The following is a 128,908-nucleotide window of genomic DNA, read 5'->3' as shown; positions in this document are numbered from 1 at the left end:
CATTTATTTTTTAAATAATTGTTAATGTCTAGATGAATGAATGTATTATTTCACCAGATTTATCTGGTGAAATAATACAACAGACGTCACGCACGTAATTTTGATTTGTTCAAACGTTCAATTTCACTGTTGTAAATATGTCGTCGTATCGGCGACCAATTAAATACTGACTGATATATTGGATGGCGATTTGATAATTAGGGTTGCCACCCGCAAATAATACGAGCAGTTTCAAATTAATCAAATCAAATCTAAGAATTTTTATTTTGGCCACAAAAATCCATACAATCACATACACAGCTTTTAGAGCATAAACTGTGCACTGTACACCAATATTATTACATAAACTGAGCCCCGGTTTCTGTATAGTGATTTCCAGCTTGAACGACGAACGTGCTTATCTATTACTCAAGGATTTATTTTATTCTAGATTCTAAATTAGAGAAAATCGATAAAATTTAAATTAGGTCCATTTAGATTCATTCAACCTATCAATCAATCGTGTCATTTCAGAAAAAAGGCCTAAGTCTTGCATGCATAATTAATAATGCATTTATGTATATTTATCTATTTATCTTATCGTCATAGTATAACCTTAGACCACACCATTTGTACAGTCTTTAATGTAAGTAATTGTTAAATTAATTAATTTTATTTACTCCAACATTCTGCATCAGTGAATACAAATATAGTATATAGCATGTCCAGTAACAATTTGAGGTAACTACAATAATTTAAGAACGCGAATTTATCATTACTTAAAACACTAGGAAGCTTTAACTGTTATTTATTTCAAACAGACGTTATTGTTAATAAAGTATTTCAAATATTGAATCAATTTCCGTGTATTTTGTTAAAAAATACGATCAGAATTTAAAGATTATTCACAACTTTCTTGGTCGAATCAATAAAAACTGGACTCGATTATACGACTATATTTCAAAGACTTTCTCTTTCAAGTACTTAATGTACTAATTTAATAAATATTGATAATAAACTTGCTACAACCCTATTTATACCAATTGACACAAATTCTAACAATACTCTTGACGTCAAGACAACAAGATGATTAGAATTGTAATAAATAATTATAAAAATATATTCATTTACTTTTTCGCATGAATAATAAAACTGAAAGCGAATGTAATTTTGTCAAGACCGATCGTATGTCCAATATTATTTCGTCATCATCGTCATTTAGTTTCTACTACAGGAGCACCAAATGGAGAATTTTGCGTACACTCCCCACGCGCTGTTTCAAGGTTTTCATTAACATTTGGTCATAACTTAGCGCCAACAAATAGTTCAAAACCCAGTTCAAATTATCTTTAAACAAACATACCTCTAACTCAAATAATTCATTAACAACAGATAATTATGATCAAACTGCCAAATATTTACGGGACCTCTTTGACATGGAGAAGTTTGATTAACAACTTGTTATGTTTATTGCATTAGTATTTCAACATATAAGTACATAAATGGACCACATATACATACATATCGTAACGCAATGATAGATATATTTCTTTTAGATGATATAAATATAAACAAAACCGTTCCTAATAAAAACAAATAGAATACAGTTAGCTTTACAAACTAAACCCGTTTTAGGTCTTATAGTAAAATGGCAACGTTGACATAACTTATGGTCTCATAACGTCGCAATCTCGCGTTCTTCCACGTCACATAAACAAACAAAGTTTCCCATGTAAAGAGAACTAAACGCCTTTTCGTATTCCAGGCTTGCGTATTACACAATGCGAGCTGAATTTTAAGCAGACCACCTCCGCTAAGCTGAAACTCTGGCGGTTGAAATTTATCGCTAGTTAAAACTAACTTAATACCGAAGCAGGATCCAATTTATTGGACATTGTTCCAGGCTTCTTCTCTCTAGAATTTCTCGGGTTGCATAAGATTTCGATTTGCAACCGCGGGCTTGTGTTTCAAACTTTATTTCTATTTGTGCATATTTCAACGCGATACTTCCAATTCACTGTTACATAAAACTTTTAAGGTATCAACAGATCATTAATGTTCAATAGTTGTGGTCCAAGAATGGAGCCTTAAGGTGCACTCAACAAGACTGAGACTTGCAGGGAAGAGTTGGCAGTTGTGAAGTCGATGACCTTCACTCGCCATTGTCTCTCAGACCTATTGTTTTACAATACACTTATGCCGAGATGAAGTTAGATTACCAAGAAATTCAATTCGACTTCCACTTTCGAAGAATTTGAGTTAATAACTACTAATAAGACATTTGATGAATAGAAAATGATTTGGCTTTTTGTCTACTGGGTCAATTTATTTTCAACTTCAAGCGGTTTTGATCAGAGAAAAGAATTTAAGTTTTCCTACGCTTATAACATTGACGCCCTCTGAATCATGTTAAACTTGCAGTTGTAGCTCTTCTTAATAGATAATTAAATACCCAGCCACTTAACTAAGAAGAGTTTCAACCATGGCGACTAGATAACAAATATGTACAAACACATGTCATGTAAATATACATGAATCTGTTGCAAATGTTGGTCGTCAAGAATTATCCTTTGCGGGATTCGAATCCACGACAGCAGGCTTTGTAGTTCCGAGTGTAAGCCACAAGACATTTGTTGCTGAATATATTAGTAATTTTGTCAAAATCCTGACGCCCGTATTCACAGACATTACTATAAGGTCTCACTGTGCGCGTGGACGCACAGGGTCACACACGAACCAATCACAGAGCTCTATTCAACGCTGTGCGTTCGATTTGCTGCTTCATTTAAACAAGCATCGTTTGTGAATACGGGTGTAAATGCCTTTGGTGCTTCCACTGCAAACACTAATTCAATTGAATGTATTGAATATGGCACATTAAGCTAGATATTATGACGCCTTAAGCAGTTGATATAGGATAGGTGTCATTTTCCAACAAAAATGTATAGCCTACAGCCGTGACCCTACGCCTGAAGGCAGTACGGTCGAGCACGCGAATGACAATCGATACCTACACTCGATTACAAACTAAATCGGATTGACGTCAGTTCCGATGAAACCGATCAAATATTTATTTCAAGCTCCGAAGGATCGTCATGCATATGATATATGCCATAGATTGCCCATAATAGATATGGCATTATGTTGGCCTTTGGAAGAATTAAAGATAATATTGTGTGCTATAAAGGTTAGGTTTAAAGAATATTTTGTTTTTCTCATTAAAACCATACAGTCACTAAGTGCATACAAAACAATAACTAAGTGTATTTTGTTTTCAATGAATAAATAATACAAAATAACTTTAACCCGAATGACATTTACAAATATTTAAGTATTTAATATTGGATTTGAGGGACTTTTTTGGAATAATGCATATTAACTTGAATATTCCGTGTTAATTCTAATCTGTAAGAAACTAACAGTGTTAAATATGCCTAAATTATTACCAATTATAATTATTAACTTTATAATCGTAGACTAGATTTCCTAAAAAACTAAATAACAGTATCATGTACTCGTTAAATAGTGCTAGTTTGATTAATAAGTAAATTAATAAAATATGTAACAAGCTTTAGTAGCTATTTACTTATTACAGTCTAACATGTATTGTATTTACCTACACTTCATTAAATTTCTTATAGACGGAGTTCTTGTTTATTTTATACTAGCTTTAGAGCGCGGCTTCGATCACGTTAACTTTGGATTCCCGTTTTAACCCCTTAGGGTGGATTCGACCAAACAAGAGTAAATATTAATCTCAGAATAAATCGTCAGTTTTGACATATTTCCCATATGTACAAAAACTGTCAATGTGCCAGTTATACCAGGAGTTATTCTCGGATAAAAGTTTGGTCGAATCGGGCCTTAGAGGGTGAATTTTGGAAAATCCTTTCTAAAGGTCATACATGACAATGTTCAAGTCAAATTCTAGCACAACTCCGGTTGCATTTTACTAAAAATTAACTTTCTGATGATAATCAAGAGCATACTCAAACTTTGTGATTGTTGGAAGAATATTACTCTACGAGTATAAAATGAAATCAAGAATAATGTTTTTCGTGTTCATTCGTTCACAAAGCTAACTGAAAGTGAATTCCACTGTTAGCTGTAAAACTAAAAATTATAAATTAAATTGAATATAAAGCATAAATATAACGAGCGCTGCTCGAATCGTGCTGCACGCGATAGTCAGCCTTATCGACGGTGATACCAATAATAATGCGATTGCATTGTCCTTGCTTTGAACAAATTGTCATCAACCGCCCTGTTAAGGCATAAATTACAATATTTTTATTACCGTTGAAAACTTGTCTTTAATTTGATACGTCATTCTTTAGCTTAAAGAATAGAAGTATAAAAAATCTCTGGAGAAACGTCCGAACGTTCCTTTTTCATCCACAAGCTTTGTAAGGATTTAATTCAAGATTAAGGATCCCCGCAGACTGCAAAGACTTAAGGCGACCAAACTATCGGCCGACTATAAGTCTGCAGGGGGTCTTAAAGTTTCAAATCAATTGTAACGACTAAAAGTGTCTGGTAAGCAACAAATTTCATGTAACACGTTTCAACGACACCCCTACTTATATCAACACCCGTCATTCTGAACCGTTTATCAACTAAAAATCAGCCGAACAAATACAAACAGAAACTGAACCAAAAATACCGTCTTCCAATCTCAAACAGATTACAATTTTTTCACACTGGCAATCCCAAATCACTCGATAACAATGGAGCTATCGATACATCGGATCACGCGGTACTGGCCGGGGCGCGTCGTCTGAAGGGGCGCCGCTATAAAAAGATCGCCAGCGAGGCGTTATGTTGTTAGCAAGGGATGCGTTTCGCCGCCGGCCAGCCGTGAAGAACGCTACGTGAGCGTGTTAACCCAGATACCTAGGTGTAGGCGGTCCGCACACGCAGCAGTTTGTGGCTGTTTTGTGGGACACTGATAAAAATTAGAGTGGCTCGTGCTCCTGCAGTTAAGACTTAACGACTTGAGGGATGTGTTTTGCCGCCGGCGAGCCGTGAAAAAAGCTACGTGTTGTGTAAAACACGAAACAAATTAAAGTCCTCTTCTAGTAGGAGCACGACTACGTGAGCGCTTTACTCCAGATACCTAGGTGTACGTTCGTCTTAGCAGTTTCTGACTGTTAGGGGTACGCAACAAATAGCAGTAATCTCCTCATCATCAGATCAGAATTCAGAGGCAGAAGGAGGAATTGGCTTACCCACGGCACGCTGGCAAAATAGGTTTGGAAGGTCTTATGTTCCCATATTTGTCACTTATCTATCACTCAAACAAGAGAGGAATGCGATCAAGTAAAATCGGCACTCATCTTCTTAGCACATCTCAGGTGGAAACGCAGCCTAACGTTTCAAGTTGCTACGGATGCGTACGGCCTAGTGACACACGCGTCACGGGCATGTAAGGTTAGCTGATTGGTTACTGTTTATTAGTTTCCAATAGGTTATTTTAAAAAATAAACAACAGATAGCCACAATGGTGTCAGTGTCGGACTGGATGCATCGAGAAGGGAGGAACGCGGGTTCAAACCCTGGACCATTGTGGTGATCGCTCTCGTAACACAATCATCGATTCACAAATTTTATACTATGTAGTGACATAGTATAAAACAAAGTAGCTTTCCGCTGTCTATCCCTACGTATGCTTAGATCTTTAGAACGACGCAACGGGTTTTGATGCGGTTTTTTTTAAATAAGTAGATAGAGTTACTCAAGAGGAAGGACAAATCATGCATATTATAGAAAAGCCGGGAAATTCTATTGCAACCACGCGAAGCCGGGGCGGGCCGCTAGTATCTCACCTTACCACAAAGGGTTACTAAAAAATTGCCTAACGATGTCAGTGTCCTGTCGAATTTGAATTCGAGGAACGCTAATTCTATCTCTGTCGATTGCTAGACTATTGTGGTGTATTTAGCTTATTTCGAAAGGTCACGAGGATAAAAAAGCTAGTTTCAGAAGCCTAAACGGGACTATTCCCAACTCTCGTTCCCACCACTGCAACTCCTGTGTAGCCAGGATCTACAGCTTGACCGCCAACCAATGAAGGTCAAGTTTGTCCCGGGGAAAGTTAAACTGTCATTGGACCCGCAACGAAATTAATCAGAAGAACATAGGAGGAGTTCCAAATTAAGGTTTGACTTCCCTCCATTGCAAAGCGGATGACAGGTGACAAACAAAGGTTTAAAACCTTTAAGAAAAGATTATGCACCACGGACAATAAATATCAATTAAGGGGGCCTATCTTATGAGCAATTTTCAGAAGCCTAAGTACATAATTCAAACGGCAAGCAATAAAAAAATCCAATCCAATTCAGATGTAATACGTAGCGAATCAAAGCAAATCACTGTACATATATGCCAAATGATACGCTGACAGCCAATGATATTGCGATCGAAAGTGCTGATAAGCACCCGATGAAATTGATATCATCTGTGCTCAACTAAAGTAACTGTTTATTAATAACTTGTTTACAAGTAACAAACAATTTTATACAGAATGGCGAAGTCGTCGTTCATTGGTATTTAATAGTGGGGTTAAATATTTTACGAAATATGAATTAAGCCTAAGCGCAGACTACCGACTTAGGTGGCCGACAGTTGGGTACGGCTGTTGATCAGTATGGAAATGTATAACCGCCTCTGTGGTCTAGTAGTAAAACCACCTGCTTCAGACGCAGAGGTCCCGGGTTCGATTCCCAGTGGGTGCAGATTTTTCTGTTCGGTTTGATTGGTGGTAGGGCTCGTTCTAAGTCCGCCTTGCTAGCTACCACCATCTTACCTAAGTCTGTCGCCATAACAACTATGTCAACAGCATTGTTGTGTTTCGGCGGTTAGAGGTAAAATAGCCAGTTCCTCCGTGGTTGAGGATTTTGGGTGAAGCTCGCTTCCACCTTTGGCCTGGCCTGATCATCACTTACCATCAGGTGAGATACAGGCCAAGAGCTTCCTCGTTGTGGATAAAAAAAAATGAAAGTGCGCACACTACACCGATTTGGTATCGGCCGATTCTTCATATAAATTAGAATAGGGCCCAACTATCGGCCAACTAAAAGTCGTTGGTCTACGCCTAGACTTAAAATCATTTAAAGTATGTTAGTTCATAATTTATCCACCGACGCTCGACTATTGTTGTGACCCACTCGTAATACAAGCATAATATTTAGCTTACCACGAGGGGTTAACGGGAAAATTCAAAAAATGGGAATAAAAATCATAAAGATTCTCTTAACTAGTTACATTACTTACCGATACCATCATAAACCATACTAAAATGGTACACTTTACTGCAATTACTTCGTAGCGAGTGCAGATAGATCCTTACCTGTAACAAAATAAATACCAAATTAGTAAATCCATATTAGATACAAAATTAAACATACATTCTAAAAACAGCCCAGCACGCAATACACCTATCGTCAACAAAATAATAATTTAATGATTAAGTTTCACTGCACAGTGTATGCTTGTACATAGACTTATTTTATTAGTCGTTATTTGTGAAAATAAACATAATTCGTACCGATGAGATTCATTTTTGTCGCAAAATAGCAAATTTACTTCGCATAATACAATTAACCCTCAATAGTGCTCTGGCGAATACAATTTCCACCATAAATTGAACCTTACCTACTAATAATTAGATCGAAAATCAATGAAAGTTTTCAGCATGCCTTTAGGTGGGTTAAACGGATTACACTGATTTGCAAAAAAAAAGGTCAGTTAGAAAATGTTTTATAGAACATATAACAAAAGCCTGATCTCGCTTTATGAATTCAAACTGTTTATTTTTAATTCATATAAAATAGCGTAATTTTTCTACCATGTTTTTTTTCATAAAGTTAGGTCAAGTAGGTACTTTTGAAGATATAGAACATTTTCTGACCGATTCTTTTTCTTTGAGTATAGGTAAAAAAAATTCGTAAACCGAGTGACTGTGCCACTCATCAATCCTATAGGTACGTCACAAATATAAATTACATCTTTTTCCTCAACACCAAGTCTAATAATATCCAAACCGCCAATCACAGCAGATCGCACCCGCCGGGATATAACAAGGAAATGAACGGGAAACGGGAAAAAATTGCCGGGAAATACCGGGCCTCTTTAATAAGCCAACACTATGGTTTGATGAGAGATTTCAGCTGGGATTTGGTGAAATATCTTGTCATTGATATCTTGTGGTTTTAATCTTTTTATAAAATAGCAAACTACATTTTTTTAAAGTCGTATCCATATAGACTTAGTTTGTGGTATGTAAGTGTTGCAAAAGACTTGCAAGCTTGAAATATGACTAAAGAAATATTTATTTCTATAATGAATTGAAATTTTCAGATACATTTAATTTAAAACCCAACTCATTCTGTACTTTCATCTATTATTACTTAGAATTTACAGCCCGATCTAGACAATACAACCGAATATATTGAAAACTTGAAAAGGCAATCGATTCGGTTCGGATCCGACTCGGTGGCGATTAAACTAAAACAATGGGTTTGAGTTATTTGAAACTCAATTGAAACGCCCGTGGCACATTATAGAAGCGAGCGAGTTTTGGATTGTTTAGTTGGAATGCTATTGAAATATATTTCATCATTATTTTGTACATTATTGTTCTAAAATCTAAATGAAATAAAATCTATCGCCTGCTTCGCTCCCAGCTTAATTTCAACCAAAGTCGTCGAGGCTGTTTTACGGTTTGAATAATTACATTTTCAGCTCCACAATTTTATTATTATCATTGACCAATTTTTGACCATTGACTGTCTTTCAGGACAGCGACTTTTTTTCTAATACGCATCGATCCGAGGGAGTCTGTGCGACGTCACCAAAAATCGTAGACAAGAATAATGCCCGTACTCACTCCGTACACAGTCCGTAACATTACTATGAGGTCTCCCAGTGCGCGTGGACGCACAGGGTGACACACGAACCAATCACAGAGCTCTATTCAATGCTGTGCGTTCGATTTGCTGCTTCACATGAGCAAGTATCATTTGTGAATACGGGCGGAAGTGTAGGCACAATTTTAATCAGGTAGCTATTATTAATAAAATTATTAAAAAATATAAATTTTCTCGCGTTTTCGTGTACCCTGCTTACAGCGCTGAATGGGTACCAGCAGTCACGCGCGACCGGGCCTGGTGAAATTCGTCTGTCTCCGTGACACTTTCGATCCGATGGAGTTTGTGTGACGTCAGCACAAATCGTAGACAAGAATAACTTTATATACCACTATTATTTTCTCATGACGTAGGGTAATTCAGGGTTGAAACACAAACTGTTTAATGTGTAACACACAAACTGAATGCTTTTGCCTCTTTTCGAATGTTTTATTTTCATTGCGAATTCGTCTCTATTATTAATACTAATATTTACGTAAGATATTATTATTGACGGGACTGTTCTTACATCATAATGGTGATTATGGCGCTTACAACAGTGCCAAAATATCGGAAACTCGAAATTAAGGTACATTGGTAGCAATCTCGTAAATGGGTAGTTCTACTCACGGTGGAATTATTTAGGACCATAAAATGAATCTCCAGTTTTTGTTAGTAATCAGTATAAACAGTGACTAAAGACCGATAATATACTACAACATATCCAATTTTTAACGGGCCAGACAAAATTATGATAAATATTGATTTTATAGCGGTTTTTCTATTTTCGATGGACAGGGAAGTGAGAACATATACAGGATAGTGAAAATTTAACTGAAAGATGCATTTGAGTTTATAGTCTTTACTCTAAAAATAATAAAAAATACTTTTATGTGCATCATAAAGGTCCACTATCAATTGAACATGGAACTCATTTAGGTTGCTTCTTTTTCCGTCACCTGATCTCTTTGACTTTTCCCTACTATTCGTATCTCCTTTTATTATCTTCCTCTTCTTTCCTCGACGCTTTTCTTCGACTGGAAACGATTCGTTAGTATCTATTTTCGGCATCTCCAGCAATCCATCAGGATCATCAATGTTCATTCAGTCCCAGTACACTCATAAGGTCAACCAAGTCTGATGAATCAAAATACTGGTGTTGCAGGCATTACTGGTCTCAGTTTCAGACTCAGTTTAAGCGTCATCAACATTTGCTTTCATGGAAGAATATTTTACGATGCCTATTTGGAAGTGTTCGCACACGTTACTGCAAAAACAGCTAAAAGTTTGTATAGAGTCAAGCAAGTCAAAATGGAGTATCCAGTTTCAATGGAGTGTATGCATTTGCCTGCACTTAGTGTATTTGTAAAATGCCTTTATATGGCAGTAAGTTTTATGTATTTTGCCAAAATCATGAATTATATAAACTTCATATCAAATTTAATATTATCAGTCAATGGACGCAAGCGAGTTTGACAATATTGTTTCATAATTGCCCTAAAATAATATAAAATACTGTTATAAATACGTAACAGATGAGTGAGAAGTTGTCTGGCCCAGACACGACAGACGATGATAACAGCGTAGCTGTGTCTAACTGACTGACGATTTGGGCGAAATAAACGTTTCACTAGGCGAACTTAACTGCATACTTAAATACATAAGAACGACAACGTGGCTTACCCTTTGTTTTGTTACAGATTTTAACGTGTTTATAGGTGGCAGGGAAGTGATACTTAATTCGTGTCGCCTTTGTTCAGCAATCAAAAAATTATGTAAATAGGGAATTCAAACATAATCCATATAGGTTAAATGAAAGATACACTAATGGTTACTTTCAATACAATGTTATTTTTGACTAATTATATTTTTATATATTTTTTATTGTGATTTACATCATGAATTCTGGAATGTCACCCCACAGGGAAATGAGAATTTTTCCCATTTGAAGCCATTTTTGTCTGGGATGTTTTTATTAAAACGTGTTGAAATTCAGTGACCAAGTACTATGTGAGTTAAACTTTATTAATACCCTAAAACGAAAACTATTGATTGGTAATTTAAGGAGCTGCAAGTTGAGCCCCGTAAAATTCCCTGATTTGTAGAACTACCCAAATAATAATCATTAATGTTAGTGACCATGAAAGTTAAAAAGAATATATTTAAGATACCACATTATAACCCTTTTTCCCGTCTCCAAACAACAACCCATTTCACAAAGTAGGTACATCCCTTGACAAATGTCATAGACAATGTAAACCTACAATTCTAGCACCAACACAGTCTCTAAATGAATAAGCAAACCGATGCAATCAGCGGAGAGCCGGAGCTTTCTTCGCTTGAAAGCTGTACGTCGCGGGAAGCTCGTAACCTAAAATTGCATCCTACACACATGTAGTGTTGCCAGGGCTTCTGGGTAAAGACGGACACAGTCAGGCTTTTTGGTAGAATAATCGACCAAAATTAGTTGGTGTCCGGCCCGTCCGGATTAAATTACACGGCGTCTGGCCTGTCCGGTCAAAATTTTATGGTGTCTGGGCTGTCCAGCCAAAATTGGATGCCGTCTAACCTGTCCGGCAAAAAATAGATAGTGTCCGGGCAAATATACATGGTGTCCGGTCAAAAATTAGATTGTGTCCGGCCTACCCAGCTAAAATTAGATAGCGTCTGGCCTGCCCAAGCAAAATTAGATGATGTCCGGCTTATACACTTTTCCCTCCTAACTTTATATCGCCTTTAACTATTCGCCTTAACTTTATCTCTGTCTCTACCCACTTCGGCGTTTTTACCCAAAACTCCAGCCATTCGGTTTCAAGACCTGGCAACACTACCCACATGCCTAGTAACCTGGCAAATCTTCAAATTCGAATTTGAATCCGCTTTGCCCTCCTAACTTTTTATCTAACGCAAGTCAGCGTAAAGAATCTCTACATTCCCGCCCCACCCTACCCGCTTCGAATTTTTTACCCCAAAGTCCGGCTTTTCGGTTTCAAAACCTGGCAACCCTACATGCCTAGTAATAAACCTGGTGGCCGACTCCCCGGGGTGGTAAAGCGCGGGAAGTGCATTTACCCGGAGTGTCCTTCAGCTAACATTTACAGGCGTGGCGTTTTATGAGACACTTTAAAGTTTGCCCCAAATGTGGGGGGATTAGGACGATTTGTAAACGGAAAGACTTTTAAACTCAGGAAGAAAAGTAAGGAAATAAATTGAGAAATGGTAAGACATTGAACAAAGTCTTAAGGCGTATGACAAACAAGGTCCACTGTTCAGTAAATAAAACTAACTACCTTTAAGTTAGTGCAGTATAAATCAATTCATTAGAGTAAAGCAAAGAAAGGAAGAAGAAAGATCATGCCCAAGATTAAATAAAACAATTGGTCTATAATCTAAATGGAAATCATATCAGTAAATCTACGAACGAATTAGCTCCATTGTTCAGCTCCAAATAACTACCACTTACTATTTTGGCTTCCAATTTGGCACTTAGTTACTTTTATTACATTTTAAAGTCACCATGACGTAAACCGGCCATTGTGGAAATCATTGGGGGAGGCCTATGTTCAGAAGTGGACGTCCTATGGCTGAAATGATGATGATGATGATGATGACGATGATTATGATGACGTAAAAGCAAATAAATGATACCTACCTACGGTTTAATCTTTAAATAAAACAAATAGGGGAATTTCCAGACCTATGTCTAATGAGTAACAGACTTAACCTTTTATATGGGAATATACTTCCCACCATATTTTGAACCTTCTGCCCTTGTCTTAAAAATGAATTTGAACTAATGTTATGCCCGTTAAATGTTTAAAAGTCTTATTAATTTCAGCATCCTGATAGCTGAGAACATTGAACCAGTACCTAATCAAATTGAGGGTCGCACCCTCAAAGTAAAGGTAACGCAAGTATTTGAAATATGACGTCAAAAAAGTTCCTGTGTATCATAAAATAGTTGTCAGAAATGTGAGACGAAGGCTTGAGGCGCGGTAGGCTTTCATACTGTATTCTAAGCATTTGGGTTAGGATGCTAAGCGTGTCGGGATGCTGGGTTGTAACGTTGTTTAGTGATGTAGAACTATCGATAGTTGATTTAGAAACCTGTTTAGGGTGTCGATAATACGGCCATCGTATAATACTCGTCAGAAATGTGACACGGAGGCTTGAGGCGCGGTTGGCTTTCATTCCATATTCTAAGCATTTGGGTTAGGATGCTAAGCGTGTCGAGATGCTGGGTCGTAACGTTGTTTAGGGATGTAGAACTATCGATAGGTGATTTAGGAACCTGTTTAGGGTGTCGATAATTAATTGGCCATCGTAAAATACTCGTCAGAAATGTGAGACGAAGGCTTGAGGCGCGGTAGGCTTTCATTCCATATTCTAAGCATTTGGGTTAGGATGCTAAGCGTGTCGAGATGCTGGGTTGTAACGTTGTTTAGGGATGTAGAACTATCGATAAATGATGGTGAAAACTGTAGTAGGTATATGGTGTCGATATTATGGCCAAATATTTACTATTAAAAGCAATTCATGAGCTTTAAATACTTACTATTGGCCAATAGAGTCACTATGGAAAAAGCTATAATATTTGGCGTTTCTGTCTATGATAAAATTTCTAGAATTAGCGTATTCGCAAAAACCAAAGTCACTGACATAGGTAGCTATGCGGATTGCCAAGATTGCTGGTCAAATAACTCGCAGAATCTTTGGTGAAAAGGGTCTTCAAGTGGCGACCACAGACTGAAGGGCAGAAACTTTCTACCCTAAGTTATAAACGGCTGGCAGTCACCACACCACCCTCTGTAGCTTTCCATGTAAGGGGAGTTCTATGTCCCTTTCCCAGTAAGTATGTCCACGGCTGAGCAAAGTTGATAATGATGATGACAAAACCGCTATCGACAAATTCATCATTATTGAGTTTACCTTAAACATTCCCACACTATCGATAGTCTAAACATAATAAACGAACACCAACACTACGACTATTCGTATGCAGGCAAAGGTATCCGGTATATGTAGATGATATGGCGATGATGTGACTTTCAATTGGGTGTGGTTTCTTTTTCATGTTGGATTTTTATCGTTTACAAAGAAATAGAATTTAATGGACATGTTTTTTATAGAAATGGAAAAGAACTAATTTAGCGCTTAGTTCAAGTTTTATAAAATGACAAGTGCAGGGGAGACTGGGTAAAAGTTGTACCAAGGTATGGTTGTAACCACAGATCACAGAAACTAAAGTAAGTAAGTCATAATTCAAGATTCGAACGTTGAGTACTGATACTGCAATGGATAATGAGCACATATTTTGATTACTTTGTGTGTGTGAATTTCTAATGCGACACTAAGTTTCGAACCCAGCGCATTAGTTGGCATCTCTCTATATCTCTATGGTTGTAACAACCAGAATGTTATCGAACTATGCACGATAGGTGAGAGTTACTAGGGGAATCAAGACAAGAAAGGCTAAAAAGTAAATGAAACAAATTGACTATATGGTGAGCTCTACATAACTTTTCGAGAATCTGGATTAGAATGTCAAGCACGAATGGTCGGGGCACACGCGACACGAACTACACTTGCGACTATATTTCGTGTGTGGCGATAATTAGGATGTACCAAAATAATAAGGTCAAGCGACTAGAGTTTTCTAGTGGAGCCTGAATCACAACACTTATTTATTTCGTAAAATGGAATACGTGTTAAATACCCTCAAGACATAACCAATGGCTTCACCAATGGCAAGCAGGTCAAGCTAAATACTGTGGCATCTTATTTAATTGTGATAGGTGGTAGGTATTTTACAATAAACATGTTCCTATAGTCTGATGTATTGATATCTCTGAACTGTACCTAGTGCCTGTCAACTTACAACAAATCTTAACATGCCGCTAGCTATGTGAATGTCTATAAACTTTTTAGAACTTTTCAATAAGCCCTAGCAACCTTCCTTATTTTTAACGAATGACACATATCTAGGTACGTGCCTCCACCTATGTTCAACAAACTGCGAGCACATTATTAAAAGTGCCAAAGAAATACAAAGATACCTAGTACGTCCTCGCACACATCAATCCAGACCTACTCCAGAATCAAATTAGGCTTCCCCCGATGAGACGTGCGACAGGTTCCAACGAAAAATCACGGACTAAAGTCTAAAGTTTGGGGTCGCCCCGTTGGGAATGTAACCTCATTAGGGAAATGCGCACTCCAGGTCTTGATGCCGTTACAAAAAAGTATATTTTGATGTGCTGTCGATTCTACAATATCTCTAAACAGTTGTGCCTATTTGAAACAAACCACACGTTCGGGACACGTCCCGTACATCATCATCATCATCATCATCTCAGCCATAGGACGTCCACTGCTGAACATAGGCCTCCCCCAATGCTTTCCATGTTACCCGGTTGGTAGCGGCCTGCGTCCAGCGCTTTCCTGCTACCTTTATGATGTCGTCGTCCCGTTTGATAACGTGAATATCATTAATATACTTCTTAGAGCCTTACAACCAGTAACCTTTATTGCGTATCTTTTCCCTGTTTTTAACGAATGAAGATACCTAGTACGTGCCCTCACACATCAATCCAGACCTACTCCAGAATCAAATTAGGCTTCCCCCGATGAGACGTAGGACATGTTTCAACGAAAAATCACGGACTAAAACCTAAAGTTTGGGGTCGCCCCGTTTCCAATCCGGCCGGGACGACTACGTGTCCGGGCTGGGAATGTAACCTCATCAGGGAAATGCTCCGGGGTCTGATTCCCTAATATGATTAGGCTGTTTGCTGGTTTTCTTTACCTAGGCTTTTCTGTTTAAAAGGTTTCTAAGAGTTAAGATTAATTACGAGTCTAAATTATGTTACAAAGACAGTGTCTAGTAAATCAAGATAAATGTAAAAACTTTCAGGCATAATAAATAACTCTAATTACGTAACATAAAAAGGATGGTCTTTATATAAAGATTTTTTTTAACTGTGTGCAGACCATCTTAAAAATAACTTACTCGTCTTCACTCAGGATATAAATTAACAAAAAAAAAATCTCGTTTTCCTTCTTCCTTTTTACGTGTGTGAAAAACTGAATGAAAGCATATGAAACCAAATGTTAGCTCAATTTAATATGTACATTTTCTATTTAGTAAGAACCTTTTGTGAATAAGTCGGCGTAATTTAAACACAATCGTTTGTACATTCCAGTCTAAAAAGTAGAAATGTAAATGAATCTATTATAATGGCAGCTGTTTGATTACATTAATACATTATTCATTCATACATAATAATACATTTGGACGTTTATTAAAATAGAAATTCGTAAACTGATTAGTCTCTGACACTTACGCCCGTATTCACAAACGATGCTTGCTTAAGTGAAGCAGCAAATCAAACGCACAGCGTTAAATAGAGCTCTGTGATTGGTTCGTGTGTCACCCTGTGCGTCCACGCGCACTGTGAGACCTCATGGTAATGTTTGTGAATACGGAAGTTAATACTGTGGGCGGTGTCTTCAAACAATTTGACAGTTATCAAACTGCGATGTCGTCGAAACGTCAAGCGGCAGAAATCGGAACTAATAACTAGTAATAAGTTTTTTTTTTATCCACATCGAGGAAGCTCTTGGCCTGTATCTCCCCTGATGGTAAGTGACGATCAGGCCGAAGATGGAAGCGAGCTTCACCCGGAATTCTCAACCACGGAGGAACTGTCATAGCTGAGACGGTTCAGTGTCGGACAACTATATCTACGGTTGTTTATGTATGGAACTCTTTTATAAGGAAGTCGTAATCACACTAGCAGCCTACAAGCGGCTTTAAGATTTATCAACACTATAAATAAAAACTGCAATTTTGCAGATAATAAAGTTAAGTGCCCATAAATAGATCCAAGCATTAACACACTATGCAAAGAGGACAAATTGATTAATAAAAAGCCTTCAACAACAAAGGTGCGGACAATGTATTAAATCACGCGAGTGCTTTTAAATGTGTGCTCCACTTCATAACCCAGTTAAAGTTAACTATTGAAGTTCATTCCCAGGAAAATGTCAAAGCCGACGGCAGCGTTACTTTCATACAACTTTGGAATAACCATCAATTGAAACTTTTTCAGTGAAAGACTTCATATAATATAAGGAATGGCCGGCTATAATGGAATTTCATAAAGTAGGGTAAGAGCATACTTAGTGTAAAAAGAAGAGGAAGTAATTTTTGAGTCATTATTATGAGTTATTATTCGTATTAAGAGGAGACCCCATTATCTGCAGTGGACATTCTATGCTTGAAAATGAATGATTAAATTGAAGGATTTGTAGCGTGCGTAGGCATTATGAACTAACCATTGATTTATTTAAAAAGTACTCTTAACAGAAACACAGAAATTTCTGGAGATAAATAGATGGGTAGAGCTAACAAATACAAAAATGTTTAGTAGAGGCCTAAAAAGAAAAATCATTGATTTTCAACCGTATCTTCAGAGCATAAAGTTTAAATAAAATTGATGTGGGCTTTGTGGGCCTGGTTAAGGGTTAAGTCAATGATCTTTCAAAATAACTCAAAATATTTTACAATCAGAAGCATGTAAACATAGTTACGTATTTTAGTAGTGGTGGCTTTAATTCTAGATGCAACAAACTAAACTTCTAAGTTAAAAAGTTGTTTACAGTATAACTAGTAATTTGCTAAACCACAAGGGTTTTCGCGTGAGCATGACTGACCGAGTTTTCTATAATGTTTAACTACCCACACGATTCGCTGGGTCACCGCACGAGTGCAATGCTCGCTACTCCCAAAGGGTGTTCAGACATAATTATTTTCCTAGACAACATTATAAAGGGGGGGCATTGAACTATAGCTATAGTCTGAAAGTAGGCACAGCACACAAAAATATAAGAATGACGTTAGAGGCATTATATATTGTTCTCACTAGAATTAGTTCACAGACATACATAGGATAATAATAGTGACGTCACTGTTTTGTGGTAGTCATGCCCGATGGTTAACATGAATCCCTAATTTTTAAGTGACCCCTATGAAAACAAAATTCCTGTTATGTGTAGCGGTCACCTCAAAATTAGGGATTGATGGTGAATACGGGGATCAATTTCTTTTATCTACAACGGAAAAGCTCTTGGCTTGCATCTCAACTAATAAAAATTGCCCAAATCATGAATAAACTCATCCATGAATGAAATGACTTCTTCAAATGATACTTAAATAAGAATTAAATTTAAGTGGTGTCATTAAATAACTGCACAAACATAATATTTTATTACCACCGATCAGTCAACTTCAGAGAATGCCTTGAGCTCAGTAGCTCACTAATTGGTCGACTGAGCTTAGTCGAAACTTAGAAGGCGAAAGATAAAGAGATTATATCGTCAGTTATTACTAAGTTACTTGAAGCAAAGTTTATTAGCAAGTCTTTTGTAATACTTTCTAGGTCAATATTGAAAACCTTGGGCGTATTTTATAATAAAGATTATGAAAACTAATCTAAAAAGTCTGCTATAGCTAGAACCTAAAGTTTGGATCTAATCAAGCGAACAAGGATAAGAAGAAAAGCTCTACAAACCTACCTCTACAAAATTGATAATAAACAAGATCAATCAAAAATTTTATTAAATGATAATTAGCTACACAGAAGAGAAAAATGATGAGCGAGTTTACACAAATCTATACTAATATTATAAATGCGAAAGTAACTCTGTCTGTCTGTCTGTCTCGCTTTCACGCCTAAACCACTGAACCCATTTTGATGAAATTTGGCATAGACATAGTTTGGGTCCCGGGAAAGGACATAGGATAGTTTTTATCCCGGTTTTTGAAACAGGGACGTGCGCGATAAAGTTTTTCTGTGACAGACAAAATTCCACGCGGGCGAAGCCGCGGGCGGAAAGCTAGTATCTAAATAATTCCACATGTTCACCAATGTTTTTACAAATAAATGATTTGATTTGTTAGTTCACGCTTAGCATCACCAGAACAGAACCAGAATAACCTAGTTTTAGTTTCTCCTGACCTCTCGAACAATACCTGCAACGAATTTTGCCACTGGGCAGGTACCACAACCAAGATAAAAACAATGTATCAAAACAGTCTCCAGTGTCATTTGTTTGTATCGTGAAAGATATTGAGCCACCTCTGGCAACATTGTCGCAAAGGATCAAGTGAACTGTGACCTGAGTTCAGAAGGTCAATACAATTTGGAAACTGTCGAGGGTTTAGCTAGGATATGCCTGGTAGTTTCGTATAACTTGGAACTTGATACGAATAAGTTTGCAGTAAGCTTAGAAACCTAAGGGCTCGTTCCCCAGTTTTGCGGGATCCATAAACCAGGATAAAGTAAAGCAGGATCGAATTTGTAATTCGAACGGACCCGTTTTTCGTTTAGCAAACGGTATATTCGTGTGATCGTTAATATTAAAACACTTAGCCTGGATTGCACCATCTTACTTTAACTTTGACAAACTTCAAAAATCTGTCAAACTTGATACAAAAAACAGCCTTAGGCTACTATAACGATAACCGGTCTTTTTTGTATGGAGTTTGACAGAGTTTTGACGTTTGTCAAAGTTAAAGTTAGATGGTGCAACCCAGCCTTACACACTAAACGGGATCCTCCAAACTTCGTGGGAATAAGCCCCAATACCTATCTATTAGTAAAAACGCTATAAAGAAAACTTTACCTTGTCGTATACAAAACAAATCAGATAAATTACATTTTTATAACCAACTAGCTGACCCGGCGAACTTTGTTCCGCCTTAATGGCAATAAATAAGCAGACTTTTTTTTAATTTCGAACGGGATAAAAAGTATCCTATGTCCTTCTCCTGGCTCTAAACTACCTCCCTGACAATTTTCAGCTAAATCGGTTCAGCCGTTCTTGAGTTATAAGTGGAGTAACTAACACGACTTTCTTTTATACAGGGTGTCCCGTAATGTAACGTCAAGCCGGAACTGGGTGTTGAGGCAAGTTGTGCTGGTTATTAGAAAAATATAAAAAAAAATCTATGTGGCATATTTTCAAAATAATGGGCATTTAAAAAAAATCAAAAATTTCTACTCCAGGTGACGGTCTTTTTACTCGTGTTGCTAAAAATCTTCACTTTTTCCAAATTTTTTTTTAGCAAGAATTTACCAAGTGTTATACCATTTTGGAATCCTTACTAAATGCGCCAAATTATGACGTCACTTGCCACACTCGCGTAGTAAAATTTTTTTTCAGTACAGTCAGTTTAAACTAGGCAAAATTTTTATTTTGAAAATTTTTTTGGGAATAATGTATTTTTTTCATCCAAGTTGGAGCAGCTGGTTTTGTAATTTTGATAACAATTTAGAGAAGCATTATTCAGGGTTACATAACAAAAAAAAAATTTGGAAAAAGTGAAGATTTGTGGCAACACGAGTAAAAAGACCGTCACCTGGAGTAAAAATTTTTGATTTTTTTTAAATGCCCATTATTTCGAAAATATGCCACATAGATTTTTTTTTATATTTTTTTGATAACCAGCATAACTTGCCTCAACACCCAGTTCCGGCTTGACGTTACATTACGGGACACCCTGTATACAAAGTAAGGCTTCATCATCATTATTATTATTTATTTACTAAAAAAAAAAAAAAAAAAAGGTCAGTTTTAACTCCATGTACTGTTTTACAATTGGTTCGTATAATGTATATATAGATTAAAGATTATTCCGGCAGACTACTCAAAACAATCATCTACCTCGTAAAGAATGCTTCAAATTACCCTCCGAATGAAAATAAAATCCTTTACAACCCCTTAATAGGTGGGGGAGCTTCCCTGAGTTGCCAGACTTAAATTTAAGTGAAATTATAAGGAAACGAGTTCGTTGAACCTGAGAAACTGGTCTCAGTTGCATAACCTTAACTTTAACCGTAACTATAACCGGTGTTTATGTTTGGAGTTTGACTGCTTTGGCGTTTGTTATAGCAGGCCTGTTCATTTCCGCGAGTTTACATCGAAAACAAAACAGGCACGATGGCCCACCTACAGGATACTATTCGACAAGGCCTTACATACGAGCGAACATTGACTCACGCACGCGTATTCTTGTGTATGATGGAAGAAAATAAAGAAAATGGTGTACTAAATACTGAGCAGTATTTAACTGCCTAAATAATAATAAAAACAGAATGTACTTTTTTAAGTTGCCTCAAGACACTGAGAGGTAAATAATTAGTTAATATTATTCATGATAATTCATGCTAAATCATGTTCCTCCGCCATTTTCCGCAGTTTGGCACCTCACGTCACATCATTTTACCGAAGTCAGCCCTATAGCTTCGGCGCAGTGCCGATCACTGACGTTTGTCAACAAAATGGTGCTTGACTCTTGAGACAGGCTAAATTACACCATATTGTTAATGACATTGAACATACATTTTTTAAACACCTTCGCAAAGTAAAACTTCTGTACGTACCTACTTATTATTATTCGGTGGTTATAGTTAAATTAAAACGATGCAACACAGGCTCACGCCCATATTCACAAACGACGCTTGCTAAGTGAAGCAGCAAATCGAACGCACAGCGATGAATAGAGCTCTGTGATTGGTTCTTTTATCACCCTGTGCGTCTATGCGCACTGTGAGAGCTCATAGTAATGTTTGTGAATACGGGCGTAACTTTTTGCTTCTATTACGTCATTAACCTAGGATAATATTGCAGTAATTTCGCTTGTGGTTCAAACTTGACATGCGGAAGTATGAGTAAAACAATTTGAGTTGTACAAAGTTAATAAACAATTTACTTGAGCTGGGTTGCCCGCTAATCCAGCAAGTTTCCCGAAACAAACAGCTGGTGACGAAAGTTTCATGCATTGCACATATAATCGTAGAAACTATTAAACCAGCCCTTGAAGCTAAACTAAAATTTATTACAGTACTATTAGATCTAGCTCTTAAGAGCGCTTTCACATTAGGCGATTTAGCAGCGCGACAAACGCGCGACTGACGCGCTGCCGAAAATTTCATACTAATGACTTGTGACGCGCCCCGCGACGCATCGACAGCCCTAGCACCCAGCGCGGAGATTTTGACAACCCTACGGCTGCGCGGCCGCACGCCGCACGGACCGAGCTAATATATGAGACGGCGGCGACCGCGGGCGCCTAGCATTCGCTCGGGAGCCATTGCAACAGCCAGACGTTCGCGCGCGCGTCTATCGTTCCCTCGGCTGCATTGTACAGAGTCCCTAGCGAATAGCTATCCTCATTGTTCCCACTAACCCTAACTGTTCGACTCTGGCTTGATTCGGTATCTCGATAACTCGGTCGGTGATCTAATTGTCGATTCGAGACGTTTTACCGCTGATAGCCTACCGGTTCTAATCCCTACCGAGTAGTGCATGAGATACTCATCCCCGACCTGCGGTAGCAATCCTGCTGCCACCCTTCCTGAACTTCACACCCCCTCGCCACGTAGGTCCAACGCCTTTCCTCTGTGGTCGCGCTCACCTGAGGGCTTCGGCCTCTGGCTCGAGCTAATTGGGCCACATCCTACCCCCCTAGTTATAAGTATCCAGACTAACACTCGCTAAACCTCGCACAGGGCGCCGCCCCTCTCGCGGATACGTACACCGATCTTGTCGCGACAAGGAAAAATTTCCGTGCTTTTAAGCGATTTTGTGAAAAATATTATTGGCAGGTAGTTGCTAATTGCTCATAAGATAGGCCCCCTTAATTTAATTTATTGTCCGTGGTGCATAATCTTTTTCTTAAAGGTTTTAAACCTTTGTTTGTCACCTGTCATCCGCTTTGCAATGGAGGGAAGTCGAACCTTAATTTCGAACTCCTCCTATGTTCTTCTGATTAATTTCGTTGCGGGTCCAATGACAGTTTAACTTTCCCCCGGGACAAACTTGACCTTCATTGGTTGGGTTTTTGTGGCGGTCAAGCTGTAGATCCTGGCTACACAGGAGTTGCAGTGGTGGGAACGAGAGGTGGGAATATCATTTTACTGTCTCGCCGGTCCACTCGTTAGGTGTGATCAAGGCTTAACGCCCTAATGTGAAAGCGCTCTAACTCTAATCAGTGCCTGAGGTATGCGACCGGCACGGGAGTGTTTTTGTGACGTCAAACGTCAGCGAGACTTCAGATCTCCTTCGGATTTATATGCTCTGTCACGTCAAAATATGTCAATGTCACCCCTCCCGTACCTCTTCAATACTGTCTGAGTTAAGCGCTAGATCTATAATGAAACATGCAAATATAAAGCCTGTAAAACTACCTACAACATTTTTCTTAACATTAAAATCAAAACTGATGGCCCACTTAACAAAATTCAGGGCGAAAATTGTTCAGTGCAAGTTAAAAGATGAGGTGACAAGAAAAATATGAGTTGAAAATGCACTACGTACCCGAAACTTTTTAAGACTTCGTTTAAAAAGCAATTTACTAGCTGGCGTGTTCTAAGATATAATTTAAAATTGTAATTTTGCCACTAAAAGTTTATGTGGAAGCACAATATTGACTTTTGTGAACCTCACTACTGTTAAAATCAATTGTTTTTCAAAGTGAATTTTGTGCCTACCTTTTTCTTTAGTTTCCCTGGTTCGATTCCATCCAAACATAGTTCTGCTTTATGTACCACTCTTATGTATTGGTGATTGAGACAGATACCCATAGTTAGAGCTACAATGATCAAAATTAATAAATAATGTTGAAATTATTTACTGTTTCCAAAACGATTAATTACAACATTGTCAAAATAAAAACCATCAAAAATCATTTACTATCTATTCTACAGGCTAAAGCTAGTATACAGGGTGTTATTTCTAAACTATACAAGATATCAAAAACTAGTAACTGATCCTGAAAGTGCTTCATGAGCTCTATCAAACGGTACCAATAATAGGTTACAGAAAAAACTGGATCTATCCTAAAATTCAATGTTCTCGGCTTCCATGTGAAAGAGCTTGTGAAGCACTTTCAGTATCAGTAACCAGTTTTTCGATATCTTGTATAGTTTAGAAATAATCGAGAGAGATCACTTATCGTTTCCACCCTGTATAGTTTATGTACACGCGTTGAAGCTTACGATCTAAGTAACTATGTACTCGTATTGTATGCATTTGCGGGAGACCTCTCACGTCCGCCACATAACAACTCTCGCAAGGACGCAGAAAATTCTCCAGACAATCTTATGAATGACGTCATAAACTCAATAAACGGTGATAACACTGCCTTTGCTAATGAATTCATTGCTAATAGAATAGACAAAGTTATAGCAGGTATCAAATACCTGTTACTGAATGTAGACGAAATTGGAGATGAAATTAAAAATCGTGTGGCTAATAAAGTAGAGCAAAATCCAATCAACTCGAAACGTTAATTACAAAAGCAAAATCTATTTATTGAACTGATCAGATTAATAACTATCTACAAAGCTCCACAAAAGCATTACAATTAAACAACCCAAACAGCAAACCATGCTCAAATTTTAAAATTATTCACCGAGTATCTGCCGTTCACACCCATGGTCGATTCTCCAGCTGGATCCTTAATTATTTATACAGATTTTAATCTCATTTCAGTCGTTTGGTTTTCACTTATAGTCATTGCCACTTTCGTCGTTGTCAACCGCAGTTATTAATACTTTAAATTGCAACATTTATTATATTACACTTATGATATCCAATTTAATGAAAGCAAAAAGGAAATTAAATCATTAATTAATGTAATCTTAGAAAGTGTTAATGAAAGTCCCACTTTTAATTTGCTATAAACAAATTGCAATAGAAAGGAACTTGGCGAGTTCGCAGCTAAACTAATTTATTAATATTGCCTCTGAGCAATATTTCTGCTGACCGGCGGATCTACAATCTACATAAATTTGGTTTGTGGGTGTGTTTATCATCGATCAAACAGCTCAGGTGTTCGGATATTTTAATGAGATGAATAATTACAGTTAGTGCACCCAGTATGGCCCATTTTAGTTATAATTAAAGTATCTTTACGTATTATTTGCCTGCCACTATCACAGTCGTGTTACTTCGACGATACGGATCTTTACTTTCTTTTACTCCGATATACCTACTCTTTTCCGTTTTATGATACAATACAATATGATAAATAAACGGGGATTTGAACAGCAAAAAATATTTCAGTCGACTTAGCGCTATTGGGTACACACGAGTGCTTACACGCTCGCACGATCCTTTTATCAACGCATAAAAGGGAGTCGCTTATCAGTCACTCTCCACGCCACTTTATTTATTTCCACACGTTTTATGACATCTTTGTGTAATACACATTTATATTTCGTTGAAAATAATTTTCGAGAACACACTTCATGACAATGGACTCAAAATAATACCCTGCCCCAAATTTACATCCAAAACAGGCATAAATACCGAAAGGCTTACGGGATTATGAAATCTATGGTTTCGCGGTGATTAACGTTAAACGAGACTGACAAACATGTCGCAATTAAACTTGTTAAAACACAGATTAAGGCTTAAAAAGTTTTTGCGATGGCGTTGACAAAAACTTTGGGCGGCGCTGATAAGGGTATAACCGTCGTTCTGTGTATTCGCGAGATGAAATTCGCAAAATGTTTACACAGAGGCCTGTCTTTTTCGATGGGGATAAATTTTAACTGTTATTATGACAGACGTTTCGTCACGCTGTTGTGTTAAATGGAAATTAAAATTAACTTTTAATAATGGTAATTTTATTAATAAAGGATAAAAAGTCTGTGGAGTAGACAGCTTAAATAAATGGCTAAGCGATGCTGCCTAATCTGTTAAGCAATTAGTGATTCTGCATTTATTTTAATGATTGCCAGTTACAGTTTGGCAGTTTATCTTGCCAATCATAATTGAAGAACTGTCCATAACAATAGTTTGTTTAATTACCGCACTTAGATCACTGTGATATTGATATTACTGAAAAAGTTACCATATTTTTCGTTTGTGATACAAAAACGCAACTAAATCTATCGGGCTATCTCTATTTTATTAATACAGAGGCATTAGAGGATTACGCTAGTGCAATGATGGACATTTTTACCCAAAATTTTAAAATTAATAACATTTCTCTCAATGACAAACAAACAAAACATCAAATTAAGAATAGCGTGTCACATGTATCGCACGAGGGACACGGCCATGACATGAACGACTTAACGATGCGTTTAATTACGGGATGGCATTACGTCACCGAACACCATAGAACTTGTTATAAAAAATATCAGTTGTACAAAGAATTACTCCCATTTGTGTAAACTTTATTGTAATAAAAAAACAAGTACGAAAAAGAAGTCCTGTATTTTTTTTTTTACAAAATGAGCTCAAAAGATTTGCTGACACAACTTCTTTTGTTTTAATGAAATAACACAAGAAGAAAATAAGGTCCGGTTTCTCATCTTCTACTCAAGGAAGGAAATATGAAAAGTTTATACTGGATAAGATGAGCACGCTCAAGCCAAAAATATCAATTCAGTCCTTTCTATTCTAACTCTTGTTTGACCAAACTTTACATGAAGATGACTTTTAATTAGTAGCTGATCAACTGCCTTGAAACTCGGGAATTAAAAAACCGCGAGTATCTCAAGATTAGCAGCATTGGATAACATTTTGACCAAACTGCAATTTGTTAAAAGGTCTCCACTGTACGGCGGGCATAATCCGGCGTGCCAGCTAGCATGTACTATTGATCGGCGGTCCGGCGGCCTCCGAGCTCGCTACGTACTAGGTGTTAGGCTACGAAAAACCCAACTTTGCCTTTTAATTATGTTCAGTTAGCTCTAAATTACAAACTTTTGGGGGTTAATTTGAGTGGGGCTATGTAAGGGTCAAAATAAATATTATAATGAAGTTGACTGTGTGTAAAGAATATGAAGTTTTTAAAGCAAGCAAATTAAGATTTTTTTTCATTTACAATGTGTTTCATATGATTACATCATTACATATCATCATCATGTCATTTAGTCTCCACTACAGGAATAGAATCCTCTCTAATTCACCAGAGATGAATGAATTCAAATTCATGTAGAGTTCAAATTAATTTACCACCTGATGGTGACTAGCTTACCCGTTTTGGTAAAATAACACAACCAAATACAAGTGACAATTAACAATCCCTTGAATATAACAAAACTAATATTATTCTGTTTCGAAAGTAATTGCTGTAAAGATACTAGATTCTGACCGTGTGGCTTCCACCATGTAGATTTCGGCCCAGAAACAAACAGGTTTCTAATGTAACAACTATTAATAATGGTAAAATATAAACAAAGCTACCCATTAATTAGATACTTTTTAATTATTTAAGATGCAAACTTGACCTTCATTGGTTGGGTTTTTTGGTGGTCAAGCTGTAGATCCTGGCTACACAGGAGTTGCAGCGGTGGGAACGAGAAGTGGGAATAGTCCCGTTATGTGTGTTACAGTTAAGTATTCGGGCATCCAAACTAAAACAACTAGCTCGCGTGCCCCAAGTGTGCGAGAAAGATAATTGTTTTGACAGCGCGCGCTGTCGTTTGTAATTTCCCATATTGGAGCGTTCGCAGCGCCGATGGAAATTGACTTGCTATCGTAACGAGTTTCTATTTCTGTTTTTGGTATGGGATGCCCTGGTTATTTTTGGTAATCAATTTTACAATCAGTTACTGAATTATGTTCGATTCCCGTGTCTATTTTTAAATTTTCGATAGCGCCTTACTTGCCATATATCAAACTAGAATTAAAGTACTGCATCTTTTGATATGGGAAATGGATTGTCACAAATTTTACTGCTATCACACGGGTGAATGGGACTTGGAATGGAATTGGATGATAGAGGTTCCTATCATCTCCATCGTCTCTACAGGGAACTCAAACTCTAGACTTGTGTCATGAAATCTACACGCAATTTTGTTAACAGGCATCGCAAACTCCTTCACTTGCCTCTTACTAAATTAAGGTCACATCTCATTACAAAGATAAAAAATCTGTAATCAAACTAAAATTGTAAAGCATCCGACATTGAAATTGACCTACACACAGAGGCCACTCATCGTCACGTATACATGCACAATTAGAATCGCACATTTACCATCCATTAACTAAACGAATTGTATCCGAAATATGCGTCAAACAATTCTGTTCAACTAATATTATAAAATGTGAAAGTTTGTGGGGATGGATGTTTGTTACTATTTAAAGCAAAAATTACTGTACACGCAGGAACTTTACATTATTATAATAACCTTAAAAATAATTGTATTATTATATTAATGCACATTATTTAGTAGTGTCATAATTTGGCTAATTAACTCTTTATTTTTATCCACAACGAGGAAGTTCTTGGCCTATATCTCACCTGATGGTAAGTGACGATCAGGCCGAAGGTGGAAGCGAGCTTCACTAGCTTTTATAAGCTTGCTTATAAGCCTCTTCAAGACTTGAGTGAATAGGCATTTACTGAGAATGCATCTTACTTAACATCAGGTACGATTACGGTCAAAGACCTGCCTTGTTCTGCATAAACAATACAAATATCAAGTAAGTTGGTCTTTCTGTAACAAACTGAATTTCACGCGGCCGAAGTCGCCGCCAAAAGCTAGTTTTATCTATTTCCAAAAGCAAAACATTCGCAGAATTGTTGCGGCTGACGTTTGAGTGACAGCTGTATGACAGCTATATGATCACGTGACGGGAGTGTGCGCAAGCGTTCGGGGAAGTGTAATGTGGTATTCTGCTAATCGAATGATTGGTATGTTAAAGAATTAGAGGTACCTATTCCGCAGAACAGTTTGTTGTTGTTTTCTGTTACTAACAAGCGGACTGGGGTTTAAAAAGCAGGATTTATGGAGAATAAGGCTGAGTTGCACCACGTTATTTTAACCATAACAAACATGTGCTTTTTGTATGAAGTTTGATAAATTTTTGACGTTTGTCAAAGTTACAGTAAGATGGCGCAACTCGGCCTTAGAAATTTTTGATAATTTGGAGGAGTTCTAGTACCTAACTATATTATTTTTCAAGACAGAAACTTTATAATTTTCGAGACAGTATTATGTTTAATTAGCACACACAAGCCGCTTGTTATAAATAAAATTAATGTCCCTTTATTATGTAAATAATATTTCAACAATCCTTAAAGCTTTGCGTACAAATATTCGTATTTATAATGGAAAATCTTGAGCGAAGATTTAAAATTATTTCAGAATGCATGTCTCAAAGCTTTAAAGGTAAATTCTATGACAAGGTCGGGCGCATTCGCTTTCGAAGCGAATTAGGCCACTCTGGCGTGAATTCGAGTTCGAGCTTTTGCAGAATTTTTCAGCAAACATTCCTTATTGATTCGTGACAATTCCCACTCTGTTGAGTTTTTATTGAATGAATGAAACATTTATCTTCAGACCAGGGACCATATTCGTGTTAGTAACAACAATGTTCTGTTATTGCTTACTTGATAATAATATTATTCTTCTGCTTTGCATATTTCTGACAATTTTATACAACTATGTAAACCACTATAGTGGTATAATGTCAATACATTTAAAATGTACTCATGTAAGTGACATGTATTTTTTCTTAATGAGTAAAAATAAAGATCTATAAACCGAATTTGGGTCTAAATATGTAGGAAGGCAATAAATACCAACACACCCAAAACTGTACCACAAAAATGATACAACAACAAAATTGTCATTGCTTATACATTTTGTATACCAAGAATAGTCTTCAGTATAAGATAATCTCACAGAAAACAACCCCAAAAACGATCAGTATAATTTCATAATCTAACGAAATACAGTTCTCAAGACGGCCGTCTCACCAAATGCGAAATTATTCTCAGATTCACATAACACCAACAACTGCACCCTCCCCTCAGAAGCATTCACAATAAAAGAATCTTCGTTGAAGAGGGAAGGGATGACAATGAGCGATTAAGCAAACATAATAAGAATAATTTTTATTCTCTGCTAGATTTGTGAATGTTATTCCTTTTGTTCGTTTAACTTTGGGCTTTCTTTCTAGGCCTTTTTAGGACATTTAGGTAATAATCAGTTATCTTCAGGCGGGAGGTGCTTCATAAGAATACCAACTTGAGATAAGTTCAAAAGAAAAACCGATAGAAACCTTTAAAAAGAATTTTGTTAATTTATTATTTGATTTCTTGATGATGATTTCCATAACATACCTAGTGACGGCTACATTATAATCATTTTTATATTTTTTTGTTTATTTATTTTTTAACCAAATACACAATTAAGTAAGACTATGAGTATATTACTCTCTCTCTATTTTAATCATTTAATTTGTGCTTTACATGGGCTTATATTCACCAAAAGGTGACACAGTTAACCTTAATTAATAATCTTTACTAATCAATGATTAAGATTTGCGAATCTGCCACCACTCACCGTTAAGTGAGGCGTATATCTGTCCGAATCAACTGTACGAAACACGTCATAGTCCAAATGGGCCATACTGGGCGTTTCGATTACCATATTAACGGCACTGTTACGCTAGAAAAATGCATTAACTGTTTCCTAGCTTAAGTTTAAGTTAAGCGTCACTAGGGTAGCGACTCCAAATATGGTCCCTTACCCGTTTCCTAGCCATAACAATACTTGTCTCACACACAACACAATAACATAGTCCGGTAGAGCACAGTACGAATCGGCGACCGTCTGTTGGCGCCTTGGTCGTCACACTGCGCGGAAAACTAAGGGTGGCTCACCACCGCCCTACATTCGTGCAACCACCCCAAAATGTCTTATATCACGCTTCGGTGCACACGCAATTCGACTCTAACCCAAAGGAGTAACACTCAATGTCGCTTGGTGCGGAATGGACGCATTTTTATTGCATTTACCTTTCAGAGTTGCGCCACTTGCGAGTACGCTTCCTCGGTCAGTTCTCGATTTACAATTTAAAACGATTGTATAAATGTATTTAGTATCAACAAGTTTTGTGCAAGCAGCCCAATTATTAACCAGACTAGAAGTAAGTACCTACCTAAGTGTCCAAAGGCAATAAATACATAGGACTGCTACTTTTGAAGATTAGAAGATTCTCTAACCGACCCTCTTTCTTTGCGGTCCAGTGTAATTTGCCTAAAAAGTACAACATTTCAGTGTACTTTTCTATACAGTGTGAGTCACGTTAAAGTGTACATATGAAAATAGTTGAAACTAGACCTATTTTTATCGACAAAAAAGAGGTCAAAAAATTTTTGAGATTTTTTTTTAATTTTTTATAGAATTTTTTTTCTTCCAATTACTTATTGTAAAGAAAACGTAATAACTTTTAAACTAAGCGGTATATCCTGATAAAATAAAAACAGTAATAATGCTAAATAACAGGCAATACTAAAAAAATACATAAAATACACAAAAAATGCCAACAAATAATAAAAAATGATACTTTTTGAAAAAAATCTGCTTAAAAATTCGTGTTTTTTTGGTTATTTGATAAATTTCTCCAAAAAATGCCCCTATAACCGGTGGTTTTTATTACTTTGTATTATTCTCTATCGTATTACCTTCGTAAAACCAAAAATCGCATGTCTCTATCCCTATCACAACGTTTGCAATGATCGTTTGAACTAAGCCTCTCCGGGCGCGCCATTCAAAGCATCGTTATCAACAAAACTGAAAATGACTCTAGATTTGTAATTTTGATAAAGACAAGTTAGATTTCAAATAAAAACAAAAAATTTCGAAGTAAAATAAGCATTTTAGTTAAAATTAAAATTGTCTCTACCTGTAGCGGAGAATAATGTGGTGACAGGCCTTTGTTCAAACGTTCATAGCAAATGTTGTGATAGGGATAGAGACATGCGATTTTTGGTTTTACAAAGATAATACGATAGAGAATAATAAAAAGTTATAAAAACTACCTGTTATAGGGGCATTTTTTGGAGAAATTTATCAAATAACCAAAAAAACACGAATTTTTGAGCAGATTTTTTTCAAAAAGTATCACTTTTTATTATTTGTTGGCATTTTTTGTGTATTTTATGTATTTTTTTAGTATTGCCTGTTATTTAGCATTATTACTGTTTTTATTTTATCAGGATATACCGCTTAGTTTAAAAGTTATTACGTTTTCTTTACAATAATTAATTGGAAGAAAAAAAATTCTATAAAAAATAAAAAAAAAATCTCAAAAATTGTTTACCTCTTTTTTGGCGATAAAAATAGGTCTAGTTTCATCTATTTTCATATGTACACTTTAACGTGACTCACACTGTATAGTTATGCAAAAAAACATCAATATGAAAAAAGAGAAAAACTCAATAAACAAACGAATTTCTCTTTGCTCAATAAATCGAGATATCCAAACAATAAAAACATTCCAAACAATATCAATATCACATGGGATATCGGATATAAACTGAGCAAACTGAAATCTTATTCAAACATGATTTTGACGATTAAACTCTCCAATATAATATTATTTCCTGACAAAGAAAATAAATAAATTTCTATTGTCAAACAATACCCGTTTTGGAAGCAATGTTTGCTTTCTTCTTTTTTCTTTTCTGAAACTTCATCATACAAATCAGTTATTGTTAGAAAGATATTATTATGTTGTAGAGAGAAACTATTATTTTATTGATATACGGACGTACGCACCCACTGACAATCGGAAAGACACAGTTTTGGATATCATTCTGTACAAATGACAGAACAAGCACAACTTGGAATCTCATGAACCTAGAGGTACTTTATAGGTGTTATTTTGGACCAAAAAGGATCTTCTGTCATCTGGACATCATCATCATCATCATCTCAGCTATAGGACATCCACTGCTGAACATAGGCCTCCCCCAATGCTTCCCATGCTGCCCGGTTGGTAGCGGCCTGCGTCCAGCGCCTTCCTGCCACCTTTATGATGTCGTCGGTTCACATCATTTGCTATCAGATTACAGTAGTTTTTATTTAAATATAACCGTCAAACGAACTGGCTGGCTATTACAGTACACCGTTTAACCATCTAGTTCTAGTCATTATTCAAATCGTACAACACCAAAATCAGCCTATATTTTTTGTTGCAAAATAGGTCATATAACAGCAACATAAGATGCCAGAGTTTAGCTTTATTTCGGCTGTACACTTGGCCTTGGCCCATACGTGAGGATATTTCCTCCTTAGCAGCACGCTTTGATCCGCGCACATTGGGTTGAACAATTTAAATTCCCCGAGCAAACTAATAAGTACTAATAAATAACGAGGCGCGGAGGCCGGCCCGTTCTCCTTCGTAAATTAAAACAGCAGCGTAATCGGTTAAGTGGGGGTGCTATTCGCAAACTACTTCCGTATTTAATGCTTTATTTTGAACTAGCTGCTTCGTACACATCAAAATTGATGTTTTTTAAGACAGGTTTGAATATTTTCCAGTTTTCGCAACATTTTAGATGCTTGATGCTCTGCTCCTATTGGTCGTAGATGGTATAAAGCAAGGCTGCTCAACCCCAGGGCCAGGGAAAGTATGGTTTGGAAAATACGCAACAAATAAAAAAAACACAGTAACTGAAACAGAAAATATAAGTGGCCCGTCGTTAACGACTGAATCCGCCGTTTGGCCCGACTCTTCAAAAGGTTGAGCAACCTTGGTAATACAGCCTATAGCCCTTCCTCGGTAAATTTTTTTTTTTTTTTCGTCAGGAAATGCATGAAATTGCATACCCACTGGCCCGGGGGAACCAGTGGGTTATGTAAGGCTCTCCCTGCCAGATGGGCAGGGCCTACTCACTAAAACCTGACGGTGTCCTCCCGAAGTCTTTGGGACGGTGCTGCGAGTTATTGTCCGAGCTAGATGGCCTAGACATTCTTTCGCGGCTCCGCCCCAGACTGTGGCTCGCTCTGTTTGAGCAAGCGACGACTGGCTTCAGGGGAGTAGTACCTCCCCTGGTCTTCGCTAACGGTGCGCGTGAACACATGCGCGCGCCGCCGCCACGGGTCCTCCTTTAGCGGCCACCAAACAACCAGTAGTTCCTATACTCACAACAGAGTCCATCCTCCATTTCCCTGTGGTATTATAGAGGGTCGTGCTCCTGTAGTGGAGACTAAATGACCTGATGATAAAAGCTATTAATGATTAAAATACAATCGTGATTTTAGTGATTTTAAAAGTACATAAAAGCAGTGGCGGCGTAGCATGGGTTGGCACCCGGGGCGGTCACCCCCCTCCCCCCCGTCATAAGTTCTAAGGCACCCCCTGGTACCCCCCAGGATTTTGGGGTTACCTACCAATTCAAAGATTGAAAGACAATCGCACCCCCCCCCATATCCATGGACATAGANCGCACCCCCCCCCCATATCCATGGACATAGACCGCAGATTTGCCATACAGATGCGCCAGTGAGTACTAATCTGCGCGACTTGTGTCACCCCCTGATGCTTGGCACCCGGGGCGGACCGCCCCCACCGCCCCCCCCTTACGCCGCTACTGCATAAAAGTTATTTAAGAACTCGCTGAATCTGTGTTATTGTGTGAAGTTATTTAAAAACGTCCCTAAGACTGCCGGTGTCTATGGGCGACGGTAATCACTTACCATCAAGTGATCCGTTTGCTTGTTTGCCTCCTGTCACATAAAAAAAAGCTACACATTTAAAAATTATTTACTAAAATAACATTAAAACATTACAAATTATGACGAGCTCTGCTATATAATATCGTCAATCCAATACGGCCGTGACCCTTTTTGTTTACAGGTTACAATTATCAAGATCCAAGTTACGTCTCGATGTACAGACTCAAGCTAAAAACAGTGCGTCTTATGTCTCTAATAATAGAGGCGATTTTACAATAAAATGTATAGTCTGATATGCTGTTGTCTGTACGTCATGCCGCAATCCAAACGATAAGAGAGCCTTAACTTTGAATACCGTCTTAGTATAATGAATCCTTTAATTCCTCCGAAGCACTCTTCCAAATTACGCTACAGATCAGCTATTTTAACCAACAAAGTTCATATCCAAGCTTGTATAATCCAAAATGTTTAAATCTACCAGTAACATCTGATTTCGCGCATATTGCAATATTTGGCCAGGGCAAAATAATCTTTAAGTATAAATACAGACAGCAGATTTTACTTTGTTCTATGCTGATATTTGTTCGTATATGCTACGTGTGATTGCACCGTTAAAGAAAATCTTGTAAGGCCTCGAGCCTAAGCCTTTCGTCCTAAGCCTTACAACTGAATTGACCTTTATAACTGTACAAAAGGAACTGCTATTAATTGAGCATCAGGTTTTTATTACAAAAAAATTGGCCAAGTGCGTGTCGTGCCACGCGCAGTGTAAGGTTCCGTAGTTGTCCTTCGTTACCACATTTTACTTCAGAAACAACTACTTCATCGAAAGTCACTTCTAATATTTTCTTCTAAGGAATTAAAAAAAGGTATGATTTTATTTAAAAAAAGGTACCACTAACTTATTCATTAGTTCATTCAATTTTTTTTATTTTAAATAGCAAGCTCATATTATGTAGGTATGTAGCATGCATGCTACTAATATTTGAACTTAATTAACTAAAACATACTAAAACACTGTTAATGAGCAGGTTGCGTGAACTCTACTTTTTTAATGTGCATAATCTGTACTTAAATTGACGATCGTATCGTTCAAGGAGTACTAGTAGGTAATAAAAATATTATTATACTCTTTTCTAAACTTTACAGTTTGTTGGGCTTGTCAAGAAAAAAGATGCGCTACTTTAATTTTGACCATAGGTATCGTGAACCAAAGAAAAATTGGCTACCGCCTCTTAAACAAAAATATAGAAACAAACTAAAAGTACACATTCGTACCGTAATTAGAGTTTAATTAAATAGTTTTCGCCTCTCAAAAGAATTTGCTTAATTCGTAAACTGAACTCACAGTTGTGCACTATCTCGGATACTCGATGGCGAACTGGAAACTTAAACTCAAACAATAACCGTATTTCTGAGCCCGAAACTCCTCTTTAGATTCCCTCCAAGTTTTGAGTTGTACTCATCCCAAACATATCAGTATACTCCTTTTTTAAGTTTTGCCCAACAATATGTCTCTTCGACATTGAGATAGATCATCATCATCATCATCATCATTATCATCTCAGCCATAGGGCGTCCACTGCTGAACATAGGCCTCCCCCAATGCTTTCCATGTTACCCGATTGGTAGCGGCCTGCGTCCAGCGCTTTCTTGCTACCTTTATGATGTCGTCCTTTATGATTGAGATTGATATTAAAATTGAAATAGTGGCGTGTATGGTACAGTATCGAATTAGTGCTAGTTCCTCATGTAATCAGGTCCAGGTCAAGATGTGCTCTTTAATCATTGCAGCCTATTTTATAGGCTACATTAGGTAGAGTTCGGCTCTATGCCCATCAGCTCCCTAGCCAGAAGGTTGGTAATTCAGTATTTTTTAACATTTAGGCAGGGAGTTCTTTATTTCCTCCTTGACAAACTCAACGATAATTAAAGTCTTGGTGGAGGAGAAGCGTGTGTTAAAATACCTTTTTTGAGAGAAAGGGAATAAATTTCATTTTTAATGGAACTGACATTGATTCAAAATTACAGACAAGATTGACAATACGTCCACAAGGGACAAAGAGAGGTTGCAGTGCCATTAAATGGTTTCCAAAAGAAAAAGAATCTTAATCGGCACAAGCCATGACCCACATACGGCATGGCACCGGTTTTCGGACCCTTGCCCTTTTAGTGGCATAGCTTTTAAGCTGTACAGTCAGCGTCAAATAGTTCGTGACACCCTGTGACCAAAAAGTTGACAACACAACCTTATTCCAATTGTAACAAAGACGTATTGCGAACTTATTGGCTACTTCGGGTGTCACTAACTATTTGACGCTGACTGTACCAAAAAAGTGGAATTAATGTGCGTGTAAAAATTTAAACGCAATCAAAACAAACGTATTGGGGTTAGGAACTTCGATACAATGCAGGTCATAGCAACAACTAAACAGGTCAAGGCAGGGTCTCATAAAAATACAACAATCACATAATACAGATGGTGCAAATACTCGTGCAATCACGCCATAAACATTGTATGAATAAATGTAAACCAATAAACTGACAAGGCTATCATAGCTATTATTGTGATCGATTTATAGTTATGAAAAACTAGCAGCATAAAGGTAACTTAGTGTCAATGAGAATCTCCACTCCTGGATGCGGTAGGAGAACAGGGAATAAAGAAGATAACTAGTAGTAGTCACCACAACCTATCTATAGTATAATACAGTTGTGAAAGGGTAGATTCTAATGCTAAAAAATAACAACTTTTAGTGTGTGACCAACATCGAAATCTAAAAAAAGGTTTAACGAATAACCAAAAATTAGTGCACAATTGACGGAATAATCTGTTAACATACATAGGAAAATAACGAATGAACATAGAACCACCTCCTTTTTTTTAAAGTCGTTGAAAATACAACATACTAATAGACACTGTTAAGCGTATCATTAACATCATTATTATAGAAGAAGAGAACAATAAGACGATAGTGGACGATTCGCTAAAAGTAATGCTTGCATATGATTTAATATCCAGATGAGCTGTTGCTTCTCTCCTAGCTGTCGCCCTCCCGTAGCTTTCAGTGGACAAAGTAAACACGGGTTGTTTGTTAGAACCTACTTATTTTAGTTATAATACAATAGTAAATTAACCTATCCCATGGGCCCAAGCGAGTTTGTAAAACAAACGACCTATTTGCATATGTTATGACGGTAACTGAACTTGTGTTTGAACAGGCGATATTACTAGATATTAGACACAAGTCACCACACCAAATAAGCTCTCAAATTTTAACGATTTTATCCGCAACGAAGAAGCTCTTGTGCTTCAACCACACCAACACGTGCAGATCGCCATCGCCGGTGCGATCATAGGCCAATGACAGACAGCTCGCACGACCCATGACAGTCCGACATTGAGCTTGTTTGGTGTGGTTGAAGCTTTATCCTGTATCGCACCTGATAGAAAGTGTTGAGCAGGCCGAAGGTGGAAGCGAGCTGCACCCGGAAGGAATCCTCAACCACAGAGTGGCTATCTTACTTCGAACATAACATTGTTGTTTTAGCGAAAGACTTAGATAAGATTGTGGCATTTAGAAACGATTCCCATAAAAGCGGAGGTAATACCTACCAGTTTCAATCATAATTTATAAGTCCAATTTCATCTGGGCGCTAGCATCTGCGACACAGTCCCATATCACTACAGAGATATTAACGCTACTATGTTTGGCGAATTATGTTTCGGGTTCAAATAAAGATTTATACGAATTGTTTCAATTTCATAAGTGCGAATTTATAGATAAAAAGAAATTACTCAAAAACATCCTTCCTTACAGGACATTCATTCATCCGTTTTAACTTCTTCATGAACATGATCTCAATTTTAATTTCTGTCGCTTCTGCTTCAGCCATATACCGTCTATCAAAATAAAAGCCAATCTAGACTTCCTTACCAATGTTAGACTGAAACGTATCAATTAAGGCTTAGCTTAGCTAATTGGACACTTGATAGGTTCTGCAACCCTCGACAGCTTGACAAGTGGCAGGAGAACGCTCTCGGACGTTCAAAGGGAAAAGGATAATTTGCTGGATGTTTTTAAAAAGCCAGGAGATAAGTAAGAGGGTTATTAATGACTGGAGGCTGTGTAATGGGTGAACCGTTAGCTGTGAGGCAGTCGGAAGACGTCGGGTTAATTATCTGTTCGCTCTTGAGCAAGAATTGTATGTACTGTCGACAGCACGTCAGATTTTTTTATAGTAATATCGCTCTTTTTACAACGACATAAGATGCTACGGTGTTTAGCTTGATCGTTTGTACATTTCCTTTTTATTAATAAAAACAATTTTTTATTTGTATTGCACAAATTACTATTAGTCCCGTTATTATTAACCCCTTGAGGTTATCGAAGATGGTTTCAAATTAAAATCCCACAAAATTGCTGTTCAACAGTAAAAAGTAACAAAACTGACGCGTATACTAAAAAAAATACCTCATTTACTGAACTAAAATTCTCATCACGTAATACTCTCCAACTTCCAACAGAGTTAGCGTTCCACTTTCGGTGCAAACTTTTGCGTACACTATCAACATTTTTGCGTTACAAACCTAAACAAAAACATTCGTAAAATGTTCGGTGAATGTAGGGCGGTAGGGGACTAGGGGTTGAGCGTTTGGCTTTGGATATGGGCCATAAAACTTCGCTTTGGTCCCTTGAAAACCTGATCGACAGTTGGCATATACACAGTAAACTCGCTGCTGAGCACATATTGATTTCCGTATACAACAGAGTTTTCCAGCGAGCGAGGAAAAATGGCACTCGAAAGCAAACCAAAATCTATACCTATAAAACCGAAAGGTCACTGACTCATCACGAAATCTCTGAAACTACAAGTGCTAGGAGTTTACATGTCTACATGGGGGTTCCTTTTAGAACGTAGGTGCTCACTAAGACGAGATTTTGCAAAATTCAACCCCTAAGGGGGTAAAACGGGATCCACGTGTACGAAGTTGCGGGCGGCCGCAAGTTTTGACATAAAGATATGACGAAAATCAATAAGAACACCGAATAAACTGACTCAGTGATCTCTAAATTATTGAGTCTTGCAATCAAAACTTAGCTTTATAATTTACATCAATAGTCATAGACATTCTAAATAGTTAGTCGGTCAAAATTATAAGCAAGATTGGCGTTAACTTCATAAGACGTATCCAATGGAATCAGGGCACGCAGGGGTTAAGTATAATTGCTGCTGACTTCGATGCATACTGTACACTGTAACAGAGCTAAAGTTTGGCACAGTGCGATAAGCAGAAGTTAGACGTATGCTTGGCCCCGTTGCTTGGGCGGGCGTATGTTTACCATTTCGACCAAATGGAAGTTTCTACTCAGCAAGCTGAAAGTGTCGTCAAAATTTGATTTGACATCATGTTTTGAAGAATCAAAACCAGCCAGAAAAACTACTATCTGTAACTATCATCCAACTTATTCAAATTACAAATTCATTGCTGTATTTTATGCCCTATTTACTCTTGTGATAAAAATCCAAAAAGTCAGAAAGAAAGAACATTTTTGGAAATTGCAATACGCGTCATGATTTCCACGACTTCGGAATATGTCAACCGAGCGGGGATGATATAATTAACCCCAATCGACCTCGCCACGTAACCTCGTCTTCTGCATACAAATTCCCTAAGCCAGGGGTCGGCAGCCTTTTGTGGCGGAAGGGCCAAAGGATTCAAATAAAAAAAAGACACTTCTAATAGAGCGTGGAGATTCGAGTCTAGGTCAAATCTTCCATTGATAAATTGGCTGCTAGAGCTACTCAAAATTTCTGTTTTATTTGGTGTACTCCCGTGATCGAGTGGCTTATACACCGGTTTTCATGATTACACCAGCTCTGAAGCTTCTTAAGAGTTTTGCTCAAGAGTTGCTCCACTGCAGGATTTGACAGAGGCAAGTAGAACACGCTGGCCAGATGGGTCGAAGAGCCGCAGGTTGCAAGGGTGTCCGCTGTAGTACCAACACGTCGGGACACAGCGACGTCGTCGTGAGTAAGCAATAAATGTGTGCATAGCAGTTTTAAGTGTTGCCAGCTCTGCGAATTCTTACGGGTCTTCCACATTCACAACTTTACATCATGTTACAGGTTGCCAACTCCTGTTTACAGCGAACAAGGCGCTGCGGTGTAATCAGTAAGCAATAATGTGTGCACCGTCGGGTCTTCGCAGGGCTTCGTCTGCGTCACTCGACACGTTGTCGCTGGCTATTCAATTAGCTTAAACGACCGGTGAAACGCTCGTGAATGGGGTTTGACGAAATGGATTCGAGTCAATAACCTAACTTATTTACTAACTACGAAAATTCCAATACGATTATACGAAGTATATTTTGGCCAAATCGAATCGCAGAAAGTGGCAGGCATTACGATACGAATCTTTAATATCCTAATCAGAGCTGAGGAAAAAATCTATGCTAGAGCTGAGAGTTTGTGCGTCATTTTGTATTCAGCTCAAAATTGTACATTTTATACAAGTGGGGTTAAACTGGCCTATGGGTAAAAATAATGGTAACCAATCACCACCTTCTTTCTACACATGTTAGCTTCAATACGTTGTCAACCTTTTTGAAGAAATTTCCACATAGTTAAATGTAGAGTCTGCTTATGATGACCACGACTGCAGCAACATAGCTATAGTAAGTACTCATGTACCACATAATAATAGTCGCGTTTGAGACCCGTTGTTCTCAGTTACAAATATCTCAAGGCCATGAACTTAGTTTAAAATTAAAGTTTTAATTTCCCAGATAATTAATCGCCAGCAAGAAATTTTCTCACTACAGCAGCCTCGTTCAAAACTCACTCCAAGTTTACCTTCGCAGCTCCAACGCTGGCCGAACTAAAAAACTTCTTAAAAGAAAATTTGTTCTTAAAAGAGTTCGGAACTCCGTCGTTTGCCGTTCAAGAATCATAAAAGCATGTTTCGGACGGAAATAAAATTGTAAGGACAAGCCAGCCAGTGAATTTGACACTTGTATGACTTCTACTTGAAATTTTGACCCTTTGTTAATCTGTTCTTTAGCTAGCACAAGCCGGCCAGGGAATTTGGGCCTTGTGTAGCTTCTACTTGAAATTTTTGGACTCTCTATAAATTCTTTAGCTAGTACAAGCTAGCTAGTGAACTTGGAACTTGCATAACTTTTACTTAAAATTATGGACCCTCCATAAATTTGTTCTTTAGCTAGACGATTCAGCCAGTGAATGTGGGACTTGCATAACTTAGTCTACTTGAAATGTGAACCCTCTAAAAGTCTGTTCTTAAGCTAGTTTAGTTCTATGTTTTAATAAAAAACAAATACGTACAAGAAACAAACGCACGCAAGAAGACTTGGAAAATACCTTAATTACTATAATGACGTATGATGAAAGAAAATCATCGGCCATGAATGTCTTATTTTCCGCTGCGCTATTAATAGAATCTTGTACTCATTTATTTACCTACCTATACAGATGTCAAAGATACACGGGCGAAGGCTAGGGCAGAATATACTTAAATTATATACTTAATAATATTACGAAGCTGAAGTTTGTTTGCTGAATTGTTCATCCCAGGAACAACTGGTCTGATTTTAACACCATCCATCCAACACAAAATTATTTTTGTGTTGGATGGCCTATTTATGGAGGAAGGTATTAGACTTGTATGTATAACATCACCAGCTACAGCCAACAGCTGTAAAGAAAGAGTGGGGCTGAGCAGTAAAGAAAAATGTTGCAAAAACGGCAAATATTTATACTGTTTTCATGCGTAAGAAGTCGCGGGCACAGCTAGTTTAAACATAACTTCTGCTGTAACGTGGGTGTAACAATTTCAACTTAAAACCTTAGTAACTTAAGACTTCTTGAGCTGCCATATGTGTCTGACATGGCTCAATCGCAAGATGGGTCAACAAGCCCTAAAGCGCTAAATCTTAGGCAGGCCTTAACTATTTTGACATTTTGGTTGAATTTCAATGTTTTACGTGTCTATTACAGAACGAAGTTCAAAATCCTATTCAATTGTAAGCATTTGCATCTGAATTTCAATATGTTAGAAATAATCGAATGCTCGGATCTTAGAGCGCTTGAAAGTGTTTTTGAGTTGTGAAAGCAGCCTTAAAGATTAACCCAGTTGTTACGGATATCCCTTTTTTCTTACGATTCCTGTGATTTTGCATATATCGGCTATTTAATGCATCAAGGCAACAGGAAAAATACAAAAAAAAATATTGGCCTTACGGAAACGCTGGAAAATGGTGTTTGATATACGGAACGCTAGTAATATGTACGGCCGCTTGTATGAACTTAGAGATAATACCTACTCTTTGCAACTTGCGTAAGTTATTAAAGTATTTGCATAAAATATGGAATATTCATTAATAAATAATATTCAGAGTTAAATTTATTATTTTTCAAATTTAATTCCAGTAGTGCGAACTGTATAATTATGCCCAAAACATTTTCTGGGATAAAGGGTAATATATATTCCTTGCAAAAACATTGCATTTGTATCAAAGCGTGAGTTTCATAAAAATTGTGTGTTGTGACAGAATTTGAAATGTGAAAATATTTCTCCTCTGTGAATGTGGCGGAGAAAATCTCTTGGTTTTGACAGTTGGCTCAATTTTCAATGCATTTGAAGCAACTGTAACCACACACTAAATCATCTCATTTACAAACAGTAATTTCTTCATATCTTCAAACTTGACTGACCCTGTCTAGGGTATAATTGGCAATCTAAGCTAACGGGATGCAGTCTTCTTCATCATCACTGGATGAAGAATTCTCTAGTGATTTCAATGTGGGCTCTCCAGGCAAATCTATTGGCACTTTATTTTCATCACCAGAGTTCTCTTTGGTTAAGTCACCATTAAAATTTTCGGATTTTTCGGCGGGAAAATTGTGATTGAGTTAGGGATACACTCATCTTCATTTTTCTCCAATTCTTCAATGATTTCATTTAAAGGAAAGGGCCTCGAAGGCAGGCGCTAAAAGAACAAAATACCGCAGTTCATATTACTAGCGTTCCGTATACGGATCACTAAGTTTAACGTTGAATTAGTAACAGTTACTATAAAAATGTTTATAATTATGTTATCGATTTACAAAAAGTGGGCTACAAACTTTCATATTTCGGCAAGAAATACTTTAGAATAAATACTTATCATCTTTGTATTCACCTTGAAAAAGTCATCGTAAAATTTACGAAAACAACAAAACGCTTACGATTGAAATGTGACACCCAATGTAGAACAGAACACTTCTGATGGACAAAGGGACCCCACAGGAATCGTTTAACACAATCAATGTTATCAGAAACCACACTCATTGTTTATAATAATTTAATTTTTATGTTGATCCGTAAATCAAACGCTAGTAACAAGTGGGTTAAGTATGAACAGTTCATATTAAATCCATCTTTGAGTAGGTAGAAGATGAGCACATTCAAGCTGTAATATTCTCGACCATCATTTCAAAACACGGGCGATTTGTTCTTTTGAAAGTGTTAGTTCTCTACCTAACATAACTCATGCACTAGTTAAACGATCTCGCCCCGTCTTACTTCTACATCAGAGCACAATGAAGCCATAAAGTATTGGCATGAATACCTTGTAGCAGGGCCGGATCTACCTATGGGCTGATTGGGCTGCAGCCCAGGGCCCCGGGGTTACAAGGGGCCCCCAGATCCCGCTAAAAAGTAGGCCATAATTTAAAAAAAAAAATGTTGTCTGTAAAGTCGGTTTACGGACGATATTTTTACGTGACAACGTCATATAAAGTTTCAGCCCAGGGCCCCACAAATTCACGATCCGGCCCTGCCTTGTAGGTTGTATGTAAAAGCGAAAAGTACTAAATAATCTATGGTCTGTATACATGTTACATCAAGAAATCTAGCTTGGTTGTCTAATTCTGAAAATCTATCCAATTTGGACAGATTTTGTGTAAAATAGTAACGATATTATTTGTGTATTAACAAACGACCTTTACTTTAGTCGGTCAAAAGTACAAATGAATGAGTACTTTAAAATAATTTTAGATTTAGATAGCAGCTAAATACTCTAACTTTACGATCATTATGTGGAATTATAGGTGCTTAAGTATAATTATTGTGTGTGGAACTCACATTCAGTATGACATTTTAACTTCACTAACTGATTTTCTGAACCATACCTACTTGTGTTCGTTTATTACTGACTATTTATTAGTGACTGAGTTTCTTGCGCTGCTACTTCTCAGCACTGGCCCATTTATTGTCCCGAAGCAGTGTTAGGGTCAGTATTGGGTCATGTAAAAGTGCTTTTTAAAAGCCTATTTGCAAAAATAAATGAGTTTTATGAGTTTTTTATTACTTGAGTCACTTGTAAGTACCGCCCGTACTACATTATGGTCAGTATGGTCGCTGCTAGTTGTGAATATTTTGACATATTATATCGAAAATAATCGAAATACAAATTGCTATGTAACCTGTATATATTTATCATCAAATCATTCAGTTTCTACTTGGGCACGTCTCTCTAATTTACCATAGACAAATGGAGGATTTGGCTTACACTCCTCATGCTGACAGGTTGAGGAGGTAGGTCATGTTAGTTGAGACTTGAGAGGTATTGCCACTTCAGTGTGGGAATAAAAAGAAAAGGAGCAGTTAGTATCCGTTGTAGTGAAAATACCTGAATATAACTAAGATTGCTATTAAGCTATAATACAGTGTGAGTCACGTTAAAGGGTACATATGAAAATAAATGAAACTAGACCTGTTTTTATCGACAAAAAAGAGGTCAACAATTTTTTGAGATTTCTTTTAAATTTTTTATACAATTTTTTTTCTTCCAATTACTTATTGTAAAAAAAACGTAATAACTTTTAAACTAAGCGGTATATCCTGATAAAATAAAAACAGTAATAATGCTAAATAACAGACGATACTGAAAAAATACATAAAATACCCAGAAAATGTCAACAAATAATAAAAAATGATACTTTTTGAAAAAAATCTGCTTAAAAATTCGTATTTTTTTGGTTATTTGATAAATTTCTCCAAAAAATGCCCCTATAACAGGTGGTTTTTATTACTTTGTATTATTCTCTATCGTATTATCTTTGTAAAACCAAAAATCGCATGTTTCTATACCTATCACAACATTTGCTATGATCGTTTGAACTAAGCCTCTCCGGGCGCGTCCTTTTTTCAAAGAGTATATTTTTTTATTATTTGTTGGCCTTTTTTTGTGTATTTTATGTATTTTTTAGTATTGCCTGTTATTTAGCATTATTACTGTTTTTATTTTATCAGGATATACCGCTTAGTTTAAAGTTATTACGTTTTCTTTACAATAAGTAATTGGAAGAAAAAAAATTCTATAAAAAAATTAAAAAAAAATCTCTAAAATTTTTTGACCTCTTTTTTGTCGATAAAAATAGCTCTAGTTTCATCTATTTTCATATGTACACTTTAACGTGACTCACACTGTATAAGAAGCAGAACTAACTGGTGTAATGTTAGCAAGATTCTGTTACAAATTTTCTGGCCCAAGAAAAACAATAGCTTAGTAAAGTTGCAGAATAACAACAGTTAGTAAAGTTGAATAACATAGAACAAGGAACCAAACCATTGCATAATCGATGGGATGTCAGTATGTCAAGGGGATATCGATCGTTCAGGCGATGCAATGCACACCATAATATTCATGGGGTGCCTAAAGTTCAGAGGGCATCTTATTAATTTCATGGTTCGTGCTTTGTTTCTATGCTTTGAAAAATTATTTTTATTTATTTTTCCACAAATAAGGTTACCAACAACGCAATGTCAAACTTTAAGCTCCCAAATAAGTTATTTTTATTTGCAAAACTTTTTTAAGTAATTTTTGGATATAAATACTAGAAATTATACGGTTATCTGGCAATATTTGTTTGCGGAGGTAATTGAAATCTAATGTGATTTTCTGATTAGCGAATTATGATAATTATTAATCTGATTCTTTCAATCTTATCAAGATCTAATAACCAGACATTTTTTTTGCAAATGGCAAAATTTTCAATAAAATCGATAAACTGATAATAAACTAGCCAAAAATAATGATCGTCTAAACTAAGATTTTTTTAATAACTTAGCCTCAGCGGCAACCACAAATGGATGTTTGGCGTGGATCGATGCGTCTGCGTTCATTTATGTATAACGATCGAAGGGGGACACGCGTGACCTTCAATTTGGGTCCACGTGTCGGATCTTGAATGGGTAATTATCAGAAAGGTGACCCTGAACTCTTAAGAAACTGTTTTTTAGTCATTAAAAACACTAGAGAGGAGGGAGTATCAACAACGTGATCGTCACAGCTGGTCACACAGAGGAGGGGATCAAAAACTCTTTAAATTTCTGTGACGTAATTTAAGGATAGTCCCTTATAGGGTTATTAAAGATACATAATTTATGTAAAGGTTTTTGTAATGCAACTCAGTAAATTAAAGATCTTCTCCTAGCTATAAAGTCACATTTTGAAATATTTACTTTATGGTAGTTGCCAATTAAGAAAAAACATTATATCAAAGTTATACTTATTATAATCCCCCAGCCACACAAATGGTTAAATGCATTTCCCTGAAGAATATGATCAGCATAAACCCCAATAGCCCAAGGTATATCATAAACATACTGACCAAACATAATATGTCCGCTGTCCCTTTCGGGACCACTCAATCATCGTCTTTCATTTCTCGATATCAATTTGGATGAACCCGATGGGTTTTATTTACTTTTCCATAAATTACATTTGCATATGTAAACTGAGTGGCTTCCGCTACTTTGTCTGTGTAATTAATTTGAAAAGCTGTTTGTTTATTTCTTTTATTTTAATTTTATATATCTTTATTTAAAGAAACATACAGCCTTGTTTGACACATGCAGCTTAAAATTAAGTGGGTTATGTTTTGTCATTATAATCAATTATCCCAAATCCCAAACTTGTAAATTTTAAACTTTCATGCTCTATTTCAGCCTCTTGAAGTATTTTTGGGTCAAAAGCTAGCCTATGTCTAGTCCTTCTTCAAAGGTACCTATTTGTATCTTAGAATAGCCTGAATGAAAAGGTTTCTCCGTCATCTATCTATATAAATAAAAATTAATTGATGTTCGTTAGTCTGATTAAAACTCGAGAACGGCTGGGCCGATTGAGCTGATTTTGGTTTCAAAATGTTGGTCGTAGTCCAGGGTAGGTCTAAACGGTGAGCAAATACGCGCGCGATATTGTTTTTCTGTGACAGACAAAATTCAACGCGGGCGAAGCCGCGGGCGGAAAGCTAGTCTATGATATATTCAAACTGTTTAACTTACCTTTCAGCATAAAAAACTCCATCTCTTAAATTACGTGGGTGCTGCTTACCTGAAAAACAAAATAATGTTCATAAATACAAGATACAATACATTTCAATACAAAAAACATAGGCATTAATTATTTGTAATCTCTGTGTTATACAAAATGAACTTTAATTTATATTTTGTGTGCTTTATTAAAATTATTTTATTCATTCATAAGCTTCCGCAGGTTTTCAGTGGAAATAATAAAGTATATTAGCATCGGAAATAATTAATCAAACATGTATTTTGAACCGAATCGATTGTATTTTAACTATTGTACCAACATGAAGCAGTAAAAAACATTTTATTTCATTCGTATTGTTTTCGAAATGCATTACCAAACCACGCAAAAGACTATACAGGGTGGAAACGATAAGTGATCTCACTCGATTATTTCTAAACTATACAAGATATTGAAAAACTGGACTGGTACTGATCCTGAAAGTGCTTCACGAGCTCTTTCAAACGGTACCAGTAACAGGTTACAGAATAAACTGGAACTATCCGAAAATGCAATGTTTCCAGCTTCCATACTAAATGTATGGCCAACCACACAATATTAGAAGTGTAATTTATTTTTTGTTAAATAATAAACTTAAAAAGTCGGTTAAATAAACTCGTAACTTGCATCTTATTTAAAATTATTGGTGGAAAACATTAGTTTTAGGCTTTACTTGCTATAATATTATCAAGAGATGAGTGCCATGACTGTAATAGTACTAAATGTATGGAAGATGGAAACATTAAATTTTTGGATAGATCCAATTTATTCTGCAAGCTAATGTTGATACCGTTGGATAGAGCTCGTGAAGCACTTTTAGGATCAGTAACTAGTTTTGCGATATCTCGTGTAGTTTTTAATATTAAGTAACTTTACCAAATGTATGGAAGCTGTAAACATTGAATTTTCGGATAGTTCCAGTTTATTCTGTAACCTATTATTGGTACCGTTTGAAAGAGCTCGTGAAGCACTTTCAGGATCAGTAACCAGTTTTTCGATATCTTGTATAGTTTAGAAATAATCGAGTGAGATCGCTTATCGTTTCCACCCTGTATTAGTTATTATTTAAATTATTACTAAACTATTTGCTGTTGAAAATGGTCAATTTTCTCGATCAACACCTCAAGAGAAGTGAGATTGGCTGAAAATCAGCACTGTCTTGAACAGGCAGTCCTTGGCAACACGTGCTGAGCCACCTCCATTTGCTTATTTACCTTATTCCTTCTTTTTGTAAACGTTTTTATTATTAACTAGCGGCTGCCAGCGACTTCGTACGCGTGGATCCCGTTTTACCCCCTTAGGGTTGGAGTTTTATAAAATCTGTTCTTAGTGAGCACCTACGTTTTAAATCTAAAAGGAACCCCCATGCATGAGACTCCTAGCACTTGTAGTTTCTGAGATTTCGTGATGAGTGAGTCAGTCAATCAGTGACGTTTCGCTTTTATAAATATAGATTTGAAAATAACTATTAAATTAAATAAGTGAAAACACAGAAGCCGTCTATTAATTAATCAGTATGAAAAAACCCTACAATATTTTAACTCTTTGCGTATAATATCAAATGCAAAAACAGTATTTAACCGTAGGCACTTATAAATTCAAAAAGCCTCCCTTTGTTCCGGCGAAGGCACAAGAGGTGATAACGTAAAAAATTATGTGCCAATGTCGAAGCATTAATACCCTATTTACACGCTACGACGTTTTTGCGAAAGGGATGCCAGAAACCCTTAACTTAAAGTGGCCTTGAAACCCCATCTTGCCGTTATCACGCACACGCTTAGGTATCATACTGGATATATTCCAAAATAAGTAATATTGTGCTGAGCTCACTCGTGACACAAGCATATTTAGCTTAGTATGAGGGGCTAACGGGAGTATTAGTAGTTTGTGAAATAAAAAGTTATAAATAAACTAAAAAAAAATCATTCATCATTATTATTGTTAAAAAATCTGCGTTTGAGTTGAAAAGTAATCTTACCGCATTTTATACCATTGAAAGATTTTTGTGAAAGTCTGACGCACATTTTCTATAATCCTCTAAGCTCTAAGCCGTTTTCAGGGTTTTATTTATATAGAAATTCAATATCTGCCAATCCTAACCCTTTTCCACTCGTTTCCCGCTCAGAATGGAGGTCCTAAGTCGGCAACCCTGCCATCCCGTTGTTCTGCCAGTCATCCCTTCGAGGGCACTGGCGCGTCTCGACAAACGCGCACGCGACGAAATTGAAATTTCCCGAGCAGAAAGAACGCACGTAATTCCGAGGAATCCAAGCCTACGTCAAAGGGACGTATTATGTGTCATATTTTGTCGGGGGAGACGTTAAATACGCACGTCGTTACCATAGCGAAATTAATCCTTTCGACGCTCTATTAAAAGGGTGGAGGAAAACGCAAATTCATCTCGTGCCGCCTTTGGTGCCTTTGACATTTGTGCGGTTTAAGATCCTTCAAAATATTTTTAACAAAGATACCGCAATTCAAAGGCATCAAAAACGCTATCAGAGATTTGCTTTCGCCTCACCACACACAAGACGTTCACAGGACATTCACGACCTTTACCTGAGTGGAAGACCTCGGTGAGACCGGAGACGTGGGAGTCCGAGGCGATGGCGGCTCAGCCCTGTGCTCAGCCAGCACCCTGTGTTCGTTCTTAGAACCCACAACAGAGTTCTTCACCCTCTCCATTTGAGCGTGAATCGCTTTACGCGATATGACCTTGATCTTCTCATCTTTAGTGCCACCGTCAGCTAGCTTCCTCATGAGCCTAGCAGTGGTGGCTACTGTGTGCTGCTGCGTATCGGAGTTAGTACGAGCGAGTCTAGTCGCCGGACGCGTCACGGGCGTAGCGGCTCCCGTACTGCTCCGAGTGGTCTCATTCCTATTGAACGGTGTGGAGTCATGTTCTGTGTCGGAATCGGCTGCGAGGTAGCCTCCTCCACCTACAGACGAAACGCCTGTGCGAAGCAGATTTTCGTGCTCTGCATATCTGACTCTCTCATCGACCGCAACCGTTCCATTCTGTGCCCTTTCCAGTCCACGTTCCATTTCACCAATTTGCCGTTCCAGCTTTCGTAGCACTTCGTCAGAGGGCGGGGTGGGAGCATTTTCGTCTGGCGGATCTGGAGCTTGGAATGATTTAAGGTGGATGGGATGAGCTCTGCTGATTTCCAGTTTTTTCGGCGCTATGCCCGAAGGTGTCACTTCGTACTGGGTGCGCGTTTGTGGAGGAGTTCTTTCCAGCATAGCCAGGGACACCGGCGATGGCGGCGGGGCGCCATTGACTGCTGGTTCTTGGGTCTCCGGGGTCCGAGACGCCCTCGGCGAGCGGAAGCTCTTCCGCATGAAGTCCTCGCGAGTCAGTTTCCTTTCCATTTTAGCTGGAGAACATTTCACTATTTTATAACTAAATTAAATACAGTATCTATTCATTCTATTCCTATCACAGTTGTGCTTTAACTAATTTAAAAACGAATGACCCTTATCTGTGAAAACAATCAACTGTTCTATAATCTCTCACGCTTTAGTTTATCAGATGATAACGTGTTTGATTATTTGAGGATTCAAACGATCTACTCTATTGTGCCGTATCAGTTTCCACAAATAGCTCGCTCGATACAAGTGACCTTGCCCTCCACGAACCTATTGAGAACCTCGAATAAGCACCCGCTCGTATGGCGTCAGAGCACCTCAACTACTCTCTACAGTGACGTCCTAGCAACTATTAGTTTCTATATGACTGTTTTCTATGGCGATAACGTAATCAATGAGAGATTGCCTATCGATGCGGACACCTATTAATTTTGGTACACCCAAGCTACGAAAGTGATAATGAAAAATTATCTACTGATAGTGATTGGCTACTCCATATTTAAAATAAGAAACCATAATGATATCCAATAACAAAAACATGGGAACGATTCCAAAACGGAACAAACAAACGAACAGCTTCTAAAAAATTCCAATTTCCATCTAACGACTGTGACATCATAACAAAAGTAATTGAGAAAGATACTATAATGGTTCTTCATGAAAAAAATGAGAATTAATAGTAATAATAAAGAAACAATAAAAATAAACAATGCCTAATCAAACTCCAAAATATCTAACCACAAAATGACAGTCCATTATCGATTTCCCTTTGTCCAATATAAATGACATTTTATGTCATTCAAACCTATTAAAAATAAAGATCCAAATCGAATGTTTCCAACTATAGACAACTGACAGATGTTGATTTGGTTTCAACACATCCATTGGGCGACGAGCGAGACAGGAATGGGCATGTCCATCTGGAAAGAAAGAGACAAACAACTGGGTTAGTCAAAGCGAACTCCTCTGACCATATACCAATTCCCAAAATCGTAGCACATAAAGCCTTCTCAGCGGACACGTAGGCATCTGAAAGAGACATGTATACCGTCACCGAGACACTTGGGTAAACACAGAACATACACAAAGCGAACAATACACAATTTCTGAAGACATGAATAAACATAATATGTATGTACTTAAGACGTATGAATTCATGAATGAAGATTACGATAATATTGAATTGACGACATCTTTTTGAAATATTGTTATGACCTAAAAATCCTTGACTTCTATCACGTCTGATAAGAATAGTAGTATTATTGTCATTGGCAAAGTAATTATAGGCCAGCCAGTTACAAAAAAACTCAAAACTCATTATTGTCTTGAACAATGAACCGTTAATAATAAACAAAAACATCATGAATAAACAATAAGAGTGTATTACGTTTAATTTAACGATATAACGGTAATAAATATCAACGGTACGTATCGTACGCATCTCACCGGAGCCTTGGATCGCGGTCTTGACAATACAACAGATGGTGAAACACGCGTGACTCACTATGTTTTCGCTGTAACACTTCTGAGCACACAAACACAGGCAAAATTGCGTTAGGTGAATGCCATTTTGTTTGTAATAAAACAATATTTAAGCAAATGGCTCTATAAGAGCATTAGAGGGGTTTCACCACTGGTATTTTTACACTACTTTAGTAGTAGTAAGTGTTTCATAATCAGTCATCTAGCCCATTTTGGTGTGATTACTCAATTTGATCCAAATCATAGATACAGGTGTTGCATTTTTTGATATGACCATCGTGGGATACATAGGACATAATCAATATAGATCTCGCGTAGGTACTTGTAGTAATATCAGCGTTGCCAGACGTCCCGATTTTGGCGGGACGTCCCGATTTTGGCGGGACGTCCCGATTTTTAAATCAAATTTAAATGTCCCGCGCGGGACAGGCTCTGTCCCGCTTTTCGGAGAGAGACACTCACTTCACCAGACTATTGTTTGAAACGCCATATTATTCTAAAAAATTAAACTTTTTTTATTTTTTTCTTTTTTTATTCTAAAGGCGAATTTAACGATAGAGTAAATCTGATTTAAATTATAATTTTTTTGTTGAAATACATTTTCTATGGCTACTTTTGCTATCTATTGTCACGTAAACGTAATTTTAAGTCAAATAAAAAGATAAATATTTGAAAACCTTTGATTATATACGTTTTTTTTTACTTTGTCCCGCTTTTGACGGAAGAATCCCGCTATTTTCACTCAAAAAGTACCAAAGTCCCGACTTGGCGACGAAAAACTGGCAACGCTGAGTAATATTGACTTTAATAATACTGTACAATAATCACCTTATAGCCTAGTTAAGGTTTTTCAGCCAATAACACCAATTATTTCGTTCTTAATAGTCTTTGATTACGAAACCAACCTTGAATAACCGCCGAAGCACTATACGGGACACATACGGGTATTATAGCAAAATAAGGACGGGTAAAAATAAGGATATTATAGGTTTTCTCTTACTTAACTGTGGTGGTATTCTATGAATTTAATGGGGTATAACATTAACAAGGTCTTAATGGAATACTTAATTCAATGTCATCGTAAAAATTTACGCATTGATGTAGAATCTCGTTAAACTTTTCATGAGGTTTTTATTTAGGTCTTTACTAGTTGATTTATATTTATCATAACTATACTATACAAATAAATAGCAATAAAGATTGTTTTATTGCACTCGAGTCAATGCAGACAGCAGCATATACACAAATCGCTATGTTGCTTGCTGTGAGCCGTTAACTTCAAAAAACCTATAGCTGATTTGATACTAGAATACCTGATAGTAGAATACCTCAACACTTAAAACGCTCAAAATACCCACAGCTCAGCCAAATATAATATTGTTAAAGGCAACAAAGTTGCATGCATGCTATTGAATTTGCTCCACACGGCTGGTTACCGTGCCTCAGTGGATTAGCAGTCCACTGAGGCTACTAATAAGGTCAGAGTTCGAGCAGGGACGGGAAGTGACAAAGTGATGGGTGACCTTTAGTTAGAAGCGACACGAGTAACGGTACTCTATTCGTTACAAAAATTCCGAACCCTTCCCTATAAATAATAGATCAGGAAACGGATTATTGAGTTTCGTCGAAGCGGCTCATTTCGATCAATTAACCCTTCATTAACGCGCTTGGTTGATTTAATCGTGTGTTTGTTAATTAACAGGATTTTGCTAATATTACATTATTAGATACTATTTATGAGCATGAAATGATTGCTCTCATAATGGCATGGTATCATTTCTGGCATAACCAATGTAACAGACACTTAAAAGTTGTTGGTTTTAAGTATGTAGATAGTTGGGCAATGTAGGTCATTGTAGGTTCATCTTTCTTTAGGGCAGTTTATGACATAATTGTATTCAAAATAACTTCGTTAAGCCCCTAACGCAGATGCAAGCCGTTAGTGATAACCACCAAGATCGGCTACATCTGGTATTTTCGAGCCAAACCGACTAAGAGTTGAAGTGGTCCGGTCGCCATGACCGAAATCGGTCGGAGGCATCATCATCAGTGATAACGTTTGTATCAGTGATATAAACAAAAACAAGCAATTTGGCAGCCACTCCATTCGTTAGGTGGATCTCACGTGTTGGTCTGCAAATAGTGCGTCTATTTATAAACTGGTCACGATTAATTTCCATCTATTTATACCCCGCAGGCAAGTTCGCAACAACAAGATAGGTCATACGTATTTGACTCATACGTTAAAAATAAACTTTTCTCTGTGACGTTCAAAGGAAAATCTGAATTTCATTCATAATATGAATATTTTAATCTATTCTGAGAAGGTCGATCTTATTCCGGCTCTTTAACAAATAAATGTAATTTAATAAGAAATGGTTTCTCTAAAAATAAACGATACACATGTAGGCTTTAGCACGTGTCAAGTTTAGGGAGGTCTTTGTCACTTAATACGCTTTACGGATTATCTTTAATTATGTGATTAGGGTTAACAGGCATTTTCAACGGGATATTGTAATACAGTGTGAGTCACGTTAAAGTGTACATATGAAAACAGATGAAACTAGACCTATTTTTATCGACAAAAAAGAGGTCAAAAATTTTTTGAGATTTTTTTAAAAAATTTTATAGAATTTTTTTTCTTCCAATTACTTATTGTAAAGAAAACGTAATAACTTTTAAACTAAGCGGTATATCCTGATAAAATAAAAACAGTAATAATGCTAAATAACAGGAAATAGTAAAAAAATACACAAAAAATGCCAAAAAATTATAAAAAATGATACTTTTTGAAAAAAATCTGCTTAAAAATTCGTGTTTTTTTGGTTATTCGATAAATTTCTCCAAAAAATGCCCCTATAACAGGTGGTTTTTATTATTTTGTATTATTCTCTATCGTATAACCTTTGTAAAACCAAAAATTGCATGTCTCTATCCCTATCACAACATTTGCTATGATAGTTTGAACAAAGGCCTATCACAACATTATTCTCCTCTACAGGTAGGGACAATTTTAATTTTAACTAAAATGCTTATTTTACTTACGAAATCTTTTGTTTTTACTTCAAATCTAACTTGTCTTTATCAAAATTACAAATCTAGAGCCATTTTCAGTTTCGTTGTTAACGAAGCGGCTTAGTTTAAACGATCATAGCAAATGTTGTGATAGGGATAGAGACATGCGATTATTGGTTTTACAAAGGTAATATGATAGAGAATAATACAAAACAATAAAAACCATCTGTTATAGGGGCATTTTTTGGAGAAATTTATCGAATAACCAAAAAAACACGAATTTTTAAGCAGATTTTTTTCCAAAAAGTATCTTTTTTTATAATTTTTTGGCATTTTTTGTGTATTTTATGTATTTTTTTACTATTGCCTGTTATTTAGCATTTTTACTGTTTTTATTTTATCAGGATATACCGCTTAGTTTAAAAGTTATTACGTTTTCTTTACAATAAGTAATTGGAAGAAAAAAAATTCTATAAAAAATTAAAAAAAATCTCAAAAAATTATTGACCTCTTTTTTGTCGATAAAAATAGGTCTAGTTTCATCTATTTTCATATGTACACTTTAACGTGACTCACACTGTATATCTGGATGATATCTTTGTGTCCACCATATTTTTTTTTAACAAAACTATACTTGTAAACATCAGTAGACTGCACGTAATTGTTAGACTGCACATAAAACAATTTGATTTATCGAGTGCTTCTTCGAAATATCGAGCAGCAGCTTTCCATTTCATTACCCGAACGAAATTACTGAATAGCATAAATACACTATCGATATCTGAAATTGCGAAGATAACGGCGCACAATTTCTTACATCGCCTCGCTGACCCAATTCGCGCCAATACCAGTGATTAGAAAGTATTGTCTGTCTCATTTGGCTATTACTGACAAATCCCTGTAATCTGGCGAGACTTATTTACGATGATTCTTAGAAAACTCAAATTCGATTTATTTGTAACGGTAAAGCGATTATCTAGTAGTTGTTTAATGCGTTATGCGTTGCTTCAAAATCTGGATAATCATTTGTTTCAATTCTATGAAGAATAAATGCTAGAATAATAATGAATTGATGAGCCAGCCACAGAGATAAAATTATACATACGCAAGTGTTGAAGAAATATTTAGATAGCAGATGAACTTGCTCATTATAATCAACGTTAAAAATACAAAATATCAGTAATGGACTGCTCAAAAAAAATTTACAAGACGATCTTTATTTGCTATTGATAGATTTCTTTAATACTCAATCCAATAAACTGTTTAGCTCAACTTAGACCATAATTGTAAAGTAATGGAGTGATTATGTATTTAAAATGGTTCTAGTCGTGGGCTAGTAAATGATTACAGAGTAATTAAACTGACCAGTTCCACCCAAGATCCAATCCGACCACACGATACACTGTCTCATGTTGCACCTCTTGAAACCGTCAGTAATCCAACTCTTGTCTTTATTTGCACTTCGCAAAAACCTTATGTTATCAACAACAAAGACTAGTTTCCATTGTTTAGTAAGCTTTTGCAGTGGTACAACAGAACCGCAAGCTTCCGCTATGTTACTGGTGTGCATTTGTATACGTGAATATATTTTATTGTGCATGTAGGTATACTGCCAATAATAAACTACAAATGTTATTGGTTTTGTATAAGAATCGCTATTACAATACAAGTTATACCAGCTTCCTTAACTTTTATTATTTATTGACGATAATAAATTTGAATTATTGGTGACAGAAAGGCCTTAATGATGTTGTCCAAATAAAATATAGATTACAACTAATATTCTCAAAATAGCATCATAACATTTCATAATCACTCCAAATATAAGAATAACCGTGAACAACCATTTATGTATTACAAGAAAAAATTTTACACAACTTAATAGACACTAATAAATAATGTTGAAAAGTGCGTACCATTTAAGTTATAGGAGCAAAAAGCTGTCGTTTGGCCCACGCAGATTCGGAGTCGTTTAAAAAGCGTTTAAAAGCTCCAAAAAGGGAACAGCTTCAGTTAGTTTTTGCGGAGCACTAACCGGTTTAAATGGACGACAGGCTGTGTCGCCACAGCGTTCCGATTTGTCGTAATGATAGTTTTATAAATGCCATGTTATGGTAGCATGCCTGAGGCGCGTCTTGTTTAATGACTCAAATGCATGTAAGCGTTTTGAGGAAACGAGATCTGCAGGTTTTGCGTAACATCCTTTTTTAATATCGTCATGAAAGTACTAATACCCATTAAGGAAGATAGCATCGTTATATCTTAACATGAGAACGTACTTCCTAATAACTGCTGATGGCCTTAATTCTGTTAGATATCAAGCTTTACGACAGGAGGTAAGATGAAAGCGTGTTAAAATCCATATAAGTTATTGGTACTATAGAAAGTGACCTATCAGTAGTACTTATAGGTTTATTCATATTTTGTCTTCAATCGCATCTCAATAGCGCTACTCCACACTGCAATGCTTCTTTAAAAAGAAATACCCTGGACTCAATGGCAGGCCGGTTTTATCGATAAAGCTGAATCGATGCTGCAGCCGGACTCGAGAGGTGCTCGATTTTATCGATTCTCGAAATTTTTCCTCCTTTTACTCCCTAACGATGGATGCTTGAGAAACTGCTTTCCCTAAGGCAGTGCATACTAATAAGTTATAGATCACAACGGAACTGATGGAATATTATATTACTGCACGATCTGCATTACGAAAAAAAAATTAAGTTACTGGTTATGGTTGAGCCCAATTCGGACACTGATAAAACTTCAGAACGAGTTGATTCGGATATAACCGACACTAAAAAAGGTTCAGTAAATTGTATTCTTTGGGAAGGCAGTTTTTATGATTATTGCCAAAATTGGCCACTTTACATAACATTCCCTTATCCAAATACTCCGGTGCAAAAATCTCACTTCCCAAAACCGGCGAAGACCGGTTTGCAGTAAACGTAATACGAACGCGAACACGATCAACGTAATGACTCATGCCAAATCCGATTTTTCATCACGAAGATTCATCAAATGTTTGCGACAAAATATCGGTGGCAGAACCAATTTAACAATAAAACTATTTGGTTTATGAAAAGAGCTCGCAGGCTATTTCGGCCTGTTTATTTTATGTGGAATTTGATTATACCTATTCTATTTTATGAAATACTATTTGGATGATATAATAGTTTTATGGATAAGCTAGAATGAACACAATGCTCATGTCATGGCACTTGCAACAAAAGGGGTAATCGTTGATGCGTGGCCAACCTTTTGCAAAACATATTGGTCAAATATGGCAAATGTCAACCACATATTGGCGCACCTGGCCAATGTTGGCCGACGATAGCTGACGCTTGGGAAGGCAACGAATCCATCACAGCTCGGCAGGCGACCCCGTCAACAGCGTGGATGCTTTCGTCATCGTGGTTCAAATTAAGAGATATCGCTAAAGGAAATGTCCGGTGATAAAGTATAATATCATCAATCTTTGTAGATAGGACGAGGTCAAGAAACTTCAAAAGCCTAATGCGAAGCTGTCATTAAAAGTTTTGCTCAAATGCCTATTGGAAGTTAGAAACCATTAGAATTTAGAAGTTCGGCTGTAACAATTGTAGCTGGGAGCTGTTCTTCAACAGTTTGAATTATCAACTTAGGTTGACTATTGACTAGGTCATATGCCGACGGAATTTTATTTACATATGTTATTATTTTGTAATAGTGCGTGTTATCTTCGTAGTGTGTCACTAAAATCAGTGCACCATTGCCCTACAGTTCAGTTGTTCCCGTCCCGTTTCAATGCCACTCAATTGTATCGGTTCGCACTTGAGCAGAGGCCAAACAATTCACCCAATTAACGACCCGCTGATCACTCGTGACACGGAACGCGACAGACGCTGCGCGGGCGCCGACGGACCGTGACTCACGAGCATCGAACCGAGAGTACCCCTGTATCGCTCTAAACCTGTATTTGATGTTGCCGTCTCGTTCGCCAACTTACGGCTAAAGGCCTCACAATCGTTCGGCTGATACGCGAATTTAGTTGATTAGATTAAATGTAACCATTGTATTTCATTGATATGAAAATAATTATTCATTTAGAATATAAAGGGAAAATAAATTATAATATCATGTGCCATGTAAAGCATACAACAATTATATCTTCTACTACTGGTACAGGTAGGTCTTGTAGAATATCTGCCTAGTTATCTATTTTAAATAACCAGATCACGTTGAGGCAAATAATTATTTTCAGATCATTAATACTTAGCCTAATTAGCGTACTTAACATACATACATGAGTGCGACAGGAAATTTCAGACAGCTAACATCCCCTCATTATGCGTATTTAACCTACATAGCCTGGGCGTTTGACCTGGTGGGTAATGGTATTGTATTCTGTACAAAGTGACTCATAATTATTTGAGTCGTTACATTCAGTTTAAATCGGGCATTTCACTTTTCTAGCCTGTGTGAACTCTGGTATAAAGCTGAGTGAATTACGGGCTGCTTTCTTTGATTGATGACAAACTAGAAAAATAATTCCGTGTAAGCCAATGCATCAGCAACTTTGATATAAATTGACACTTATAATAATTGATTACGACTGATATACGATCATTAATGCTACATTGCTGTAGCTTGATTAAGATTTGTGGAATAACGTTGCAATTTCCACATCCAACATATTAAAAGATTTCAACAAAATGGATTTAAACAGAGCATGAAGAGAACCGTAACGATCTAATCAAATCGCTTCTCGCAGACCAAAACAACAGTGATTTTGCCACTTTCCAAACGATTTTGGTCGTGACTAGGCGGGAATGCGGGATTCACCCCCTCCTGTGTACGATGCGATAACGATACGCACAAGGGTAAAATTGAAAACCCTTTTGAGCACCTATCATTTTTCTGTTTGAGCGAGTTCACACAAAAGAAAACTACGAAAAGGAAAAAATGTACAATAGCAGGACATTCAGATAAGTATAAAACATTTCTTTTTATGCTCGTAGACATTGATAATAGGATTATAAATACAGATAGAGAAATATGCTCCAAATAAACCGCAGTTGTATTGAAAACACTTAAGAAAGTAGAGAGAACGCCACAAAACATTGGTTCAATGGAACCCATGATTATGACGTAACCTAATGTGGGACGAGCAAGCCAAGATGACGGTGAAAGTCCGACGACATTGGAACTTGGACATAATTTAGATATAGCCCCTGTTGGGCAACACTAATAGATTGTTGAGTACGTAGTTTAGAAATGCTTGGACGAACTTGACACTTAAGATAATGAAATGTGAAGAAAAACAAGTCTCTTTAGTTCTAATCTTAATTAAGCAGATTGTAGCTAAAAACTAAGAGAAAAATACACAGAGTGCGCCAAATAGTGTTTTAATAGACTTTAATGACGTGGTGGGACAATAATTACGTCTTTTTCGCTTTATAACTGATATTATTTTCACAATGCTACAAAGCTGAAACGATGCCAGATTTTTTTAAACCTAGCTCAACGCCAAGTGACTATTGCACTTTATTTATACAAAATAGAAAAGGAATGAAATGAAATCGCACCTAATGTATTTATTTAGCTCACTTTAATAGCTAAAGCTACAATGGTTAAGGTTCGATCCCCACACCGTGGGTTTACCACAATAGTCCAGCAGCAATGGACTATGGTGGTAAACCCACTTGTAAAAAAATTGTGGATAACAAGAACTCGCGTAGACAATGCCCGGTGTAAAACGAACAGTTCCTCCGGTGATTGCTGTAATTCTCCCCTCGTTTCCAAGAGTGTTTGCCATTAGTCTAATTGCTGACGATTATTGCGATCCAGTGAGTTATTTTCTGGAGAAAAAGTGACTGGAAAAACGTAAGCCTTGAGACGACTAGTATTTACAACAATCTCATAATGAAATTAATTAGCGGGCAGATAAGCTTATTAGATTGCTAATTCTGTTTCCAAATACACCTAAAGAAGAAATAATTATTTTGATTGCAGATCCAATTTGGCAAACAATTTGTTGTGAACAATGTATCCTATCTGAAATTTTAGCCTGTAATTGTAGGATCAATGAATAAAACATGGAAATACAAAGCTAAGCCTATCCGTATCCAGATGCGTAGGAGTTGGCATGTAGGCGTAATAGTGTGTGACAATAAACTCTTAAGACAATCGCATTAAAGTTGCAAATTGACTGCCACGGACGGTAGTAAAGTGGTCAAGTTGAAATTTTGTGTTGGCAACCGTAGAATAGGTAAATTGTGATTGGAAAGTTCGGCCAGTGTTGTCATTGAATATTATAAATCAATAGATAATGCAACCACTTGACTATCCTTATCTTATCTAGAGTATAGTCATCGTTATTTATTGCGATATTCATGTACCTTCTTGCTTATTGGCTAATATCTAATTAACTCCCACATCCAGGTAATTTCGGATCATTTTTACCAAGTTGTCTTTCCTTATTTGATATTACTATCTATCATTATCTACTTCAACTTTATTGACTTCATCTGGAGAATTGTCGGCATTGCTTAACATGTGAAACCACTTTTACAATCCTAGGATTTTTTTTATAAAAGGTGATAATAAAAAACCTTGACTTGCAGTCCATTTTATAATAGAAAGTGGCACTGGACAGTCTAGTAACTGGTTCAGTTACTGAACTCAGTGTTTCACTTCCACTGACAGCTATAGCCATGAAAAAATAAAATTTAACTACAGTGAAAGATTTAACTTTAACATAAATTGTTTTAAAAATATCACCGAAGACTTTGTGAAATCGTTTTAAGTTTAAAATACAGTTCCACCTTGAAAAGGCCAAGGTTCTCCTACGTAGTTGTTATTATTGTTTTAACTGTGACACGATTCCACCGAGTTATTTTAGTAGTGGTTGTAATTACAAACAAGCCGCGTATTTTTGTAGGGACAACAAGACTAGATTTTTGTGACAGAATGGCACTTGTTTTAAGGCGAATATTGCTTTTAGCATTAAGTCCACCCTTTGTACAGCTTATTTGTGCAATCAAGTTTTTAAATAAAATAGCTTGACGTGACATAATTACCTGTTGTCTATGTGCTACCTATATCATTATTAGGTCTGATCTGAAATGAAGTGTTCCTGTCGACAGGAATTTGACATACCTATTCACTTCAGAATTCGATCCCGCGAACTTAGAATACGTGGCATCGGAATCTGCACATGAGATCAGAAATCAATTTCATCAGCATTTCAAGCTAAACACTAAAGCATCTTTTGTAACAGGTTCGATTTTGCAACTACAATTTCTAATGTGCTGTCTGTTCTAGTCTAGTATTCCCTGCCACACGGGGGCAAAATGTAATGCGATCAAAAACCAAGTCAACACAGAGGCATCTTATACAGTTGTAACAGGTTTGATTTTGCAAATAGCCCAATATTATGCTGTCGTACCTACATTAGCACACTGCATATCAGTACCAGTATGCCTACCACACGGGGGCGTGTAGCGGTAGGCAGAGCGTGGGCTGCGCACGACCTTATTCCAGGCTGGAACTTGCAATTAGCACGAGTGCTTTACTGGGAAGGTTTGCGTTAAAACTATTTATTTGATGGTCCCATGGGATCATCGTGCATGATGCTATTGAATGGTGGAAGATAGTACGTACTAGGCATTAGCATTATGCATTGAAAACTGGCGTAAGATCTAAGTAAGAAAAGAAAGAACGAATCCCAAAACTTTTTTCATCGTTGCAGTAAACCTGTGCATGAAGGAGTAACATTCATCAATCCACACAAACTTTAGCGTTAATAATATTAGAGTTTAGAACAAACAAATCAACTACATATTAGTTATTATTATTATGTAACAATATACACTTCTCGAGAGAATGTAAGTTAACATAATCAGGAAGGAAACTGCAGGAAGCATCACTTGGACCACCAATTTGGAGCCCAATTTCCTCAGTTTCCTACATTCGGTCACTCGATTTTGACATCTGCTGCTTGGCGTTAGCTTTCTCTTTTGCTTGCAGTCGGCACTTCAATCGCGTTTTGGGCAACAATTAATCTGTGCTTGTGCTACATGGCCAGTCACCGTTACCTGACCGTTAGCGTCTGCGGTAGACGCGTCTGGGAGGTTACTCCGAAAAACGTGATCCGAAGTTTCGAATGTTGCGATCCCTCTCACGCAAAGCGAGATGCCAGCATGAGCGACGGTGACAGATAGACTCGAAACTACAGAAAGAGCGTTTCAGAGTAGCCGTCCTGACTTGACACCTCTTTCGTTGGTGTTCTGCCACGTGCGGTATTATAAAGTTTATCTCTTCTATGACTATGCGATCTACATAATATTTAGCGCTTAGGAATTCCTATAGTTGCAGAACTTGCAGTGTTTTTCAAATTTTTTCATGACTCGACCCCCACTAGTATGAAAAAAATATTTTGCGACCATTCGCTTTTTTTTTCGTGCGTTTTAAAATGTTACAACGATGTTTTCCGAATAAATCTATGATTTCTTTATTGATTTTTTTTTACTGAGGTAGTTTTTACGACCCTTGGCGAAGTCTCTATGGGGGGTCGCGTACCCACACTTTGAAAAAAACTGCTGTATAGTAACGTACGAACACTACTTTAACATAGATTTAAGTTCAGTTTCGACTATGGTGAGAAAATGCAATTACTCGAAGATTTGATTAAGATATGCGAGTGTGATAAATGTTAGTCAAATTAGGGTTTGCAAAACTTTGTGTAACCGGTCATTTAGATTCGATCGGCTAATTACACGTTGTCACTATAATTTATTCATGTAATATCGTAAGTATAGGACTGTGTACAATCCAACTATCCTACTATTCCTACTAATATTATAAATGCGAAAGTTTGGATGTCTGGATGGATGTTTGTTACTCTTTCACGCAAAAAATACTGAACGAATTTTGATGAAACTTTACAGTATTATTGTTTATAACCCAGAATAACATATAGGCTATAATTAATGACGATCTGTAACAAACTAAATTTCACGCGGGTGAAGCTGCGGGCAAAAGCTAGTGTCATAACAAGTCAATGTCAGTTACCCCTCCCGTGCCGCTACCTATAGACTCAACAGTCCTATCAAAATTTTAATATTAATGAGTANGCTTGAAATACCTGCTGTCTATGTGCTGTACCATTAGGTCTGATTTGAAATGAAGTGTTCCTGTCAACATATTCACTTTAGAATTAGATCCCGCGACCTTAGAATACGTGGCATCGGAATCTGCACATGACATCAGAAATCAAGTCAACACAGAGGCATCTTAAACAGTTGTAACAGGTTCGATTTTGCAACTACAATTCCTAATGTAAAGCCCAATGTGCTGTCTGTTCTAGTATTCCCTGCCACACGGGGGCAAAATGTCACGCGATCAGAAATGAAGTCAACACAGAGGCATCTTATACAGTTGTAACAGGTTTGATTTTGCAAATAGCCCAATATGCTGTCGCACATTAGCACATACCAGTATGCCTACCACACGGGGGCGTGTAGCGGTAGGCAGAGCGTGGGCTGCGCACGACCTTATTCCAGGGCTGGGACTTGCAATTAGCACGAGTGCTTTACTGGGAAGGTTTGCAGTGAAACTATTTATTTGATAGTCCCATGGGATCATCGTGCACGATGCTATTGAATGGTGGAAGATACGAGGGGCGGCTGAAAAGTTTTGAGCCTAAGTATCTTCAAGTGTTATTATTGACTCACGCTAAATTTAATTAATTTGCCAATAACCTCCTTAGTATATGTACAAAGTTTCATTTCATTAGCGTCATCAGTCTTTTAGTAATTCATCCGTAAACATCATCATGTCTCAGTCATCCGCGCAATGTACGAAATTGATGTACACAGTTGTCATAAAATACCTCAAAAAGTGGAACAAAACGCTGACCGTAACATTTGAAGAGATGTCTACAGTTTATGGGGAGTCTGGGCCTTCATTTGCCACCATGAAAGATTGGATCCGATAATTCAAGCATGGCAGGGAGTCGCTAAAAGATGACCGCAAGTCAGGGCGGCCAGATTTCGCCATTAACGAATAAAATAATGAAAATTTAAATAATCTTGATTTAGAGATCAGCGAATTAAGCTGTGACATATAGCTGAAACCATAGGCATTAGCAAGGAACGTATTTGCGATATTTTTCATACTCATTTGCACATGAAATAGGGGTGCGTGCGATGGGTGCCAAAAATGCTCACGCCGTTCGACAACCAGCGTCGAGCCACAACTTCGCAAGAGTTTTTGGACATCTTTGGCCATAATCCTAACAATTTTTTTCTCACATTGTCACTATTGATAAATAATAGATCCGGCAGTACGATCTAGAGTCAAAATAAGAGTCAATGCAATGGATTCAAAAGGGAAAACGCCGCCGCGGAAATTCAAAGTGGAACGATCGACACCCAAGCTCATAGCCACTATTTTTGGGATTGTGGAGGAATTTTATTCATTGACTACCTACTTAAAAAAAAAACTACAATAAACGGGGATTATTATGCTGTACTACTGATAAAAATGCGTCAAGTGGTTGTTGAAATATTAAGATGCAAACTGGCGAAAGGAAATCTGTTAACGCAAGACAATTCGCCCGCGTACACCGCGCATTTTGCATGGCTTGCCCCGGGTAAAACTGGATTTCAAGAAATTAATCACCCACCACACAGTTTAGTCCGAATCCCTAGCTATTTCGTCTAATTCTCAAATTGGAAAAAAGACCTCCAGGAACGAAGATTTTTGAGTGACAAAGAAATGAAGGTGGCGTTAAAGGCTCATTTCGAAGGCAAAGATTGCGAATTTTTTTTTCAGTGGTCAAAAGCTCTTTTACACAAATGTAAGAAGTTCATTGTAGTAGAGGGAGATTAAATAGAAAAATATATTTTTTATACTTTTCTATCAGCATTTTTAATACCCTAGGCTCAAAACTTTTCAGCCGCCCCTCGTAGTACGTACTAGGCACTAGCATTATGCATTGAAAACTGGTGTAAGATCTAAGTAAGAAAAGAAAGAACAAATCCCAAAACTTTTTTCATCGTTGCAGTAAACCTGTGCATGAAGGAGTAACATATTAGTTATTATTATTATGTAACAATATACACTTCTCGAGAGAATGTAGTTAACATAATCAGGAAGGAACTGCAGGAAGCATCACTTGGACCACCAATTTGGAGCCCAATTTCCTCAGCTTCCTACATTCGGTCACTCGATTTTGACATCTGTTGCTTGGTGTTAGCTTTCTCTTTTGCTTGCAGTCCGCACTTCAATCGCGTTTTGGGCAACAATTAATCTGTGCTTGTGCTACATGGGCAGTCACCGTTACCTGACCGTTAGCGTCTGCGGTAGACGCGTCTGGGAGGTTACTCCGAAAAACGTGATCCGAAGTTTCGAATGTTGCCATCCCTCTCAGGTAAAGCGAGATGCCAGCATGAGCGACGGTGGCAGATAGACCCGAAACTACAGAAACACCGTTTCGGAGTAGCCGTCCTGTCTTGTCAGTTGTCACCTATCTGGGTGGTGTTCTGCCACGTGCGGTATTATAAATGTTTATGTCTACTATAACTATGCGATCTACATTATGTAGCGATTTGGAAATCCGATAGTTGCAGAACTTCTATAAGCCTAGGCGCAGACCACCAACTTTGACATGTAATGAACATTATGAATAAATTTCTTATTCTTATTCTTATTCTTTTAGTTGGCCGATAGTTGAATATTAGTATGAAGATGCATGAAAGTGCGCACATTACACCGATACCTAAAATCGGACCCAACTATCGGCCAACTAAAAATCGGTGGTTTGCGCCTAAGCTAAGTATAGGTATGCAGATGCTGTATAGTAACGTACTAACATTATTTTAACATAGATTTAAGTTCAGTTTCGACTATGATGAGAAACTGCAATTACTTAAAGATTAGATTAAGATATGCGAGTGTGATAAATGTTAGTCAAATTAGGGATTGCAAAACTTACGTGTAACCGGTCATTTAGATTCGATCGGTTAATTACACGTTGTCACTATATTTTATTCATGTAATATCGTAAGTATAGGACTGTACAATTCTACTATCCTACTAATATTATAAATGCGAAAGTTTCAATGTCTGGATAGATGTTTGTTACTCTTTCACGCAAAAACTACTGAACGGATTTTGTTGAAACTTTACAGTATTATTGTTTATAACCCAGAATAACATATAAGCTATAAATTTATGACGATCTGAGACAAACTAATTTTCACGCGGGTGAAGCCGCGGGCAAAAGCTAGTTGTTTATAACCCAGAATAACATTATAGGCTGTAATTTATGACGATCTGTGACAAACTAAAAATTGCGCGGGTGAAGCCGCGGGCAATAGCTAGTGTCATAATAAGTCAATGTTAGTTAGCGTTAACCTATAGACTCAACAGTCCTATCAAAATTTTAATATTAATGATACCCTTTCATATTCCAGTCTCTAGATACGATATCAACCCAACTATAACTATAATTAGTGCAAGACAAACGCGCTGGGTGTTTACTGGCGCTTATCTCACGCGATAAGATAGTGATAAGTGATAAGAACTAATAGCGGGTCGCGTCGCTGGTTAAATGCTGTTGTAATCGTCTTGGATTTGCAGGTTTCATTCACCAACAATTAGTAATAGAAGTGTTTTAAATACAAGAAGAGGGTATAGTTTTAGGGTGCCTTTAACTACTGTGGCACTCCGAACTCCTACGTCCAATGACAGTTTAACGGGGAACGTTACGTTACGTTACGGGGGACAAACTTGACCGTCACTGGTTGTGTTTTTATTGGCGGTCAAGCTGTGTAGGTCCTGGCTACACAGGAGTTGTAGAGGTGAGAACGAAAGGTAGGTATAGATAGTCCCGTTCGTCAATCATTTTGACTTGATTTGACTGCAAAATGATCTGACATCTGATATAAAATGCAGAAGAAGCCATGCTTGTTAATAAGAAGAAGCCCAGTTCTTCACGAGTATAAAAAAAAAAATTTACAACTAAAAAAGAAAAAGATCATCTGGAAAATCTAATTAGAAAGTCAGATAAACATTAAGAACAAGACTAAATCGACAGAATTAAAATCCAGGAGGTCCTGGACAAGTTCTATGAGAATCAGAATTGACAAGTACCTATAAGTTTTTCAACAATCGTGATCTGTCAGAACGCCTTGAGTGCGACATTAATCAGCATATTGTTACACAAATCAAGGCCGAGCAAACCGACAGACTGTCTGCATCAGAAAACTGATATACTTATAAGTTATTAAGTTAACTACCATTCAAGGCATATTCATCTTTATAATGCTTTTAATAAGAGTTAAAATCTATAAGAATTGTATAGAGACAAGTGTTTATTTGCATATGAATTGCTATCACAGTAAGGGACATTATTGACATGTAAGATACACCTCGGTCGTGTTTGAAATAAATTATGGGACACATAACAACCGTAAACTGAACGAACACGAACGTGGTATTAAAAAACGTTTAATAAAGTGCCTCCGACAAGTTTTTTTAGTTTTTTACATTTTCATGAGTGTATAGTCATTCACACGAGAATAAAGTAAAAACCAACATTTACTAACTCTACCATATCAAGAAATTACTAAAAAATAAGAAAACATTTGAAAGATCTAGAGAGCTAGCCATGAAACCAGCCTTTCTTGGTTTTATATTTAATTGTCAAGTAATGAACCTTACGGATTTTACTTTTAAAAGATATCTGCTGTGGTTTCATGTTTTAAGAGATTAATTATTATAGTTGGGTGCAGATTGTACTTATTTAAACTAAGTAAAAACACAAACCTTGCAGCCGACCTTCGTGGTTTTTGAGCAGAATGCAGTACAATCAACAGCTCGTCAGACATATCATTTTAGTCGCAAAATAGCTTCTATTCCCACCACATAAAATGCTTAAGTGTTAAGCGTGATGCGATGTCTGTACAAAGCATCAGGCGAGCCTTATAGAGCGGATTTAAACGCATTCAATGGCATAATGATATTCTATAATTGTACACAATGCAATGTTAGCCGGGCTAATGCAGCCATATGTGAGGCTACGTTATAACCTCTTTAAGTTTTATAAAGATAGCCAAAACCTCCAAATTAACCCTATTAGGTGCCAAGTGGCTGGATGGTTTTTTTACGACAAGCTTTTTGCTACGTTTCTATCAGAGACAGAACATACACAGATAAAAAAATTTCGCAGCACCTNCAGCACCTAACAAAAACCATGGCATTTCTCTACCATCGTATAAAGCACATTATGATGAATCACCATGTACCGTCGTATTAGTCGTTCAACAAATACTTGTATACTTTTAGACATAAAAGTGGTTGGTGACTTACTACTTTTCTATATAGGTACCATTACTTCACGCGCCCTGCTATACAGGGTGTTAGGTAAATGGGTATATGAGCCGACACTAGCCCATGTTAACATGGGCATATAAATGGTATGGTGAAGTCAGAAAATTGATATCTTCATTTTAATTATTTTAATTTTCATACAAATCGGATTTTATAAAAAATATTTTGTGCTAGTGTCGGCTCATATACCCATTTACCTAACACCCTGTATATTTTACACACCTAGTTTCCCATCACCCGCATATTCGCTGGGTGCGAAGTACTAGGTGGGGGGGACATAATCTATCGCAGCGCTCATGGTGGTCAAAAGTAGAAATAATGTTAGCTCTGTCATCAGATGTATCTGTCAATGGCAAAGCGATTCTACATAATACATTTTAATATCATTAATTATTCGCATAAAAAGGGTCCTACTGGGAACTTAAATAAAAGAGTGAACTGTATTTCGATAGGGCTGGTTTAATAGCCGTTTACAATTTGGAAATAACTAGACTATACAACGTGGTAGTACAAAAATGAGTCACAGTAGTTGTTGTGCACAGATGTTTGCCTTAAGTTGAGAGCGTGAATTATTGAACTCTGCCCTTGTTTTGTTCTTAATTCTTCTACATCTCGGACTTGTCCAGCCAATACCAACAACTTTCCTTTAAATACGGTTTGTGGTTGGAATTTGATATTGTAACTCTCACAAACCCGGTCTTCAAAACGATACTCATTTCGATCTGAAAACGATATTTAATTTATTACTAGCGACACAGAAACATTTAAATATATTTAATGTTATATAATGAAACCGTTAAAGTAGCTTTTTCTTTTTGTTTTACTGTTAAACTACAACTATAAATGAAGTAAACAAACCCTGACACAATCAAAATTAAACACACTTTTTGGACTTACCTCATTTGATTTGAATGACCAAAATGATTTCAAAACCTTTTTTCCACCCAAATCGTGGTATCACAACAATTTATTACTTGAAAATATTTGTTATTTTATCATTTCGATATTTTTTCACAAATATACGACCTAAATGTCAATGTGACAGAGCCCACAAAGTTGTGGACGCTAGTTGGCGCTGTAATCGTGCACGGAGCCAATATCGCTACATACAATAAAGGTGTGTGCATCAGTTCGTTTGCCTGCAAACTGGCACAAGTACGACCAGTACGAAACCAGACGCCTTTGTTTGACTTGTTCAAACGAGGAATGCAAATAGATCGAAAATTTCATGGGTAATATTTGTTTGTCAAACATGTCTCGCATTTCTAATTTTTCATGTTTTTAGGCAGTATATCATTATTTTTATTGAATATTAAGTAGGTTGTACAAGTCAGCATCAAATAATTCGTGACACCCAAATGTAGCCAAAAAGTTCGCAGCACGTCTTTGTTATATTTAAAACTAGCTTTCCGCCCGCGGCTTCGCGCGCGTGGACACCTGAACCCTATGTTTTTCCAAAATAAAATTTAGCCTATGTTACTCGTGGATAATGTAGCTATCGAATGGTGAAATAATTTTTTAAATCGGCCCAGTACTTTTTGAGCCTATTCATTACAAACATACAGAAATAGGTACAAATCTTTTCTCTTTATAATATTAGTGTAGATAAGGTTGTGTTGTCAACTTTTTGGCCTCTTTGGGTGTCACAAACTATTTGATGCCGACTGTAAGCCTAGGCGCAGACCACCGAGTTTTAGTTGGCCGATAGTTGGGTCGGCCTGTTGATCAGTATGGAGATGTATGAAAGTGCGCACATTACACCGATTTGATTTGGCCGACAAAACAGTTGGATGGGCTTCCCAACTGCCTTCATAAGACGCTACAACGGTTCTTGATATATCCGTACATTTTAATAGATTTAACAATATCCTTTGACTTTTTTCTTTATGCTTAATAATGTTTCAGCAAACAAAAAATACATCTGAACGCGATTCTATCAGATGTGTCCGTTCGTTGATTTGTGAATTTTCTTAACAAGGTGTGATGTTTCATCTCTTTAAGTGAACGCAACGGTATTGTTTCGTAAAAGATCTAGCTAGAGTTTGATTGATTTTTTTGTTATTGTTTCTGGTAATCCATAATGGCTTAGAAAGGCAATATGTTATAACTTATAAAAAGAGAAGTTAATAAAAAATTGCTATTATCATTTCTCAAATGTAGAAGCATACTTGAGAGTTATATCCTCAGACGTGCCTAAAACATTAGGAAAGTGAAAAATTAATTTATTTATAACACTAACTGCCATGTATAATTTGGTCTTGTATTTTTTAAACCCGACCTGATAACCGGTTATCAGCGGTTATCTGTGTTAAGGTTGCCGCGACCTTTCTCAGGACGTCCTGCAGATTTGTTGATTGACATATTATGTAACTTTAAGAATATGCTTCAGATACATAATTTTCCTATGTCCAATAAAAATACTACAGATTAAGTTGACAAGAAGTCAAACTAGCAATAGATCAAACTAGTGCGTCCATTTAGACTTGAGGTTTGAGAATGGTTTAAGAACAGGTACATTTTTAGATATTGAAGCTAACTTTGTGTCACTACACATATTTTTAGTAAATTTCGAAGTAGGTAAGTATTGTTATTTAGAATTCTTTGTCATTATCTTTTGTAATTAAAACAAAATTAATTAATTAACGTCGAAGCAGATGATTATTTAGAAACCGCTACTTACAGAACAAATAGTAATATCTTCATTAACAAGATTGTGTTTTGAATGCTTATTGATGAATGATATAAGCAAGAACTCCATCAATATTGCATGGATTATTCACTTTCTTAAACATTGTATGCGTGGACGTGTTGCATGCTTTTCTTCTCATTATATGATATGCATCTACAGTACATTATTGCCGGATAGTGAAATTTAAATTATCAGTTGATAATGCAACTTTTCTTGATATAATTGTCGATTATTTGATCGTCATATTGATAGCGCAGCTTCGAAAAAGTTCAAATAACGTAGGTATTTTAGCCAGAAGTTGCACAAAAAATATAGCCAGAAACTACCTATCTCCATTACTCATTCAAAATAATCAGTATGTAAACAAAGGTGATTCCGTGTACCAGTCATTTTAATCTCATCAAATGTTACATAAAAAATCATATTATACAACCGGAATCCATTGTTTTGGCTCTATTATGGAGCATTGTTTTTGCAAAACGTTAACGTTGCATGGTGTTTAATTGTCTTATTAAATAGTGAATCAGGCAGGTTAGTTTTTTTCTTATGTCTATTAGTTGAATAAACAAACGTGTTAATAAAGAAGTCTTCAAGATTGCATATAATAGTTTCAACTTCTTGTCACTTCAGTAAATGTTGTGCTTTTTCTTACTTCTTTAACTTCACTTACTGAATGAATTTTACCTTAAGTGACAACTAAAATAACCAGTTTTTCAATGGAAAACACAACAATAGCCCATGACATCACCAGGTGATATGAACTCGATATCATTATCACCTATCATCCTCCGATAGCGATAAATTCTCAGATACGAGAAATGGAACAAGTAGGTATACTTTATCGGTACATCGGTTTCTGAAACGTGGAAAAATATACAACAAATTCCAGTATTACACGAACATCGTACATCCTCTATGTTAGCATTCTTTCGCTAGTAACTTTCTAAAGTATTTCATAAAAGGAACCAATTAAAAAAGATACACAAACGCTCCAGAACCTTCTAAGACATTTTCAACGCAATATTTTCTAACAAGAAAAAACTTATGCATTTTAAACAAAACTATACTAAAACCATGCTTCCAAACTTGATGGAAACCACAAACCATGCGAATGTAAATCCTAACCATTAAGAGATAAAGCCTACAGCAATTAAGCTGAATAACAAACAGTATTGTGGTTTAAACGTCCCATTGCCAAATTCATGAGCGTAGATTTGACTCCCACACTTTCCTATTACGACAGATCGTATAGAAAGCGTAAGGTCAGATTCAAAACGCATGTTAATAATGAACTCTATTAACTATTTATACCTCTTAAAGTTGATAAACAATTTGATTGTCAAGTATTACTAATCATACCTAAACCTAATGCTCAAATTAAGAAGCTTGAAATTTATTTTTTCTTATGGATTCTGCAAAAAGGTTGGAAATATGACTCAATAAAAGAGTCATGTTTTATTTGACTCTTAGCGACAATCCAAATTGTATAAAACTGTTTCTTTTTTACAATGCAGATAAGGTTTTGACGTCAATCTGCTAGTGTTGCAGCGTTGACTCATGTCTACAACTCTACATGTGATCTAAGTTTTGCATTTCAATTTGACCGCGTTAGATTGGGCGATACAAATGCAAATGGTGGCTTTGACATGGCTTACGACGATATTATGTTTTAACTGGTGCGTTAAACTGAACCATCAACTAGTATTTATGAAGTAGTTGATGGGAATGTTCTAATAAACGGACTGGCTTATTCAATCAATAATGTAAATGGTATTAAGATCTTGGTAAATGCCGACGATGCAATTGATTTAACAGAAGCGGTCAAAAAGAACTCATTGTGTAAATAATTGGAAAGGAACAATACAATGCTGATTAAGTCTAAGAATGGAAAAAGCAAGAACACTGCCGAAACGGTATAGCATTAACCCAAACCTGATTCAGGCAGACCTTGACAGTATAAAAAGGCTCGCAGCCACGCAAATTTAAAACGCCGGGCGGATTTTATCTTTCACTTAAAATTTATTCTCTCTCGGCATCGTTCAGATACTTTCTGTGCAATTTGTACAAGAAATAATTGTGCAGCATCGTGACTGAGTAAAGTCGACCACACGGTTTGCAGGACACGACATTTTATCTCGACATTATTACTTCTTAAATACAGCCTTAATACTTTTACTTGTTATTCGAATTCCGTGTCATCATTTACTTGTTGCATTAAAGTAGATACTAGTGCTACTTTTCCGTTATATACTTCAGCTTTAAGTCTATCACTTGGGTCATTTTTATAAACGCCCGTTGAATAGTCTGTTGCAACTGCGGAAACCAAGGCCCAATTGCGCCGTTTCACTACAAAACCTTCCAAACCAAATCTATCAAGCATAACAATAATTGCTGCTAACCTATTAAGTAGATAATTCAATTTATCAACAATATCTAGCCGAGTTTTATCATAATATATGCCACATGCCACCTCAAGGTTATGTCAACACAGCTAATTACAATCTTATGCCACAAAAGGCAAGAGTTAATGGATAACCAAGCAATAACCTCGGCGAACGACCGATTTGAAAATGTAATTCCGAGTGAAATGACTCGATATTGTGGTCCGACCGAGCGAGTTGTCCTCTCCAACGCTAGATATGACACAAAAAGGAAATAAAACGTCAACCTGTTTGGCAGCGAAATTGAAAGCGACCTAGAACCGTGCACAATAAAACGTGAGAGATCATAGGAAACATTTGTGTCCGTATAAATTTTACCCGTGCAAGGTAATTGAACTTTCCGCGGTGCTAAATCTTAGCAACTATTACACAGGCACTACAATCTGTAGATCCACGAGTTATTAACCGAGTCATCGGAGCGCGACACAACGGTATCGATGCGATCCGATCCAAGATACGTCGTTCCGATCACTTTTAAACTGCAAACCTGTGCACTTGATCACATACACGAATCACTTGGGGGTTCACAATCACATACTTTGGGAATAGTTTTGTTGTTGGCCAGCGATACGGCCGTCCGGTGCGGCGCGCGGGAGGAGACTAGCGCGGCTGCTTGCGCGGGCGCCGCCGCCTGTTCACGGTTATCAGCCTTAGGGGGGAGGGAGGGGGTGAAAGAAAAAAAAGTCCGCACGTGACGTCGAGATAAGCGCACCTCAAAAACTGGGCATTTGACATTGTGTGCTCTACTAACAGACCGTTTGATTTGGTGACAATAGTAAATTAAAACATGGTGTGTGGTTTGACGCATTAAGGTGTTAGTATAGTAACACGTTATGTTTTTAAAAATTGACCAACACTTAGATTTACAAAAATGTTTCATATCTATGAATTAGGACCTGTAGAATTTTGGACATAGCTCTGTCCTTTCTAACTTGAACAAAACCAGGTTGTAAAACAAAAACAAATGTCAGGTGGGTTTGCACTGCACCTGTCGAGCATCAGGCCGCATCGCTTCCTGTGGCTCGAAGCTTTTCGGCCCCATTTGGCAAAGTTAACTTTTGGACAACAATTCAGTTAACGTAGAAACGTGGTACAAGCTCCGTAGTTTGATAGTCCACTATATCTGGATGAGTACCTATGGAAGTCTTGAAATGGGACGTTTATGATATCCGTTATTAAGATGCTTGATTGGTGCAAATTGCGATGCGCGTTTCAAGATTTTTGGATTTACATTGCTAAGTAGTAATGCATATGCATTAGACAGATCTGATCTGATGCTGATAATATGATAGGTTTATTTATATCCTTCGGTTCCGATATAATAAATAAACTAGATAATTTTATACTTAGCGAGAATTTGTACTTAATAGAAGATTGTCGAAGAGAGAGATTAAGATCTTTCTATTAAGTAATCATATACCTACATTTTAACTAATTTATAAAAATAAAGAATACGCAGTTCTATGTAAATACGTAGGGGAAATGAAACAAGTGGTTTATTACAGCAAGCTTGAATTAAACATCCAAAAGCTCCATTTAGAGGCATCCCCTCGAGTCCATAATGAAATTGTCCGTGAACTCGACCACTTAGGCTACTAGCACTACCTAACTTTAACCGTAACTACACTCGACATCAAATAAATCGCACCTCCCGCGACAAGCATTTTGAAACGTATGCTTCCCCACTTCCCACCAATATTGGCACCATTTGAAAGCCTAGTTCTAACCTTCATTTCATTAAAGGAAAGGTTTTTACCCCAAAAATGTATCTTTAGAAGGATCCAGAGTCAATTCTTCAAAAAATAGGTAGTTACGCTAGAGCCAACTTTTATGGCTATAAAACTGTTAAGTTGGGATTAATCGCTATCCATCTGTTAAAGAGGACACGTGAGATCATTATTTGGTTTTATAACCATAAAAATTGGTCTAATTGATCCCATAGGTGGGCCCAAAGTGAGGTATTTNTTGGGATTAGTTGGGATAACCCAGACACATTATAACATTAATAAAAACCCGTGTTGTTATTAAATTTCATCCGATTTCAACAGTTTTAATTAAAAGACTCGAGACCCGAGAAAACTCGAGACTTTGGCCTCGAGAATTCCCGAAACTCGAGAAAAAAAATAAGTCGAGAAATCAGAAACCCTAGTAGTAATAAGATGCTTGATTGGTGCAAATTACGATGCTTGTTTCCAAGATTTTTGGATTTACATTGCTAAGTAGTGATGCATATGCATTAGACAGATCTGATGCTGATATGGTAGGTTTATTTATATCCTTCGGTTCCGATATAATAAATAAACTAGATAATTTTATACTTAGCGAGAATATGTACTTAATAGACGATTGTCGAAGAGACGATGAGATATTTTTATTAAGTTATAATAATAATATACCAAAATTTTAACTAATTTATAAAAAAAACTAATTTATCCTTCATATTTTAGCATTAGGGAATAACAAATACGCAGTTCTATGTAAATTACGTAGGGGAAATTAAATAAGTGGTTTATTATAGCAAGCTTGAATTAAACATCCAAAAGCTCCATTTAGAGGCATCCCCTCGAGTCCATAATGAAATTGTCCGTGAACTCGACCACTTAGGCTGAGTTGCACCACCTAACTTTAACCGTAACTATAGCGATAACCGGTGTTTTTTGTATGGAGTTTGACAGATTTTTGACGTTTGTCAAAGTTAAAGTAAGATGGTGCAACCCAGCCTTGGTGTACGATTACGATTAACAAATGACTGTATCATGTACCGGACGGTTCATCAATACCAGTCGATCATGGGACCACCGCGGTTTCCATCGGTCATGGTGCGGCATCGGTAGAGAGTCGGGGAAACAAACTATGCTATTTGGTACGTTGTTTGACCATGAAATTGTGCGTTTCCATTGACAAGAAAAAAAGTCTTGACTCTACAAAAAATCGATCGTCAAAAGTATTGTTTATTCGTGGTTTCACGTCCAAGGACTATTCGGAATTTAAGTAAATTAGAGATAGAGTTGTGTGTGAGATAGAGTAAAGGAGGGCCGTCTTCACTTTTCCCGTGGATGTAGTAAAAGGAGACTAAGGAACCAACTAGTCTAGCAAGGGAGGGATTGTAACCCAAGTCTTCCATTTACCTCTGTTAAATAAACTAGAGTCTAAAGAACTGCAGTGGAGACTAAATGATCCTCCCCCCCTTAGACAGTGACACAAACGCCCGTATTCTTTTCAAAATCAAAATCTTTTGATTTGATTTTGAAAAAAATACTTGAACTGAATAAATACTTTTGTATTTATTCAGTTTAGACCACAAGTGGCACTTATGATATTACTAACATTACTATGAGGTCTCACAGTGCACGTGGACGGACAGGGTGACACACGAACCTGCCACAGAGCTCTATTCAGTGCTATGCGTTCGATTTGCTGCTTCAACATGCAAGCATCGTTTGTGAATACAGGCGTAAGAACGCTCCGAAACAGAGCCAAGTACACCATAAAAAAACCCGGAGGCTATTTGAAAATACAATTTACCACTCTGGTCTAGGGAGGCCGATGATGGTGAAAGATCCACATGCATTTGAGGAAAAAAAAAATTTATGGAAGCATTACTATGTAAACCTCCGCTAAAGTCGCATCGACGTAGATTGGAAACCAGCACTAGAACAGTTGCGCGTGAGTCACCGGCCGCGGAGCGTGTAATGACTTGCACTTTGCGCGGGTTGAGTGCTCGCAGTGAAACCGCGGTCTGGTACCATCGCGTCTATGGGAAGCGAGTCGATGCATGGAAGCACATCAAGGTTAACACTGTTGCGACTTATTTACTTGTAATGAGTGCGATTTTGCTGCTAAAGAGAAGTTGTGGGTGTAGACAATTGACACTTTTTTTTGACGAATCGAAAATCGAATCCGTTGTAACGTTGAACTCCATACAACATAAGGCTTTCCGACATAAAAACTGACAAATTTTGCAACTCGTCTATGGGAGCTGAACAGTCTGATATGGTGACGCCAATCACTAGGAAACAAAGAACTATAGAAACTTCAATCAGGTGAAACCTAATTTTGCTACAAAACTGGAGGCTGATGTGTTGTCGACAATTCAGTAAAAAAATGATCGTGGAAAAACAAGAGCTTCCGCTATAAAGTAATTTAGAAGATCGTCAATATAAAGAACAAAGAACAAGAATGAGACCGATCTAGAAAATAAAAAATCTATAGGTGCCTAAGGTATGGGAGCGGCACTTGAGACGTCAAACGTCAGCGAGACTTCAGGGGTTAGTAGTAGTTTCGCACGATTTTCCTTCGCACGAATATGCGAAACGTCCCCTTTTCAATAATATTATTTTTTTTAGTAGGCTCGACTCTTTTTTGAACTAGTAGTATGCGATTACTAGTTCTGAAAGGGGTCAATTCGCACCCGTTTTTAATACTTTTGATATATCCGGGCGAAACGCCTACTAAAAGAAAAATATTATTGAAAGGGGTCGTTTCGCACATTCTTGCGAAGGAAAATCGTGCGAAACTACTACTAACCCGACTTCAGATGTTTCAGATTTGTATGCTCTATCACGTCATAACATGTCAATATTGTCAATGTCACTCCTCCCTCGCCCCTCCCATACGTCAGACACTGACTGACTTAGGTTAACGCTACACCTACAGATGTTAAACAGATTTTTAGCTGTGTTATCTAGGCACTTTCAGACTTTCCAATATATTCAAAAGTGGGTGAACATTAAATATAAAATTTTCGAATGATTTCCTTTCCGTCGTCGATCAGATAGACTGACGGCTTTCGCAAAGTTAATCTGCATTGAGATAGCTGGCTTTGGAATGTTTAACTGCAATTTGTCTAGCTCTAGCATGGAAATGATAATTAATTAATAAAAATCTAATAACAGACAACACAAGTAAATTACTGTTCTACGACCAGTGGAATCAAGGGTACATAAACCATCCGGATAGAAATTTCATTTATTCATTTTATGAGTTACTTTAAATCCGCCTTCGTTTATTTCTATTATATCTAACAGCTGTGATTCAGTGCCCTTTTTTTGATATTCTAACTCGGACACCTCCCAGACTACTGCTTTTTGATGGCCAATAAGAATCGGCTGTTCCAAATCGTTATAATGTGCGCACTTTAATTATGTTCATACTGATTACAGGTTACCATATCGGCAACCTAAAAATACCTTAAACCGTCAGACCACCTTAAAAACATGCAGCCCGACCAAACTATCTGCCGACAAAAAGTCTGTAGTGTCTTATTTAGTCCCCTTTTTGACCCAAAACACCTCTTAAGAAGCTCTACCTTATATGTCACTCCAGAAGTAACCAATAGTAGCCCTGAAAATTATCTTCGGTGCTTTTTCTTAATCAATCAATAGGCTAAAGCCTGTATTGACAAACGATGTTTGCTTAAGTGAAGCAGCAAATCGAACGTGCAGCGTTGAATAGAGGGTTCGTCTGTGACCCTATGCGTCCACGCGCACTGTGAGACCTCATAGTAATGTTTGTGAATGCGGGCGTAAGTGCATTTCGTATTGTAGCATATATCGCCTAAAACTCCCATTTTAAAATCTAACAAGCCAATTACAGAGCCACGGTCATCTGACATTACGCACGCCAAACAACCGGCGACCCGGTTAACCGGGTAATGTCCAATTACCGGGCCGGCATTAGCATTAGCACAATTATCTATAATAACCGCCGTGGGTGATACAGTTAGCTTAGCTATGCATCTGGGATAGGACATTATAACGGCGGTTTAGTTTGAACCTCATTTATTATCTCCTTTTTGATGTACCTTGACTATAAGACATTGGTCAATCGAATGCTCGAGCTTATTAAAATATTACAAAAATCGTAGCTTAAGTTTCTCTCAACATGAGCAGGCCAGTTTCCTAAAAAAAGTTTTAGTCCGTCAATTATATTATCATAAAATATTGGACACATATATTTATTTGTCAAGCAAGTAATTACGAGGCTTTGGTCATCTCATATCGCTCGATCTTATTACGAAGTTATGATGCGTTAAAGTTCCGCGTGACGTCACAAACTGCTATACTTTTAAGCACTCCTTGAAGCCACGGGCCTCTTCTTTTTAACTTTGACGCCTTTATATCTTTCAATTTTCTTTGTGCTGAAGAGACCGTATTTATCGTATTTTAACTCGGTTAAGGAATCACTGAATTTTTCCAACTTGTCTAACTGTCAAATTACACCACCTTTCGCTTGGTTTATTTCTCAATCGGCCTATAGCAATAGCAACCGTTTCCTGACGTAATTCATCCTACAAAAAGCATTTATAAATACACTATCAACCGAGATATTAATAAGGACATCCAGTTTAATAATGAAAACATAAAGATACAATAGAATCCGTGTTGAACAATCGTGATTATCGTGAATAGGTACTACATTACAAGCGTTTTTTACTGGTCCTTATAAGGAAGATCATAAATCCAACGGAATAAACCTAAGTATAACTGAGATGACTCTTGGTAAAAAAAAACTAATAGTCATTAGAATTTGAGACTTAACACGTTGTAATAGAGACCATGGATGGATATGAAAAGATCATTACTCTATGAAGCATGTGGGAGGAATATGGTACACGCAAAAACTTAACGCAACTTTAATAAAAGTTGGTTTTGATTCTTATTGCAACAAGATAAGATGCCATTTACAATAATATACACTTAAACACTGCGGTTTGAAACTTAATATGAAAATTATTAAGTTCTTGTTCAAGTTTAAAAAAATACGTATTGCATATTACACCAAGTTAATTAATTAAGAATACAAGATAGGAAGGAAAATAGGTAGGTAAGTTTCCTGAAACATATTGAAAACTACAGCATCTGTTAGCATAGTTAGTACCTACTCTTATGAGATCAAGAATAATATCTGCCCAAATGTAATTATTTTGTTTATAATATAGTTAAAATCAAAATTTACTCCAATAATACCTTATCTTAGAACCATCGCGGAACACAAGATATTTTGATTTCGTGCACACAACGTCATCTAGCGGAGGCGGGCAGAACTTACTTTCTGCGAGTAACGCGCTGTGTTGTTAACTTAAATTTTTTTTCAATTATAAGAAACCCAATCAGCTGCATTTTAAAAATCCATATTTATTTAATAAGTCACTTTGAAACAGGCATATAAAAGCTCATTCTGCTCTACAAAAGGTAAACACAAGCGTGTAGTACCGCTACCCGCCGATAGGTGGCGTTAGCAGGTTACAACTTTACAAGGTGTGCTTACTTGTAACATGGGTATTTTTTACTTTTGTTATCTGAATAAATCTTAGTCATCTGAATTTAATAACATTGAAATTGTAACAGGCGTATACCTACCTAGTTAAAAGTAAGATACAATAATCCNAATAATCATTTATTTTTCTTTTCTAATTACAACTTTTGTGATCTACTAACAAAAACATAGCTGGACCGCTCAGTCAAAATGATATTGTAAACAAAATTGCTTTTTCTCGTACCGCTGAGAAGATTTTTGGAATTTGGGCAGTTCCTAGAATTTTATCAATCAAACTTAAACTCGACATGAGAAGGCTTCGTATTTCGTATACGAATGCAAACAAATATTTCAATTTGGCGAGCCTCTAAAGCCTGTTATTCCACAAAGCCGGCTTCTTTCTGCCCCGCTCGACTTTCTAATCGTTTGTTCGATCATAAAAATAGATGAAATCGAGTAGAGCGGATATCGAGTGAAAATAATCGAATAAAAACTATTCGCGCTCTGCATCTGTGCTGTGACGCGGATGAGAGAATGCATTATTTGATGTAAATACGTAAAAAAGATTTTCAAAGAAACATCCAATTACGGATACTAGAATACATAGAAAAAGATTTGGAATGTCGAAAAAATTTACTATCGCACTGAGGCATAGTTGCACCATCTTACTTTAACCATACCTTGAACAATAAACCGGCGTTTCCTGTATGGAGTTTGACAGATATTTGACGTTTGTTAAAGTTAAAGTAAGATAGTGCAACCCAGCTTAACACGCATATTTACTCCTTGCTCCTTTAAAAAAAATCTATAATTTCTAAAATTGGTTGCATTAGATTTTCCCCAGTTTTATTACGTAGTTGCTATTTATGAAGATACATATTAAAAAGGAGGCACACACCTTTATTTACACCAGACTTAGAACAAAACAAAGCGCACTTACTCTTTTAGTCACTCAAACACGTAATATTTTTCACTTTCATCTCTTATCACAGAGATATCACACACGTCACGTAACCACTCTCTTTGGGGTGCCAAATTTCAAGTTTATCACTGATAACGTTATCAGATAAGGATATAAGCCTGCCGGGATCAGTACCACGAGTAGTCGCGCGAAAAATAAATACCTACACTTTTCCCCGCTACTGTATGTAATTTTATAGACGACAGCACTTAAAAGGATTTACCACATTAGATGCGGTCTGCGGTCAGGTCTAAATGAACGCAGTCCGCAACATGTATGAACAATATTGTCGGTTAGGGCAACGGTCCGGGCAAAACAATCTGTCAGCGGTGCGGTTTGCCGAGTCTTCCAGTGACTTGACCCACTTTTAGCTTGGTCCACGGTCCAAGTCGCTGGTTAGGATTTTTAAATAGTTTTTTTTCCAGTGACTAGGCCCAGGAAGACTCCTCCGATTTCTTTGCTCGTGCCCGCACGGTCAGATCGCATCAATACAAAATGTATAGAGACCGACAATGTTGTTCATACATAATGCGGGCTGCGTTCACTTTGACCTATTTAACCGCAATACGCATCCAGTGTGGCATTCCTTTAGTTAAACATCTTTTGTCATCGTAACAGGTGCTACTTTGCAACAACGTATACGCCCGTCTTCACAAACACTACTGAGGTCTCACAGTGCCCGTGGACACACAGGGTGACACACGAACCAATCACAGAGCTGTATTCAACGCTGTGTGTTCGATTTGCTGCTTCACTTAAGCAAGCATCCTTTGTGAATACGGGCGATAGTCTGTTGTGCTGACTGTACATTTAACCTTCAAGTTGTCAGAGTCAGTGTCAATGTAATTAAAGAATAATGTGCAATAAAAGTCGTTACATTTGCGTTTAACAAAGCGTTATTTTTTATTTCATACCATTGTAAAACACGCAATACTGGTTCCAAAATATAGGTGATTACATGCTGTAGTTATCTATGAATGAAACGTAAATATTATCAGTGTGAATGTTAATTTTGAGCTGGAAAGTAAAAGCTTTAATTATATTATTAAGCTTAGTTGTCGATTTATGGCCCCATATTGTAAAACTTTTTACACATTTATCGATCGATAGGTTTCACTCTCGTTTTATGTAACGATACAATGATATTATGATACAGACCGTTTATACATAGTTGCATGATTTCTTTCTTTATAAGGAATGGATCTGAATTTAACCTCAATGATTGAAATATCAATTAGTAAAGTAGGATTGATGCGTTTTCTTGTTTGAATTAAAATAATACCTACTAATTTCTTCAGTTTAATATACTTACATTTAATTTTTATTAAGCTGTGCCCGCGACTTCGTTTTTCATTGTTGCTCTGCGTCTATTACTCGTAGCGTGATGGTATACAGCCTATAACCTTCCTCGATAAATGGGCTTTCTAACGCCGAATGAATTTTTCAAATCGGACCAGTAGTTCCTGAGATTAGCGCGTTCAAGTAAACAAACAAACTCTTTAGCTTTATAATATTAGTATATAGATTTTCTACATAAGATCTTATTTCCTTTTCATTTTCATCCGTTACTTACATAATCAAGATTTAACTGCGTTATTTCGACACAAGACATAAGATAAAGGAGCGTGCACACCAGTCAACAGGTACGATTGGGCGCGAACGAACGTTATTTATATTTTCATCCGAACTCGTGCTTGATGTTGAACAAAACGTGTTCGCTTGTAAACAGACAGCTATAGTGATGATCACTCGATAAAATACAAGGAATCTGGATAATTTATNGTATACGATTTTTAAAACCCTGGAGTTTGCAATTATATAGATTTTAATATGACTGGAACAGTGGAAATATTCCATTCCCGATACTTTTAGTGCAGCCCTCGTACTATTGATCTAAGTATAATAAGTACCTACCAATAAACCTCACGTTCACTTCACTATACTCCAACGCTGTACCTGTACCTAATTACTCGTAAAGCAAACACATTGCAAGTCGCATTATCAGAGATTCAATTTACATACAATTCTGAATGGCAACTTTTTGCTTAATCGACATACAAATCATACAATTTACATACAACACTACTGCTCTGCTCTGGATACACATCAGGCACGTGTTCCGCAGTTATTTTTAACTGAACATCCGAAGTGTTGGAGTGTGAACTATCGCTACACATGCAGGTGTTTGGATCAATAAACTTTTAATACGAAGATTTACCCAAAAAGGCAAATTATGCAATTAAGGAAGGACTCTCGGACTCGCAATAAGACCTCCGAAATTGTGCTGTTTTGAACATGTAAGAAGATAATATTTATTACCTAGGTACCTATAAAGGTGAAGCTGTAAGTCCTGGCTACAGGAGTTGTAGCGGTGGGAACGAGAGGTGGGAATAGTTCTGTACCTATAAAGGTGTTCTACCGTAGCTGAAATATTTCAAATTAACTGATCAAACAATTTTATCCACCTCACGTAAGGTAAGGTCATCTCAATTAGCGGCATAACAAAGAGCTCCACTCACGATGGGACGCCATAAAACACGGTTTTGTCACCATCATAATTCCCATTACAACCTGAAGCCGTTAAGTCCACGGGGCGTCGTAAGCGCCACTTTAGTGTTCGCTGAAAAATGGCCGTTTCAGGTGCCCGCGTTTTATGGAACGTAAACCGTACGGGACACGATATTAATCTATGGTGTCACTGTGTGGAAGATAAGTACTGAAAATTAAAAGAAAACTCTTCGTCTCCTTGTTTCCATGTATTAAGATTTATAAAAATTAAAAACTAACAAACGCCGTAAGAGTTTTCTCTCTCATTTAGCTATCAATAAAAGATTGTCCAATTTTCAAATGTGTATTTCATTATTCCGTATGAGTTCCAGTTAAAACAATATATTTATTTATTTATTCTGTGCAACACAGCACATAATAAAATGAAAGTATATTTGGATTTCACACCAAATAACTCTCTGACTATTTATATAATTTATATTTATTGAGGAAAATATCTTTTCACATTAATATTAAAATAGAAAGAAAAAGCCGACGAACCAACTAGTTAAGTACGATTTGCACTATTTATTTCTCCTTTAATTTTCTTCATATCATCGAATTAAAGGCTTCACTTAGCGGTTTAATTGGCAACTGATAGGTGTTTAATCAAAAATGCTTTTAACAGTTTACTCAAGACAAAAATGCACGTACCAATTAAGAAATGCAATTAATCAATTCACTAATCTAGGTCAACGGGGTATTGATCTTTTAATCCTATTTAATTGTATTGACACGTATTTTTACACGACTTCAAAAAAGGAGGAGGTTCTATGTTCGACTTTTTTTTTCTATTTTCACATAGCACGGATTACGCCCTCAATCGTGAACCGATTTTAAAATTCTTTTTTTTGTTCGAGGTGCCCCATTGTCACCAAGTCAGGATCTGATGATAAGACTAGGGAAATCGAGGAAAACCCTCAAATGTTTATAGAATCGTGTTAGGTTTTTCATATTTTTTATTAAGTTATTCAAGTATTTGTGTCTTGTAGTCATCATCTCATGTTTATGATGTGATGATGGAAGGTATAAAACTCTTAAACGCTTAGGAGTTGAAGAAATTTTAGTTTCAATTTCTACTTTTTAGTGAACTTTTCTTGGAGTCTGTTTTAATTTTTTCGAAGGTATATTCATTAATAAGTTATCTTTAATGTTTTGCGTATATTTTAGTTGCCACTAGCTGATTATTTAGGTATTTGTTGCTGAAAGAATTTTTCTTTGTGAAGAGAATATGAGATTCACCTGTCGTGCGGAATTTTGCATACAAACCACCACCGCGATAACCACAAAGCATATTTTTTCTATTCACAAAAGGCCACCCTTTTGTGGGACGCGTATAAAAATTCCATTTTTACATCAGAATTCCGTTGTTTGTGTTTATATTTATCGTTGGGACTCTGTGGTAGAGGGAATTTGAAGAGGGATACTTCGCCTTCTTTTGAATTGAAACTTGATCATACTATCCATAGTACTCCTCTCATCTTATTTTATTATTATGCATAAATATCACTTCCTCAAAATGATCTCATCTTCATGAATTGTAATTTCAGTTTAACTCAATCATCTATTTTATGTATGTATTTATTTATTATATATTTTATATATTATTTATGTATGTAGCATATTTGTTTTTGTTTTTCTTTCCTGCACTAGAAGTACCGCCAAACAAATTTCTTTTCTGCTCAACCCAAAGGTAAACTGGTCGAGAATGCTTTAGTGCATTAAGTTCGCCTTATGTTCAAATTTATTTTGGCATAAAAGTTTAAATAAATAAATAAATATTATTCAACAAGAAATCATGATAACGTCGTCTTATGAAGCTGAAATTGTAAATTACAGGGGCGAATTAGGAGTGAAAAGGTTTTATTATAATAATGAAACTTCTTCTGACTTCAGTACCTCTAGTAGGAAAAACTTTCGAGTTCGTTTCGTTGCGTATTCAAAGTGTCATCGAAAAATTTTGTATGAAAAATTAAACAACGCCCCCTAGGGCGGCTATAATATAGGGGGCGCTGTTTAATTTTTCATACAAAATTTTTCGATGACACTTTGAATACGCAACGAAACGAACTCGAAAGTTTTTCCTACTAGAGGTACAGAAGTAAATACATAAAACTATCAAAAACTAGTAAAATTGACCCTAGGGGCCGATTTGTGATCAGTCGGCGAAACTGTTTTTTATCATAATGACTAAAATAATGATTGTGTTAGGAATGGGTTTACCACAAATGTCTATTAAATTGTTGACACCGTTCAACTAGTGTCACCTTTTTTTACTAGTTATGACTCCCCCGTAACATACAATCAACCTTAACATTTTGAGACACACAACCAAATTTGGAGCAAATGAGGCACTCAATTCTAAGCTTTACTGCCAAAACAGCAAGTGCAGTTAACCCACTTTAGCGTTAACGAGTGGACAGCGCACGCGCGGTTTAGTCTAGCTAGGTGATAGGGTGACGAATCGCCCGAGAACCATTTTGATTTTTACTACCAGCTTCTGCTCGCTAGTCGAAATGTGTGTGAAATTTTATTGCAACTACCTACGTCATTCAATGCAGATTCTTCCTCAGTTTATTTTTAAACTTGTAGTAATTAATCGACAGGGATAATTTCAAATTTTGTAACAGAATGATATTATTTTTTCCCAAATGCAACGGGCGTAGTACTAAGCTTCCCTAATTTCCCTTTCTTGGAAATTGTTCCTTGAGTTTCTTCAGTTTTCCTTTCTATGAGATATAATTTTACATAGAACTATTGTTAAATCAATAATAGACGTCTTGTAAATTCCTAGATTCCTTTTAAAAAACGTTACTTCATTCATACACAATTTTGCTCCGCGGTCTTCCAATATTGCACCCATAGACAATATTCGTAAAAATACTAATGTCAGATTCTAAGTAATGATTCTTACTACAATCTATTGTTTTAATTGAATGACTGCTAATGTTTAACAACAAAAGAGTCTTTATTACTAACAGTACAGATAATTTCGTATCTCGGCCGAGTCATCGCGGCGGCCATGATGAAGGTCATTAGAGTTTCCAGTTCTGACGCAAGTCAACAATAACCTTAATCGGTCAGTCAGTTTTGATAAGGCACTGTGTGTCAAGTTTAAACTTGTCATTATCACATACTAGCGAGTAGCTACTAGGTACCCACCCTGGCTTTACATGGGGGGTTATTCTCCAACTCGACACAAGAAACTGGACACAACACGTTCAGTTAGTGAATAAGGGGTTAATGTTGAATTTTGGGTGAATGTTGGAGCTACATGGGCACATAAATAAACCTTCCTCTTGAATCACTATCCATTGAAGAAAACTGCATTAAAATCTGTTGAGAAGTCTATAAGATCTTAACAGACAGTGGGCGCGAATTTGTTTTATATTATGTAAAGAATATTAGGTACATTTAATTTACCAAGAAATTGTGGCTTACATAAGAATAAAATTGCAATGATTGCCAAACGATATAAGATTTTTGGCACGGCGATTAAATTTTGTATAAATTAATTACACAAACGATTTGAAACAAAATAACAACTGTTTCTAACCTCAAAATGAAATCATCAACATTTAGAATAACGTTACTATCTCAATTTAACTAACTTGTTAGTTGACTCATTAAACCAAACGGTTTAGTCATTTGCCTTTGTACGCTATTGTTTGGTTAATGTTAACTAGTTTTACCGAATACTTTGTCAGATAACTTTCTATGGATGAATATACCATTGATGTATTATATTTCCGGCATATACGCTATCAATATGCCAAAATTGATCAGCAGATAAAAGTTATCTAGCGAAAGAAAATTGGTCTTAAAACCTTAAAAATGTGATACACAAATAAAATCCTAAACAGCTTACCATTTGTTACTAAAACGTGCAGTAACAATGTTTTTGCGCAGCATTCTGATTCTACTGACTATACTTAACATACAACCGTATACATAGTTTATTAGTAAACATTGCGACTATAACATTTGAATTCCAGCGCGTTTTTCCTGTCCATTAAGAAGGACGTTAACGTTACGAGCCGCAAGAATGAAACGCTTCGGTGTGGCATTTTTAAATAAAATAATAACCTGTTTTTAACACTATTCGCTCGAACCTGTTTTTAATTGACCAGGCAGAAACGTAAACGTTTATCAAATATAAAATTCGCTTTCAAAATTTCGTAACACTTTTACTAATTTGTAGCAATAATAAGCTTACCTTATCTCTGTGGGAGTGCCGATGATGGGTGACCGGTGGCGGGTGCTGAGGCGGTTCCGGCGCCTGGTTCTGGCCTGTCACGACTACAGGCAGTCCGTCCACGATGGTCACCATCACTCTCTTGTCGGCACTACGCCTTCTCTCAATCGTGTTCCTGCGACGCCTTTGCTCGTCAGTGACTGGGCGCGCGAAAACCGTGCGACGATCGAAGTTGCGAGGGTCTGGTTGGTTTTCCTCAGCCCTTGTAGCGGGAGTGTGGCTCTTGGAACGCTTGAGGAGCCTCATAACGTGCGACTTGATGGCGTCAGGCTTGCTGACCGGCGGCGGCAGCTCCTGCTTGTGTTTATACGACTGCGAATGGGCGTGATGCCTCTGCACCGAGACCGCGTGCCCCATGCCTGGTGGTATCACGTTCGACAGGCTCTTGACTGCGTAAGCGGCGTCCACTTTGTTGCCGGCCACGCACGACACTTCGTACATTCCGACGGGTCTCGCACGCACTTCCACTATCCGATCACAGCGAAAACAATGTTAAATCACCGCCATTGTAGCACTGCAATCCTTCGGGTTGTACTCACGTTGGGCGCATTGTTGTGTACGCGGAATCGGTATCGGTTCACTGTTGGGTGTTCACGTAATGTAGTGGTCGGGCCGGTTGTTAATTGGTTAGTTCATATCATTGACATCGATAGGTAGTGAATTATAGCGGAGTAAATGGAGCGTAAGGACGTGCAGCGCGCGCGGCGTCTCGCGTGATACTAACCGCTGTAGGAGGAATGTAGTCGGCTGTTCGGCGAGCGCCTCGGCCCGAGGTAGGTGATAAGAGGATGCGTGGAGGGCGAGTCTTGTATTCGAAAGGTCAATGTTTCGATGAAGTCACCCGCAATTGATGTAATTGGTACAATTGTGATTACCGTGTTAGTTGAATGGCTGTTTAATCCGTTATGATACTCGAAACTCTTATAAAACGAAAAAATATTGTTTTCACGTCCAAAGCTAACTTTCCGCAAAAATAAAACGAGAACGCGTTAAGACTGTATAATTTAATAATTTTCCTTCTCCTTTTCCAAACAAATCTCGAGATTTTGTAGTCAACTGTTGCGAGTTATAACAGCGTTCATTAAAATTAATTTTGTGAAACGACTTTGGAATATTAACTTTTTGTTTTTATTTTGAGACAGTTGATAAATGATATGGTTCAACAGTAAGCCTGGTTATTATCTATTAATTAATGTAAAACGTGATTAAGTTATTTGCATATAGATTCAACGTACACGATGCGTGAGAAACACGTGAATGCATAATCTGGAAGCAATCAAATGAATCCCAATCCCAACAATGATATCAAATATTATATATTCTAGGCTAGTTGTAAAATAGTTTTCCACTTAACCGGTATTACTTTACATTTTGAATATTATAATTTTGGATTACTAAAATATGTGATCTTATTAATTTATGCAAAAATTATGTGGTTGACCTAAAAAGTTGATAATTTATGCAATAAAGGATAAAAAACAAATAGGCGATTATTTTGGTCCAAAAAAGAAAACGACTTCCTTATTTGAGAGTTGACTTCAGTAATTTTAGGAGTATATGTATTTTTAACTGTTGAAGAAACTAGCCAGCATTCAAGCATTCAATAAACAACCTTGATTTTTTTCTTTTAAAAAAGAGCCTTACTAAAGTTTGAAGTAAGATTTCGGTCACATACAAATAGATGTTTTAAAGTCTTAGCAAAATGTAATATGTAATTTTCACCTTCAGACATAAATAGAATATCATGATTTAATATGACGTAAAGCACAAAGGGTAATTCTGGAAATTTGCGGTATTCATACAAAAGGATAAGGCCGTGTGTTGAATTGTTGACAAAGTTTGCAATCTCGGCATATTCACGTTGTATAATTTATCTTAGTGTACGAGATATAGGGTTAGCCCTTTCTCAGTCAATGCCTGAGATATGGGAGCGGCACAGGAGTCTTTAATACCAGTTGCAGACCAAGAGCTAAGCTAAGTTAGTTTCGTTTAGCTCGCATAGCTGACGCAGTTTTCCATAGTCGTGTGTAGACTGAAAACTATGCCAATTCTATGGGAAACTGCGTCAGCTATGCGAGCTAAACGAAACTAACTTAGCTTAGCTCTTGGTCTGCAACCGGCATAAAGGTAGCCTTAGCTTTGGTCTTGTGCCACCAACGCCTCGTCACTAACTCGCTTCGAAAGGCTACCTTTAAGACCAAAGCTAAAGACGCTGCGTCTGTGACGCTTAATTCGAAAGGCTACCTTTAGGGACATTAAACTATAGCGAGACTTGTGCTTCAGATTTGTATGTTCTGTCACGTCATAAATGTCAATGTCACCCCTCCCGTGCCGCTCCCATATCTCAGATACTGACTGAGTTAAACGCTACACATATAATGTAGAAGCATGTGAACGGTAATTGTAATTGCGAACGTATTAATATAACACGAGTATGTAAATTAATTTGGCAGTTAGCGTGTGCGTAAACCGCGTTTTGTGACAATTTAGCTTTTAGTTATATTATGGTAGATTTCAACTTTAAGCCAAGTCATTTAGGGTCTGGTATTGTGAGTGATATCTTGAAGATGTGGCTTCAAATTCTAAGGTATACGGTCTTATATTAAAGTAATGTGATTCAGCCAGCTGTATGGCGGTTTCATTGTTTTATTGACTTAAACCGAATAACTCAAGCCAGAACATTCCACTAAAAGGCTATTTCCACCATTATCCTCTATTCTATCTACTATTTTTCTCTATCTCTTTAGATATTGATATTAATATTGATATTGATAAGTAATAGTACCAAGGTACAGAATAATTACTCCGCAAGACGATTAAATACATCAAAGTACGTACACGTACGTACAAAGTACACCAAATTCACCAAAAAAACGAAAAAGCTTAAGCACCATCGTGCTCATAAAATAAGAAATTAAATCCCATCACAAACCACCATCGTCAACAGGTGTTTTGACTGGCACATACTTATTGCATTGGAACTCCGTAACTTAACAGTTAACTATTAAGCTATTAAGTAACCGCACGAATATAATGTATTAACTAATAAACAACCCGCATTCCAATTGTAGTATTGACCAATCATACAAAAATAATGCCGTTACTGTAACTGACCCAGATTAGGTTGTACATTCGGGCACAAACGCCATATTAATATTTCTTGGAAACCCATAACAGGCAACTACAATAGGCGTTTCATTGTCATTCTTAGATTAGGAAAAATATTTATTGACTTTACTGTTTATTTGTTTAGTTGATTTTTTCTCGATATTATATCTGCCTAATATGTGTGCATAATGTTTTATTGCTATCTTTTATCACAACCACAAACTCCTTGATAACCAGAATCTACAGATTGGAAGGTGTGATGTTCCAAAAAGTTTTGTAAATTTGGAATAAAATATCTTAAGTTGTGTTTAGAAAATGGGCTGAATAGACTAATGATTTGATGTCGTTTTCAACCGACTTCAAAAAAGGAGGAGGTTCTCAATTCGACCCGTATGTTAATTATAAAACAATCAGTTACTTCAGTCACTAAGGCTGAGTTGCACCACCTAACCTTGACCGCAACTTATATTTCGCCGATAACCGGCGTATTTTGTATGGAGTTTGACAGATTTTTACGTTTGTTAAAGTACGATGGTGCAACCCAGCCTAAAAATTATGTTTAAGTCAGTTTCTTTAGTCACACTTTTATTTCTGTGACTATTTTTCAAAGACTAAAGTAACATAAAAAAAATGGCTGTGACATACGGACGGACAGACAGACATGACAAATCTATAAGGGTTCCGTTTTTTGCCATTTGGCTACGGAACCCTAATACCTTATGCATTACAGTCATAAGTCAAAAGTTTCATTATTACTTTAGACTTAGCGTTTCTAAAATAGTACTTACAAATTGTGTACCTGGCTGTATCGTAAGTGGAGTATTTAACAAAGCGCTAACAACTTTGATCTTTAAGCGTTAGCTAACCAATGTGCTCGCTGAAATTGTGAATTGCGTGTGAAGCGAACATAAACAAAAAGTGTGAACGATGTTCCAGTTTCAGTTGTCTAGCATTTGAAACTTCGTGAAAGAGAAAGTGGAAATAGATGTAAACAATTTTGCAGCGTATAACTATAGTAAATCAGTGATCCACTAAAATTATTTTCACTATCTTTTGCCTGAGATTTTTTCAGTTTTGTAGAATTTAATCAATAAATAAGCCTAACTATTTATAAACTACAAAAAAAATACTTTCTAATGTATTAAATTTGTAAAGTTACATTAAAATTCACACAGTAGTTATTGCGCGAATGGATAATAAACATTCATAAATACGCACATACTTTATCAGTTAAAATATTATTATACAATTTTTCCTCATCGATATACTTGTTACGTCATAGCCCACTCGATTACTTTTTAATTATAAATACAATTAACTGCAACATTTAACTATTCAAAACAACATTGAACCCAGAGTCAAACGCTTCAAACGACAGTAAAATTACGTCACCCAACCGATTGAAATATTGATGAACCAGTCGCAAAATCACGTAAAAGGTGAAAGGAGCATATAGGTCAGCAATGGGCACGCTGACTGGTCGGGCTACTTGAGCAAACCTTACGCAGTGGATGGTGCGTATTCATACACCGGTGGCCAATTAAGACCGCACTTGTTTAACTGGCTAATACACCTCCCAGCAGATTAAACTGCACTGACATTAATATGTAGGAACAGCCTGTCTTAGCCATGTTTCTTTAAAGTTATGTTACTTACAATTTATCCAAAACAAAAAGGTTAATTTTTTGTTAATTAAATTAGTTTTTCTTGTACTCATTTCAATTATACTATTTTTAGAAATGGCACTAAAGAAGTTATTTTTTATCCTAACATTAAACACATAAGCAATCAAATGTCATAGAAAAGGACAATTTAACTGAAATATCAATACCTTGAGATCGATCCTAACACTAGCAAAATCGTAGTCTTCTAATACCCACGTCTTTTCCACAAAAAATAATTCTAATTTTACGATCATGAATGATGGATGGATGCAATCATGCAATAAATGATTCGAGTATAAATTGGGACACCTGTTATGAATAAAGGGCATGAGTCACAAACTCACAAGGNAACGACTTCGTAATTTTAACTTTTTGTTTTTATTTCGAGCAGTTGATAAATGATTATGGTTCAACAGTGAGCCTGGTTATTATCTATTAATTAATGTAAAACGTGATTAAATTATTTGCATATATGTAGATTCAACGTACACGATGCGTGAGAAACACGTGAATGCATAATCTAGGAGCAATCAAATTAATCCCAATCCCAACAATGATATCAAATATTCTATGTTCTAGGCTAGTTGTAAAATAGTTTTCCACTGAAATGGTAACTGTACATATAAATATGATAATTTTCGATTCCTAAAATATGTAATCTTATTAATTATGCAAAAAATATGTGATTGTCCTAAAAAGTTGATAATGTATGCAATAAAAAGGACAAGAAACAAATAGGCGATTATTTTGGCCAAAAAAGAAAACGACTTCCTTATTTGAGAGTTGACTTTAGTAATTTTAGGAGTATATGTATTTTTAACTGTTGAAGAAACTAGCCAGCATTCAAGCATTCAATAAACAACCTTGATTTTTTTCTTTTAAAAAAGAGCCTTACTAAAGTTTGAAGTAAGATTTCGGTCACATACAAATAGATGTTTTAAAGTCTTAGCAAAATGTAATATGTAATTTTCACCTTCAGACATAAATAGAATATCATGATTTAATATGATGTAAAGCACAAAGGGTAATTCTGGAAATTTGCGGTATTCATACAAAAGGATAAGGCCGTGTGTTGAATTGTTGACAAAATTCGCAATCTCGGAATATTCACGCTGTATAGCATTTATCTTTGTGTACGAGATATAGGTCGATAACTCAGTCAGTGCCTGAGGTACGGGAGTCTTTTTTAGGGACATTAAACTTCAAAGTGGCAGTGGGCGGGGCACATAGCTCGAAGAGCTGATGGCCGCTGGGGCAGGAAAGTTCTTGAGTGGCGACCACGAGCTGGAAGACGTAGCGTGGGCAGGCCTCCCACTAGGTGGACCGACGATCTGGTGAAGGTCGCGGGAGGTACCTGGATGCAAGCGGCGCAGGACCGGTCTTTGTGGAAATCCTTGGGGGAGGCCTTTGTCCAGCAGTGAACGTCTTTTGGCTGAAACGAACGAAACTTCAGCGAGACTTGTGCTTCAGATTTGTATGTTCTGTCACGTCATAAATGTCAATGTCACCCCTCCCGTGCCGCTCCCATATCTCAGATACTGACTGAGTTAAACGCTACACATATAATGTAGAAGCATGTGAACGGTAATTGTAATTGCGAACGTATTAATATAACACGAGTATGTAAATTAATTTGGCAGTTAGCGTGTGCGTAAACCGCGTTTTGTGACAATTTAGCTTTTAGTTACAATAAGGTAGATTTTCAACTTTAAGCCAAGTCCTTTAGGGTCTGGTATTGTGTGTATACAGTGTATATCTTGAAGATGTGGCTTCAAATGCTAAGGTATAAAAGGTCTTATATTAAACTAATGTGTTTCAGCCAGCTATATGGCGGATTCACTGTTTCATTTACTAAAACGATACCTCAATCCAAAACATTCAAATTTAAGAGGCTACTTCCACCACTATCCTCTATTATATTATTATTTATCTACTATCTATCTCTTTAGATATTGGTACGAGCGAGATCGACAGATACACCTATTCACCAAAAATACAAAAAGGATTAAGCGCCATCGTGCTCATAAAATAAGGGATTAACGCCGGTATTCACAATCATTACTATGAGGTCTCACAGTGCGCGTGGACGCGCATAGGGTGACACACGAATCAATCACAGAGCTCTATTTAACGCTGTGCGTTCGATTTTCTGCTTTACTTAAGCAAGCATCGTTTGTGAATACGGGCGTTAGACACCAAAAATACGAAAAGGATTAAGCGCCATCGTGCTCATAAAATAAGGAATTAAATCCCATCACAAACAAGTCACCATCGTCAACAGGTGTTTTGACGTGCACACACTTATTACATTGGAACTCCGTAACTTAACAGTTAACTATTAGCTATTAAGTAACCGCACGAATATAATGTATTAACTAATAAATAACCCGCATTCCAATTGTAGTATTGACCAATCATACAAAAACAATGCCGTTACTGTAACTGACCCAGATTAGGTTGTACATTCGGGCACAAACGCCATATTATTATTTCTTGGAAACCCATAACAGGCAACTACAATAGGCGTTTCATTGTCATTCTTAGATTAGGAAAAATATTTATTGACTTTACTGTTTATTTGTTTAGTTGATTTTTTCTCGATATTATATCTGCCTAATATGTGTGCATAATATTTTATTGCTATCTTTTATCACAACCACAAACTCCTTGATAACCAGGATCTACAGATTGGAAGGACGATTCCAAAAAGTTTTGTAAATTTGGAATAAAATATCTTAAGTTGTGTTTAGAAAATGGGCTAAATAGACTAATGATTTGATGTCGTTTTAAAAAAATCAGTTACTTCAGTCACTAAGGCTGAGTTGCACCACCTAACCTTGACCGCAACTTATATTTCGCCGATAACCGGCGTATTTTGTATGGAGTTTGACAGATTTTTGACGTTTGTTAAAGTACGATGGTGCAACCCAGCCTAAAAATTATGTTTAAGTCGGTTTCTTTAGTAACACTTTTTATTTCTGTGACTATTTTTCAAAGAATAAAGTAACATAAAAAAAATGGCTGTGACATATGGACGGACAGACAGACAATACGAATCTATAAGCGTTCGCAGAGGGTAAAGCTAAGAAGCTTTCCTCATATAATAGTAGATTACTGCAATTTAACATTATGTCACTTGAAAAGCGTAGGGATCTAATGGATGCACTGTTTCTACATAAAATATTCCACAACAAGATCGACAGTCCACAATTGTTGGGTCTATTCGCGCTTCGCGTCCCTCTTAGAACACCGAGGAAGCCAATCACTCCACTATATCCCCCTCTTAGAAGAACCGTATTAGGGACTAGTTCTCCAATACCCCGGCTGAGTAAGCTTGTCAACAGCATAAGTGATCTGGTTGATTTACACGCGGACTCTCTGACATCATACCGTAAAGCCATTTTTAGTCACTTGTCCGGTCCCAGCTCTGCGGAAAACACGTCTTCATGAAAATAAAATTCTCTAGATACTTACTTGCTTAATTAATGTAAAAAATCTGTACAACTTTGTTTCTGTTAAAACTTAGCACATGTCTGTTGGATTGATTTATACCTATCATTATAATATAATGTATAATATTAGTCTTCACGTTAAATGCATGCTGTGTTTGCCTGTAATAAGTTAATACATTGAACATGTACCTATTCTTCTTAAGATTTATACAATTGTATTGGTGTAATTAACTGTTGGTGAACCAAATAAATAAAATAAAATAAAAATAAAATAAGGGTTCCGTTTTTTGCCATTTGGCTACGGCACCCTAATACCTTATGCATTACAGTCATAAGTCAAAAGTTTCGTTATTACTTTAGACTTAGCGTTTCTAAAATAGTACTTACAAATTGTGTACCTGACTGTATCGTAAGTGGAGTATTTAACAAAGCGCTAACAACTTTGATCTTTAAGCGTTAGCTAACCAATCAAAATGTGCTCGCTGAAATTGTGAATTGCGTGTGAAGCGAACATAAACAAAAAGTGTGAACGATGTTCCAGTTTCAGTTGTCTAGCATTTGAAACTTCGTGAAAGAGAAAGTGGAAATAGATGTAAACAATTTTGCAGCGTATAACTATAGTAAATCAGTGATCCATTAAAATTATTTTCACTATCTTTTGCCTGAGATTTCTTCAGTCTTGTAGAATTTAATCAATAATAAGCCCAACTATTTATAAACTTCAATAATTTCACTTTCTTATGTTTCAAGTTTGTAAAGTTACATTAAAATCCACACAGTAGTTATTGCGCGAATGGTTAATAAACATTCATAAATCCGCACAAACTTTCTCAGTTAAAATATTATTATTCAATTTTTCCTCATCGATAGACTTGTTACGTCATACCCCACTCGATTACTTTTTAATTATAAATACAATTAACTGCAACGTCTAACTATTCAATACAACATTGACCGCAGAGTCAAACGCTTCAAACGACAGTTAACAAATAAAATTACGTCACACGACCGATTGAAATATGTATTGATGAACCAGTCGCAAAATCACGTAAAAGGTGAAAGGGGCATATAGGTCAGCAATGGGCATGCTGACCGGTCGGGCACGGTCGGGCTACTTGAACATACCTTACGCAGTGGATGGTGCGTATTCATACACCGGTGGCCAATTTAAGACCGCACTTGTTTAACTAGCTTAATACACCTCCCAGCAAATTAAACTGCAATGACGTTATTATTTGTTGGAACTTGGAATGCCCTGTCTTAGAAATGTTTCTTTAAAGTTATGTTACTTACAATTTTCCAAAACATAATTGTTTTTCCTGTACTCATTTCAATTATACAATTTTTTGGAAATTCCACTAATGAAGTTATTCTTTATCCTATACATTAAACATATAAGCAATCAAATGTCATCGAAAAGGACAACTTAACTGAAATATCAATAAGTTGAGATCGATCCTAACACTGGCAAAATCGTAGTCTACTAATACCCACGTCTTTTCCACAAAAAATAATTCTAATTTTAAGTTCATGAAATATGGATGGATGCAATAAATGATTTAGTATACATTGGGACACCTGTTATGAATAAAGGGCATGAGTCACAAACTCACAAGGCACGTGCGCATACGCAAACTATGACCGACGCGGTGAGAGCGCGCGAAAGTACGGGTCGCCCAATGACACCTCATAGATCAATCAGCGATACAGACGTGTGAAAACTGGGAAAGTCTTATGTCAATTCATTTCCTATAAGTTGGCTTTTAAAGACCACTTCATAAGTCAAATTTTTTGCATTCTAACACCCCGAGTGTTAGAATGCAAAAAATTTGACATAATGTAGGCCAGTAAGCCTAGGATGCGCGCCGCAATAAGTATTTATCACGCCATTTTATCGATTTTGCGCGATAAACCCAAGCATTTGTCGTCAAAAATCATCTGCGAAGAAGCTGAGCAACATGCATCGCTAGAAACGCGGTCAATATTACATTTTCTATTTTACTGTTTTTGATGACTAAAATGAATACCTACATTGCTATCTGACTCTAAAATATTAAATTAACAGTGATTTTATAGTAATTCCAGGAAAACACAAATAACAGTGGAAGCGTCAGTCAGACAAAAATTTGCATTAGCAAAGGTTAGCTCTGAACAACAATGGGTCCTTTATACTAAACCTTTGTACCTACCACCGCCTATGTTTATCAGAAGGATTCTATTGGCGAAAGATTTTTTAAACCGGTCCAGTAGTTTCAGAGCCTATTCAATGCCAACAATCAGACCTTTCTTCTTCATATATTAGTCATAATATTAGTGACTTACGTGACCTATGGACCCGAATTAAAATACTACTAACTAAGCAGAGGCGATTGTTTTTTTACGTCCAGTAAGACGAGATTTGCACGGTTACGTCACTTTTAATATTAGCAGTAAACAGGCGTTAACCTCACAAAGTGGGCAGAGAAAGATTATGCCAAAAAACACGACGTCAAAGGTTATAAATAACAAAGGCTTGTAATAACCCCTAACTAAACAATTTCGGCTTCTCGTTAAGGATTCGAGCAACGTTACTCGAAACTTTAATTATAGCCACGGGCCAGACGAAAACCCTCTTGAAAATAGCTAAAGAGACATTGTAATTCTTAAAACAAAATTCTAATAAATAACAGTTAAGAATTAGGTGAAAAGCTGAGGGTTATTCAGTCTTAAGATTTTCATTTTAAACAATTAGTCGACAAAGTCACCCTAAATCGTCTAAAAATATTATGAGACTTAAATAAAAAATACAAAAATGCTTTCTAAAGACCGCCTCAATTGTGCCTTTGCGATTTTTTATAATATTTCATTTGTCAGTTTTGTATGGCATTAATGAACTTATCTATTTACATGTAGAGTACCTATCTTTTCTGAAAATACAATCCATTAATAAACGTTCATGAATCCGGCTACAAAATAAAACAGCTATGGCGCAACAAAGGCAAAGGAGTCAATTACCATTGGTATGAATGAAAACAATCCCCTCGTAGGAAGCAACACGAGTGTGAGTAAACATAGACGAGTGCAGGGGCGTAGCTACCGCTGTATCAATGATACAGGGCCTCCGGGCTACATGGCCCTAAGTGGTCTATAGAGGCCTATGAGCTACAGGGGCCCTAAGGCCTCTTCCATTAGGCAGAGGAGGCAACTACCTAGTGGCCCCACTTCGGTTAGGGACCCCGTTCTAGGGTTAAGATCAAGTTTTTAACGGTTAATCTCTAACCAGGACCCCACCAAGGGGGGACACTCGTCTTCTCTAAAAAAATACCAGCATTCAACTGCTGATCAACACAACATCATTTGTGTAATAAATTTTTTAAATGAAAAGAACTCTCTTGTTCCATAATGACCTTTTCTAGATGAAAGGGCCTAAAGGCAAAATGGCCCGTCTATGATACGCTACTTACGTCACTGGACAACTGGGAATACTTTGTTGATTGCTTCTTAATGACCTTTTCTAGATGAAAGGGCCTCCAAATTTTGCAAAAGGACCCGTCTATGACACGCGAAGTCACTGGACAAGTGGGAATACTTTGTTGATTGCTCCATTTTTTTAGATGCTTTTGCGCCAAATTTTGATACAGGGCCCTACTAAGGCCCGTTACGTCACTGGACAATTGGGAATACTTTGTTGATTGTAACGCTCCAGAATTCGGCCTTGATTGGCGCGATAACATAACAATAACAGTGTGTGATACGCAATAGTGTGTGTGAGATACTATTTATCTTAGGAAAACGTCTGAAAGAGCGCGTTCTCTAAATGGTGTATTTGGAAATTGGAACGTAGACTTCAATAGACTATATTTTTAGTACATGATACAATTTTACCGCTATGGGTCATTTTTATTCACAGCTTATACGGACTCTAGTTGCAGGCTCACAAACTGTAAGAGAAGTTAAATGATTAAGTTACTGATAACGTTACTAAAACTACTTTTTATCATCGTCATATAAAACGATCTAAATCCAATGGAGAAACGATGTCTATCTCTTTCCATTTTGTATGTACATATTTAAAAAAGAATGGGATATTTTCGCTTATTGCGCGAAATACTGCTCAGTATGAAGGACAGTCGTCAGCACAACACACTATCCATTTTAGTTGTAAAATAGCACCTATAACTGCTGCCGGAAAAGCCATTTTAACTTAACGTGATTGTCTAGACCAAGTAACTATCTCAAATAAACTACCCACTACGAACCAAGAGTTACAGCACATTTCAAGTTATCACTTACCCCAACATTCGTACGGTTTAATGTGACGTGTGAAACGTGTAACTTTCTAATTTTCGTTCTGGAACACGTGCAAGCCGAAATTACAAGTATAGACTATAGAGCATAGAGCACATCAGACTAGACATTTTTGTTGCAAAATCACCCCTATTACTACTGTATAAGATGCTTTAAAGTTTAGCTTGAGATGCTTTCGTCTCTACCAGTAGGTTAAAGCGTTGAGAATAATTTGGAGTCAGTCAGGTCGAATAATGTCACTCACGAATGAGTTTGCACTTACATACATTAAAACGACAAATATAATGGAAACTTAGCCATAAATTAATACTATAATAGCATCAATTATGTACTTAAAATTAGAACATTATCGGCTTAACTTAGTCAGTGCTTGAAGTCCATACTTCAGGCATTCGAAAGGAAAATTATCTAAAGTAGGTGGTTCTCTTTTTAAATGTTGCATAAAAAAGTGACATAATGTATTTACATTATCACTATGTTAAATCATAAGTTACTACTGTTAGCTGATAAAAATAAATCTCTGTATAAAGATAAATTATCTATTTCCTAAAAGTCATAAGGAAAAATGTTATTGCGTAATATTTAAAACATTTATAATAACAGACCTTTCATTATAACACTTGACTTCTTATATAAAGATATCTACTGAATGAACAATGCGCAATTCTTTATAATTATAAGAGCTGTGCATAAAATGCACCTTTTATATCGTTTATCTGCTCCTAATGAGATAAGTCATTCATTATCATCAACACATAAAAAATAAGACCTATGTCGTTTACGACAAAACGTTTTGTTGGAATAAGAAGTATTTTTCTTTCCTGACCAACCATAACGTCCGGGACAACCATTGATATTCAAATAGCGTTCTCTTCTTGCCCCTGGACTGAGATTATATTATATTATGTAGCTTTAACTCTAATGCGAGCTTCATTTATCATCCCAACAGGCATGGTGCTGAATAAAAGCAGAGTAAATACAAATGAGTAGGTTATCTTCATAGAAACGCACCGAGCGCGGTTTGTATGTGGGCGCACGAACACACTGACAAAATTTAGCGTGGATTAGCGGGGTGTTGCGCCGAATTTTGTGTGTGCGTTTCTATGAAGAAGATCTACTCATTTGTATTTACTCTGATAAAAGGCAATGGGGCAATGCTTAGGTAGCAAACGGCGCTACATAGTGAAATCAGTACAGTAACTATCTCTCGATAGGGTACATATGAACAAGTTAGACGCCATGCGGCCCACCGGTGAGCTACGAATAATAGAATTTCTATTGTATTATAATTATCTCGGCTGTCAACGACTTAATATTGTTGGAAAATAATATTTCAAGTGTTTAATGACGGACTTTATAAGGTAAAAAACAATAAGGTCATTAATTAGACAATATACTACATAATNATAAAAGGCAATAAGGGAAATGCTTAGGTAGCAAACGGCGCTACATAGTGAAACCAGTACATTTCAAGTGTAAGTAACTATCTCTCGATAGGGTTTATAAAAACACGTTAGACGCCACGCGGCCCACCGGTGTGCCTCGAATAATAGAATCTATTGTTCCTATATGTCTCGGCTGTCAACGACTTAATATTTTTTGAAAATAATAATTCAAGTGTTTAGTTACGGACTTTATATGGTAAAAAACAATAAGGTCATTAATTAGATGAAGGATATACTACACAATNTACATAATAATGATGACGCGAGGTGTCTAACAATACAACAATTTACTAGACACTTACCTAGCAATCATAATAATTATACAACGTGTAGCCATGTACATTTGTACAAGGAAAACTAGCGTCAATGCTATTTTACTTATGATAAATGCACACAAGTTTAGTTATTAAAATTTTATGAACTTTATATCCCTATACTACTACTAATAGAACAAAGTTTTCAGCTGCGTCTGTCTATCTAGTAGCAATAAACTCAAGAACAGATTTTCAATGAGAAAGACATGGGATAGTCTGAAATAGTTTATATCCCGGTTTATAAAAGGAGGACGGACATAATGCCATACTGCGACAACGATATTCACGCAGACGAAGCCGCGGGCAAAATCTAGTCCTAACTAAATTCGCTTTCAAAGCTCATACAATCCATTAGATTGAGTCAACATCTCTCGATTTAGCGATATTTGAGTTGATTTAAGCTCAAAATTCACTCCTAGATGGCGCTGCTTTGGAACTCCACCGTCTAAGTTAGGCGGTAAACCAACATCGATCAGCAATTCCGTATCTTCATTGATGACTTTGCTAACAACTTCATTAATATCGGTTTCAGCTACCTTATTTACATCCAATTAGCTTTCGCCTACGTGAATTTCAGCCTCTATTAAAAAGACATGTGTCTCTTAAAAACCGGGATGAAACTACCCTATGTTTTTCCCTGAATCTTTAACTGTCTCTGTTCTATTCATATCTAAATGAGTACCGTCGCTTTCGCGTTTAAAATATAAGTAGGATTATCGCTTTTGTTATTATTTCGGCAATGATTGCCGTGATAAGTCCGCAGATTAAATCTTAAACTATCTCTATACTAAATGTCATTGAAATGAGTTCAGTAACTTCGCATTTTTCATATTATTAAGTACAGGACTTCGAAAGTCCAGGACTTTGAAGATGTCTCACAAGTATCACCCTTGCGTTTTCCCACTGTGTATCTATTCCATTCACATCAGCCACCCGAGGGTAGTTTCCTCTCAGCCGTCCGCTAAACATCGACGGCTATTCACTGCCCGCACAATGGTCGGTTTGTATTTATGGTGTTGTGTTATGTGCTGTGATGGAGGAGCGTTTAATACTTGACTTGTTATTCCAGTATCTTATTGGTAATAATGGCAAAAAACCTTGCATTGTTATTCCAGTAACTTGTTGGTAACAGTAGCTAAGCTAGTAACTATACTATTTAAAATGTAGTTACATACATGAAACAAAACACTGTAGACATCAAGGAAAGATTCAAACCCTACCGAATAAAAATTTTAAAGAAAATCATCTTTTTAAAAACATGTCAGTCAATTTCTACACCATGACAATAATGGCTGATTTTATAGCTGCATAAAAAGATCAGTAACTTCAAAACTCCAGAGAAAATTCAGTAGCAATTTGATGGTTCATAAAACTTCGAGAAGACATTGCTAGTTTGAGGAAACCTAAAACGCATATAAAAGATCGCTTCAAAAGATTTACGAGTATTACATTAAAATGAACCGTCAACTCCATGAAAACTTCTCAACTTGCACTCGCAAACTAAACGAGGCACGGAGGGTAACTTTCCTCTATTGTGTCTCATTTCAAGGTCCTCCTACCTCACGGCAAACTAGATAACGGACGGGAGACAGCACGTCCCAGCCACATTTCAGGATAGATCGGTGGCGAGATTGTCCAACTTGAAACTGATACAATGCCTGTACCATGGAGCAGCCAAAATATTTCAAAAAGCGACGTGTAGAAAATTAGTGAGCCCTATTACAATACAATAAGGTTGCTGATATAATTGGAAATATCACTTTTCCAGCGGAAGCTGGTTCAATAGTAGGGAGGGAAGGTAAGTAAGAGTGTAGAAGGACATATCCATAAACAGATATCGACCAATTTAACAAAGTAGGCCAAGACAACACTAATTGGAATCGAGATAATCGTCAATATTGGTATTTACATAATATCTCTACATAGTGAAGAAATCAACATTGACAGTATTAAACATCGTTGGACTCGCAAAACAGATTGAGCGCTATTCATCGTAAATAAACAGGAAGTTTTCTATTTGCCTCTGAATCATCACGACGATGTTTACAAGTTTCAAATTCCAATTATCGCCTTCTAGAAATTTCTCGTGAATTATATGCTATATAAAAGCACACAGGAGCCTCGTGGCAAACGATTTTTGATGAATGGGAAGTTTAAAAGGATATCCTGGACAAAGATCACGTATTTGCAGAGTTGAAAGGAACGCTGGAGGGATGCTGGAGAGAATAACAATTCCGTAACAGGGTAGGGAGGGGCGCGAGCTGTTACTATTAATGATACCACCGGCTAGACTAGGAATAGGTACGATGTCTGGAATATTTTCAGAGGAACATACGGTTGTATTGTCGCAGACATTTTTAATAACGTAACTTGGTGAAACTTTTAAAAGGAAAAAGAAAAACTCAATTTTATGTAGCTTATTAAGAAAAGCTTCCTGTCCACTAGCTGGAGGAGTTCAAGAATATTTTCAAATAAATGTGAAAAAGCTTTAACATTTTTATTCATATTCTTTTAACTTATGTACATCAAGCGAATAAACTGTGAAATATAAGAATAAAATCTTACGCAGTTCTAAGTCTAATTAATTTTACAACAAAAATAATTCATTACAGTGATGACTACAGATTATTCTTATGAAACAACACATACCATTTCAACTATCAAAATAAACCACACATTTCCTAATACATCAGAGATGTTACCTTTTCATTTCCACAAACGAAATCCCGGGGATTGAAGTACAAAGTCCCGAGTTTTCGTGGTGGAACTACAAATGGAAACAGAAGTAGAATGAAAATGTTAAATACATTCCAGACTACGGGATGGTTTTTCGAACGAATAATGTTTTCCGTCTGTATTTTGCTTCTGACCGCACTTTGAAAATGAAATGCATTTAGAATAATGACATCATTATTAGAATAAATGGCTTCTTTTGCGTTTATGTGTGATCATACAAACAAGTATGTCTTTGTAGCATCAAAATAATCTTTTTCGATCAGTTCAAAGACACATTTGGATAAGTAAATAATATCAAAAATTGTAATATCAAAGGTAAACATTATTTGGATCTAATAAACATAAGAGATCGTGCAGAAACCACTCAATAAACAGATACGAACGCCAAGAAAAACAGAATCTTTATAAGTTTACGATTTGTTTTGATTGATTTGAGCAGAAGCTCAAAACGTAAACGAAAAGAGTAAATGTAAATATAAATACAAAGATATTAAGTTATGCATGTCATTTTTTCCTACTATGATACAAAATGGTACAAAACCAGTGAAAATTGAATAGTCCCGGGGGATAGCCCACTGTCTTGGATCCCGCTACAATTTCAATCAGAAGAATAAAGGTGTTCGAAACAAGATCGACTTCTTTAGAGTTTTCGGCCGTAACTTAGTGAGAAATTTTTCAGTGCCTATCTAGCAGCATTCATATAACAGAAGTCTTCTAATATGAATAACATTGTAAGTTAAGTTACACTTTTATACAACTTTCTTCAGCCAAGTCTAGTTCATACGTCATAAAGTTGTACAAACGTGGAACTTAAGGGTGTCTATATGTGACAAATACGTTGGTACATAAACAAATAAGCGTCACATCTGGTACAAACGCACACCTGCAAGCCGCAGCGGATGCGCTTAGAGTATTTGCATCTGATTACGTCGCATGATCGCAGCGTGGAAAAGTCTAGGGGTGTCTCGAGACAATACATTTTATAAAAGAAAAATCTCATCAACATCTGTACAGAAAAATTGGTCCCGGACTACATATTAAAGAAAATAACTTCATTTAAGCTAGTTCTTTATTCTAGTTTAAAGTAAGCAACAGATATTCCAACAGCAGCAACAGATATTTCTACTATTAAAGCTTTATAACTCTGGTACATCAATTTCATATCCTCTAGTCTAGAATATTTCGATAAAACGACTCCAACCATCTCCTTCAACTGCAAGCTAGTAAAAGAGACAGCAAACTGAAACATTACGAGAGGTGATAACGTAAACTAAGTTACCATGACAAGCAGTAAAATAATCATGGAAGCTGGCAATTTGGCAAGCGCAGCCCTAGCTTGACAAGAGAGTGTGCATTTCGTATGCACTATGCAGACGGGTGTATGACCTTTGCGATTCTTTCGTGACGACACACCTATGTCGTTGCGGTCAAACTGATAATAAGATCTTTTGACACGCACGTGACAAATGACGTTTGACATTAAGAAATTATATCAATATGTATAATTAAAATATGAAAGATCACAGGCGTGCTTTCCTGACCAAGGGTTAAGCATTAAGCTCTAAATTCATCGATACAGATTTAAAACACGCACTTCAGTTAAGTTTCGCCGTACGTCAATCTATCAATATCCTGCATAGTGTACCTGCGCCATTAAGACTAGGCGAATAAGTAAAACAATACCCTAGCCCTAGAGTTAACGCCACGTACGAAGCATGTATGTACTTTTAGTATTACTCACTAGACACCTCTCTAGAACCAAGGAAGTTATAGTTTTAGAAATGATGCAATGTACAAGTTAGTTGTTACTCATGCATATTGTTATGTTAATTATCTGAACTATTTGTGGCCATTCAAGTAAACTGAAAACTATGTTAGTAAAGCGATCATACAAGTACAGTCAATTCCACATAAGACTTTACTGTTTTGTTGGAAAATAGCATCTACTACACTATACATAAGTTGCCACAATGTTTATAGCTTCATGTGCTTGGTTAGGCAGTCAACGTCAAATAGTTCCTGACACCCAAACTCCAAAGTGACCAAAAAGTTGATAACACAACCTTAATACTGTTGCTAGTTGCTACCAGAGTAAATACAGCGTTGATTAGCAGTGAGTTGCCCCGAATTTTGTCAGTGTGTGCGTGCGCGCCGCATACGTATTGGCGCGCGCTCACATACAAACCGCGCTCGGGCGTTTCTATGAAGATGACCTACTCATTTGTATTTACTCTGTTGCTACCAATTGGGCAACATGGAAAGCATTGGGGGAGGCCTATGTTCAGCAGTGGACGTCTTATGGCTGAGATGATGTCGATGATGATTCCAATTGTAACAAAGTCGTGTTGCGATCTTATTGGCTACTTTGGGTGTCACGAACGTTGACGTATGACGCTGACTGTACATACTTAATCATTTCGACAAAATGTTAAGTATTTTTGCTTGCAGTCTAGCTAGATTAGGTTCCTTCATTGGTTGGGTTTTTGTGGCGGTCAAGCTGTAGATCCTGGCTACACAGGAGTTGCAGTGGTGGGAACGAGAGGTGGGAATAGCTAGCTAGATACACCAAGGTTTTATAAGTTATTTGAGCAAATATTCAAAGTAAGGAAACGTATGGCTGTGTGCCAAGCCTTACATAGTTATAATTGCGGTCGTATGAGACTTCCTCTTGCCTCAAGGAAACTAATTGCGATTCTAATTCCGAGCGGTTAAGGTTTGCATTTCATTGGGGTATAATGCATACATAGTCATGCCATTGAAGGATCTAAATTGAGAGAGGATTGCGTGGACAATGAGCTACGGCATTGAACCCAGCGATTAGCGAATCTATTAACTTGGAATTATTAAAGCTATTTGTCTTAATCACGGCATCATACGTATCATATTACTATGCCAATAAAACAAAGACGATAATTGTCATCATTATATCAGGTCATTTAGTCTCCTCTACTAAATGATGAATTGATGAATCTCTCTAATTCACCAGATACTTTTTTTTTTGGAAGGACTATGCTGATAGCCGTGAGCGGCTTTTTCAGCTTCACAGGATAATAGGTGAGCGCAGAACAGATGGCTCTCAACCTTAAATTTACCAGATACAAATGTAGGAATTGGCCTACACTCCCCTGACCAGTCTGGTTAGGAGGAAGGAATCTTATCCAGACTTATTTTATGCTACAATAAGTATACCTACTTCCAAGTATTATATTTTAGGCACAGAAAAAAAGTAATTTGATTCCAGAATTTTAATATTCCTAAAGTTTACCCGAGCCAGTAATCCTATTGATAAAGCTTCTTGAAGTTAACTTATTGTAAAATATAACGAACGTCGGGGAAGTAATTTTTCAAGTTATTCACTTTAATCCGAAGCCCGAGAAACGTAAAAACAGAATAAAGAATGACAGTTCCGACATCCAGCTGCGAACACTGAAATATTAACTGCTGAAATATGTATGCTGTAAAAATTCAAATGAGAAGAATATAAGAGTTTTACTATCTGAAGTTAATATTAGGTTACCTAATTCAGTAGCCTATGTATTCTGGGGCAATAGTAACCGATCAGCATATTAGGTCAGTAAGGATCAGACCCTACGAGGTGGACAGACGACATCATAAAGGCAAGAAGGCGCTGGATGCAGGCTGCTACCAGCCGGTCAATATAGAAATTATTGGGGGAGGCCTACGTTCAGCAGTGTACGTCCAGTGGCTGAAATGAAGATAATGATGATGAAGGATAATAAATAAAAGATTAAATCGTCTACATTTGAAACCACTTTATTACCAATGTGGTAAATTGCCTCACTACGCAATTTGCGTTCGTTAACAGTATCTCCATTAGATTAAATTACATTGAAAAGAACGGATAACCTTATCACTGTTTAGATAGTTTACGTAACCTCTCCTAATTTAGATAATAACGTAGGCGTATTTCAATATTTAGACTACATGCAGACTAGTATGAACTAGTAACAAGTGTAGTGAGGACATTGGAATCGTATTTAATCCTTCAAGCTCCGCGAATCTAGACACAATAGATAGTCAATTGTTATGACATTAATTAATGCCGTCTGGGACTAATATTAGTATAAGAAATAACAGTCAGGGACTAAAATTCGGTGCCTTCTGCCATCTTCACACTACAAATATATCCGAACCTTTTCAAGGCGAGAGTGAATAGGCAGGCAGTACTATCCTAGATTGCATCTCACTTAATCAGTTGCGATTGCGGTCAAATGCATGCTTTGTTCTGCATAAAAAAGCCAGCACATCAGATCAGATCATACTATTTTAATTGCAGAATAGCCTCAATTACAAGAGCACATAAGATGCCTGTTAAGCTTGATTTGCTGTCATCTGTACACAACTAATTGAATTTACAACTTCGTCCGAAACATCACGAGAACGTAATGAGGCAATCTTTCAGCCTATTAACTGTTCGAGTGAAATTTTAATCAGGTTAAACTGTAAAGCGAATCCGTCAGGAAAATCTCCGCTAAAAGGCTGGATAATTTATTAAATCTCGTCAAACTGTGCCCAACAAAGTTCTGACAATAAACCCGTTCTGACTGTAATAAACAGTTCTCGAGGGATTTGAAAAATTCAATTTACTATAGATAGGGATTGCTGGAACTGGTCTAGTTGTGAGACTTACGTCCGTATTCACAAACGATGCTTGCTTAAGGGAAGCAGCAAACCGAATTGAATAGAGCTCTGTGATTGGTTCATATGTCACCCTGGGCGTCCAGGCGCACTGTGAGACCTCATAGTAATGTTTGTGAATACGGGCTGTAGTCGCTTAAGGACGACGACTTGAGGAGGTATCAAGCAACACTGTGTTTTCGAGTGGCGACCACGGGTTGGAGGACGTAGCGTGGGCAGGCCTCCTGCTAGGTAGACCTACGATCTGGTAAAGGTCGCAAGACGAGCCTGAATGCGGGCAGCGCAAGACCGTTCATTGTGGTAAAACTTGGGGGAGGGCTTTGTCCAGCAGTGGACGTCATTTGGCTGAAACGAACGAACTACAATTTACTACAAACAAACTACTAATGCCCAATAGACCGCAGCCCATATTATAGTTATCTATACCCACTCCATTGTTAGACCGACCTCTGGCTTATCTGGGCGACATCTCGCGGACAATACCGGGTGTTCGCGTTAACGCTCTGTTTGCTTTCCGTGCCAGTATCGATACGTGGTGCTGTGAGAGCAAATTGTGGATATTTTGTGGGCAGTTATTAGTCTATTATTGGTAGAAAATATTAAAGCCACCACAGTACCTAGTTACCTACACCTCTACTAATATAATCAATACGTCCCTACAAGCATTGGTAATTTTTCATAGGGAGCCTAAAGGCAAACTGAGTCGGTTAAAAATAATTGTTTGGAGCCACTAACCAAGCTCATACGCTGATACATTTTATTTTATGTGTTATTCTTTCTTTCTGTCCCATTTTGTCTGTTTCTTTCTTTTTTTTTCTTCCTTCCTCCCTAAACTGATATTAAGTGGAAATGTAATCCGCCAAAAAGACCCAGGTCATATTGTTCTAAGACAAGTGACAACACTAACAAGAATCATATAACCGTAAAGTTACATGTTACATGTTAATAGTAGCTATTGCAATAAAATAATAGTGTTGCGACATACTCTCGCAGTAACATATCGATATGGGCAGACCATTTGCCGATCGTTTTAACGCTCTGTTTCACATGTAATGGATATCGACGTGTTCAGTGTTCAGACCTCTACAGCGTTGCCAGTTTTTTTTTTCGCCAAGTCGGGACTTCAGTACTTTTTGACTGAAAATAGCGGGATTCTTCCGTCAGAAGCGGGACATAGTAAAAAAACGTATGTAATCAAAGGTTTTTCAAATATTTATCTTTTTATTTGACTTAAAATTACGTTTACGTGACAATGGATAGCAAAACTAGCCATAGAAAATGTATTTTAACAAAAAAATAATATTTTAAATCAGATTTACTCTATCGTTAAATTCGTGTTTAGAATAAAAAAAAAGAAAAAAAAACAAATCGAAATAAAAAAAATATTCTTTAGATTAATATGGCGTTTCAAACAATAGTCTGGTGAAGTGAGTGTCTCTCTCCGAAAATCGGGACAGAGCCTGTCCCGCGCGGGACATTTATATTTGACTTAAAAATCGGGACGTCCCGCCAAAATCGGGACGTCTGGCAACGCTGGACCTCTATGACAGTATTTCGTGGATTGTGTTTTACTATTTTTAGTGTTGGTACTACATGTTTCAGTTGTATTATTGACATAAACAATTCTATTTGATTAATCAATCAAAGGCGGGTTTTAGAATCGCGCTGACCGCTCGCTGATCGTCGGCGTTTACAGATCAATATGTATGTAATTGAAGGGAACGTTCCTGAGTGACGCTGATCGCTCGGCGCCGACGCTTCATACATTTCGGCTGTCAGCGCTGACGGTCAGCGTGCGTCAGCGTGACTCTAAAACCAGCCTAAATTTCAGCGAATCCTACTGGTAATAAATGTTAGTTAGAGTTTCCTCCATTGGCTATCCCAGATACTATTGATTGATATCTATAATATAGTAGCAGATAATGCAAATGTATAGAAATATGTCAAAACGTCAGCAAGTGTAACTAAACTGACTGTACTGTAATAGTATTGTATGCAATAGATGCTGGTTTGCAATTTGCATTAAAATAGTACATCTGGAGTAAAGTAAATTTTAATTAGTAAACCGACGATAAACAAATCAAGTCCCTCCTCAACTAGGCGTTAAGATTACAAAACAACAAGCCCAGAACCATAGTTACTTGATTAAAGTCTCCGTTACAATTAACTCGCTTGAGTAAATACGCGATGAGATACCTTCGGAGTTTGTGTAATTTGATTTGAGCTCGAATTTAAACCAGCCGAAGCCTGTTCAAGCAGAAACGTTGAAATTTTAAACAAATACAGACGGTCTAAGGAGATTATAGATGTAGTAAATAATGATAGCATTGTTTGATTATCGAGTACATCTCTAGACTTTGTTTATTATTACGTTTAATACAAGTTATATTGATCTTTAGATTTGTAATCTTTTGACTCTACAAATCACTTGGGCCATAACATAATTATTATTTTTTGTGTGTGTGGTACTGGGTAACCAAATTTCTTTGGCCTTGTCGCTAATCTGTAAAACGTTTACACCTGAATTGTCATCTGTCAATAGTAACCTGACATTGGACAACGGCCTATTGCATTGGCCATAATGGCCATACATTACAGAAATATTTGAACAATAAGATTTTTAACTATAACAATATGCAGTAAAAAACGAAGTACTTCCACAGCCTTCAACATGCAGATTAGCTTTATACAAAGCGTTATATCAAAGTCAGCGACTCCATATTTTATAACACCACGGAAATTAATGTCTAGGAAACGCATTCATTTTCATGAATTGTCTTTTTTCCTCACACTAGCAGCTTCCAAACGAGAATTCAACACATCTACGCCGTGATAGAAGCTCCCTCGGTCAAAAAACATCCGTTTGATATAAACCATTTTGTTGGAAAGCTTCCGGGAAGCCGTTCGGTTCGCGTTTAAAATTACGTTGATTGCTTTGGAAAACTGTTTATGGTGTACTTTCATTCGTTTTATAACATTTGAAAGGACATCCGATGTCCTATGAGAGCAAGACTCTTATCTTTAGAAAATTGGTCAATTATTTTCCAAGTTATTCTTTCTTTCTTTCATTAGTGCAAGATTCTTCTTAAGGCCGTCGTCATAGTGGCATCTTATTCATTCGTAAGAACTCCTTAGGGGAAGGTCTTTTTTCCAGTTGACGCCATTTGGCTGAAACGAACGAAATGTATTGATCTGATCTCGCCTTACTCTACTATACTAGGACAAATTGTCTATGAAATATCCCATTAACAGGCTCTTGGGTACCACTAAAAGTGGCCAAAGACAAGTTGAGCTTTTATTTATGTCAACTATTACCTGCAGTTGGACTTGGCACTTATCAGACTGCCTTCTCTAATGCATTTCGTAAAAACTAAAAAGCCATCACCGAGTTTTGACAGACCATTTTCTGCTGAAAATAGAACTCAATTTTAAAATCCCCAAAAACACGAAACACGAGTGCCGCCATAAAAGCTATTCGGAGTTCGTTTCCTAGCTTTATTTATGTCGTTGTGGTCCGCTTCGCCCGGTACGGAGTTCGCGTTGAGTTTACGCTCTGTAGCTCCAGCTTGGAGCAATAAGTTTCCCAGTTATATGTCGGTGGAAAATAATTATTTACCTGGAAAATTACTGTAGCAAATAGTTATAGTACAACGTACACAAGGTTTTTATGGACTCTGGTGTTTGAAAGTTTGTGAGCTCAGACAGAATGAATGCTTTCTCAGAAAATACGAATCATTTTGCTAATCGGACATTATTTTAGGCTTAGTACCTTTTCTGTATCAAAATTGGGTACAAGGAGAGCCTATAGCCTAACAGTTTCGGCATAGGTCTGCCAAGGGTCCCTAGTTCTATCCTCATCGATAGCCGAATTGTGGTGAACCCACCACACACTTATTACGTGGCCAATAAGTACTATTATTGAATCTTTCGAACCGATACCAAGATTCTGTACACAAGCAAATACGTTTTAAATCAATACCGATAATAAATCATGCCAAAATCTCCAAGATAAAACAGCAGCTTATGAGATTATCCTATATTTAACTTCGATCGTAAATCCTTGGCAGATGTTTGTTGTGTAAGGAGGCTTATCCTATCGGAAGAAGGAAAATAATTAGAAAAATTACATAAATCTTAAATATTGATAAGCAATAAGTATCATCAATAACATGGCCGATTGATTTTAAATCTAATTCAAACATGGATGCAGGCCGCTAGCAACTAGCAATCTGGAAATCATGTGGGAGGCCTATGTTCAGCAGTGGACGTCCTGTAGCTGAAATGATGATGATGATGATGATGAATAAAGATATTACATCATTGAAACATACTATAAGGTTGAGGACAAGAGTCCGCGACCACTAAAATTTACCAGAAGCATAAGGTAAGTACCTATTTAAAGACAAAAAGGTATCACAGTTAAAAATAACAGCACCCATTTCAGAAACCGTTCAAATTTAGCCAAATTTAATTGCCTGCATTGCTTTGGTAATTGTACGGGTATCCTTCCGTTTGGCCAAATTACTTTTCGCCTTAGATTAATAAAACCTAGATGGATAGTCTTCATACAAACGCTTCGTCAAGAGTGAGGCAAAAATCTTATGTCATTAGTGTCAATTTTGTTGGGGAGTGTAGACAGTGAAGGCGATTTTCCCGAAAGTAGGGAAATTTTTAATACGTTTTTAATTATTTTATAATTAACAAAAACAAAACGCATCATGTACTTACTTATTTATTGAATTCAAAGTACCTACCTAATAACAATAAGATAAATCGACTTAAAAGTCTCGATTTCATAAAAAAGGAAGTGTATTTGTACGGCGAACAATTGGGAAATAAATTTTCCTGTTACTGGTATCATTCCCGTATTTAATTTTTGAAAGTCAAATTCAAGCAAAATACGCGTCGAATTGTAGTACTTACTTATGAAATGTAACACTGGTTACTTTCTTTCGTTTTTCTGATGTATTTTAGACACCCTTTCACAGCACAAACCGTTTCAATTAATTAAAATTCGTCGGACGTGTTTACCAATTTTTCACTTTGACAGTTCATGTGACGTTTACGGGTGAGCCGTGCCGGCTCCCTAAAAACTGCCTCACCTTTCGTGCACTGACTATCTATCTAGGTTTTATTAATCTAAGCTCCTTCCGTTTGGCCAAATTACTTTTCGCCAAATTTCACTTCGCAAACAACTTATCGCCAAAGTTTCATTTCCCAAATGAACTTTTAGCAAATGTACTTTTCGCAACTATTTCATTTGGTCAAATTATCATTTGGTCAAATTTTACTTGGCAAATGTTTATATAGCAAATGTTTTATTTTGCCAAATATTATATCCCAAATAATTTATTTGGTCAAATTGAAACTTCACATGCTTACCCACCGTTACCCACAAATCAAAGCACAAGGCAAATGATCATGGTTTTCACAAGAATTTTATGTAAAACAAAGAGATTGCAGAAAATAGTATGGATGCGAAAGTAGGTTTTGCAGAAAATAGTAGGTTAGGTTAGGTTAGAACAGTGACCCTTAACGCGCGAAGGCGAGCGAAGCGTGCCGCGGCAGCGGCCGCCGAGCGCTAGAATCACCTCTATTGTTAATTAATCATTTAGTTTCGATAAAAATAATGAAATATGAAAATAAATTTAGAACAAATTTTATATTAACTACCCACTAAACAAAATAATAACCACAAGCTAATTTGTATTCCATTCTATGCACCAATCAAATTATTTTGTAAAAAGTTTATCGTGAAATATTTTTGCCAAATGAAACATTTGGCAAAACATACTTTGCCAAACAATAATTTGCTAAACAATAATATGCCAAAAAAGACATTTGCGAATTAAAAGTTTGCAATAAGTTGTTTTGCCAAATGAGAATTTGCCAAATGAAAATTTGCGAAACGTTGTTTGCCATGTGATAATTTGGGAAACGTTTTTTGGCCAAACATTAGTAATCCAATTGTACGGCATTGGGCTCGAAAACCTTACAATCCCTACGTGACAAGAGGCAATCTAGCTTTCCGCTGTTAAACTAACCTTCGAGTAATCTACAAAAAATCTAACCGAATCTGAGCGTTTATAGGCGTTATAGAGCAACAAGAACAGACAAACCCAATTCAATTATAAATCACTAGAAAAAAAAAAGAATTCCCTAAGGCGGAAATCGAACCCACGACCTTTCACCGGGTGACCGCTGAAGATCAGATGGAAGTATCTGAGCTACTTAACTAATTCAATTTGTGCAAGTATTTGTACGTTCTATCTAATCCAGACTGACATTCAAATCTTCCAAACTATTTCAAGCACATATTTATTTCGTAGAAGCTTCTGTAATTCATTTTCTTAATTATTATGTAGGCCTTTTAGGCAATATTATTTAGGGACCACTTGTGACACTAATTGGGTACACGTCTTTGATTACAACTAGAAACATGATACGAACGAATTCGCTTTTGTGAGACGCATTTTAGTTATTAAGCTTCATTGACCTTTAGGCACTAAATTATATTTAAATAGTGCTTATAACTGTGCGTTAGGTTTAACCTTGTACTCCTCAAATCTATTACAAATTGCTAAATTGCAACCTATTTCTATTTAATTAAGATTAAAATTCCTCTCAGGATTCTGAAAATACGATTATTAAGTACATTATGTTACAATTCACTTCAACTGAAGCCTACTCTAATTGTCTAATCAACGATTTGAATTTCTCACACTTCAATGCATAGACAAAGACATCGATCATTATCAAGAAAGCATTTCGTTTGTTTTTGAACTGTGGCATTTAGTCAATACTCCATTATCTCCAGCGGTGTCGAAGGCGATTTTTTTTCCATTAACACGCTTCGCTGGCGTCCTCAGGGCAGTAGACCACGCGATTTCCTTGATGGCCAAACCCATTTGTCACTTCCTTTAAACACCATCACTATCTATGTGTGCCGGATTGGTTTGGACATAATGTTGGTCAACACGGCAAATAGCGTCTTTAAACATTTCAATTTATGGCAATAGCACGTGGAGCTTAGCACTGCAGGATCTTTTGTAGTTGAAATATGATGTATTTTGCAACGAAAATTATGTACATTTGGCGTCACTGATATGCTTTAGTTGTTTGTGGGTTTTGCCATATTTGGGGTATCTTACAGTCGTAAATTATTTCACCAAACGTCGCATAAGATAGAATCATGAATCACCTGCTTCTTATCACGAATCCATTTTGGGAAAACTATCTGTGAACTCAAGCCAGAATCTATTCTTGAGTGTAGTTTAAAAGTCGCTTTCTCGTTAACTCGGAAAACATTATGCATTGGTGAAAAATAATCTTGAGACTTGCGTGGAAATTGAAAATCTTGAGAAGATAAGACAAAAGATAAAAAATCTTCTAAAGATATTCAGTTTCCTCTTATATTTGGAAAAGAATAATAAGCATTGATGAAATCCTGAGAGACTTGCCGCCATTAGGCTGGTCAGGGCAAACTCCACTACACCACACCACAGACACTAGAGGTGACAGAATTTGAAAATATTGAGAAAACTTCTGTCTTCTCAAGATTTCTGATGAAGATAAATCTCCTCAGATTTATCCTAATAAATATTGACTCTGATTAGCAAAATAGTCCAAAATTAACAACGAAGGTTAAGACTGAAAGCATGGAACTAATCAATTAGCAAGTCAATCGCCTGATTAGAACTGATTATCTTGCGGACCGTGCAGTCAGTCCTTTTACTTTCTGCTCACGCTTCATTACATGCAGACTGGCCTGTGTTTTGGTACTCGAGGAATATTGAAAATTTCTAGTCCAAGTTGATTGCAGCTACTTATTGTTTATATTTGACAATTTGAGATTCTTATTTGATTGATGAAGAAAGAATAGGTAATTAGGTACGTTAAGATGGGCCAACTTGTCTTGAGCCACCAGAGGTTGCAGGCTACACATTGGCATATCCATCATTCTTCATTGGCAGTTTGATAGATGGATATGGAAACTAACCACGTCTTAACCTTTAACNTAATAAATCCCGTAGTTTAATTATTTTAATATATAATTTTATGACTCGATAATCGGCTTTGAAGTACTGCATGCCAACCGGTTGTCGAAAACTTCGAAGACCCATAGCTCTTAAACTGGTCATTATATTACAAAAATATTTGGTACACGTATCAATAATATGTATAGGTAGAACATACTCAAATATTACTGAAATCGGAAACATCGACTTTTTTTACCTGTCCGCTTCGCGTGGAATGCTCCATGTATGTAATTGAAGGGAACGTTCCTGAGTGACGCTGATCGCTCGGCGCCGACGCTTCATACATTTCGGCTGTCAGCGCTGACGGTCAGCGTGCGTCAGCGTGACTCTAAAACCAGCCTACATTTCAGCGAATCCTACTGGTAATAAATGTTAGTTAGAGTTTCCTCCATTGGTTATCCCAGATACTATTGATATCAATAATATAGTAGCAGATAATGCAAATGTATAGAAATATGTCAAAACGGCAGCAAGTGTAACTAAACTGACTGTACTGTAACAGTATTGTATGTAGTAGATGCTGGTTTGCAATTTGCATTAAAAATAGTACATCTGGAGTAAAGTAAATTTTAATTAGTAAACCGACGATAAACAAATCAAGTCCCTCCTCAACTAGGCGTTAAGATTACAAAACAACAAGCCCAGAACCATAGTTACTTGATTAAAGTCTCCGTTACAATTAACTCGCTTGAGTAAATACGCGATGAGATACCTTCGGAGTTTGTGTAATTTGATTTGAGCTCGAATTTAAACCAGCCGAAGCCTGTTCAAGCAGAAACGTTGAAATTTTAAACAAATACAGACGATCTAAGGAGATTATAGATGTAGTAAATAATGATAGCATTGTTTGATGATCGAGTACATCTCTAGACTTTGTTTATTATTACGTTTAATACAAGTTATATTGATCTTTAGATTAGTAATCTTATGACTGCAAATCACTTGGACCATAATAATCATTTTTTGTGTATGTGGTATTGGGTAACCAAATTTCTTTGGCTTTGTCGCTAATCTGTAAAACGTTTACACCTGAATTGTCATCTGTCAATAGTAACCTGACATAGGACAACGGCCTATTGCATTGGCCATACATTACAGAAATATTTGAACAATAAGATTTTTGCATGCTGATATTGTTAAGCAGAATAGTAGCACACTACCTAAATGTAACACCTAAACCATTGTACCTATTCTTTGCAAATAAATACTTTGACTTTGACTTTGACTTTAACTATAACAATATGCAGTAAAAAACGAAGTACTTCCACAGCCTTCAACATGCAGATTAGCTTTATACAAAGCGTTATATCAAAGTCAGCGACTCCATATTTTATAACACCACGGAAATTAATGTCTAGGAAACGCATTCATTTTCATGAATTGTCTTTTTTCCTCACACTAGCAGCTTCCAAACGAGAATTCAACACATCTACGCCGTGATAGAAGCTCCCTCGGTCAAAAAACATCCGTTTGATATAAACCATCTTGTTGGAAAGCTTCCGGGAAGCCGTTCGGTTCGCGTTTAATTACGTTGATTGCTTTGGAAAACTGTTTATGGTGTACTTTCATTCGTTTTATAACATCTGCAAGGACATCCGATGTCCTGCCATGCCAATGCAACTCTTCTCTTTAGAAACTTAATTATCTACCTTTCATTCCAAGATATTATTCTGGGAGCCAACTGTTAGCACTAGAAGTCGCACACACTCATTGATGGGGCATCAAAAGGAAGGCTACTTGAGGACATCCGATGTCCTATCAGTGCAAGATTCATCTCAAGGCTCTCGACATAGTGGCATCTTACTTATTCGTAAGAAATCCTTGGGGGGAAGTTCTTTGTCCAGCAGTGGTCGTTATTTGGCTGAAACGAAATGTATTGGTCTCATGTGCTAGGACTTTCACTGTACTAGGAACTAGGAAGTCTATGAAATATCCCATTAGCAGACTCTTGGGTGCCAAAACTGCCAAAGAAGTTGAGGTTTTATTTATGTCAACTATTGCCCGCAGTTGGCACTTACCAGAGTGCCTTCTCTAATGCATTTCGTAAAAACTAAAAAGCCATCACCGAGTTTTGATTCAGACCATTTACTGAAAATAGAACCCAATTTTAAAATCTCCAAAAACACGAAACACGAGTGCCGCCATAAAAGCTATTCGGAGTTCGTTTCCTAGCTTTATTTATGTCGTTGTGGTCCACTTCCCCGGTACGGAGTTCACGTTGAGTTAACGCTCTGTAGCTCCAGCTTGGAGCAATAAGTTTCCCGGTTATATGTCGGTGGAAAATAATTATTTACCTGGAAAATAACTGTAACAAATAGTTATAGTACAACGTACACAAGGTTTTTATGGACTCTGGTGTTTGAAAGTTTGAGAATTTAGACAGAATGAATTCCTTCTCAGAAAATAGGAATCATTTTGCTAATCGGACATTATTTTAAGCTTAGCACCTTTTCTGTATCAAAATTGGGTTAAAAGCCGATAGTCTAACAGTTTAGGCATTGGTCTTCCGAGGGTCGCTACTTCTATCCTCATGTAAACCCATCCCACACACGTGCATGGCCAATACGTGCTATTATTGAATCTTTCGAATCGATATCAAGATTCTGAACACAAGCAAATACGTTTTAAATCAATACCGATAATAAATCATGCCAAAATCTCCAAGATAAGACAGCAGCTTATGAGATTATCCTATATTTAACTTCGATCGTAAATCCTTGGCAGATGTCTGTTATGTACGGAGGCTTATACTATCGGAACAAGGAAAATAATTAGAAAAAATACATAAATCTTAAATATTGATAAGCAATAAGTATCATCAATAACATGGCCGATTGATTTTTAATCTAATTCAAACATGGATGCAGGCCGCTAGCAACTAGCTCTCTGGACATCATGTGGGAGGTCCTGTAGCTGAAAAATTATGATGATGATGATGATAAGGATAGAAATATTCCATCATTTAAAACATTATCATCATTATCAGGTCATTTAGTTTCCGACAAGATGACCTTCAGACTAAAATTTACCAGAAGCATAAAGTGTCCTATTTAGAGGCAAAAAGGTATCACACTTAAAAATAACAGCACCTATTTCAGAAACCGTTCAAATTTAGCCAAATTTAATTGCTTGCATTGCTTTGGTAATTGTTCGGCATTGGGCTCGAAAACCTTACAATCCCTACGTGACAAGTGGCAATCTAGCTTTCCGCTGTTAAACTAACCTTCGAGTAATCTACAAAAAATCTAACCGAATCTGAGCGTTTATAGGCGTTATAGAGCAACGAGAACAGACAAACCAATTCAATTTTAAATAACTTGAAAAAAAAAAAAAACGAATTCCCTAAGGCGGAAATCGAACCCACGACCTTTCACTGGGTGATTGCTGAAGAGCAGATGGAAGCATCTGAGCTACCTAACTTAACCAATTCAATATGTGTAGGTATTTGTATGTTCTAACTAATCCAGACTGACTTCCAAATCTTCCAAACTATTTCAAGCACATATTTATTTCTTAGAAGCTTCTGTAATTCATTTTCTTAATTATTATGTAGGCCTTTTAGGCAATATTATTTAGGGACCACTTGTGACACTAATTGGGTACACGTCTTTGATTACAACTAGAAACATGATACGAATGAATTCGTATTTGTTTCACAAGCAAAGCATTTGTGAGGCGCATTTTAGTTATTAAGCTTCATTGACCTTTAGGCATTAAATTATATATTTAAATTTTAGTGCTTATAACTTCGCGTTAGGTTTAAAGTTAAGTCCATACAAGGCATTTTACCTTGTGCTCCTCAAGTCTATTACAAATTGCTAAATTGCAACCTACTTCTATTTAATTAAGATTAAAATTCCTCTCAGAATTCTGAAAATACGATTATTAAGTACATTATGTTACAATTCACTTCAACTGAAGCCTACTCTAATTGTCTAATCAACAATTTGAATTTCTCGCACTTCAATGCTCGACAAAGATACCGATCATTATCAAGAAAGCATTTCGTTTGTTTTTGAACTGTGGCATTTAGTCAATACTCCATTATCTCCAGCGGTGTCGAAGGCGATTTTTTTTCCATTAACACGCTTCGCTGGCGTCCTCAGGGCAGTAGACCACGCGATTTCCTTGATGGCCAAACCCATTTGTCACTTCCTTTAAACACCATCACTATCTATGTGTGCCGGATTGGTTTGGACATAATGTTGGTCAACACGGCAAATAACATCTTCAAACATTTTAATTTATGGCGATAGCCCGTCCAGCTAAGCACTGCAGGTTCTTATGTAGTTGTAATATGATGTATTTTGTACGAAAATAATGTATCGTTGGCGTCACTGATATGCTTTAGTTGATTGTGGGTTTTGCCATATTTGGGGTATCTTACAGTCGTAGATTATTTCACCTAACGTCGCATAAGATAAAACTTCATGAATGATCTGCTTCTTATCACGAATCCATTTTGGGATAACTATCTGTGATCTCAAGCCAGAATCTATTCTTGAGTGTAGTTTACGAGTCACTTTCTCGTAAACTTGAAAACATGCATTGATGAAGTCTTGAGAGACTTGCGTGGAAATTGAAAATTTTGAGAAGATAAGACGGTGAGGATGAAAAATATTCTAAAGATAAATATTCAGTTTCCTCTTATATTTCGAATATATTAGGCATTGATGAAGTCTCGAAAAAACTATCGCTGCCTCCGTTAGGATGGCCAGGGCAAGCTTCAGATAAAACAAAAGGGAGAAAGAAGTTGAAAATCTTTTAATATGAAAAATCTTCTAATGATAAATATTGACACTGATTAGCAAAATAGTCCAAACTTAACAAAGAAGGTTAGACTGAAAGCATGGAACTAATCAATTAGCAAGTCAATCGCCTGATTAAAACTGATTATCTTGCGGAGCGTGCAGTCCTTTTACTTTCTGCTCACGCTTCATTACTTGCAGACTGGCCTGTGTTTTGGTACGAGGAATATTGAAAATTTCTAGCCCAATTTCAATGACAGCTACAGAATGTTTATTCTTAGCAATTTGATATTCTTATTTGATTGATGAAGAAAGAATAGGTACGTTAAGTTTAGCCAACTTGTTGGTTAAAAGCCACCAGAGGTTGTAGGCTACACATTGGCGTATCGATCATTCTTCATTGGCAGTTTGATAGATGGATATGGAAACTATTGTAACCACGTCTTAATAAGCGGTCATTCAAAACATAATAACGAAGATATATGGTATGTCCCAATTCCATCAACTCATCTCATTAAACTCAAGGAAAATAAATCTCCATCTTATTCAAACGACCTATAGGTTTTGATTTCCTTGTCATGTTCTATTTTATAACCACCCACAGCGTTTCCTCAACATCTACGATATACCGAACACCTGCGCAGTGCGCAGGCTTGCTGCTGGAATGTCAGAATTCTAGGCATCTAACTATGCTAAGGCCGGCTTACGCAACGCTAAAATTACCGAGGTTCATTCGTTTCCATTACGTATCTTGCAATTTGAGAACAGAAATTCAGAACTTTCTTGCTTAAGAATTTTCATGAATAAGTAAATAAGTCAAGAAACTTTTCAGACAGGCAAAGCAAATGTAAAATAAGAAATAATTTACACTTCAATATGCAGAACTGGAAAGTTCTTATTAAATTCGCACATCGAACTTCCAAATGAGACTCACGTTCTACATCAGACAGACATCGTAACATCTTTGATATGATATGTACAGTCAACAGAACATAAAACTTTACAAACTTCTTTTTCGTGCAAACTAGTGCCTATTAGAACTACATCCGGTGCTACCATGAGAATCAGCTTGATGTGCTGTCATCTGTACCTACATAATTTGATCTTTTTACTATAAAAAAAACTTTTAGTTTCTTACAGTCGCTTCTAATTCGAATCGAATACGATTTGCGACCAATTTCGCAAAGCCGTCACGTCACGCCTAAATAAGAATTTAAAACAGGGTACGGTGCAACGATGTATTTTATTGGGCACATCTTGCGATTGCTTTATAAATAACTCTTGGTTAAATAAACCCTTCGAATCATCTTTCTTTAAACTAACATGAAACGTGTTCACAATCTTAATGGTGAGGTAAATAAATCATAATGTAAAAAGACTATCGTTCAGAATTCCAATAACTATGTTCATTCATCCAAATACTCAAAGGATCAAAATTTTCAAATGACATCCATCATAATATTAACTAAATGGTTAGGTATTACAATAAAACAGCTTTAAATCGAGTATAATTTATGAGAGAACAATGGAAACCATTCACAGATATTACACTGGATTTGCAAGATAAATAACTTGTTCTGTACTTTCCGCTTTCGAAACTAAAATTATTTCTGCTCCTGGAATAATAACTGATCGTTCATTGTTGTAATGCACTGTTGACAGATTGCTTGCTATTATTTCATTAAAGAATAATTTTTCCTGTATTTGTTATCTCACGATTACTTCTTTCCTTGTGGCAGTTTGTCATTTACAAGTTACTTTTGTTCTCATTGACCTCCCAAGGTAAGCTTAATAGGAATGCTTAGAATGGGTTTATAACCACAATAGTTCAGCGGTCGATGATGATTGAACAAATTACTCTCAAATGGTCAGTCTGACACCGACTGTGTCTCACAGTTTCAACATTTTAAGCATACAGACTACATACTTTTAGTCGGCCGATACTTAGTTGGGTCGAGCTGTTAATCAGTATGAACATGTATGGGAGTTCGCACATTACACCGATTTGGTATTGGCCGATTCTTCATACAAACTGGAAGCCGACCAAACTATCTGTAGTCTTCGAGAGTGTCATATTGCACTTATTTGATTGCACCTTCTTTAACATGTTTGACCCTTGGCCCCGAACTGCACATTATTTTGACCTGCCATCACCAAGATGTCAGTCACGAGACGCGTTCGACAATCCGCCATTATCGGACATAGGGGGCGCACCGGACGCGGTGGTCGTTCGCTAAATTTGAATTTATGCGTCCGGTGCGCTGCGCCATTTTCGTTGCTTTGTCATTTACTATGCGCGTGCGATTGAGAATGAGCACTTTCTTTCAGCGTCAATTGAGGTACTAAAGGCGTCATAAGAGCATTAAAATGCACCGTCAATTGCACATCTGTATTCTTCTGTTTTGTGTTAGAAGCTACTATTTCTCGTCGTAAATATTTTTCTGTATTTCGGTATAACTCAATTCGAAAGCAATCAACAGAGAATAGTCGCTGTACAAAATAACGAATCCATAATTGAATTATTTATGCCGTAGGCATGTCCCAGGCATAACCTTGAGCACCGTTACGCAACAAGGTAACGTTTCGTGCAGACAAGGCAGGCGATCTGAGAATTAGTGAGAACTGTACTATTTAAGGAAAATGACTCGAACCTTTGGCAAAGGTTAAAAGTTTAGGTCTTAAGTTGAAATCGGAGTCTGATTAGATACAATGAAACTTGTACAGATTCTATTGCTTTGAATAATTACGTTCTTGAAAACCAGTTAATGAAATTCACACTTGAGTGTTTGACGCCGGTCTGGGTCAGGTCTGGGTTCTGTAAAATTCATTTCTCCATGTTTTCAGTCAACTTGACTTGCCTACCCAATAAATATGATTGGTAAGTTAAGGCAAGTTAAGTCTGTCTACTAAACAGCTCAGTAGCTACTTCCTCGGAGTACCTACGCAAGTTCAAATGCTGTAGCCTGTAATTAAGTCAGTTTATTTTAAGCTATTCAAAATTCTAGCGACCCTCGGTCACCCAAGTCAATGATTGTAAAACAAGAAGGCCGTTCTATTGTCATGTCGTCAAACAAACTGCTCGTGAGATAATCACCGGCATCCATCTGGCAAATTGCAATGCAAATACACTACGCTTCATCCTACCACATGGATCAGAGGTTTCCAAACTTTTTTTCCTATACATAGACCACTATCAAAATTTTGCTGGTTCTGGTTGACCCCCTGCGACGTGGTGTAGATTTCTAATGGCGTATCTAGGGGGGGTTCGTGGAGAAATTTTCATGGACCCCCATTTTTTTGTCACGCCAACGTAGACCCCCGTCGAGTCTCCCGTGGACCCCGAGGGGTGCATCTGGACCACTTTGAGAACCAATGACATGGACGGATCTAATGACGAATACTAATGACTGGAAGTTCGTACCATAAAAGGACACCGTGTCGCAATGGCACTTCAAGGTTCAGCAAATTCCCATTTTCCGTGGATGGTTGGCAATGTAATTGCCAATTTTGCGGCTGATTTGCACTGCGTCAATGAATTATGGACTCTAAATTCAGATCGAAAGCAGACTTTGATGGGTTCTTAGCTTGAAGCGTTAGTATGGGAGACTTCAAGGAGCAGTGCGTGTCACCATAACTAATTCTTTCATATGGAAAATCAACTAAGTCTAGCGATTCTGTTGGAGACTTTATGCTAAGTGTACTTTGGTAAAGTTGAACCTACGACAACACTTGGCATTGTCTACTCTAACCTAGATAATACTTCAGTCAAGTTTTATGCCAATTATAAATTAAAATAACCAAGTGAATAAGTGATATAACTTTACACAACTTTTAATGCGCAATAAAATGAGATACAAAAACGTGGCATTATGTCTGAAGAGCACTGGAGTAAAATTATACATCCGTGAGTGATACCTAAACATTATTTAAGTGGCACTCGTCCAATTTTGTCCTTATACATTTTGTTGCATTTATTTACATAAACAATTCTTGTGACAAGATGAGTAAGATTACAGAAAAGTATGAATTTTAAAACAGTTGCTATATGAATACTAAAGAGTGGAGTATTTCTACTAATTCCAGTGAATTTAAAATTTTAAACGCACATTGGGTTTGTACTAGTACCAAGATAGAAAAAGAATCCGTACCAGTAAGTAATATTATAAATGCAAAAGATAAGTAATAGTTTGGGACCCAGGAAAAACATATCCCGGTTTTTGTAAGGGGGACTCGCGAAAGTGTGCATAATTATATGACAGATCGATTTTCGCGTGGGCAAAATTGAAGATGGGTAATTTATAGTT

General features: G+C 36.8%; 2 protein-coding genes across 2 annotated transcripts; both read right to left on the bottom strand.

The window, feature by feature from the left end:
* Positions 1-7,228: 7,228 nt before the first annotated feature.
* On the bottom strand, positions 7,229-75,716 carry LOC114355316 (uncharacterized). Its single transcript, XM_028308109.1, has 3 exons — positions 75,671-75,716; positions 50,320-51,137; positions 7,229-7,327 (listed from the first exon to the last, which is right to left on the bottom strand). The coding sequence occupies exons 2-3, from the start codon at positions 51,130-51,132 to the stop codon at positions 7,244-7,246; spliced, it is 897 nt and encodes a 298-aa protein (XP_028163910.1). The 5' UTR covers positions 51,133-51,137; positions 75,671-75,716; the 3' UTR covers positions 7,229-7,243.
* Positions 51,908-90,870, bottom strand: LOC114355317 (uncharacterized). The gene is made up of 2 exons (XM_028308110.1): positions 90,114-90,870; positions 51,908-52,049 (listed from the first exon to the last, which is right to left on the bottom strand). The coding sequence occupies exons 1-2, from the start codon at positions 90,591-90,593 to the stop codon at positions 52,002-52,004; spliced, it is 528 nt and encodes a 175-aa protein (XP_028163911.1). The 5' UTR covers positions 90,594-90,870; the 3' UTR covers positions 51,908-52,001.
* Positions 90,871-128,908: the final 38,038 nt, after the last annotated feature.

Source organism: Ostrinia furnacalis, unplaced genomic scaffold (genome assembly GCF_004193835.3).
Source record: "Ostrinia furnacalis isolate ACB-3 unplaced genomic scaffold, ASM419383v2 OfSCF2388, whole genome shotgun sequence".
In the NCBI taxonomy this organism is placed as follows: domain Eukaryota; kingdom Metazoa; phylum Arthropoda; class Insecta; order Lepidoptera; family Crambidae; genus Ostrinia; species Ostrinia furnacalis.
This window is presented reverse-complemented; position numbering and strand designations above follow the sequence as displayed.

Excerpts from the sequence above, each read along its gene's own strand:
- LOC114355316 (XM_028308109.1), bottom strand. The coding sequence starts at position 51,132 with ATGGAAAGGAAACTGACTCGCGAGGACTTCATGCGGAAGAGCTTCCGC. Across the intron at positions 7,328-50,319 it reads CACCGAGGTCTTCCACTCAG|GTAAGGATCTATCTGCACTC; the intron begins GTAAAGGTCGTG and ends ATTTTGTTACAG.
- LOC114355317 (XM_028308110.1), bottom strand. The coding sequence starts at position 90,593 with ATGTACGAAGTGTCGTGCGTGGCCGGCAACAAAGTGGACGCCGCTTAC. Across the intron at positions 52,050-90,113 it reads GGCACTCCCACAGAGATAAG|ATGGACATGCCCATTCCTGT; the intron begins GTAAGCTTATTA and ends CTTTCTTTCCAG.